The sequence below is a fragment of the Acinonyx jubatus genome, chromosome B2 (genome assembly GCF_027475565.1).
Source record: "Acinonyx jubatus isolate Ajub_Pintada_27869175 chromosome B2, VMU_Ajub_asm_v1.0, whole genome shotgun sequence".
Taxonomy (NCBI): domain Eukaryota; kingdom Metazoa; phylum Chordata; class Mammalia; order Carnivora; family Felidae; genus Acinonyx; species Acinonyx jubatus.
In genome coordinates this window covers 121,306,327-121,428,222 of record NC_069385.1, presented here as the reverse complement: position 1 = coordinate 121,428,222, position 121,896 = coordinate 121,306,327, and the positions used below count along the sequence as shown (strand labels likewise).

General features: G+C 40.3%; 1 protein-coding gene and 1 long non-coding RNA gene across 8 annotated transcripts; one reads left to right on the top strand and one right to left on the bottom strand.

Moving 5' to 3' along the window:
• Window positions 1–17,422: 17,422 nt before the first annotated feature.
• Window positions 17,423–89,472, bottom strand: DUSP22 (dual specificity phosphatase 22). Of its 5 annotated transcripts, none has more exons than XR_008298670.1 (8): window positions 88,811–89,059; window positions 75,522–75,555; window positions 66,537–66,619; window positions 42,490–42,539; window positions 32,467–32,541; window positions 29,418–29,589; window positions 19,356–28,976; window positions 17,423–18,065 (listed from the first exon to the last, which is right to left on the bottom strand). XR_008298670.1 is itself a non-coding variant. In XM_027040157.2 (8 exons), exons 1-8 carry the CDS (start codon window positions 89,098–89,100, stop codon window positions 27,089–27,091), a joined length of 555 nt encoding a protein of 184 aa, XP_026895958.1. In that variant the 5' UTR covers window positions 89,101–89,472; the 3' UTR covers window positions 17,423–27,088. The 5 variants fall into 5 exon arrangements, 4 of the variants coding, with proteins under 4 accessions (XP_026895958.1, XP_053079040.1, XP_053079039.1 ...); XM_027040157.2 differs by lacking the exon at window positions 88,811–89,059 and adding an exon at window positions 89,080–89,472 and having other exon boundaries at window positions 17,423–27,135; window positions 28,904–28,976; XM_053223065.1 differs by having other exon boundaries at window positions 17,423–27,135; window positions 28,904–28,976; window positions 88,811–89,060.
• Window positions 89,473–89,495: 23 nt separating this feature from the next.
• On the top strand, window positions 89,496–100,642 carry LOC113593872 (uncharacterized). Of its 3 annotated transcripts, XR_003414234.2 has the most exons (4): window positions 89,496–89,908; window positions 94,605–94,763; window positions 95,282–95,376; window positions 97,674–100,642. It is a non-coding gene; the product is annotated as an uncharacterized LOC113593872 (long non-coding RNA). The 3 variants fall into 3 exon arrangements; XR_008298671.1 differs by lacking the exon at window positions 97,674–100,642 and having other exon boundaries at window positions 89,506–89,908; window positions 95,282–96,995; XR_008298672.1 differs by lacking the exon at window positions 97,674–100,642 and having other exon boundaries at window positions 89,531–89,778; window positions 95,282–96,995.
• Window positions 100,643–121,896: the final 21,254 nt, after the last annotated feature.

Below are 121,896 nucleotides of genomic sequence, written 5' to 3'. Positions count from 1 at the left end.
TCTCAGGCTTAGACCAGAGACTTTTGTATTCATCAGAAAAAGTTGCTTGCAATGATTATTATGATCCTGTTTGTCTATTGGTAATTTTATATTTGCCTCATTCCTTCCACATTTACTAACTTGAATTCTCATGTAAAGAACAGCTGCTCCATAGCCAAATTATGGAAAGAGCCTAAATGTCCATCAACTGATGAATGGATAAAGACATTGTGGTTTATATACACAATGGAGTACTACGTGGCAATGAGAAAGAATGAAATATGGCCCTTTGTAGCAACGTGGATGGAACTGTAGAGTGTTATGCTAAGTGAAATAAGCCATACAGAGAAAGACAGATACCCTATGTTTTCACTCTTGTGTGGATCCTGAGAAACTTAACAGAAACCCATGGGGGAGGGGAAGAAAAAAAAAAAGAGGTTAGAGTGGGAGAGAGCCAAAGCATAAGAGACTCTTAAGACCTGAGAACAGAGGCGCCTGGGTGGCGCAGTCGGTTAAGCATCCGACTTCAGCCAGGTCACGATCTCGCGGTCCGTGAGTTCGAGCCCCGCGTCAGGCTCTGGGCTGATGGCTCAGAGCCTGGAGCCTGTTTCCGATTCTGTGTCTCCCTCTCTCTCTGCCCCTCCCCCGTTCATGCTCTGTCTCTCTCTGTCCCCAAAATAAATAAACGTTGGAAAAAAAAAATTAAAAAAAAAAAAAAACCTGAGAACAAACTGAGGGTTGATGGGTCGTGGGAGGGAGGGGAGGGTGGGTGATGGGTATTGAGGAGGGCACCTTTTGGGATGAGCACTGGGTGTTGCATGAAAACCAATTTGACAATAAATTTCATATATTGAAAAATAAAAAAAAAAAGAAGAGCTGCTCCTTTGCCATTTCTATCTATCTATCTAATCATTATAGATTCATGAATATTTATTTTGTCTTGTGGATTAGAATACATTATTTCTAATTTACAGATTAAAATCCATTTTTATTGTGTCACTCAAGTTATTCCAATTTTGGCCAATGGGCGCTCATTCAAATTGGATATTGTGCCTTCACTTTCTTTTTCAAACACTTTCCTATTTTCTGGCCCCACAAGTCTCAGGCTTATCTGATATTTTCTCTGCTCCAGCTCTGGAATCAACCACTTCTTTTTTTTCTTTTTTAGTTTAATTCCAGTATAGTTAAAATATAGTGTCATATTGGTTTCAGGTGTATAATATAGTGATTCAACAATTCTACACATTACTCAGTGTTCATTACAACAAGTGCATTCCTTAATCCACATCACCAGTTTCCCCCATTCCCCCCCACCACCTCCCCTCTGGTAACCATCAGTTTGTTCTCTGTAGTTAAGTGTCTATTTCTTGGTCTTTCTCTCTCTCTCTTTTTCATTTGTTTGTTTTGTTTCTTAAATTCCACATGAGTGAAATCATATGGTATTTGTTTTTCTCTGACTGACTTATTTCACTTAGCATTATACTCTCTAGCTCCATCCATGTCATTGCAAATGGCAAGATTTTTTCTTTTTTATGGCTGAATAATATTCCATTGTATATTGGAATCAACCACTTCTCCACAAAATCCATCCTCACATTTTTAAAACATAATTGCATTCCAGTCACCAACTTCTCAAGGAGACTTTGGCTTCAGGAGAGTGGGGACATTGTTTGCCTGGTCACGGTTATTTCCATACCACCCAAAACAGCCCCTAACATAGTTTAGGAGCCCACAGGGTGTTCTTCATTGTATGCACACAGGTTGGCTTACTCCCATATCCTTTAGGGACTTCTCTTTACTCAGCAGAGAGTTCTGGTGACTGGCTTTGAAGTAATTCTAGCTTCTTTCAGCCTGGGAAGCCTGAAACTACCAATCAAATCTCTGTCCCAATTTTTCTAAATATAGTTTTTAAATGCAACAGAATTTAGGAGAGCATAAGTCACACCACATGCTTGAATGCTACTTCAAGCAATAAGGAAACAGGGATATATCATATGACATGTCAGTAACCATTTAATCATTACGGTTGGTTTATAATGTGCAATACTGACACAAATTCCAAAGAATGCATTGGCACACACATGCCAAATTTATAAGCCAACAATTGACAGCCAATTAGCTGCTCAGTCAGGTAGTCAAATATGTATAAGAACATTTGGAATAAGGCTGACTCCAAATAACAAGGTATGAAGCATTAGAGCTTCTGCTAAATGTTGTTAAACTCATCTAAAATAAGGTACTTTAAAATTTATCAGTTATCTTTATCATTGGCAAAACATTCTAACTCAATTAACTTTTCAAAAATAAAGTTTGAATGGCATAAGATATGCCAGAACAACCTTTCCATTTGCCATTATTGCATTGTTAAACCAAGGAGATTCACTGCTTGGAATCACAAAGATTGATGAGTTATGGCATATTACAGTGTAAATAGTAGTTCTATACACCTTACAATGAGGAGCCAAAGGTTTCAGTATCTTACAAAATTGGTGTCAATCCTGGCTCCTGACTCACATGACAAGATAACAACTAGGAAGCTAATTGAGCTTGGGCCTCATCTTTGGGAGGTAAGAGTTTTAGAAAAGCAGAGTTTAAAGAGACATCCTTGAGTTCAAATCCCAGCTCTGCTCCTTACTAACTGCACTTCCTCAGGCAAGCATTTAACTTTTCAACCACCTGTGAAATGGTGATAACACAATTCCTTCATTTAAGTCTTGTTCATTAAGCACCTACTATGTGTCATCTTGTATTCTGGACACTAGAGAGATACAATAATGGGTAGTGGGCAAGACAAGTGAAATCCTCCTCTTACCGGGTCTGCATTTTTTATATTAACATAGACCCATGGAAATTTATTTTTTTCTATGGATTAGAATCCCATACTATCATTTTTTTTTCTTTTGCTCAACTCTTCCTGCTCTTGCCATTGGGAGCTCCAACAGGTTGGCTTTTGTGCCCTTTTGATATGTCCCCATCCTTTTTTGAGTGCTTCCTTCTTTTCTGACTCCATAGGAGCAGATAAAGTGTTAAACAAGCAATTACAATAACACAGAACTACCATGCATAGAGGTGCTTTTACCTAATAGGACTGCTTATAAGCTAAGACTGTGGGGTGGGGGATGGGCTAGGAGGCTGGGAATGGTAAGGACTGGTGCCTGTTCCCATAGAACCTGAACAGGAGAGAGGACAGGATGTGCAGAGGAACTGAAAGAAGGATGCAGGCTGAGTGCTGGCGGGGCATGTGGCTAGAGGATGGTAAGTGGAGCTAGATGCTGCAAAGGGTGTTGTAAGTTAAGTCAAGGAGCTCAGACATTATTTTAAGGGCAATTGAAGCTACTAAAAGTTTTAAACAGGGCCATTTTCAGGATTCAGTTAGATTACATCCAGGACAGTGTTTTGCACAGAGGAGGTATTCAATAAAGGGTGGCTACTGCTGTCATTCTGCTGCCATATCTACTGATACTGCTGCTAATACTACTACATATACTGACACTATTGCTACTACAACTGTTGCTGCTGCTGCTACTACTACTAACCACCACTGCTACTTCTACTACTGCTACTGCTGTTACTGCTGATACTACTACCACTGCCATCATTTCTACTTCTACTGCTGCTGCTGTGACTATTACTACTTTTACATTTTTACCCTATTTGAGAAGCTATAACCAAATTTTGTTTTTAGTAAACTCTTTGCATATCTGAAGGCCCCCAAATTGTATACTAGCCACTCCATAACCCCTCTATTAATTTTTAGGGAACTTGTTCAGACTCTATGGGTGCAGTGTGTGAGTCTGGGGAGTTTGTCTGATGTTCTTCCAGACCAGAGGGGGCTCTAGTCTGGAGAAGACTGGTCTAGACATGAAGTCAGAACTCCACCTGAATGTTTATTAACTGCTATGAAGTCAGTCTTTGGTTCACAAAAAAGTTGATTTCAATGCAAATACCTTTGCTCCTTCAGTAAGCATGTGTTGAGTATCCATCATGTGCCAAGCATTATTCTAGAGGCTGGGATACAGTAGGTATAGGGCAACTCCTGGCCCCCTGAGATCTTACATCCTTAGTGAGCAGAGCACAAAAGGGATCTCAAAAGAATATATTAGAACATCTGCTTCTATTTGTTTTAATCTAAAATTTAAACAATAAGCTGAACTCATCCTTAGCTAGAGAGTGACAATGGACCCACTTTGGCCACCTCAGGTGGCCATGATGCTTCATGATACACACAGGAAGGTCCTAACAGGAGGTGGATCTCCCTGAGGCAGAGGCTGGCAATAGTAGCTTCCATGGTGACTGCCACAGCACACTACAGGGACCTCTTTAAGTGGATTTGCAAGTAAAATCTTCTGGTGTTAAGTAGACAACCCCAAAAAGAACTATTATGAAAGAAACTATGAATGAAAGATAATAGTAATAAAGAGGAAGCAAACTGGAAATGGCAGAGCCTGTTTTTCTCCAGATTAAAGACATTTGGTGCTACTATAACAAGATCTAACAAGAACTCAGCCTCTTACATTTGAAATTCTCAAAATGGCTATTTAAAATATGGTTGCTGTAGACTGAATGGTTGTATCCTCACAAAATGCATATGTTGAAACTTCAATGCCCAAAGTGATGGTATTAGGAAGAGTCTTTAGGAGGTGATCAGGTCATGGGGTGGAGCCTTCATGAATGGGATTAGTACCTGATAAAAGAGACCTCAGATACCTTACCTTATATGAGAGACCCTAGCCTCTCCTATCATGTGAGGACATAGTGAACCAGGAAGAGGGTTTTCACCAGACACCAGATCTACTGGTGCCTTGATCTTGGACTTCCCTACTTCCAAAACATGAGAATAAATAGTTATTGTTTAAGCCACCTAGTCTGTGGTAGTTTGTTACAGAAGCTCAAATAAATGACTATAATGGATTTCCATGCTCTAGTCATTAACACTGATCCTCATACTAGATATATATTTTACTCTAAGGTATTGGCTACTGATATCAACCTTATCACAGGGGATGGGAAGTGTGAGCTTAACTTTTTCCCACTCCACAGAGATACATTATGTAAAAGTACAGGCTTAGAATCACCCCAACCCTACACTCACTGAATGTATGATTCATTCTATAACACTTACACCAGGCAGCATGTTGGAAGTTAGGAGTGCTGAGATGAATAAGATACCCATCTCCAGCCTCAAGGGGCTTGTGAGAGAGCATGTGTGAGCATGCACACACACTGCATAATATAGTGTGACAAATGGTATGTAAGAAGACTCCTGCAGGATGAAGTTTGGTAGGTGCAACAAAGGATGTGGTGGGGAAGCAAGGAGGGCTCAGGGGATGAGGAACTAAGTCCTAGAGAAGAGGGGGCTCAGCAGCAGCCTCCCTCTGAGACAGGCTTCTATGAGACAGAAGCAGCCCACACTGAGGGTTCAGCTCACTCAGAAGCAAGGAAGCTCTAGGATGTGCAGCATACAGAAAGGACAGCAAAAGGCCTCAGGAGAGAACCTGGCAACATGGAGACTATCATGAAAGGCACATGTGTATGGCCACCAGACTGTCAAATTTTCCCACACACATACCATTGCCCATGGGCCACACAGCATCTCTAAGAGAGCTAAAGGACTGTAACAAATGCCAGATGAATCTTCCATAAATTGCCTATAAACCCCGTGGTTTCCAAGTGAATCCCATTGTCCTGGGAAGAAGAGTGCCACATGTCTGTATGAACATGCTGGCTTCATGGAGACCCACCTAAATTGCAGTTTCTTTCATCCTAGTCTTTCTTACCCCCAGAACCTTTTCAAAGGCCACCACAACTGTGATTTGGGCCTGTAAGCCTCCTACCTATTTCTAGCTTTTATATGCCCATCTGTGAAGAGTAAATAATATTTTTGCTTATTTTTAAAGGTTATAGAAATTATATTTGTAACATATTCTTTTATAGAAAAAAGTAAATATGATAAGATATTAAATTACCAATTCTTAACAGTGAGAACTTGGATATTTGCCATATTGTACTTTGTATATTTTGTATTTCTTTTTTTTTAATTTTTTAATGTTTATTTATTATTGAGAGACAGAGAGACACAGAGCTTGAGCAGGGGAGGGGAAGAGAGAGGGAGAGACACAGAATCTGAAGAGGCTCCAGGCTCTGAGCTGTCAGCACAGAGCCTGACACAGGGCTTGAACCCACAAACCGTGAGATCATGACCTGAACTAAAGTCAGTAACCTAACCAACTGAGCCACCCAGGCACCCCACATTTCTTTTTTTTTAAAGCCACTAAAGCTTAGGACCCTAAGTGGCTGACAACTCTGCTCCTCAGCCCCATTCCATTCAAGGTTCAGAATCTAGAACTCTTTCTCATCAATTCTTCTGAGGCATCTACATGACCAAGGGTGGAGTATGTGCTATGTCTGAAGCTACTTGTGTGGTCCTTCCTGCAGAGCCTATGTTTCAGGGGACCATGGGAATCTGCACATTTAGGATCTGTACTCTTTGGATTACTGTTGGGTTCTTCTTGGCTCCAGGGCAAGGCATGAACTCATGGGGGCATTTTTGCCCATAGCACTTCTGTTCCTATGTAGTATGTGGCAAAGTCAAGAACATGCCCATGGATCTGACCACACTCAGTCTGAGTCATGTTATCCTAATAAAATTTCCCAACAGACTGAGAATGGAAATATTGCTACTAACCTGGCCCTGAAACACATGAGGCTTATAAAATCCTTTACAAGTTGGTGGTACCATCTTCTTCTAGTGATCACCCTGTTCTCTGTGATAGAGTAAAAATGAAATAGATCTACTTTCTGTTCAGGACCAATAATAGTACCTTTTCTTCCTAATGATAGTCTTATGAGGGTTTTAAAAAAAAAATCTTGTCAAAATTTTTAGTGCTTTTTCAGTAGAAGAGATAGCACATAAACACAAAAGAGCATATTCTCTCATTTTGAGGTGAAGGAAGCCAGAGTCTGCCAATCACTGGATGACTTGACAATATTTCACCATCTAGAATTGACATTACTTCTCCCTCCTCATTGCACTTCAGATCTCCAAAATTGGGATAAACATTTCCTGAGTACCATTTTAAAAATAATAGTAATTTAAATCTTATGTAAAAAGTAAAATGTCTCCAAAGATGACTAAGAATGAGAAGATCACAGAAGACAGGCTTGAAAAGAGGAGGGAGGTACTGAGGGAAGAGAAACTACTGACAAAGTAGAGCTAAGCTTCATCCAAGGAACACAGGTTTGGGGATAAATTTCTAAAAGGTAACAGCTTCTAACCCGAGAGTTTCTGGCTCCCAGAGATTTTTTAGTTTTCTGATGGAGGCAAACATTTCCCAGGAGCACAGAGTAGCCTCCTAATGGAAGAACAGACACATTTTTAATGAGTATAGTAAGAAGAACAAATAACACCTGCTCCTCTCTGAGATTGTGAGAGCTTCATCCATTAATAAGTTCTGGAGGGAGATGAACACAAATGATTCTAAGAACATTCCCTTCTCTCATCATTGAAACTCAAAATACTTATCCCTGGAATAGTTTTTAATTTTTTAATTAAACGGTGAAGGTTGGGGAGGAGGCCTTCACTTACATTTCCTTCTTTTTTTTAGGTTTATTTATTTTGAGGGAGGAGGGGCAGAGAGAGAGAATCCCAAGCAGTCTCCACGCTGTCAGCACAGAACCCAATGTGGGGCTCAAACTCAGGAACCAAGAGACCATGACCAGAGCCGAAATTGAGAGTCAGATGTTTGACTGAGCCACCCAGGTGCCCCTACATTTCTTTAATTTAATTACCTATGCCAGAGAGAGAGGGAGAGAGAGAGAGGGAGAAGAGAGAGAGAGAGAGAAGTTAAATGGAAAGCCAAAATCCAGTGTTCTGCTCTGTTGTATGATGTACAATTTGATCTGGTATTTCTGGAGAATGTTTAAATACATAGATAGATCCATTGACCCATGATAGCACTTCTGGAAAATAACCTTAAGGAGAAAATCACTTATCCTTGTAAAACTGTGTACATGAGGGTGTGCAGGGGAGTGCTGTACTTACCAGCCTCCCATACTCCCTAACCTCCTTTTGTGGAAACTGACTTTCTTTCTTTCCCCTCCCACTAGCATTCATGTTTGTCTTGTTTGCTGATGTATCCCTGGACCTAGAAGACTTCATGGCATACAATAGGTGTTCAGTTAATACTTGTTAAATGAAATGAATAACACTGGGAAAAAAATGGCTGCAATCTCAATGTCCAAAAAAAGAGAATCTATCTTTCTAGCATTTAGCACAGACCACGAATCCATTGATGTAAGCAAGAAGGTCCAGCATAAGATCCTTGAAGCCTTTCTAGAATGAAGGAGAGCAGCTCAAAGAGGTGACTGAGGCTCTCTGTATAATGGAAAGCATGCTCATGGGATAGTGTGGACTCTTAAGGTCATAGGTATCCACTGTATTAGTTTTTGTATCAAACTTTTGCATTAATCCAAATCCAGTCTTTAGTTGACTCAGCTGGGTTTAAAGAGTTTAGGTTGAAGATAGTTCTAGAATTTTAAGAAATAATAAATCAAGAGGTTTTGACTTGCTGAAGGTTTGTTTAATGCAGATAGTATTGGCTTGATTCCTTTCTCGTTGACATCCTTTGCCCCATTGTTGGACTTGTGAGGTCTACTTGTCTTGTTCCAACTTCACAGCAGGGCTTAAAGAAAGAGAGTATAAGTCAAATAGATTATAATTAGAATCAGTGTGGCCTTTATAATGATTATTTAGAATTAGATATAGTAATGAGAAATGTCAATCTACATGTTCAGTAAAAAAATTTTGCTGTAAGACAGTATCTATACTATAGTTTCATTTATATAAAACTCTATCTACCATCTATTTATTTATCTATGTATCTTTGTATCTATCTACCTACCTCGAGAGATAGCAACAGGAATATTCAAGAGATGTTAAGATGGCTTATCTGTAGGTGAAGAAATGGAGATAATTTTTACTTCTTCTTTATATTTCATATACATATGTACTATTTCAGTAGTTAGCACATGTCATTTTTATCTTCAGTAAAAACTCTAGTTTTATTTTGAGACACACACACACACACACACACACACAAGCCCACACAGACTAAGGTTTATAATATTCTTGAACTTCAAATTCAGACAGGTCATTTGATCACTCAGTTGAATCATCTGTGGACGGTCTTGGAATGACTGACCTGGAACACTTACGTGTGGAGTTATATCTTTTTTTTCAACAGAAAATATTTTTAAGGGCAATTTTAAATCCACAGCAAAATTGAGAGGAAAGTACAAACATTTCCCATAGGCCTCTCCTCTACCTCACCATCAACATCCCACACCAGAGTAGTATATATGTTACAATCAATTGATACATCATGATTACCCAAAGTCTATAGTCTAAGGTTCACAGTAGAGTTCACTTTTTTTTTTAATTTTTTTTAATGTTTATTTATTTTTGAGACAGAGAGTGAAAAAGCATGAGCAGGGAAAGGACAGAGAGAAAGGGAGACACAGAATCTGAAACACTCTCCAGGTTCTGAGCTGTCAGCACAGAGCCCGACGCAGGGCTCGAACCCACGAACCTCAAGTTCATGACCTGAGCCAAAGTTGGATGCTTAACCAACTGAGCCACCCAGGCGCCCCTAGTACACTTTTGATGTTATACAGTCTATGGGTTTGGACAAATGTCTAAAGACATGTTTCCTTCTTTATAATATCATATAGAGTATCTTCACTGCCTATGTGCTCATCTCCCCTTACTCCTGCATCCACTGATCTTTTTATTGTCAGAGTTACATCTTTTTAAAGTCAAAATTTTCTTTTGTACTAATTCTCTCTTTGGAATTTGGATTTAGAGAAAATTTAGGTTTCAATCCTGGCTCTACTATCAGTTGTGTGGCTCTGAGCATATTTCTTAACTTCTCAGAGTATAAGTATCCCCAATTATAACACAGACACATAAAAGCTGATAGTGATGAATAAATGTGTACAGGGTGCTTACGGTAATCCTGAGGTATGTGTGTATGTATGTCTGTGTGCACACATATATGTATGCATGGATGTATGTATGTTTGTGTATACATATTTGTGTATGTGTAGACATTTGTGCATGACTGTACAGGCATATAGTGTGCATACTGGTGTGCATGTGTATACATGTGTGTATTATGTATGCATGTTGTATTTATGCACACATGTATGTTTATGCATGTATTTGCTCTCAGTTTACTTCCACCATATATTTCTGATGTGATTTACTATTAGCATAAACAAGAGGTGCTAATGAGACTCAGAGATAATAAAGGACGTTAAAATGCAGAAGAGCTGCCAGAAGATCCAATTCTGCTCCCTCTCTCCTCCCAGCCAGCACACCTACCCCCACTTGTCTACCTCCTCACCCTTCTCAGTCCCTGCCTGTATCTGGCAGGGCTGAAGAAGATCTGCTCACTGGAACAAAAGAGGGGTCAGAGCAAGGAGAAGTTGCCTGGGGCAGCTGAGACGCCACTGTTTATTTGTCAAATTCCCAAAGGTACCCTCTGCCAAGTATGGTTTACTGACTCACATCACATCAGTCTCCTTTTATGTTATTAAGCTCCAAACAGAGTACTTTGTTTCTAATTCATCATCACACAAAATTCAAAAGACCTAAGAGATGGAATTCCACCTCTTGGCATCTCAACCACCCCAGAGAAAAACTCAAACAGCCAGCAAGTCCCTGGTCTCAGATAAAACAAAATATTTTAATTCTGGCTAATTTCTTCTTATTCCTAAGAGGGGCTTTATGCATCAAATGCTGGGTGATAAGAAGTCTTCAGTTTTGTTTTTTTCAGTACTGTTTTCCTTTAATCTCTGCCCCATGAAAACTTTGTTTACTAATGTTAAGAATAACACAGTAGATTCAAAATTCTGGAGCTGAACTGGAAAAAATATAACTAGAGTGTGTAACATTGGTGGTCATGCCACAAAAATGATGGTGCAATTTGTTGTTAATAGACAATGTACTTTATTAAATGCCTTTATTATTAGGCTTCCAACAGTTCCTGCAGATTCTTGGGAACTTATGCTGTATAAGCCAACATCATTTGTTTCTTTTTTGCTGCTAAATTTTCACAGCCAGATTGTATTGAGATCTCAACCAGGAAACAAGAATTGTGTACTTTTTTTCTTGTCTCTATCTCTGGTAGACAGTTCAACCTACTGAATAATATTTTAGGAGATTTCAGAGTTTTCCCAAGTGGTAAAAAAAAAGTTATCTGTTTCACAAATGAGTTCATATTTTAAACAGACATAAAAATGAGACAAACATAACCCTAATGCAAAAATATGTAGTACAGTCATAGGAAGGGTTTCCACAATGCAACATTTGGTTTTAAATATGTACCCCAATGATAAGTGAAAATTCAGTAAAGTCTAACTCCAGGATTCTCAAGTTTAGCATCAATGACATTTTGGTAATTCTCTGTAATGGGGGCTGTCCTGTGCATGGCAGCCTCTATTTCTGCTGTGACAATCAAAAATGCCTCCAGATATCCCTCAATCAGTCCCAGTGAAGAACCACTGGTCCAATCCACCAGCAATCAGCCCTTAACTCCAATAAAAAACAAACCAGGCTATTCAATACAAGAGAAAGAAACACCAAAACATGCTACACTGTGGGTGAATCTCAAACACTTTATGCTAGTTGAAGGAAGCCAGACACAAAAGACTACATAGTGTATGATGCAATTTACATGAAATATCTTGCAAAGGCAAATCTACAGACACAGAATGTAGATTAATATCTGTTATGTTGGGGGTGAGAATGAGTTAACTGCAAATGGTCATGAAGGATCTTACTGGGATGATGAAAATGTTCTGAATCTGGATAATGGTGACGGCTACACAACTTGGTAGGTGTACTAAAAATCATTGAATTGCACACTTTAGATGGATGCATTTATAGTATGTAAATTTGACCTCAGTAAAGCTGTATTTTTTTAAAACATGAAAAGATAGGAGGATAAAATGTATTGCAGAAGAGAAAACATGAGGTAAACACAATCCCATAGATTTCCTTTAACTATGGGAAGTAGCCTCCTAAAAACAGAGAGATCAGATTTCCCACATTCTATCAAACCAAATGACCGTTAGGGCAGGCCACAATATTTTTGCTGGCCAGACAGCTGCAACGTCTGTTAGCACCTGATGCAACTCAATGGGCTGTTTAGTTCTGGTGTGTATCTTTCTATGGAAAATAATGTGTATGCATGGTCACCCATGTTCAACATGGCAAAGAAGACAGGGTGATTATCAGGGGTTTGTCTTGTAAGACATTCTGTGTTTTCTGTTAACATATAAAATAATTCCCATTAATATGAAACATGCCTAGTGTGACATGATATGTGAAGGGGAAAAAGATCTGAAATCACCCAGAATCCCCATTACCCACTTAAACTTCTGCCATGGTGAAAAAAAAAATTGTCTTATTTGGTGTGCATTAAATGACAGCTGTTGTTGCTATTCACAGAAATTCTGGGGACTCTCTTATTGTAAATGGGACAGCACGTCTTCTTGGAGAATGCCCAGCTACTGTTTAAATTATTTACTGCCCAAAATATGTACTCTTTGCTTAGAGGCCTACACATTTTCAGGGGGTTCATGGCCTGTCTGGGGTGTAAGCAAAGGGGGTGGAGGAGCCTTCCCTGGTCAAGTTATTAACACTAACTTGGCTGAATACACAACCCTAAGTGAGGCAGCACTTGAAATTTCTAGAATCTTCAGCTCTGATGGAGCTAAGAAAAGAGAAATGGGTTAGAAATGGGGCCTTTTCGGTAAGTTATCCCAAGACTTTAATCTGGCAAAGTTTTGGGTAAAGGAAGGTATTGATAGTAAAGTCATCCTCTGCATCCCTTCCCCCTGTGCCATTCAGCTGGAAACTGTGTGAAAGAGATCATTTCAATAATTTAAATTTTTCCCAAAGGCCACACACATGAAAGATACTTTCTTCTTTTAACAAGTCTACATTTGATATGTTAAGAACATTATAATTCTGAGAAATTCTGCCCCTATTTTATTTTCAGGCCTAGTAAACTAAGTACCAGAGAAATCATATTCAACTTGAGCAAGAAGGCAGCCAGAATGGCAATACACCCAACAAAGATGCCTGCCAACATTACAAGAAAAATATTTGAAGCAATAAATAACTCTGATTAGGCCCAATTTGCAAACTGGAGGCTGAGAACAGGAAGGATGCTGATCTACCTGATTAAATCCCACCAATTTCCTAGAAAATGTCATGTAGAACATTCTCTTTGATTTTTGCTGATCAACTAGGACAACATGCACTGAAAGATTATCAAGACAATAGTATTTGTCCCATGCATATTTTGTGAAATATATACACACCATTTTTGCTGAGCAGGATTCAGGAAACAAACACATTTAAAAAATAAGCATTTCCTAAAATATAGAAATAAGAAAAAGGTGACATTGCTGGAGAAGATCCAAAGATTTTTTTTTACCTTAAATGTTACTTACCTCTTTTTTTGTCAATAAATAATTTTGAAAAGTTTTCTTTCCATGTATTGACAGTTGTCATGCTCCATAATCAGGCTGAAAAGCATATGGGTTGGACAAAATAAAATCCTTACTACCTACGTGGTGTAAGTTAGGCTATTTTCTGAAATACTAAGTTGTATTTTGCTTCCAAAGAACATCATGGTTTTCTGCTTTTTCACTTTAGAGTTTTAAACTTACAGAATCCAAAGTGTGTGTGGGGAGTACTGATTCAACATCTTGACTAGGTTTACTCTAGCTAAGAAAGAGATATATTCACTATGATACTTAATCATTGTCCTTTTAAATATTTACTCATTGTCTCTCTAAAATGGTTGTCATAACTACTTTTCAGTTGTCCCGTTGCTTCTTTTCCTACTCAAAATTTTCTTTGGAAAAAGTGGATTCTTTTCTATGAACTTCAGAGTTGTGTGGGGTTTTTTTTTGGGGGGGGGGAAGGTTAGGGCAAAACAATTCTTACCTTTGGGCAAAAGAGGATTGACTCTATGGTCTTAAAGGTTTATTAACTTACATCTGATGATCTGGTATTAGACTGAATATGTCATTGGTCCAGCATTGTATTTCTTAAAAAGTGTAAGTACACATTTGACCTGTCCAACTATAGATGGTGAGCATCCTTTCACTCCCCCTCACAGATTCCCAGGAGCACATGGGTACTCCTTCTGTGTGAGCACCTGCTCCTGCAAGACTCTTCCTAACCTAGATCAAATTCCCTGCTGTTTGCTCAGTTCTTGGTCCCCACCCCCCACTCCCTCTCCTGTACAGCCTCTGCCTTGCCCCTTTCTTCTTTTCTGCAACTTTGTCTTTCTTAGTTCTTCTAGCATGGTTTTTCTTGGCTCTTCCAGCAGTGTCCCTCCCAGAAAGACCCCATTTCTGTCTGCTGCCCCTCCTAATCTAGATGCCACCCACTGGCTTGTTCAGATTTCTTCAGTGGATCCCAGGCACAACAAATTCAAGTCCATAAGCCTCAAAGACAATATCATATTAAAGTTATCCTTGAAGAAAGGAATTTTCTCGCATAAATGTATCTTGTACAGACAACACTCCCTCATGGTCAACTGTGGCCTCTCTTGTTATTCATTTCTGCTTCATTAATTCATAAATCAATCCATTGAGAACTATGTCACATGATAAAGTTGCCTCAATATTTGTTTCTAAATACTTTTGGCAGGTTATATTTGTGTTTTGTTCAGATTAAGAGCTTGCTGTCTATTGGCTCCAACATGGTGTAGTGCCAAGAGCACTGGACTAAGAGTCAGAACTGACATCTATCTAGATCTGGTCCTTCTAGTTAGCCCCGAAATATGGATGCATAGGTTTGTGGGTAAAATGAATTAATATATGTGAAAGTGGAAAACATAAAGCATTACAAAATTGGCCAAATAAAAGTAATTTTCAGAATTTTATTGTAGACTACTTTTATTTAGGTGCTGGTGGGGAGAAATTTTCATGATCTCAGAAAGAAGCTGTTAGATGGAAAATCTTGAGAGTCTAATCTTTCCCCAAAGAAACCTGAAGAAAAGATGTTGTAAATTAAAACAGTTATGTACTTGGATACTGTTTGTGTATGGCAGTATACCAAAGACACTTCAGATCTGAATCAAGATTCTTCATGGGGGTCTTGGCCATCAACATGTTGGCTTAGGGCTTATCGCTCACGTTGCTTGATGTTAGCTCAGTTCTTTTCTAGAGAGGTGTGGGATTCCAGTAACAGACGCTGTGTATCTCTAAAAGAAAAGTTGCTTTAAACAGCTATTTCAACTGGTACCATGAACTTTGTTCAGAGCTAATTTCACAGCAAACAATCAGCATCAAACTCTTCTGAGAAATGAGTGTAAATTGTGAGAAAGGCAGTGAATGAAGAAATCCAGGAAACAGAACAAGGCTATCAGATAGTAACTGCATGGATTTGAGTGAAAGGTGACAAGGTCAATGATATTGTAAGAAATATATAATAGTTTAAAAATCAAAGCCACAAGAAGATATGTGAAGCAAGAAGAGGGTGGATGGGCTCTGGTTGGGGCTGCAGAAGCAATTCACAGGAGACTCTGGTAAAGGCCTTTCCTCTGCACCTAAATGCAGTCCTCAACCCTCTTGAGTGGACATGTGGGCTCAGCTGGGCAGGGGTCTAGCCCATTGCTGAATGCATGGTGGGGTTGCCATAATTTGGGTTGTCTCAAACACAGAAAAAGGAAATGAACACATTAGCCTCTTATTTGCTCAAAAAGCAAAATAAAACAAGATTAGGATGCTGGTAGAAGGCCTTGATAAGAAAGTTTAAGAGGCTAAAATTGAATTCTCAAACATTTGACTATTTTTTTAAAGAAAGGCTCAGAAACAAATGACTTCAGCATGTAAGGAAGATAATGAAGCTCCAGGTGCTAAACCAGGTCCTACCCATTCCACGGTGCTCATGTTTCTACAATTCCCAAAGTGCTAACTGGTGGGCAGGAAGAAGTCAGTGAACAAGAGGGGCTTTTTCTTCATTGGTAGATTGTTTGGCCAGCACACAAGAGATAGAAAACATGTGGCTCCAAGCACTCACATTGGCAAGGAAACAGGAGAGAAGTTGTAGTAGTAAAAGCACAGATTTTGTGCCCTGGAGTTCTGGTGCTGGAGGGCAGAGAGGGGAACCAAGGCACCTGGTGTTAAAAAAGTGTTAATTACTAGGGGGTCCTACATGCGTGCTTACTGGCCCAAAGGGTGCAGCGACCACCTAAACAGAGCAAGACCATAAGAGGTTCTGACAGCAGGAAAGGCTGGCAGGATCAAAGAAAACCACAGGACAAGAGTTCATGGTAGAAAAGAATGTAAGCACCTATTGTGCACCAGGTCCTGTTTTCAAGAAGCTAATGGTCTATTGGTAGAAGCCTATACTTCTGTTAGACCAAAGGACTTGGTGATTTTTGGCACAGAGGAAGGATATGTTTTATGACTGGGAGTTATCAAAACTGCACAAATATTTTAATTAGGTCCCATCACGAGAGGTGTACTGTGATGTTTTCAATAGAAGAAGTAGCCTTAATAAGTTATATATACATGGAGTAATTTTATACCTGACTCTATGAAATATATTAAGGGAGATGGTAATTTAAAGACACACTAATGGGAATTCTTTAACAAAGAGAAAAGGGAAACTTCAGCCTCCATTGACCTCTTATGAAATGTAGAATTTTGTATAATGAGCCTCTTTTAAATTTTTTTTTTTTTAATTTTAGAGATAGAGTGAGAGTTGCAGAGGGAGAGAGAGAGAGTCTTAAGCAGGCTCCATGCTCAGCATGGAATCTGACATGGGGTTTGATCCCATGATCCTGGGATCATGACCTCAGCTGAAATCAAGAGTCTCACGTTCAACCAACTGAGCCACCCAGGCGCCCCTCTTATAATGAGCTTCTTAATGGAAGGTATACCCACAGGAGAACACAGCACAGGGAAAATAAAGCAGCTTTCCCACCCACCGTCCTCAAAAATAACCAAAGTAATCTTTAATTATCTTTGAAGAAAGAACCAGAAAAAATGAAAGAAACATGTGAAAAGCTGGAGAATTTTCATTATCTTTTCACTGTTGTCTCTATAGAGAATGGAAACAGCCAAATCTTACATGTTAGGAAATGTGATAAAACCAAATTAGAATAGGGGCACAGGGCACCCACTAATGCAGGCTACAGTGAAATTAGACAGGCTTTCAGGGCCTCCAATATTGCCTAAGGAAAGAGGACTGATACAGAAAGAAGAAAGTGAAGCACATAAAAATGTGTTTTGTTTTTCACTGAAGGACCTTGTGAACCCAGAATCATACCTGTGCATTTCACACCTGGATCCTCTATGTGACAATCAGTAATGGTCATGAAGTAAAGAATAATAGGGGCCATTTTACACATGCTGTAAAAATGTTCTTTTATTGAATTTTGTATTATCATAATAAATTAAAAAAAATCACAGTAAAAAGGAAAAAGTCATGTATGAATACTCTTTAATTACAGTAATGCATATGTTGAAAAATGGGAGGAACATATACCTAGATGTTGGTCTGCCACATTAATGAATAATTACAATTTTTAAGCCATAACTTCTATGAATTTGTCAATGATTTTGTCAAAACTGAACTTCTCTTTATGTGAGATTTGTCAGTTGATCTTCACTCATCATTGGTCATAGAACACTTAGTTTATTTTGAAAAATTTATTTCATGTTGAATAACAGATACACAAGTAGGTAGAAAAAGTGTTAACTAAAAAGATAAGATAGGGCAAGATGCATAAAAATCCCATTCCACATCAAATTCTATAAATAGCATGTCTAGGTTTCTTTGGGACCAATTCTTGTGGTTTTCTAATATGTCTGCAGCCAAAAATATTTAGACAAGTAAACATTCAAGTGGTCACTCAGAATGCCAGATTAAAGGAACTGAGTATAAAACTCTTGGTTATTTCAAATCTACTCTGCAAGTGCAGAAATGTAATCTTGCAGAGACTGGAGACCAAACTTGCCCCATGGAGCTTGGATTCCAAATCACTCTGAATTTACTGGAAAAGAAAAGAAAAACAAAACAACACAACCGACCAGTTGATTTCCTATGTCCCAGTCATGCCCATTAACTGGGAGTTCTCCACACTCACTTCCATGTAGAACATATTGTTAATTAAAGGATATAATAAAAACATGTACATTTTAAGCTTATGTATATCTTATTAAAACTCTAGACAGCCACTGTTTAAACTTAGATCAACAAAGTAAGTTTTCAGGGGAGACATATTTTATCACTGGAATGGTTTAGGATTGTGGCTCTGGATGGTAATAAAAGATTCTCTTTTACTTGTTACTAAAGCTTGTTTTTAATAAATGCTATATAAACAGTGTGTCTGTACATCTCCTGCCCCAGGAGTGGAGAGGTCCTGCTGCATCCCTGGTGGCAGCTGAGGCTGCAATTATTGTGAGGAGAATGGTTGGAATCCGCTAAACCCTGGCATTGTTTTCAACCTTCTCTACACCCAGTTCTAATCTGAGAACTGGGGGGAAGAGGGGAGGAGGGGGAGTGAAGGAGGAGGAAGGAGGGAGGAGGGAGAGGGGGCAGGAGGATAGAGGGGGGACAAGGGGAGAAGGAGAGAAGAGGGGAGAGGGCTTTCAGTTGCCAGAGCACCCAAATGACCAAGCCACATTGAAGAATCCAGCACTGGAGTTTGGGCGAAGCATTTTGGGAAGTCCTGCTGTATGAGACACTGTGGAGACAAATCTCTGCAAGGCTGCACTTTAGTACCAGGTGTCCCTGGAGAGCATCAGGCTGTCCTACTGTGTGAGAATGGTAAGTATCCCTGAGCTCTGACCTCTCAGGGGTGCCTTCTCTGGCAGCTCAGGCCATTCTTCTGAGGCAACCAGCCATGCCTGCCCCTAGGCTACTCTGATGGGGAGGTGGGACTGTCTTCCTGACAGCCCCACTGCCCTCCTGTCACAGATGCTATCTGCCAATAATCCTTTGTACCCCTAACTCTGTTTCTGCTTCTGAAGAAAGCAAACCAGCACTGCCTATAATTACTTCAAGGTGGTAACTATATATGTTGCCTCACTTGGTAGATTTGTCATTGGAGAGGTCCCATGGGGGCATCCAGTGAGCCTGTCTCCTAACTGCTTGAACTTCCTGACTCTAGCCCATCCTGGTGGACCCAAATCAATCCAAGGCCCTCCCACGGCTGCCTACAGTTTATACGACAGGACGGGATTAAGCACTCTACTTTCCAACCCTCACCTCCCTCACAATCACCTTCTCTAAGGTCTTGGACTTCCAAGTACACCATGTTCACTCTTGCCTGTGCCTTTACCTGTGTATCACCCTCTTCCCTGGATGCACTTGATTCTTCTTCCAAGTTTTCCTAGCAGGACACTCTCTGTGAAGCATCTGTGGTCCACTTGGCCTGCATTCATGCTTCTATGCTCAGCGTTTGTTCACAGAACATTTGGGAGTGACTCTCTTCTATCCCCAACTCAAAATCTGAAGACAAGGCTGCCCTGCCTCATTTTCCTTTCCCTCATGGCAGTCTGAACGGTGCTAGCTCTATAAACATCTCATGAAGTGGTTCTCCCAGTGAGCTGTGGGCACTGTAGCATGGTTGAGGCACTGCAGAATATCCTCCCCTGCTCTTCATGGGCTGTGGTCCGGAGGAGGGGGGACTCTCACAAGGGCAAAGTTTGTAGCAGATGCTCAGATGCCACCTGACCCTGGTGGTCTTCTCTCAGGGGATGCCATTTCACCAGCTAGGCCATAGGAAAGCACAGATCAGTGAGGGCACATTGGCAGGCATGGATGATTCTAAATGCTCTCTACAGATGAAAGCAGTGAGTCACAGGCCAAGCTCCAGATAGCACACTTCAGGACAAAGTGTGTAGGAGAACCAGACTCCCCACTCAGACCCACTTTTAGTATCAGCTTGCTGACACTCAGATACTTCTTGGAAGCTTGTGGCACTTCCTCCATCCTATCACTGAATCTCCGCCCTACCCAAGGCTGAGTTCCAGGTCTGCCTGTTGTATGGCAATCATCCTGTTCTTTCTCCCAAGATCACAGCATACAGAATCCTCTGCTGGCCAGCTTCCCATTAGGTTCAGGGAGATAGGACAGGAGGACATCAGATGGGAAATTTCTACTCTGCTCCCTCCCAACCTCCCATACTTCTTAAAGACTTTCCTTGCCCAGGTCCTTCTGGACAGCCCTGCACAGCCCACTTCTTACTTGGCTATAGTAACTCCATCTCCCAGCCCTGGCCCTTGGCCTCAGGGGTTGGAAGGAGGTCCTGTCAGTCTCTGGTTGCTTTGACATCCACTGTTGCTTCCCATGTCTCTGTCCTCAATGAGTGTCTTCATTTGAGTTATTTGACTTGAATGACAGCAAATCCCTAAGCTTCTTGCAAAACCCTCACAGAAGTTCCTCCATTTATGTAATGATGGTACATCAAGTACAAAATACCATCTGCTTAAAGTACCAGGCATTAGCCCCGTCCCCCTTCCCATACACACATGGGCCATTCTGTATTCTTGCAAAGCACTTCCTGGAGCCCCAGGACATCTCAGTACTCTGCCTGCTACTCTAGGCTAAGTCAGAAATGCCCAGTCAGAAGTATGTGTGGTAGCCATAGTGTATGCACAATGGGCAGGCTTTGATGAAAAGAAAAAAAAAGTCTTTCTCATGTGCCTACTTACATATATCTACCTATCTTCCACCTTAATCTCCCCACTATTCCTGTGATCTAATGTAAACCCACCTTCAGAAAAAAAACTTGAACATGAAAGCACATGACTGTTAGTATTTCATTAGCTTAGCCTTGGAGAGGTAGTGGCATTTTGAAAGGAGTGGTGACATTTACGCACACCTCAGTCAGATTGCTTGGATTCTAATTCTCACTTGGCCACTTTCTGGCCCTGAGACTGGGAAATGCTCAAGTTCTCTAGAACTTGGTTTCTTCATCTGAAAAATGGTGATAATAGTAAAATCTATCCAACAGGATTGTTGCCAGAAGTGATTTCAAGGAAAAATCTCAATGCCAGCTTCTCTCCCACATTATGTACTCAATAATTGTTGACTATCACAAGATTGATTGTCTTGTTATCCAGATGTGAGCTCTTCAGGATTAGAAGGGCCTTTATAGACACATAAAATGCCACCCAGGAAAGCTGTGAGGCTGCCTCTGGCCACATCACTGTGCCATGACACAGGGTACCCTCTAGCACTGCTCATCCCTCCTAGGGAGCTTCTTTCACTCCCGTCTTAGAAGAAGTTCCCCACATGAGTGGGCTGCCTCCTCTGGGACTTCCCCAAGGTATTCCAGAGAACCAGGATGAAACTGGACCTGAGTCAGGCCTGCCTGACATGTGACTATCTTGGCTTCCTGGTCACCAGTCCAGGGCCCTAGCCTCTCATTTACTAAGTACCACCTCTATCCCCCAACCTGCTTAGTGAGGACCTGTGCCTTCCTCCTCCTGGAAGGTGGAAGATAATAGGAAGGAGCTCTGGCAAAGCAGAGAACAGGGCTGTGTGCTGTGGGGAAGTGAATATCAAGGCATGAAATGTGGGTTTTAGCCCACACCTGCAATACACCTCTGGGATGCACCTGATTTGGGGAGATCCATGAAGGCCTCTGAAAACAGTCAAGAAATGGTCCTCTCCTCTCACACCTTCTTGACTTTCTGTCTGTCACCACATCAGTGTGGCTTAACACAAACCAAGGAGCATCCAAACATTTGACTCCTGGCACATGACAAGTTTCTCTAGGGACTCCCATTCTGAGGAAGCTCAGTGCCACTTGGGTCTCTTGCCTTGAAGGGCACACCCTTTGCAAAGCAGAAGGTGACATTTCTTTAGTGCACAATGTAGAGGCCTTTTGATTTTTATTTTCCCAAAAGGCTCCATATCAGTGCCTTGGGGAATCCCACAGCCAACCAACAAAAGGCAAACCTGCTCACTAGAAAGTATGGTTCCTGTTTGTGCTGGTTTGGCCACTTCTGGGAAGGGCACAAGAAACTGAGGGCAAAACACTTGATGATAAATGGACTCTGAGGGGAGAGAGAGGCCAACATAATGTCGATGGCAACTTCTTATTTATATTTTCACTTGTCACTGATGTGGGCCCTGGAGGACTGAGCAGCTGAGTGGAAAGGCCCCTGTAATGGGGTCTCCTTGGGTCAAGTTGGACAAATGGTGAAATGGCATGATCAGTGTTGTTTCCCAAAATTGTTGCAAGTGACATTATTCCTAGAAGGAATTGTTAACCCTGTAAAAATCAGTTTTATTTTTCCCCCTCTCTCCAGCTTTCTTAAATAGGCTTTTGTGTAAAGGCTATGATCAGGTATAATCCTACCTAAAACATCTTCTCTTAACCCTACTTCTAAATAAACAGTGAACACCACACTCAGAATGAACTGCCTAGTAATTTCAGTCACCTGCTAAAATAGCTCTTTTGACACCAGACTCTAATAACTGAACTAGAAGCTTCAGGAAAATTAACTGCAAATTACTAACTCTTGATCAACAGTTTGCATAAGATATCCAGAGTCAAAATAAACCCAAACTTGCAGATGTTCAAAAACGTACTGGCAATTCTTTCCCCAGATGGAAAGAGACACAGACACAGCACTTGTAACCTTTAGTCAGATGCTTATTAGGTGGTTAAGCCTAAGCTGCAAAATAGATACTAATTTTGATTACTAATTTTGGTACTGGCTTAACTAATTATGTACTGTTATTGCAGTGACAGGTCTCAAGATCTATAGCAGGGGTAGGAAAATAAGAGCAAAGTGTCAAGATCTCTCTGCATGATGAAATGTGGCCATTGTGTTATATGAATCCAAGTCCATGACGGTCTTGATGAGCCCAAGGTTTAAGGAGACCCCTACTAAATCCTAAGGGAATGACTGACATGCTCAAGCCTTCAGTTACAAATCAAAGGCAGCTTTTTTTTTTTTTTGCTTCTCAGTTTCTCCCTTTCTCTGGGCAATAAAAAGGAAAGGGAAGAGGAACTTCCCTCTGAAGTCTTGGTGATTTCTTGTTAAGTACATATATAAATATAAGCGTGTTGAAAGCACATTCTTAATAAAATTATTAATAACTTAGGGCCAGGATGGGAGGAGTCATCTAGTGTGGGATCACAGGGTTTTGAATTTTAGTGTGTTCCCTATTTTTATGACTAGATACTGGTGCAAAGAGCAGCCCTTTGTGATCAGCTCTGGTTGTGCAACATGAGCTCTGACATTTCCCTGGGTGTTCCAGGTACCTGCCATCTAGGGTACCCGAGTTCAAGTACCTTTGTTGTTGTACGCAAGACTCTCCTGAAAGTTAAAGATTTCTCTAAAAACTAAAAACCAAAAAAACACAGGTGTATGTGCACACACATATGCACACAAATCACCAGAATTTATAGGCTGTCTCTGTGCATGAGTAACACAAAGAAGCCCCAGAAGTTGGAAATGGGGTTCCCTGCTGAGACAGAAACTAGAAAGAACAAGCACCTAATAAATAAAAAAGCCACTAGTGGGAACTCATCTTCACGGAAAAGCATAAATGCTTTTGAAGACACACAAGAATACCCAAGGTTAATGAAGGTGCTCTAAAAAACGTGATTTAAACCTTGGGGAAAAAAAAAAGTATATAAACTGGGTAGTCTGCTAGACCCTGGAAAAGTGACTTCAGGAAGCAAAGCAGGAGCCTGGCAGAAACACCACTCAAGCATGTTATGGGAAAAGCACTCCAATCATGGGGGATGCCAGATCAGGATTACTCCCTGCACACCACTAAGGCTCTTAGCTCCATGTCCATCTCACAAGACAATGCCTAATGACTAATTTGGCTTCCCTCACAAATCTTGATAATGAAAGAGATAGTCTAGTGAATAAAATTGGTTTTCATAAAGCTACTTTATTTTTCATGATAAATTATGAAACTGGACATTTGAATTCCACATTAATTGTCATGAGTCTATTCCAGGGAGTCTGTCCTGTGTACACGGATAAACTTGAGGCCCTAATCTGCAAAGCTGGGATGACTGCCTTTGGAGGTCCTAGGTCTGGCAGCCCCCTTAAATCTAACCTTGACATTTCAGATCCTACAAACAATCATCATGGGGAAGGAGGATACTGGTACAAAGAACCACTGTGTTGGAAGATTCCAGAGTGGCAAGGCCACAAAACCCATAGTCCCCCATGTTCATCCCAATACTAAGAGCATTTGCTTCTCCCTCCCCAACCTCCCTCAATCCCAAATCTATTTGCCTCCTTTGTCCCTTTTCATCTCTACCACCATGACCCTGTTCAGGGCACTAGTTTCAATCACCTGGATGACATAACAGCTGCCCCCTGACTGCCACCCCCCGCCTTAATTCTCCACCTACACACCAACCATGGTTCCTGCTTGCTCCAGCACATTCAATGAGCCCCCACCCATTATACCCATTATATCTGCATAATGGTACTCATGCTGCTCATGAGGTTCCAAGCTCAAGAATCAGTCTGTGGAAAGCTGGCAGGGCACCTGACCTCTGAGGTTGATCAGCTCCAAGGGCTGGTATAAGAAGTAAACCAGTTATTATACAACAGACACTAAGCAATGGTATCACCTTGGCCAGCTGAGTCTTTGCTTGTGTGTGCAGCTTTGTCTGTACCACTTACCACAAATGCCCACCCCTTGGTTCTTGCTTTAGTTTACACAATGACTTGGGGTCACCCCAGTGCACTGTGTTCCCTCATGCCACCAACTTAACATGCATGCTGAGCCTGGGCCTGGACTCCCTTTCCTCCCACTATGCCCAGCTAATTCTAGCACTTAAGCTTCAAGTCTCAAATTAGGTATCACTTTTTCCAAGATACCTTCCCTGAACACTGCCTAACTCACCCCAAAACTGGAATGGTGTTTCCCTTTCCCACACATTTTGGGAGCACCTATACTAGTCCTTAGGACTTACTCTGTAATTGTCAATTTTCCTGTCAACACCATTAATGGGGATCAAAACAAACTCTCCAGGGAGAAAAGGGGAGAAGCAAATAGAGGTTCTGGCTTCAGTAGCCATGCAGCTTTGCTACAGGGGTGCTTGTTCTCCCTTAGCCCTCATTAGAGGCTCACAAACTTCTAAGTGCAAAGCCCAGAGGTGGCTCAGCCCCTCTCTCTCACTTTACCCACTGATTTGGGATCAAAAGATCCAGATTCAGGCAAAGAAGCACTAACATTTTCACTTTCCAGTGTATTTCTTAGCCTCTTTGAGACTCAAATGAATAACCCTGACTGTGGGTTTATAAAGCTTTGCAGTGATACTTTGTAACCCACAGAACACCAATTATTAGATGATTATTGTTGGTGCCAGATCTCATCCTATAGCAAGAAGTGGACAGGAAAGGATGTCAGGCTGCAAGGGGTGGGTGACCCTATTGGATTGGGGCCACTGCCAGCAAACCTGTTTTCCTAATTCTGCCGCCTCATGTCCTACACACAGAACAGAGGTCTTCCTGAGGCTCTGTGTTCAGCCTTGGCCATTTTCCCTGAGTTTTCCAGAGACAAGGCTCTGGCATATCCTCACAAGTGGGAAGTGGAAACATCTTGGGGCTTTTAAGTATGACACATGGGAGTACTCAAAGGTTCCTACAACTAGATTACCTGTACTACATTCAGGCAGGCCTGCTGAGTCAGAATAAGCATTTTAATGACCCAAACTGATCACTGTGTATCATCTCACACCCATCAGGGGCTGTTGCCAGTACAGAGGGTCCTCTTCATCCCAACACACAGCTCCCAGCCCCTTTCCTGAGCCCCTCCCTGGTTGAAGCAGAAACTCAGAACACAGGTCAAGCCTGCCACCTACAGTTAAAGGGTCCAGGTACATCAGCTCCTGTGTTCACCTGCCCTTAGTTCAAGCCAACCCTATCCTTAGACTAAAAAGTCAAATTTCCTTCCTTCTACCCTGGATTTAGAAATGGAAAATTTAGGAAATTGACTTAAATTGCTCTTTAGGCCAGTGTGTGTTTCTTCAAATTAAAAGCTGAATACGGAATCAGAATAAACTGCATTCAACAATGTGCAGCAAATGATCATGGAGTACCTGGGCTGCACACCCCTGAGATAAGTGCAATAATTCCAGGGGTGCCAAATATTCAGTTCTCACACGTGTGCAAACAAACTATAAGTCCAATTTATGAATTTCTTTCTGTTCACATTGAAGATCAATTTTTCTCTCATGGTGAAATTAATTTACTTTTCATTGTCTCTGCAATTAAACCAGCATTACTGCTATGAGAGCAGGCTCCAATCCTGTATCATGACCCTCATAGGCAGAAACATATACAGTGTCCACCCCTCACCTCAGGAAGAATGCATTGCCCATGAAGTTAAATGCTAGGTTGCCTTTTGTTAACAAAAATGTGTAGCTCTTGGTAAATTCCACCATGGAGAAGGCAAACCATGGGTGAAACACACACCAAGAGATATGTCCCAAGCTGGGGAATTGAAGAACATATGGGCAGAGTTTACACAGCGTAATTCTCATGAGAAGCAATCATGATTACTAAATAGTAGCCAAAGCAGTGCAGCAGGGCTCTTCAGATTGCTTAAACATGGGGCGCCTGGGTGGCTCAGTCGGTTGAGTGTCCAACTTTGCTCAGGTCATGATCTCACAGCTCATGAGTTTGAGCCCCGCATCAGGCTCTGTGCTGACAGCTCGGAGCCTGGAGCCTGCTTCAGATTCTGCATCTCCCTCTCTCTCTGCCCCTAACCCACTCGCATTCTGTCTCCATCTCTATCAAAAATAAACAAACATTTAAAAAAATTGCTTAAACATCAAAGTTAAGGTTAAAGAAATTGATGCAGCAGTGGAATTAAGGTAAAAATATTTTCTCTTGCTAAAAGAGTACCCTTAGTTCTCAACATATATCACCACCATCGCACATGTAGTCAATTTAAAATGAAAAACAAGTTTACAAATCACTTCTGGATACTTAAAAATAAACTCTAGGTTGCTTTTCTTTTTGGCAGCACCAGCCTTAAGCTCTGTGGCTTTGCAATATTTCAGAAACTTCAGGTACATTACAGTCTTCTGAGAAAGGCCCAGTACTTCAGAATTCTTGGAGTGGCTGTGGAGAAAGAATATTACTGGCAACAAATATTAAAGCAACATTTTAAGACCTATAAGAATACATTTAGATGTTCATAAATGTACACACATATTTAAGGATTCCAGCTGATATCCTAAATATTATTTCTGTGAACATATTCACATTTCTTTTTGGTTTAAGAAAAAAAAATGTACCTTATAGACAAATTATTTCAGCTGTAGATGGAAAAGTCCATGGCCACGCTTCCCTTTCCCAGTGTATATCAGGGGCCTATGTGGGTGTGTAGAGTTTTCTCTGGTCCCCAAAGAGCTCACCTGTGACATACCTTCTATATGCACAGGAAAACTGCTCTTCTTATTCAGGGGCTCTTTTGTTGGTGGAATTTGGAGAAACTGGGTTGCAACATCTTTTCTGGGAGAGGCCAAGCATACTTTTTCATTCTTGTGGCTTTGTGTGTTTAAACAATTTGAGGTGGTATAAAAGACTGAACCACGAGATTGCTCGCAGCATTCCAAGATTCCTGCTGCGCCACGCTGCAAACTGCAGACATTCTCCAGGCCTGCTGGCCTCGGCCTGAATGTGAAATTTTACCCACTAGAAAGCATCATTGGAGCTCCAGTCAAAAATTTTAAATAGCCCATTGATACTGATGCTTTTGTACTTTGGCTTCAAAAGCAATCATGACCAAACATTTTCAACTATGAGTTGATTACAGTAACGAAAACACCTTTTCAAAAAACATTTAATGAGGTAGCTGAGGTCGAATATCAAATCCACAGCATACACAAAAGTGCTTAATAAGTGCTCAGGCATTTTAAAATGTATTTTTAAATGCAAACTTGCTACAGTGCCTAATAAATGCTCTTCCCAATTCCTGAAGATGCATGCAAATGTTGCAAAGAGGCCCTTGCAGAGTGCTAACAGCAAGAGAACAAGAGGTTGAGAGCAAGTGAAGCTGGACAGGAGTAGAAAGGAAGGGCGCTCTGGGCATACAGCCTGGGTTGAAGTGGTTGGTCTCCCCATGGAACTTAAATATAGTCAGTGCCACCAAGAACAAACACTAAGTAGAACTCAGGGATATGATGGGCTGAGAAGGGGGTCTTGACGTGAGGTGGTAGGAGCCACAGCCTGGGACACTTTCACTGAAAGATTGAGGCAATGCTCAGAGCACCCCTTCTCTGTCTTCCAGGGCCCCTGGAACAACACTCAGGAGGGAGTCTGGACTCCTGCTGCTCTCACCATGACCACCCTGGATTCTGTTTGCTCACAGCCACAGGCTGCTTCCGGCTGAGAAGCTTTTAAAATGTTAACTTCAAATGACTTCCATGTGGAGTCTTGGAAAAAGGAAGGGTGGTGATACCAAGGCTGTCAGCATGGATTTTGTTACTGTTGCTGCAATATGAACATTCATGCTCACGGGCACACATGCACACTTGCCTGCACACAGGTGCACACATGAGTTGGTACGGGGCAGTCAAGCAGACTCCCCAAGCTCAGGCAGGGCAGAAGTTGGCTGAGTGAAGGGGCCTGGGGTGGGTTCATGGAGAAGAAGCCTGGATCCACCTTCGCCACCCTCCCTCTCCTGTCCTCCATGGGGGCAGTCAGTATTCCAGGGCACCCAGCAGAAATGCACTGAAGACAAGGGATGGAAAGGCAGGCACCAGATCACTCTGTTATTAGGTCTCCGTCGTATAGTTGCTGTAGGCCAGAGGAGGCAGGGTCTGAAAGCTGCTCCACCGCCTCGTACCAGGCTGGGACTCCACACGCCCTTGCTCTTTATATTTACCCAGAATGTTTTTGGCTTCTTCTGCATCCCGCAAAGGGCTCTCTCCATATTCTTCCTTCAGCCACTGTCGGTACTGGAGAAGTTAAAAAAACCAAAATGTCACACACACACCTGCATTCACATAGATTTTACCCATTACTTAACGGTACAGATTTTGCCACATATAAACAAGGAATAAATAGGCATTGGGTAATCATGGGTCTGTGGTTGGCCAGCCAGTGTCAAGCAAGAGAAATAACTGCTTCTTCCAGATTGTGGCCTGAGGACATGAAAGCAAGCCAAACCAAGAAAATGGTACTTGACCCAAAGGGAGATAAACAGAAGCTAATATTGGGTCTGATGGTAAAAGATATGTTCTAAGCTGAGGACTTTAATGGGGATGCAGGTGGGGCATTCTTGGACTAGATGTCTTCTGTGGGCCTTTCTAACTCCAACCTCCATGATGTACAGAAAGATTGTGGCATCTTCCCAGGGGCTGCTGTTTACATCACAAAAGTCTCCTGAACATGGTTACCTGGTGGACTTCATGCTTCTCAAACTCCTGGAGCTGTCTCTGGAAGCCCAGGTTGGGGTTGGCACAGGACCTCCCTGCACGCACAGTGTGCAGGGCATCCTCCCAGCCAAAGTCGGTGACAGTCATGATGTATGCGATCACCAGAGTCACGCTCCTGGAGACGCCAGCCAGGCTGTAGGGCCAAAAGAACTCACATGGGCAAAGGGTTTCAGTCCAGAAGTCTATCCTATGATTCACTGAGAGCAGGAGATTCTGTGGATCTCGTTTGAGAAAGTCATCCTGCCTTGGATTATGAGTGGACACCAAGCCAGTATGAAATTATTCAGAAACATATAAGCTTCTACTTTATTATACGCTTCTACTTTATTATACACTAGAATCTCAGGCATTCAGTATCTGTGTTAGCCTCATTTTTTTGTAGATTTCCTACTGGCTATAGGTTTTGGACACTTCAGTTTTATGATTTTCTATGTTTCCTAGCCCCTCTTCACATATTCCCCATTTCCCAGGACAGAAAAAAAAAACTAACCAAAGCACATCAAAGGAACTTGAAGGGTCTTGGATCTATGCAATAAATCTATTCATAAACTGCAGCAGTTTAGAAGACTTCATTTTTTTTTAAGTGTGGTTTTCTTAGATAAATGAAAACTAAATCTATAACTGAAAAACCCATTAAATACAGAAGCTCTTAGGAAATATTTATTCTTCTTGACATAACTAAGCAGAGTACAAGAGAGGGCACATTCCATGTGCTCTGGGATGTATGGGTCAAGAACGGTTAATTATATCAGGCAGACTGAGTAAGGGACCAATTTTAAATGCATATGCAAATTAAGGTGGTCACAGAAGGCTGTGCTGCATCAGATTTAGAGTGTTCTAGCAACGGTTTAATATGGGGAAGTTTAGAAAATTTCTCATTTTTAGAAAAGCCTATCTTCAGATTTATACAACCATATGAAATACAAATTCCTAGAATATCATATCTACACATATTCAAATGATGATGATGATGATGATGATGATGATGATGGTAATAATAATAATAATAATAAAACAATGACTCTCAAGTAGTGGCTCTTTCTTAGGGCTTTATTTCAGAAATACTGAGAGCTTTTAAAAAAATACATCCTCTTGGGGTACAAACCTAGAGATTCTAATTCACCAGGAGCCATAGAAGCACAGGCACAAGATTTCAGAACTCCCCTTATATGGTCCCAACTGCACTCCTCAAAGTGCTTTTAATCAAATGTAGATTACCATTACAAAACCCACAATGTGTTACATGTCCTACTCTTTTTAAAAGTAAAAAAAGTAAATCACACTATTTCAAGAACTGCATAAAACTGCAGAATGCTGTTTTTTTCTAAAGCAATCAAATGATCTACTATCCCTGCTCTCCTATTATGGGTTACAGGTCCTTTGAACAGTTTAGTTTTCATTGATGGCTCTCCTGGATATCAAGCAATGGATCTCCTTGGTCAAGACAAGTTTATCACCAATCTCAGCAGCAACGCAGCCCAGGAGACATCACTTCACATTTCCAAAGAGCTTTCACTGCAACAGCAACTTCTTTGGGGAAACTCAAAGGACTGTTAAGCTTTTTAAAAATATCTATATTTTACAATATAATATTGTCTCTTTTTTAAAAAACTGTGTATAGTTGACATACAATGTTACATTAATTCCAGGTGATTCTACAAGTTTTACATTATGCCGTGCTCACCACAAGTGTAGCTCCCATCTGTCACCATTCAATGCTAATACCATTGACTATATTCCCTACGCTGTACCTTTTATACCCATGACTTATTCATTCCAAAACTGGAACCTTGTATCTCCTACTCCCCTTCACCCATTTTGCCCATCCTCCTACCTCCTCCCCTCCAGCAACCATCAGTTTGTTCTCTGTATTTACAGGTCTGGTTCTGCCTTTTGTTTGTTTTTTGTTTGTTCATTCATGTGTTTTGTTTTTTAGATTCCACATATAAGTAAAATCTTATGGTATTTGCTTCCTCTGACATATTTCACTTAGCATAATACCCTCTAGATCTATCCATGTTGCTGTAAATAGCAAGACCTTATCTTTTTCTGTGGCTGAAGAGTATTCAATATGGAGCCTCATTCAATATAAAGAGGGAAATGCTCAGCCTGCACTTTAATGAACAGCAGAGTTCCAGCTCTAGGATGTTGGCTACTGGTTCCTTTGACATATTAGTTATGTGATTAGTATGAATACTAGTGGTAACAAGCATTTCATAATATATATAATTGTCAAATCACTACATTGTACACCTGAAACTAATGTCAACTATATTTAAATTAAAAATAAAAAAATAAAATATGAGAGCCAACACTCACTGAGAGCTTACCATGTGCCAGGTACAGTGCTAAGAACTTTATGTACATTGTCCTTGGATTATGTGAGTTTTAACAGCTTTCTCTGCAGTGTGTACGTACTCGTGTATGTATATACATATCCGCACAAAGTATAGCTGAATGCGGTAGAGAGCTATATATAAACTATTTATTTCTAAGAATCTATTCAGATCTTTTCAAAGTACTAAGCTAAACATACATAAAAGCCCCAATCTGCATATGTAGAAGAAATGGTTATTTTGGTGTTACACTAATACAATGCTAAACACCCACATATGTGATCAAAACTCTCCAGAAAGAAACGGTGTTTTGGAAGGTCACTGAAGTTTCAGGGATGAGCCCACAAAATCTGTACCCTCCACAGGAGGCTGTTTTGAGGGAATGATAGACATAGGCTAGAAAAGAGTTTTCTGTTGTCCAGTAACCTTGACAGTCACTACAGAAATCCTACTGTGAAAATGAAAATTAAAAAAAAAAACATAGGGTTCTCTGTCATCAAAAACTAATGATGACTAACAAATGGCAGGGGTCAGATGGGGTGTATGTTCAAGATTCAGATGGTAGACGAACTATTAAGAGCTGAAATAATTAATCACACACAGAAAAACACTTGACAGAAATCAGGTTGAGAAGAAATGCTAAGCTATTATTAATTAGGTAGAGGCATACATACCAGTGTACAAGACAACCCTCACCCCTGAGTCGGCACTCGTGAATGAATTTAATACTTTCTTTGAAATGTCTTGTCCTGTAGGGGGAGAAAAAAAGAGAGAAGTGACATCTCTCTACTTTACTCAACATATGATGAAAAGAAAAAATCCATCTGAGGTTTCTTGAAAAGGTCTCAGAGTCCCACAGCTTCAAAACCGTGGTCACATTGTCTGGGTCTGGAGCTGCCTCAGCTTTAGAACCTTTCATACACAATGCTGAGGCTTGGGAAGGGCTGCCCATCTTCTGGGATTTTCAGAATTTCTCTGCAAGGAATCCCTGAAACACACAGTTGCCGCTCACCAGTACGTGTGTGTGTGGGGGGGGCGGGCGCTTCTGCCTATCCCATTGGTCATTGGTGCCCCTGAATGCTCAGGACCATAGCAGTGACACCACACTGATGATCTGCACACCAGTTGTGCACATTCACAGATGTTCAGGTGAAGAAGGTGTCCTTATCATGCAGGCTTCCCAGTTTTAAAAGGTAGTTTACGGGGCGCCTGGGTGGCTCAGTCGGTTAAGCGGCCGACTTCGGCTCAGGTCATGATCTTGCGGTCCGTGAGTTCCAGCCCCGCGTCGGGCTCTGTGCTGACAGCTCAGAGCCTGGAGCCTATTTCAGATTCTGTGTCTCCCTCTCTCTGACCCTCCCCCGTTCATGCTCGGTCTCTCTCTGTCACAAAAATAAATAAACATTAAAAAATAAATAAATAGGGGCGCCTGGGTGGCTTGGTGGGTTAAGCGTCCGACTTCGGCTCAGGTCAGGATCTCACGGTCGGTGAGTTCGAGCCCCGCGTCGGGCTCCGTGCTGACAGCTCAGAGCCTGGGGCCTGTTTTGAATTCTGTGTCTCCCTCTCTCTCTGACCCTCCCCCGTTCATGCTCTGTCTCTCTCTGTCTCAAAAATAAATAAACGTTAAAAAAAAAAAATTAAATAAATAAATAAATAAAAGGTAGTTTACTTCTGGGGCACCTGGGTGGCTCAGTCAGTTGAGCGTCTGACTTTGGCTCAGGTCATGATCTCATAGTTTGTGAGTTCAAGCCCCAAGTCGGGCTCCATGCTGACAGCTCAAAGCCTGGAGCCTGCTTTGGATTCTATCTCCCTCTCTCTCTGCCCCTCCCTCACTCATGCTCTGTATCTCTGTCTCAAAAATAAAAATGAACATTAAAAAAAAGTAGTTTACTTCTGATGATTTGAAAAAGTTAATCATATTCTCCCATATTGGTCTCCCTTGACTTTGGTAGGTCCTGTCAGCATGTCACCAGAGAGCTGTGGGAAAATGGTAAGTGCAGCTTCAATCCCTGCTCAGTGGCTTACTGGCTGTGTGACCTTGGGAGAGTCACTTAGTTTCCCTCAACCTCACTTAAAAAGTGGGAATAATGTCTTACAGGGTGGAATGAGGTAATATATGCCAATATGCTTTGCAAACCATAAAGTCCTATATAATGATGAAACCATGATCCTTATTTCTTCTGATCCTTAGCTTTTTAAAAACCCTTTCTCCTACATATGTGTGGCAGCACCAACCACTTAGAGCACATTCTGGACTGCCTAGTGGGTTAACTATAAATATTCCAAGGGAACCTACAGAGCACATGCTTTTTGAGGTCTTCTACATTTGAATGACTTGTAAGGCAGTAAAACACCTGAAGTTGCCCATGGAATAAATTCATCTTCTTTTAAACACCAACTGAGTGCTGACTATTTCCCAGGAACTGTGCTGCAGGAGATTCAGAGAAGAATGAGATGTAGTTTCTAACTACATAAGCTAGGTCCATTGTTCTATGAAGGATGACAAGACAAATGAATGTAAAAAGATTGGCAAATTCAGGTGTGGCATAACAAACTCAGCCAGGTATCAAATGCAGAAGAAACTTAGCAACCTAAGTGTAGCTGCCCAGCTAGATTAAGACAGAGAAGCAATACAGGAAACTCAATGCGCATGCATACTTGTACATATTCCACAACCCACCATAAGGCATGATGTCACTAAACATGGAAGGTCCTAGGTGTCTAACCCAAGGGCTCCATATTCTTACCTAAAATTTCTAATTACCAGAATATTGAAAGACATGCTTTTGCTAACATTCCCAGGCACAAATGCTCCCAGACATAAACTTATAAAATGACTCAAGACATTGCAACTCTACTTGCAAACACTGCTTAGTATAAAGCAGGCAAGAAAAGATTCCTGCTGTAATTCCTGAAATTTGAAGTGTCAACACTGAAACAGACCTCAGACAGGACCGTAAAGCAGAAGCCCATGGAAGCCAGGCAGTGTAGCAGAGTACACAGAAGGATGAAGGGATGCGGGCACTGTGATGTGACTGGCAGAATCCTGGCCCAAGGGCAAGGCACTGTAGGCAAGAGTGAAGGCTCAGTGCTGTTAGAGCTTCCCATCTCTCAAGCAAAAACAGTCTGCAGTGAAGTTTTCTGATTTTGAAGTATTAAAACTGTGGCAGACATCTTGAATCACTCTGATTTTGTTTGGGGCACTAGTTTGTCAGAATAGTCCATCCTACCTCTGACTCCAGCCATGGAGAACTAAAGAAAAGGTTGTGGGGTGAGGTGGGGACTTCTGGAAAAGTTTTCCCTTCCTGATGAAAGGGAAGCTATCTATCTCTGCCTCAGATTTCTGTTAGGAAACTAGAAGTGAGTGTCATGCTTACAGCTACATCAGCTGCTCTGTAACCACTGGTGATAAGCCCCTGGGGTGGAACAGCAGCAAGGATACAAAGAGGGACCTCGGGGATGCCCTGGCCTGGGAGCCACCATCACCAGGTTTCTTGGTCAAGGCTTGAACTAAATTTCTTTATAACTTAAAACATTATCAATCAGACACTCTGCTACTTACAGCCAAATACAATCTACCCGGTATCAGCAACCAATTCAATAGTTTTAACAACACTGAGCCAACTCATCTGGCCTAGGAGCGGCTACAGGCTGCCCTTCTGCCATCTGCTTCATGGTTTGCGCAGTGCAGCCTGTCCTCCTCTGTAGGTCACTGCATGTGGCAGACACGCCAGAGGGTGGGGTGGGTCTGACTATAGATCCCAGGACCAGGACAGGCTGCCCAGAACCCAAGGCTCACCCCTGACTGCAGCCTGGCAGCTGAAGGGTGTGGCTAGAGGGCACAAATATTTGTCCACTAGGTAGCCATGCTGGGATATCCAAGAGTTCTGAGAGTCCTCTCCATGCCTGCAGCCCATGCTCATGCCTGTTTATGGGTCTCTTTCTAATCGTGCAGAGCTGCATCTGAGATAAGAGAGGCAGAGAAGAATACAGTAATCAGTAAAGGAAAAATAAATCTAGAAATGAATGACAGTTGCCAGTTTAGTGAAGAAGTCACAGACTGCCCCAGAACACACTGCAAAGCCCGAGTGCCATGAAAGGTAACTATGCCACTCTAAGTGGGTAGGACTTAGTGTTTTACGAGAACACGGTCAGTGCTATGGAGCTCATCAAGAACTTGCAAAATTCAAGTGACAACAAATGAATCCCTTTACTGAAACCTGAAAGTGGGAACAACTGCTTATATCTGGCTTTTATACCTGCATGTCCCAAACCACATGCATGATGAAACCTGGGTCTTAAATATTGTGGGGTGTATCTGGGTTCTAAAGTCAGTTTTGCCTCTTCTCAGAATAAGAGTGTGGGGTGGAGTGGGGTCAGCAGGGTAACATGCAGACCTGTCAGAGCCCAGAGAGAGCACATGAAAGAGCTGTGGGGACAAGGAAGCCATGAGGAGGTGCTCCTACTCTGCTCCCTGCCAGCCCTTTTCTCTTAGTTCTAACTGCATCAATCTTAAGCCTAAGACAAACCCACAAACAGCACCTGTCCACCACTGAGTTGGGGCAAGGGCTAAGGAACCCCACAGCAGGCATCTGTGAGAGAGAGGGTGGCTCACAGCCCAGCCTGGGAATGTAATGATGCTAGGGAAGGGAAGGCTTAAAGCCTCACCACAAAACTTGACTCATAAACACAATTAGGCAGGAGGCCACGCCAAGCAGACATTCCTAGAAATGCCTTTTCCAAGTAAAGCCAGGAGGCATGCGCATTCACTACTGCTTTGGTGTGTTGCAGGAGTGGGGGTTATTTCCAGGGAAGCTGATGACATAAGCTCTAGCACTGGTCATTAAACTCCCTCCTCCACAGCGGGAAATACCCGCGACTCTGGCCCTTGTTGCCCAATTCTCTGATGTGAAGCAGAAGCACATTATCTCAAGCACCATCCCAACACAGACTGTTTCAATGAACACAGGTTCCCTATTCCTGCTCTTCATTTTGTACCTTCACTTGCATACCCACACATGGAGTAAGTCTGTTGGAGGAAAGCCAGTGAGGCTCACTGACCTACATGTGTGTCACAAACTCATGTAACAGTGGTTGCTGCTGCCAATAATCTGAAGAGAACACCTTGGGTAGGGCAGAGGGGCAGGCCTTTGGTAGGCCCTCTGGGAGACATGTCCTCCATGAGCACTCAGCAAACAGCCCTGCAGCAGCCACTGTTGCCCTTCCTCCACTTCCTCAGTCTGTGCTGGCTGTCCTTCTTGAACAGCCTCCTCTCTCTCTCTGTCCAGAGGCCAAAAGCCAGGATCAGCCAGGTTTTCCTGACCTTCAGAGAGTACACAAAAAGACTGGTGGATGGGATCTAGCAAAACTACACCACATGATGATCATCTTTTGAGGCTGAACAATGTGTGCTCACTCCAACACTGCAAGATTTTAAGGCTGTGATCCCCATTGTGGGATCTGAGGCAGCTCTGTCCTGCTGAAGACTCTGCTTATATGAGCAGGAGCTCAAGGGAGCTGGGCTCACTCCAAAGCCAGCAGTATCAGACTAGGCTGTATTGACAGCAAAGCCATGCAACCGAGGACACTTTTCCTTCCCATATATGTATATGTGTGTGTACACACAGACATGTGTACACGTCTGTACATGTATGTTGTATATGAAAGCAAAAGAGGAAAAAAAAACAGGAAAGGCAAGCACTCTTAGATTTTTTTTTTCCTGGAAAAGGAATACTTAAAAAGATAAAGCAAAAAGTAAATGGGTGGAATGTTCTATCTGAGTGAGCCGGTGCTCTGGAAGGTGAGCTCAGATAGGAGAGCTGTTTCCTCCTGGGGCAGAATCCATGTAGGCCCCCTCAGCTGGAACACTCTCACCCCACCCAGAAGCAAGCAGGAAGGAACATTCTCCACCAGTACAGACACTGGCAGAGCTGCTCTATCAGTGCACAGCATTTAACACATACAACTAACTCATATTTACATCAATGATTCCCCAACTTTTATATTTCCTGCACTTAAACATTTTTTTAATTGGGGGGGGATTTTTATCACGCTTTTCATTTTGCTACATAAGGTCATTTTAAAAACAAAACAAAAACCTCTCTACCATCTACTATAACATCATTTCACAAAGAATAATTGAACACTAGAAAAACTAGGAGAAGAAAGTTTAAGACTAAAATACAGTTAAGTTCAATAAGTGAAGTCTTATAAAAAAAACTCAATATCCATTTTCTGTGTATTTCTCATTCCTATGGGCTGCAAAGTACTCAGGAGTCATGTGTGAGCGTGTGTGTGTGTATGTGTGTGTGCACATGTATGCTCAAGTATGTATGCATCTGTCTGGAAACAGAACCACAGCACTCCAAGGGCCCACCTAGCTTTGATTTTGCAAAACTTTTTTAATAATTAAAACAAAGAAAAACTATAAGAGGACGAAAGAGTTGGATGTACAGAAGACATCAGCTAAATTAAAGAAAACATACACAAAAAGGGAGGTAGAATAAGGCAAGGAAGTTTTACTGGTACTTTAAATATAAGCTTTCTGTATTGCTAATTACCTCTTCTCCCCACAAAAACCTCAAGAAAGTTAGAGACCTGCTCGATACTCAAACCACTGAATGTCACAAAAGTTCTACTGCAATGATGCAATGCCACCAACTCCACAGCACAGACCAAACTCTCCTGTACTTGACATTAGAAGATTTAAAAAAAGTATTCCCTTCACAATATCTAAATAAAAAATACCAATTTAATAAATATTAAAATAAGAATGAATAAATGATCTACCATATATCCAATAATTCACTCTCGAAATACATTAATACTCCTTACTTGGGTAGCAAATATAATCTTATTTCTGGAATAGCTTACAGTTCATAAAAAATACTTTCACTTATCTAACCTAATACTACAAGAATTGTGTGAAATAGGTATTTTACAGATGAGAAGTGAGGTTAAAGTGACTTGCATAAGAAAGTACACAGAGAAAGCAAAAGCAAGTATTTCTAAAAGCCTCAATTCACCACCCACCCCACATCAGCCACTCAGAGATCATGTAGTGTATGCATGTGATATAAGCTCTAGGATGCCTCTAATTGTGACAAATCATGCAAAACACCCCAGCCTGGGTCTGTGGGGGTATTACAACTATGAGAACTTGAACTTTCACATTTCCTGACTTTGAAAGGCAAGGTGGTTAGGGAACTGAGGTAAAATTTTAATGTGTTAATGTTATCTTAACCAGGTTTCTGCATTTTAAGTTCCTGGAAGATCAGAGGGGGAGTTTGTGAGGATTAAAGCCAAGACAGAAAATTGACCTTTCTGGGCAGCTTACAACCACTGAATGCCAAGTGAAAGCAGTTAGTTTCAAAAGGTCACAAACCTCTTACTAAGCATAATTAGCAAGAAGAATTCCTGTTGGTATAGGGGTTTGTGGGGTAATATTTAGGATATAAAACTTTAAATTACATCTAAAGTTAAACAATTTAAAAAATCTGTAGGTTCAAAACAGTAAGCGATACAGTTTTCTAGAATTTATTTTGTCATTAAATATAAGACTTTTCAGGCATCAGTAATTAAAAGTGGCTAGACTAAAGAACTACTAGTTATAATTGTCTGAGTTAGCCAGAGCATATTTTCCAAGTGATGGACATGATTTCTCTTGCTTTTGTTAACCAGAGTATTTATCTCCTATCTGCATTGGTTGAGGGTACAGAAAGTGAAGGTTCACTGTCAGCTATATGTTCCTAATATTTGGTGACCACAGGCTACCTGAAGTGAACAGGCCACATAAAAAGTCAAGTATTCCATTTGCCAATGGTTAATAGTCTAATTATATCATGAAAGCATGCTTGCTGTTAAAACGTATGTTATGCTTCCAAAGAAACATGTGTAACACGGAAAGAGAAACTCCAGCTATTTCATAGGCTGTCTCTTAACATACACAGTAAACTCAAATTACAAACTTAACTCCACAATTTCCATGTAACTTCAGTAGAGCAAGAAATATTTATAAACTCATGGACATTGATGTGCCCAAAGTCTTACTTATGCATAAGATTTGCAATTATTAATGGATTAAAAATAAAAGTTTTCCCAAAGAATCACATAAATGCCTATGAACATAACTGTTAACAGGCGAGTGCCAGCTTTTCTGCCTTTCGATGAGTTATGGCCTTAACTTTCTTTTCCAACTGAAACAGAGGTTGTACAGCTGTAGGACTTCCCTCAACATAGCAGCAATGGCACGTCCTCTTGAAGTTATTCTGTCATTAGCCCCAAACATGGATGCTATGGTAACTACCTATTGAAACCTGGTGTCCCACCCTACACTTTCACCAAGATGTAAGGAAAGAGTTAAAAAGGCAAATCACACAGCTTAACAAGACCTCTGCACATATTTGGGACAGGAGAGAACAAATTCAAATCTTACAGGTTAGTCCTTTGGACCCAAGGTAACTGTGTTTGGGCTGGTTTTGCCAGAAGACCTGAATTGACCCATGAGACCCTGGAACTTGGAGAAGCTGCTGCTACATTTTCTGTCACTCTGATCTTTCCATGTAAGCATATCTTCCAAATCTCCCACTAAAGTGGGTCTCCTGAACACCAAAACTTGTTATTTCAATTATCTTCTTTTATAACTCTCAAGATATATGAATACACTTTTAAGAGAGTAAAAGTGTATTCTTATTCTCAAAAGTGCTTAGAGTTCATAGAGAACACTTTCATACATGTGATCTGATCTCCAAAAATCCTCAAGGCAGGTATTTTTTACATGAGGGAACTGAAGTTCAGATGGGTTTAAATGACTTGCCCAAGGTAGATACAACTAGTTTTAAATTTAAGATATCTAACATCAAGGTCTACTGCTTACTTGTCTATATAATGCAGGACTGCTCAATGCTCAATCTTCGTTTGGTAAGTCAGTTATTGTCCTGGACATCAAGCACAATGCTTGGCTCCTAGCAAAGCTGAAATGTCCTGAGGGCAATCAAGTACAGGTGGCCACCTTACCTCACAACAAATGCCCAGGATGTGTTATAATCTGATTCCTCCAAAGAGTCATATTGCCAATCAGGTATTGACAAGTTCAACAGTATATTAGAATCTCAGTTTGAGATAAGAACAAAGCAACCATTTTAAAAATAGCTACCAAAACATGGGCAGAAGATTGCTGTGGTCTCCAGAGAAAGGCAGTGGCTCACTTCCTTCCGTATACACCATGCCCTTCCAACCACTTCTGTTTCTTGACACGACTAGTAACCAAGGAAGTTCTCTGGTGCTTCTTCTCCTCCTAGACCCAAGCTACTACTGTTTTCCTAGTGATCCTAGTAAAATCTTTCCTCCGTCATCCTCAGTCTTAAAGACTGACTTTTTCTGTGAAATATGGAGAGTTAGTGTAAAAAAAAAAGGCCTTATGCAGAACATATTTGTCCCTGCTTCAAATCTACCCTTGCCCTTTTCTCATCTAATCATATGCCGCCTATCCCCTGTCCTATACCACCCCCCACCCTTCCCTACATCAATCCATCTGACTCTAGCCCCATTTTTTTTTTCAAACAGGTAGATCTCACAAAATTATTGTGTAACCTGGGATTTCACTGCTCTCTAGCAATCAAAAATCAAGATTTGCGAATGTTCCAGTATTTGATAGCTTTCAGAGAAGATGAACAATTGGGATACTAAACATAAGATTATATGGTCTGTAATTCCAATATGCAGGATTTGTAGGCAATAGAGCTTAAGAATCACGAAGGATGAATCCCAACAAGCCTGTGGGCTCCCAAATTCACAAACATCACCATAGCTTGTAACTTTCCAGATAAGATGCAGTAACCTGTAATTCTAGCATGGTTGCGTTTGACCTGCAATGTAAGCACAAGGCCAGCCTTGGAAGCAGGGGCTGGTATCTACTGGAGGCAATGAGTGGTTAAGTACTTTATTTCTGCCCCAGTGTCTGAGCCTGCAAGGTTCAAATCCATGCTTCAGTAAAATTTTACTCCATATCATGGTCTTCTTTAAGTTTATTTATTTATTTTGAGAGTGAGAAAGAGAGAGAGAAAGAGAGAGAGAGAGAGAGAGAGAGAGAGGGAGGGAGAGAGGGAGGGAGGGAGGGAGATGGGGCATAGAGAGAGAGAGGGTGCATGAGAATCCCAAGCAGGCTCTGCTTGGGACTCAATCTCACAAACTATGAGACAATGACCTGAGCCAAAACCAAGAGTCAGATGATTAACTGACTGAGCCACCCAGGTGCCCCTCTTTTTTACTCTTTTTAATTTGACTCCTAGAAAATTTAACATTACCTGCACAGCTTACATTTGTGGTCCACATTCTATTTCTATTGGACAGTGCTGCTTTTAGACAAAACCCAATAGCTTCCTTAAGGGTTTACTTCTAGAGAAGAGATGAACATGCTCAAGGTTTGGTTTAAGGCATCCTTTTTAAAAATTAGGCTCTTATAGACATCCCATCAGTGTTGTGTAGTTGAAGGACTGGCAAACAAGAAGCGTGCCTCCAGCTGCAGCTCTGCCTAACTTGGCAGCACAGACCTCCTATGGGCCTTGTTACCTCCCCTGCAGGGCAGCAGCTGCGCAAGGCATGAAGCATCCCATTGGCTCCAACAATTTCACAGTCCTTTACTTTACTGTCCTTTATTTGTTTTTAATATCTCCAAAAAATATAGGAAAAAACCAACTTACAGGTTTTGAGATGGCGAATCCGCTGCTGGAATGCACAGGTATTTAACTCCCTGTAGAATGATATAAAAAATTTAAGTAAAAAGACGATACTTAGTGGAGAAAAATATTTAAAGGAACTATTTACTCAGGTCAAAAAATAAAAAGTAAAAAGGAGAAGTTTTTCACTCATCTTTTGTTGCCAAGGAACCAGGGAAAAACTCTTTAATTAAGGTTCCTGGTTATTTTCCGTGACCATACATACAAATATTTATGCTCTAGTTTGCAAACAGCTTGTAGGTTTAGACAGGGTTTATCAAAAAAGTGAAATAATTGAGGGCTTCCCAGTAAGTGTCAACAAGTTTCAAAACTATGATTTCAAATGCTTGTTTACATATTTAGCATTTTTAAAATCTATTTCGTTTAAGACCTTGAGTGGCCAAAAAAGAAGCACTGTTAGTAAAAACTTTAACATGCTAAGTAAAAATTGTAATGTTATGTTACAGAGTTTTCTATATCATATTTTAGTAATCAGAGAGTTACAATTTCACTGATGCATTAGTAGGAACTTTACACATGCAAAATATTTTGATATATTTTGCTTGCTTTTCAAAAGAGTAAAAGTTTATGTACCAAACTAATACATTTTTTAAAAAGAATGGCCCCTGGGGTGCTTGGGTGGCTCAGTTGTAAATGTCCAACTTTAGCTTAGGTCATGATCTTGCAGTCTGTGAGTTTGAGCCCCACGTTGGGCTCTGTGCTGACAGCTCAGAGTCTGGAGACTGCTTTGGATTCTGTGTCCCCACCTCTCTCTGCCCCTCCCCCACTCGTGCTCTATCTGGCTCTGTCTCTCAAAAATGAATAAATGTTAAAAAAAATTTAAAAAAAAGAAAAGAATGGCCCAATTTGAAAAAAACAAAACCAAAAACTTCACATAGGTCTCCATAAAAATCTATTAAAAATGTCTGTGTGACCCAAAAAATAATCCAGTGAAGAAATGGGCAGAAAACATGAATAGACACTTCTCTAAAGAAGATATCCAGATGGCCAACAGGCACATGAAAAGATGCTCAACATTGCTCCTCATCAGGGAAATACAAATCAAAACCACACTCAGATATCACTTCATGCCATTCAGAGTGGCCAAAATGAACAAATCAGGAGACTATAGATGCTGGAGAGGATGTGGAGAAACAGGAACCCTCTTGCACTGTTGGTGGGAATGCAAACTGGTGCAGCCACTCTGGAAAACAGTGTGGAGGTTCCTCAAAAAATTAAAAGTGAACCTACCCTATGACTCAGCAGTAGCACTGCTAGTAATTTACCCAAGGGATACAGGAATACTGATGCATAGGGGCACTTGTACCCCAATGTTTATAGCAGCACTCTCAACAATAGCCAAATTATGGAAAAAGCCTAAATGTCCATCAACTGATGAATGGATAAAGAAATTGTGGTTTATATACACAATGGAGTACTACATGGCAATGAGAAAGAATGAAATATGGCCCATTGTAGCAACGTGGATGGAACTAGAGAGTGTGATGCTAAGTGAAATAAGCCATACAGAGAAAGACAGATACCATATGTTTTCACTCTTATGTGGATCCTGAGAAACTTAACAGAAACCCATGGGGGAAGGGAAGGAAAAAAAAAAAGAGAGGTTAGAGTTGGGGAGAGAGCCAAAGCATAAGAGACTCCTAAAAACTGAGAACAATCTGAGGGTTGATGGGTGGTGGGAGAGGGGAGGGTAGGTGATGGGCATTGAAGAGGGCATCTTTTGGGATGAGCACTGGGTGTTGTATGGAAACTAATTTGACAATAAATTTCATATATTAAAAAAAATAAAAAATAATGAGGAAGAGGGAAAGTCTATCTTTAGTGTGAAATAAAGATCTGAAATGGATTATATGAGTAAAAAAATGTCTGTGTAAATTCATGCTACAAAAACTCAAGCTAAATTTGTTTTATTAAAAACCTAGTTGTTTCTTCTTCAGGGGGATTTATAGTTCCAAAGGTCTTCAATGTCAAGTAAAAGTACAAAATCTAGAAATCTCAGCAACTTCTTCAAAAGAATATGGCTCTGTGAGGACTTAAATGAATGATTTGTAAACCCTTCCTCCTTTGATAGCCTAATCTGATGGGATCTTGCCATGTCGAGGATAATAAATAGGAGAAGAAACACATCAAACACTAGAAAAATAACCAACCTAAGAGAGTAAATGAAGGAGAAATATGTAGAATCATGATATAGACTACCAAAAGTCCCTCAGCAAATAAAGCCATAAAGGAACTTGTCTTCTAGAGTTGCATTTTTTTTGCAGTTGATCATAAAATTTTACTGTTAATTCATATTATGAGGCATTTCTGTGTTGTATTTGCTAATGTAGTCTTATAAGGAACATCTAAATTTGTGGCCACCCCAAACCCTTCCAGACTTCCACATTTCAATACTTCCCAACACTGTGAATCCCACTATTCCAATACAGAATCCACATAAATTATGTTTCTCAATCTCCTTTGCTATTAGGGTGTAGACTCTGGATTTAGTTGCATCACCTGACACACCTACTTGAAGTGGATTTGGAAACAGGACATGGGAAGAATTAGACGGGTAAAGAGCACCTGCTTGGCAGGTGCAGGTGGCAGCAGAGGCAGGTGGTACTGGGGGTGGGTGGGGAGACGTGGCAGCAGATCTTACTGGGCCAGTTGTGTGATGTGGTCTGAGTGTTGTTCCTTTAACTTCAGCTGAAAGCCTGTTTCTCCAGCTCTTCTGAGGAGACCATAAGCTCTCAACAACTTCTTAATAAACCCCTTCCTGCTTAAACTGGCTCAGAGTAGAATCAGCTGTCTGTAACTAAGACCTGAGCCCTAAAATTCCCCTCCCTGTCTCCCACTATTATAAGAAGTCAGAAAAACCTTTTTTTCCTGTTTAATTCATATACACATTCATGTTTTTCCAGCTTTGAGTCAATCATTACATCTTCCAACAAAGACTCTTAAATAAGATGAGTTTTACCACTGTTAATACATATGAGAACACTTCAGCATGAGACCAAACACACTCAAACATGTCAAGGGTAAAGTTTAAGGATCAGCGCTAGAAGATAGTGAAGCAGCAGTTTCTCCCTCATTTAACTGTTGCTTTGTTTGTTATCCCTAATTGCCTCCTTTTGTCTCTATCCTCATTTTTCCCTGGACTCTGGGCACTGTGCTCTGCTGGAAATATTAAGGCAGTTGTTTGAAGTTCTAAAGCACCTCCAAACCCAAAGAGGTATTAAAGAAGTGATTTAAAAGGAAAAAATGGAAAAGGAAATGATACTGTAAAAATAAGTGATTTCACTCCTTCCCTCCATCAAGGTCAAACAAGCTTATTAGTATAGATACACATGCTGGTCATTTCATACACCCGTCATTGAAATGACTCATTTACTTTTTTCTTTTACTCTTAAGTGAGAGTTGGCCATGGATCGGGCCCAGAAGCTTATGAAATTCTTTCCTCCCACACACTTCCTCCAACCTCTTTCAGACCGATACTTCCAGAGGGATGTGAAGGATTTTCAGGTTTCCATGCTCCCTTCCACTGTGATTGTCATAGCCTGAGTACCTTCAATCAATCAAGGATGCTGAGGTGGATTCCTTCTAACATAAGATATAAAAATGCCTGTCACACATGCTGACAGCCACTTAATTCTAACAGAATCTAAAATCAGCCCAGCCCATATGATGGGAGGAAAGAAAAAAAAAAATAAAGAGAATGGACAGAAGAGGAGGTTAAGTAGGACTTAGCTTATTAAAAGCATTTACTATAAATGCCAACATCAGTGTGACTGGAAAGTACTTCACTTCCTTTAGGTGTTCCGTGAGTGGGGTCACATTCCCCTTTTTGGTGCCTAATGCAAAAAAGAAAAGGATACTGGCCCTATAAAGCAGGAGAAAACTGCACGAAGATGGCAAAGGATATCCTTCCCTCCATGCCCACAGATGATGAGGAGGTGACTTTCAGCCATGCTAGGCCCCTCACCCTCATTAACTGGGATGGGCATGTGGCAGCTACAGCTTCCCATCTGTGAAGCTCTAAGGAGGAACAAAGTAGCTCTCAGCCACAAGTTTGGGGATCCCCTACTCTTAAGGAAGGACAGAAAAAATATAAAACACAAGATCATATTCTCTCAAAAACAGAACAATAACCTACCTTGGCACATAGTAAACACTCACTAAATATCTGTTGAACAAGGTGAAAATCAATTAACATGAAGATCATACTATAAGAATACTACAAGTGAGAAAAATATTGTAAAGTGACCGTGCCTTAACCTGGTGACCACTAAAACAAGGGAGCTGAACTTTTAGCTATGCCATGGAAGGGCATGCTCCCTGCACAAGCTCCAGACATCAGTCTCCTGCCTGTCCACACAGTGAACAAACTATGCAAATACTATAAAGAAAGGAGTCAAAACTGTCAAAAAGGTTCAGCTGCTCACCACCCAAGAACATCTATTTATCTTGGCTTAGTCATTAACAAAGCACGAAAAGTGTCTCTCTTAGAGGCCACAGACTGCAGAACATGAAGTACCTGAAAAAAGCCTTCAGATGCCTGCACATGTGTACAATTCATGGCAGTTAATTACTAATTCAGAAAGCAGCAAGAGTGCTGACACCATTAAGGAACTCAGTGCTACAAGAAGGCTGGATAGACTTAAAATTATCCTAGTATTAATAGAACCCCCACGAAAGACCATTCTCTAATGTTGAGGTCAGACAGAGAAAAGGGGCATGATGTGTTTAGATAAATTATGGAAAGCATAGCAAACAAAACAAAGTAATAAAAATCTTATTCTAGAACAAAATTCTAGAACAATCTGAAAAATTCATAAGTAATAAAAATAACACAGAGGGGACGTGGGTGGGAGGATGGGTAAAATAGGAGAAGTGGATTAAAAGTACATTTATAATAAGTACTGAGTAATGTGTATAGAATTCTTGAATCACTATATTATATACCTAAAACTAATATGGCACTGTATGTTAACTATAAAGGAATAAAAAAAATAACAGTAATGTTTTCATTAGTATAGCACTTACTGTGTGATATTTACTCCTACTCCTACATATTACCTCTAAAGCTAAAAGAAAAATAAATAAAACTAAAGTTTATTATCTTTGAAATAAAATTATTAAATAAATAAAAATTCAGTATTTTCCATAATGTTTTAAAAAAGTGTTTGGTGGAAAGCCAATTACCATTAAACTTTTATGAAGTTACTAAGCATCAAGTTGCAGATTTTCAAGTTAGGTACCTGGCTCAAGAATACAAAAACAGTTCAGTTAAGGGAAAGGGGCTCAGTATATGCTTTAAGACTGTCATGATTTCTAGGAGGTACAAAGAAAGAGCAGATAATTTCTTTTGACTACATGGCATTTTGAATGGCTTAACACATCCTGCGAACGCTATTAATACTGATAAGATGGGGACTAGAGGGAGGAAGAATGCAAAGAATTAAGAAAAATCCTCATATTTACACTGACCACATACATACTGAATATTCATAACAAGCAACACATCAATTAATATTACATAGTATGGAAAAAAACATTGGGAAAATACAGGAAAGAGGTTACATTTCAATGGGATCATCCAAAGAAAGCTTTTTGGGTAAAGCTTTTGTGTTAGGTTTTGAAAGACACCGTAGACATCAATTGACTGAAAAGAAAGTTTAGAAAGTATTCCAGAATATTCTTTTTGAGCAAAGTTTAAAGCTTTCTAAGTCCATATTCTCAAAAGTTCTAATATTTTTCTGTTTTCTGTTTCAACAAGCATAGTAACCACCAAAAGTAAGGTTTTTGCCTTTCTTTGGGGCTGAAACTAAAGATTACACTTAAAACGATACATAGACAAGTACTTGGAAAGCAGGGCCAAGATTCTGATTTCAGGACTAGTAAGAGATCAAACTCTCGCTTGTTTCAAGTACAATTTCTAAAATTCACTGTTCTTTTGTTTCTGAAACATATGAGGCTTTTGAAGAACCTAGCTGACATTCTACTTTTCTAAAGAAAGATCAAGCCCTTCAGAATCTGTTCTCTCTTTCCCAGGAAAACTAATAAAAACCAGTTATAGAATATAACTATTTTCTGTAAGGACTTATTCACAAACTAAGAGGAAACATAATAGGAAATGAAGTTCACTAAGGGGCCAGAATCAGGAAATCCATGTGATGGAAAAGTTATTTTAGCTGCTAATAAAAATGACCTTATTAGAAACCCTGGTTTCTTATCTTATCCCATCCAAACACTAGTAGCAATATGGAGTTGTCCTCTGAAGGAGATGACAGTTTTTTCTTTGACAATCACATTTACAAGATATCAGGGTGGCACACTGATATCGGACTCTGTAATTCTTACACACAGAACTCTATTAACACTGATCATCTAACACCCATGACTGAATTGAGCAAAATAAGTTGGGGCCTTATTAAGACCTAATTTCCCCCAATTATCAAAAAATCTGACTCCAATAAAGAAACAAAATTTTAAAAGATTTAAGTTTAGATTGTACCACACCTGATCAGAAGAGCACAGTTTGTACACCACTGTGAAAAACAAAGGTCTCTCCCACTCGAGAAAGTCACATTCTGCTTTTTTTTTATTGTAATAAAATATACATAAAATTTACCATTTTAACCATTTTAAATGGTTCAGTGGCATCATGTATATTCACATTCTCATCACCACCATCCATCTCTAGAACTTCTTATCTTCCCAAATGGAAACTCTATGTCTATTAAACACTAACTCCCCATTAACCCTTCCCCCAGTCCTTGGTAGCTCCCACTCTCTTTCCATCTCTATGAATTTGACTGCTTCTGCACTTTCATATAAACCTAAAGTAAACTCTGAAAAAATTAGTCTAGCCACACTAGGAAGGTCACAGACCCAAGAGATGGCAATTGCTGACTTGAAATTGTTTTCAGATGCACACAGGTTTGACAACCTTATTCTCCTTTATAAAGCCACCTCTTCACAGAGTGTCTCACTCGAGAGAAAGCATATGAAGATTTTCATCTAGTTTGTGTATGTGGATGCCAAACCCAGTAGCTGGCACACACATTTTGAATATTATTTCTCCTCAATTTAATAATTTTCACATGGCCAATAGCATTTTAAGGGCAAAAAGTAGAATACAAAATTATATCCACAGAAAGATTACGTATGGAAAAACTCATGTATGTCTGTGGACTAAGAACTGGAAGTCGGCATAAAAAAACATGAACAGATAAGGTCCGGGGATGAGATTCTCAGCCATCTCTCTTTTTGTTTGTACCATAACCAAAATCTCATAGGAATTACTGTAGAAAATCACCACAGAAAATAAATGCAATCCTTTTGTTGTGCTATATAATAAATGTTTTGAGTCTAGATTCTAAACTGAAGGTGCATTTTCTTCAGGCACCCATTTGCCACTGATTCTTCCTGCACCAGCTAAATTTAGGAAACACTACTACAAATAACAACTTCCAAGAACTCTGTGGTACTTGATGGGGTGGGGAGGGGTGGGAAGGTCAGAGTGGAGAAACAAGATTTAGCCCTTGGTTTGATTTTGTGAGAAAAAATGCAAATGAGAAACCTCCAACACCTGTTGGCTTCTTTCAGGTTAGTCAAAAAACGACATACATCTGACTCGTCAGATCAACCGATGAGGACCCAAATGCTTATTTTTGCTCGAGCTATTTCAATGAAGGCTAAAGTGGGCATAGTCAGCACATCACACATAGTGAGCCAACATGGGTGGGTTATGGGAAGGTAGTGAGGGAGATTCATGCCAGCTCTAACCCACCACTGAAAGCCACTTTCTGTGATTTCAGTTGTGTGTGAGCACTGCTGATGTACCCAGTGTGACTCATGAAAACTCTCCAAACCAAGTAATTTTGCAGTATTACTTAACGAATGTTAATGATAAATGACCATATCAAAAAATTACCATGACTGAAAATGGATGCTTGTAAATCAGGAGAAATCATCAGTAGATATTTTAGGAGCATTCTCTAATACCACTTGTAAAAGATACAAAGATAAATTTTTATCCGATCATATACCTCAGCTGCTAAAACACATTCAGTGGCTCCTTATTATACCTGCAAAGTAAAGAAGATCCACTTCAAAATCCTTCAGTACTTCTCTACAACTTACCTCCTAAGCTCACCTCCCCCAGCTCACCAAACTCCAGGTATCTGGGCTGCTTGAGAGTCTCTCCAAATGTTCTGTACTTTCCTGCCCACTTCTCCCCAGGCTTCCTTCTTCTCTCCAGTATTTTTTTTTTTTCATATCTGGAATACCCTTCTCTTTCAGGACTCCTCCCAGGGGTACTTCCTTAGTGGAACCTCCCCTGATGTAACCTACCAGCCGCATGCCCAGAACCTTCCCTGACATCATCTCCCTCCACCTCAGGCTGACTCCACCTCCCTGTTCCAAGTGCCCCGACAACACACAACATGGCTGGCACACAGGCATCAAGACCACAGAATAGAGGACCATAACTGTCTTATGAATGGTCTCTCCCAATAGACCCTAAATTCTTTAAATGCATAATCCTATCTTAGTCATCTTTCTTTCGGTATCCCAGTACCCTTCTCTTCAAAGACCATCAATAATGGTTGCTAAGTGAAGGAAGAAATGCATGGGAAAGAAGATCCATTTTTACAATTTTAATTCTAAAATAAGTCAGTCAGAGAAAGACAGATATCATATGTTTTCACTCATATGTGGATCTTGAGAAACTTAACAGAAGACCATGGGGAAGGGAAGGGGAAAAAAATTAGTTACAAACAGAGAGGGAGGGAAGCAAACCATAAGAGACTCTTAAATACAGAGAACAAACTGAGGGTTGATGGGTGGTGGGGGAGAGGGGAAAGTGGGTGATGGGCATTGAGGAGGGCACTTGTTGGGATGAGTACTGGGTGTTGTATGTAAGCCAATTTGACAATAAATTATATTTAAAAAATTACTAGAATGGCCCATATATGTCCTTGAGCACTGCCCTAGGCTGGCCAGAGGCACTTGCAGTTGGCTCCAAAGTCATGACCCAGTGCAGACAGGCCAGGCACAAATGGTCTTTAAGGTCTAGGTCTCCATATTTAGTTTACTACATGCTCTAAATGGTCTCAGCAGAATCTTGTGAACAGTCTCACTAACAATGGGAAATAATAACTAAGGTGAGGGCAGGCAAAATGCTCAGATATCTTCAGGACTGCATTAAATTGGGGAATAAATGGCCCCAGGCTTTAGACCCAACACAGGCTCCTGGATGATGCTGGCAGGATTTGCAAACAGGCCTGTGTTTATTGGGACACAGTCATGCCTGTTCATCTATACATTGTCAATAGCTCCTTTCATGGTACAGGAGACAGTACTGTACTGTAACAGGAAACTTAGGGCCCACAGAGCTCAAAATATTTACTATCTGGCCCTTGATAAAAATGTGTGCCGAGCCCTGGTCTAGTCAATGACATTTCACAGTCATTTTCATGGTTTCAAGTTCATCTTGCATGTCAAATTTTTCTTCTATATTTAAATGATATCCGATACAGAATAGCACCTTCTTTTTTAAAAAAAAATGTTTATTTAATTTTGAGAGGTGGGGAGTGAACGTGGCAGGGACAGAGAGAGGGGGGCAGAGGATCCAAAGCAGGCTTGCACTGACAGCAGAGAGCCCAATGCAAGCTTGAATTCATGAACTGCGAGATCATGACCTGAGCTGAAGTTGGATGCTTAACCAACTGAGCCACCCAGGTGCTCCTGATACAGCACAGCACCTTCTTAGAATTGCAATATTCTAAATCATTAGTTGTGCTCAGTTCTCTTCTTTCTCTGAAAAAGAGGGGGACAGAGGAATCTTCCTCTAATATAGGACATTTTTAACAAAGAAATTAGATGCAATATGTGAAGCACACTAAGTGCTGCTAGTAGGTGCTCAATAACTGGAAAAGGCAAGTTTGTTGTCAGTCATCTCTATCTTGATTGCAGCCTCAGGTTACCAGCAAATTCAGTGTCACACAGACCAGGCTTCAGAATGCTGTTAGCAGACAGCTCACTAGAACCAGTGGGAAGAGCCACATTCACTCTTGTTTGTCTACTAGGCCTGGATGAGCACACCTGCCTGAGTCATCCTCACCTTTTCAGCAAGAAGGTGACTGTTTCCCTTCTTAAATACATCTCTCTACTCAGGGAGGAACATAGCGTTGTTTCAAACATTATTTGTGTCCTATTTTGGAGATTACTAAACAAATGAGTTCTCAGACTCTCTCACTTATGATAGAATAATAAATTCACTGAAGACTGAGTTACTGACTTTGTAGATTGCCACTTGTCTTCAGTCTTGGATACAATCTGCAGCTTTGAAAAAGCTAAGAAGCTTTTTCTAAAGAGCACTCAATCTCTTGGGCCTAACATCACCTCCTCTATGTGGGATCAGACCTCGAAGTGGTTTGTTTCAAGAATGAAAACAAGCAGGTTTCATTCTTGAAACAAAACTGACCCTATGAGCTGTCCAGTTGTACCTGGGTAGGGCTAATGTTTATGACATGCAAAGGCTACAGGTGGTAAAGGCCAGTGCACGAGCCACACAAGAAGGGCCTTGGAACTCAGAACAGTGAGAAAGAGCTATGGGCTGGAAGGGTAGAGAGGAGCAGGGCAGAGAACAGAACCTGTCCCATTTCTCCTGAATATAAGGAAGAGTATCCCTCTACAATGAAGGTAAATGTGGATTAGAGACTGCATTAAATTTCTGTTTCATGGAACATTCATGTACAACAGATAAGGGGTGTCCTATTACCCAAACATAATGGGGGAGTGCATTTTCCTTGCTCTGTTTTAAGGATTGGCTGGTCAATGTTCCATGGCCTTCCTTTGAAAGGGCAGCATTTTACCAAATCTTCCCTCCCCCACTGCTGCCATTGAAAGCAATCTGATGGGCTATTTTTATTTTGACAGCTGCATCCTCTTGCACTAGGCACAGAAGGAAGTCCCAGGCCACTTTTGTTAGAGCCCATATAGGACTCACAAGGAGAGATCGAGCACTGGCCACCAAGGAGGTTAAAGGTCCCTCCTTCATTGGGGTCAGCAGGACCTCAGGATTACTGTTTGGGACTATTCAACCACAATGCCACCACACATACAGGAGCAACAGCAAGAGAGGTTTCCATTGGAAAAGCTGGCTAGCCTCAGTGTAAAGGAACATTTAAAAAAAACAAATACTTAGAAATGTTATTCTTTGTTAGCTATGACATAATTTTTGTTATTTTTTAAAAGAAGTTTATTCATTTATTTTGGGAGAGGGGGAGAGGGAGAAAGGGAGAGGGAGAAAGGGGGAGAGAGAGAGAGAGAGAGAGGGAGAGAGAGAGAGAGGGAGAGAATGAACATGTGTGTGCATGCATGCATGAGCGGGGCTGGAGCAGAGAGAGGGAGAGATGTGGGACTCCATCTCATTACTGTGAGATCATGACCTGAGCTGAAATCAAGAGTCAGACACTTAACCGACTGATGCCCCGATCAGGTGCCCTGATAATTTTTGTTCTTTAGGGCATAGTATCAGAGCATTCTATAATGCAGCTTAAATTAATCATTTATAGTAGCTTTGAAATTACCTTCTGCTTGGGTAGCTGTGGGGATGGTCTCCTTGACAAGGTATTTCACTAAATAGGTAGAGTCAAGTTGGACCAGTTCCACCATTTTGAAGCCCCAACTGCTTTAAAGATCTGTAAATTCTGAGATGATTTCTAAACTACTCTGCTTAGGAATAGTTTCCATGGTTCAATTTGAGGTCTGGGATCAGCTCTGTTTGTCTGTGATGCCTTACCCCATGCTCACACAATATCAGAAAAGCTGTCTCTTTGCAGCCATTTAAAGGGTAAAGGCATAGCCTGATGGCAGCTTTCCCATGTCCTCTCCATTCTCTGGAAGCTGGCTATGGTTCTCACCAAAGGAATCTTATGGATCATTTCCTTTTAGTTGGGAAAAATCTGAGAAGCAAATAAGTATGTCCATATTGGCCCTCAAGAGAAGAAGGCTCTAATTCAGATCTTGGATGCATCTACTACTTTTCCCTCACCAGTGCTATAAGCAAGTATGGCTTGACTAGCTCAAACTTTCACCATGTATTTCATTTGCTTTCCCATTAGAAAAGCAGATAAGAGCTAGCTGAAGATGCTTCTAAGTAATGCATGTTGAAACTCAACATCTGTACTAGTTGTGGTGATAACTGAAAGGAGAAATAATTTCTCAATTCAAACCCAGGGTTTGACACAATTCTCTGCCCCAGCATACACATAAAGGTCTGTAAAACATCTCAGGAGTCAGACCACAGAGAGGGGGAAACATTTCAAAGAGTAGTATGGGCATGACCTGTCCACTTAGCCTGAACTGAGATGATGACTCTTAGCTAGGTGCCATTGGTTTACTCTTGGGCTTTTAAAGTCAGTTTGGATCACTTCCCTTGCAGCTGTGGCAGGCACAAGGTCCACCTGCAGTGCCTACCAGCAATGAATTACTAGGAGCACCTAAAAATGGCAAATTTGCTTAAACCAGTCTTCAGTAAACCAGACTACATTTAAATATTTTTTATCTTATGGCTGAAAACAATAGTGCCTACAGAGCCATTATACCCTGCTTTGGGTCTTAATCAACCAACCAACCAACCAACCAACCAATATAACCTTTAACTTCTCATTCCAATTTCTGACTACAGACTCAAAGGCCCCTCACCCAAGGAGCCTGCAATTTGTCCAATTCTCTTGGGCTAGACATCCTCTGCCATTACCACTACGATGCTCAGATTTCCTGAAGGTCTGCCAGCTACATGCTGTGCTGTCCTAACCTGGAACCAAAAACATATTTCCTTATGAGGATACTTACTTTGGTTGTATCTTCCAAATTAAGCTGCTCTTCCCTTTTAAACTCCTTAGTAAAATTGGGCCCTATTAAAAGCTTTCCAGAGTTTGCTCCTATGTCACTTGTTCTGCCTTCTAGTGCTAGCATCTAGCACAACCATGCACAAGAATTTCTTGTTAAGGGTTGATGGCCAAAGAACTGCAGAACTGCATTATATCTACACCAGAGCTCTTTTCTCTCTAACCCCTCTGTGCTCTGGGGTGCCCCTAAAGAGTACCTCAAGGACTGTACTCAAAAAAGTTGAGACTAACTAGCACCCATCAAGGGGTGTGAATTTAGGAATAATAATCAAGATTCATCTACCTCACCTGACACGTGACTGATGGGAGCATGTGTTTATATGCTCTCAATGTTATTAACACCACATAAAAGTCAGACGCTTCCATGCTCCCAGGATTCTGTTCATTCTCTAGCCTCCTATTCATCCTGTTGAAGCATTTTCTTGCATGGTTTTATTCCATCTCAATGGCTTAGCTACAAGTCTACAATGATGATGCTAAACCTTCATCTCCAGCCTAGATCTCTCTCCTGAGCCCTGGACATATATTTCTAGTCATTTGGGAATATCACATGAGCATTTCACCCAGAACTTATCTTGCTGCTTCTTCAATTACAGCTCTGCCTCCCCGAATGCTCACATCCATCCATTGGTGGTACATCTGTCTTTTAGCCCATCATGCTGTGGCCTCAGACATCCCTAGCTTCTCCCTTGCTTCACTCCCCATATCTATTTATAAACAATTCTTAGAAATGGCTTTCTGTATTTTGAAGCCGTTTTATGAAGTACCTACAAGTTCATGGCTGTTAAAATTTCTTGACAGATTGTTCCTTTTTTTCATTTATATAGTTCCTCCTTAATCCAATTTTATTCTTTTGCTTTCAATTCTATTTTGTCTGATAAAAATATTGCTATGCCACATTTCTTTTGGTTCATTTACACTGAAAAATCTTTGCTCATCCTTTGATTTTTAACCGTGCTGTGTCACGTTGTGGAAATGACTCTTCCACTTCTACAGAAAAATCCACTCTCAGCATCCCAGTTCAAACCATCACCAGTTCTGACCAGGATTACTGTAAGAGCTTCCTAAAGTTTCCTTGATATCCATCACCCTCACTCATCCCATTCCCTAGTCGATACCCTGGAAAAGGAACCTGAATGTGTCACCTGACTTGGTTCATAAATCTTTGCTGAGTCTCTGCTTCACAGATAAAGCTCAGACTCCTCAACTTGACAAATAAAAACTTTCCAATCTGCTCTGAGCCTGCCTCTGCAGCCTGGCCACTCTGCCCTGATGAGCCTTTCACAAGTCACAGAACATGACTTGCCTTTGCACATCTGGTGCCTCTGCATGCCTAGAGAAATCTCATTCCCCCACCCTGTCTGTGTTCACCATCAGTACCTAAAAAACTTTTGTTATCTCTTGAGACCACACCAAATTGTCAACTCCTTGGCAAATCATGGCTGACCTGGCTGGGTTAGCCATTTTCTCAAGTTCCCCAGAGTCCCTCACCTCTGTTATGCATTCACAACTTTGCACTGTTACAAGGATTTCTGTGCCTGTCTCTTCTTAATGCTGGGCCCCATCTTACTTCTTTGTATTTTATCCCCAATCCTTGTTACAAGGTAAGTAAACATCTGCTGAATCTGAGGGAATAACTCCTAATTTAGCCAAAAGGAGAACTGAGTATGGCCCCACCCTTACCCCACCATGTTGACCACCCTCTCCACTCTATAATCAGCCAATCTCCACACATCTCTTATGGCTCCAGGGCTTATTTCCCCCTTCCTGACCAGTCCGGAAGGGCTGCGAAGGGCTGCTCCTAGTCGAGACATACCTCCCCACTGAACCAAACCATACTGGTTCTACAAGGTTGCCTCAACACCCCTCTTTACAAAGTCTTCCCCAAACTTCCCATCCCATGAGTCTGAATATTTTGCATAAATAGACAGAATTTCTACCATGTGCTTCAGCATTTATAGGCAATTTATGTAGTTGTATCAATGCATACTATCACTCCAGCTGAAGCACACAGGGGAGACCACAAGTTACATACTTCTCCTGAGACCGTGGTTTGGAGACATTGACAGATCAATGGGATATATTCCCCAATGAAGAAAAGGAGGGATGCAAACAAGGCAAGCCCACTTCAGAAACACTCAACACACAGTGTGCTCAGTACTTGAACACACAGGGGAGTTAGGACAGGAAGGACAAAAAAGGGCACTCAGCAAGAAATACTAAAAAAACTGGGACTTGATTTAGAGAAAAGTTTAGGAAGAGTGCTTTGTAAAAGTCTTCAGTTATGTGGAGAGGCTGGACAATATATATGAGTACTAAAGAGAAGGTTTACATCTGAAATGCAGGGTGCTCTAGAAAGCCAGAGAAAAGAAAGGTTAACATAGATCTGTTTCACTTAAGGACAAAAAAGCATCATTTCCTCTCTAGAAGAAATAAAGATTTCAAGCCCCTTTTAGTCCATTCATGCTGGAATTCTGGTTTTATAACTCCATCTGCAAGTGAGCTTGTCACAGAGGGGTCAGCAGCCAGATGGAACTTTCTTACGCACTTGACTGCCCACACACACGGAACTCAGATACAGCTTGATTCAAGAAAGAGCGATTACTAGACAGTTTTCGATACCTACCATAATCATTTCTATTTGAGTCATTTCTATTTAAGTCTGGGGTTGGCTTCAAACAAATTTACCTCAACACATGAAAGCTGCTGCAAGCCTTTGGTATGGTAGGTGCCACTGATACTTGGGTGGCATCAAAGACTTTCCTAGAGAGGTGAAAACAATGGGGGTTCACTGGAAACAATTGTCAATCTGAAAACCATGGTCAAACAATGATTTGTTTTCAAAGGCCCAGGACCTCATTAGCAATTTGATAGTGTGAAGGTTCTGCAATGCCAATAAACTAACTAAAATCATCCACATTGGATACACTGGCCAATCTACATAGGAAATCTCACCCAATGCTTCAAGCTGCACTAGGGGATTTGTGAATCTTAAGAAAGGACATAAATTCATTTAACTGAAACAATCAAATAGAAGTTAATTGATACCAAAAATAAAATCTAGACAGTTGAAAGGTTTGTCTCGGGCTACCTTCTCCCTTTCAAGATTAAGATAACTGAAATGAATGGTTTATATCCCCTGATCATGGACAACAAGGATGTAATGTGTCTGATGTCCAACATGCACACATGAATCCATAGGGAACACTTTTACCACAGAACCCATTCTGGCCAAGCCTCAATATCCACTTGTCACTACTACAGAGACCAGGGGTATGGCCACCCACCTGCCTGCCTCCCTTCCCTACCTTTCTTCATTCAAAAAGAAACTATGAAGAGACTCCCACTGTGAAAAAAATAAAACTAGACACAAAAGTGAAATTCATCCTTCCTACCCTCTTTTCCCATCCTACCCCACTTACCATTCTGAAGAATCTGGCACGGTCCTTCCAAACCCTTACCTGTACATTTACATGCATATAAATGTACACACAGAAATATATAATTGATATTTAATTTTATATAAATGGGATTATATTGTAGATATTATTTTACAACTTGCTTATTTTGCTTAACAATTAACTTTTTCCTGTGTATACCTATAAACCTTTCTCTTTTTGAATTGCTGCAGAGCATTTCTTAACATGGTTGTATCATAATTGATTACTATCCTTCTGCTGAATGTGTGGGTTGGCTCCAATTTTTTGCCATTACAAACAGAGCTGCAGTGAACATCGTTGCCCATACCTCTGTGAGTACAAGATAAAACATGTGGCTTTCATTAATTACCTATCCTCCTAGGGGAAATGTGTCCTATAGCTCCTGTGACTTGAAGGTCATGGGCAGAGTGGGCCCTTGGGTCCTGAAAACTGAAGACCAACATGGATACCAGGTAGAAAGGCAGAGCTGGGGGTGACACCCTGCAAGTGTGCTTATGTGGCTGCCAAAGGAAGACCACGGGCAACGAGGATCTTCCTCATGAGCCAGAACACAAGCCCCTATGCTTGAATGTTCTCTCAGCTTTTCATGATCTGGCTATTAAGTCCTTGAAGTCTGAGACAATGCCTCAACCAACTCTGCCTGTACTTCAAGCATACTGCCTTGGGTATGGCAAACCTTCTAATTGATCACTCACTGTCTGTGTCTTAAAATGTACTTTCCTCCTTGTAGGACAAAGCTTCTAATGCAAACCAAAGGTGGCTAAAGGATCCTTAAGAGATCAATCAGAACATCATAGGAGTATCACAGGGAATTCTTGGTTATAATAACTTAGCAAAAGATAATTCTGAACTAGAGTCCATAAGAACTCCATAAAACAGTACATCTACTTTTGCTATCACTTACTGACAAGTGAGGAACACAACAAACAAACCACATAAATGAGGCTACACTGCATTAAACAGATCCTCTGGCTTCACTTATAACTCATGGTTAATAAATCATTCTTGGCACAGCTCTTCTTTCACACCTCTCAATGAACTACAAATGATCAAAGACCTGATTTCCCACTTTGGAATGGAGTTGAAAATGCATGTGGCTCTCAGTTCATCAGTAAGTGTCTGCATAGGGACTCCTGTGTACCAGACCCAGGTTGAGTACTGGAGACACCAAAGAAATCTCAGTGTAGTACTTGTCTGCAGTAGGCCTGAAGCCAGCTGAGGAGCCTGGACACAGTAAAGAGTTAGATATCAAACAGAGATTAAATAGCCATTTGATAGACTACAGAGGCTGTCACAGAGTGTATACAATTCACAACCCAGCTCAGAGTATAAACTACAAATATTACAGAAAAAAGGGAAGAAGTCCTGAGGTTGGAGGAAACTGGGAGTGTCCTTCTCAGAAGGAGAGCTGGGGCCAAGCTGTGAGGAAGGGTAGGGCTTGAGCAGGCAATAGCGTAGAAGAAAGAAGAGCATATAGAAGTTTCTTAAACTTTAAATGCCACTTAACACCTTGTTTCTGGTTTGATTTACACTTGGGAAACCAACTTAACTTTTGAGGTAGTGAAATGAGGAGGGTCACCAGAGAGACATGTAGCAGACAACCAAGGTACATCAAGGAGCCCCTCAGTCTGCCAACACTACTGTCCAAGTAGACTGAATATCTCACCTTGGTGAGAGTTTCCTCAAAGTAAGTGCGTAATGAAGACAGCAGTACAGACATATAGATAACAATAAGTATCAGAACCAGAAGATGTGGCCAACTATAAACAAAACTAACAAAATGAAATTGTGAGCATGGGCACCTCAAAAAATGTCTTTAGTGTTAAAGGAAATATAAAACAGAACCACCAAGAATAAATGTCTTTTATGAAAACATCTTATTCTTAAAAAAAAAAACAAAAAAACCCTTAAGTGGTTCAAAGTATAAAAGCCAAAACTTAAAATGGAAAGAATACATATCCATGCTGAACTCAAGCTCAAAAAACCTACCTGGTATACATAAAATACCCTGGTTTGACTATATGTATATAAACCACTGTTTTTTTTCTAGTTAATCCTAAAATATAAATCATTTAAAAATTAAAATTATTTGGAGGATTAGTTCAGCAAAGGAATGAGAATACTTTTTAAAGCATTTTTGTTAATAGCAAAAAATAGTTTTGTTTCCTGCAGGTGCTCTGGTTAAGTACACAGAATGAAAAATGAAACAACCTCTGAAATTTTTACATTAGAAAGATAGAGTTCTGTTTCTTTTTTCAGGGGAAGGGAGAAATCTTTCATTGCTCAATATTACTTCCTTAGCACCTACAAACAATATGGGGTTCCTGATATGAAAAAAACACCATCTTTGTGACAGGAGTTTTCACTACCCCTCAAATCTAGAGCAATCAGTAGACACTGAAGACACAGCTCACTGATAAGGAAACACTCCAGAAAAAGCAATCAACTCCCCAACCAAGTCCTACACATAGAAATAGACAAAGGGGTTTTTCCGCCTTCAATATTTAAATTACAGGTCTGGACTTAACTTCTGTTTGAAATTAATGAATGTGGCAATGATTTTCCCCCTGGCCCTGCCACTTGCTAACAGGTGATGTGAGCAAGTCACCAGGTCTGATTATGCTATGAAGGAACCAGAACACTGCCATCCACCTTGCTGGGCTCTCAGTCTTTTTGGAGGATTGAAAGAGATTGGTACGACTGTCATGGAATCAGAGCTCTACCAAAAGTCATGTCTTGGGACTACCAGCTTCCTCCTGGCTGCAATGCAACAGACCAGATTTTTCAAATTCTTATCATCTCCAAAAACCCAGTCAAATGCCTGGTCAACTGCAAATGTCTCCAGATTCATGTGGCAGAGGAAAAACCTTGTTCTCTGATCTTCATTGGCCTCTGTTCCTACTTGATTCCTAGTACTAAGGGCCTACCCTGAGCCAGAGCTTTTCCTCCACTGGACTTAATTATTACTGGTATTTATAAAATACCCATAATATATATCTTGTTTACACTCTAAGGGCTTCATTGGGGAAAATACTGGGATTAATTCCTTCTGTTATCTCCAGCATCTGTCCCAGGGCCTGGCATGTAGCAGGAGTTGAACCAATCAGCCAATCAATCAATCACTCCCTGCCTTCAAAGGCAAGAACGGTTTGGAAAAGAAACTCAACAGTGTGAGGACAGCATTCACAGCAAATAAAACAAAAAAAAAATTGCCAATTAAAAGTAATGAAGAATAGAACTCTGTGCTGGTGGCAGTATTGGAAAACAGGAACTTTCATACATTGCCAGTAAAGGCACAAATGGTATAACCCTTTCCAAAGCATATGTGGCAATATCTACTAATATTGCTTGCAGATTCAGAAGCATCAGTCCTGCAAGGAGAGGACCAAGGCAGTAAGGCACTCTGGGGAAATCTCTGGCTTGGGAAAGAAGATCCAGGTTCCTATTAAGCTACACAGACCAACTATGGGATTGTGGGCAAGTCCCTTCATGTCTCCGAACTTTAGCTTCTTTGTCTACACAATGTAGAATCAAAGTAAGTGATCTCTGGGACCGTGTTCATCTGGGATTCCTATGTCAAACACAGAAAAAGTAGGCATATAAATGGAGTCAGAGCTCTTCAGAATTGTAGATGTTAATTTAGGGCTGACTCAAGTGAATATATAGGCCCCCAAGTTTCTACTGTTTCTTAGAATCATCATCCCAGAAAAATCTACTCCTCAGATACTCTTCTGGAGAAAAAGAAATTGGGGCTTTGGACCTCTTTATCTTGGCTGACCACCTTGCCTCATGGTTCAAAAGATAAATAAACCTTGTCTCATCCACCGAAGCACCAAAGACCACCTGGTTTTACTAGATGACCAGAGGTGAGGTGAGGCCCAGCCCCTCCACCCTGAGAACAGCACCTTTTATTCTTTCATTTCTTTTCTGCCTTTGGATTGTTTGAAAGAGTACAACACCCTAACATTATATTGGGAAACCCTTCTAAAAAGTACCTAAATAATAGAGAATCACATCTAATTTAACTGAAATCAACCAAATCACAAGTTCCTTAAAAGTCCTTCCTAAAGTAAAATCAATAAATGCATAACTAAAGATGTCTTCAGCATATTCATGAGGCTTTTCATGGCAGATGCACCAGAATGGTCACTGGTCAGGTGTTACAACAGGTTACAAATCATTATGACCACGGAAGATGTAACAAGCACTAAAACTATGCAATCTTCCATCCTACCAATATTAGGTTCTCACAACAATCTATATTAAGGCAGCCCCATTTGGTAATAAGATCGGGTTTAGCACCCTTTCCCTGATCACAGTCACCTTAGCTTACTAGCTGTGTAAGCATCCCTCTGAACAAGTGCTCACCCAGAAAGCTCACCCTGGACTCTAATGGCCAGCAGACCCCTTTCCTGAGTCCTCCTCAATCTAAATGTCCATGACTCTATACAGCAGAAAATAGTGCCATGGGATGTTATTAGATAGTGTGTTACATAAGCAGGCGCGCGCGCACGCGTGCGCGCACGCGCACACACACACACACACACACACACACACACACACAAACTGGTTCCCTGTTTAGAAAGATTGGTAAGTGTGTATCTTCAATGCAGAACTTGAGAGCTTTTAATAAATATGTGGATCTTCCAGAGGAGCCAATAGTGTGCTAAATTCCCTAAACTTCTTTATTTTTTGCAAAGTGTCACATCCCAGGGCTATTGCTCAACAATCTACCCTTTTAGAATCTTCACAAAGCCCTTGACCTATGAGCTCTGTACTAGAAACCATATTGCACAATATGACTACCCTCTTTCACTTAGCTTCCATTACAATAAGAGCATACGTAAAGATTATAAAAGCCTTTGATACTTGATGCTAAGCACCAAATGCTTTTAAACCCATTCAAATATTTGTTGGAAATGAACGAAAGAAGTATTTACAGTGTAGTGGCTACATGGCAGCAGGGCTTGGAAACTCCTGCATGGAATTAGTAGCACTGAAACCCTTCCGATTTTCAATAATAACAACCTTGCCACTCTCAGACCAGCTCCAGACTAGTGTTGCCCAGAGTAAGTTAGGGGCCATTCAATAAACATGCATGCTTTGAAGATTTCAGATCACAAAGGAGGTCCCAGCTGTCTCGTCTCCTATGCCTTATCCCTTCACCTTATATTAGGGCTTCTTACCAGTTTGGGGTTCAACTTATTGCAGTTGCTTGGCTCTGCACACAACCTGCCCTCTCACTTTCATCCCTGCTCTACTTCTCTCCAATGATCAAGGCTAGCATAACACAGAGCTGCTGAAGAATAAAATCCATCCCTCAATTTACCAACTCCAAACAATTTCCCTGATTCATCTCAGGCTGGGTAAGATCATGGCTTCTGGAACTGAATTTACAATTTAAGACACAAGAGTCCCTTTATGCACCAGGCAGAGAGCTAAACAAAGTTCTGCAACTTCTGGGACCCTAGTGAATCTCCTGTATCCCAGTAACTTAATGTGAGCACATGAGTTGAAATAACTTTTGGTGACTGATTCTTCCCACTTGTACTGAGAGACTACTGTTTTAATTTTTTTATAGGAATGTATTTATTAATTACCTGTGAAGTTAAAACTGAACAAAATAAGAGGAGAAACATTAAAGTATATTATGCTATAAAATGATGGTCTAACTCTTAATGAATATTAAATCACAGGAAAGTACTTATTATCAAGCTGAGGTAAATAACAGCATTCAAAGACTACAATAGGATGTCGCTAAATACAAGCCACCTCTAAAGAAAAGGCACAGAATTTTTTTTTTTTTTCCCAAGCCAGTCCTTATAGACTGAGGTAAGGGAATGAAAAAGAATACTGATGGGGAAACACAGTTTTCCCACAGCTCTGAGGTTTTTACACAAAGAGTGTCTCTTTATATTGGGTTATAATCCAACCTGTTTTACTTTCTAGCCCTTTGTTTCCCACATGTAATGTGGGGGAGATTGGACAAAAAAGGTCCAGAGCTTTTTTATTTCTAACGTGCGGGTCTTGGTTCTGGACAGAAGTTACAATGTGAACAGATTTAAGGGCCGTGTTCACGCATGGCAATGTGTTCCATTATATGAAGTATAAAGTAGTGAGGCAGGCCCGGAGGATGAGAGTGGAAAGAACATCTATGTAATTTATTAAAATAAAGGAAACCTCAAGCCTCATCTTGTGATTTAAGAGGAAGTCAGTCATGACCAGTTTGTGTTTAACTTATTATCTTGACCATAGCTTGGCTATATTTTAAATATAAAACTATTGTTGACAGATGAAGAAACAGAGTAGCTATTTTCAAAGGAACTGTTAATCTCCAAAAAATGATGTGCTGTTGTTTTGTTTTCAATAAAATCATGCTGCAACACAAATTATAGCACCTTAACAAAAAACCAGAGCTGAAACAACAGAAGGAAGTATGAACTCACAGATCTGGAGAAGTGAACAGAGGTTTGTTCACCATCAATGGTTCTCTGGTACTATAACATTTAATAGAATTACTTATTATACCATGTTCTCATGTCTTTACACTAACTGAAATCTGGCAGCTCTAATTGATAAGGAAAATAAATTTAAAATAAAAGGTATGTTACCTGCTCTTGCATAATGTGAATTTAAATGAAAACAGCTTGAACTAGGATTATTTCTTCCATAACAAGTAACCCCTCCCCTTACAATACCCCATCCTAAAATAGAAGAACACCTATGGGTCACAACCACACATGTATTATTTTCTAAAAAAAAAAAAAGGTAACTTGGGCTCTGTCAAGGCTAAAAAATAGAAGTAGATTTTACTCCTGGCCAACAGCTCAAACCATCCATTAGGGTAAAATTGAAGATGTGAAGGTGCTTTTGGAATTAGTGTACAGGCAGACACACCCTGTTTACTCGAAAACCTAAGCCATAACAAGAGCTTCTACACTGATAGTCCCTGTACCAGAAGCCCTGGAAAATCTCCAGTGACAATTTATCTTCCATTGTCTTTTGTCCTTAAATGTAAATGGTAGATAATTGAGCTCAAATGGGAAAAAAAAAAAAAAAATCAGGAAATGAGCAGGCTGAATTTTTTTGGATTCTAAAGCTAAGGATAATATTGAAAACAAAGCAAACAGGGGCGCCTGGGTGGCTCAGTCGGTTGAGCGTCTGACTTCAGCTCAGGTCATGATCTCACGATTCGTGAGTTTGAGCCCCACTTCAGGCTATGTGTTGACAGACAGCTCAGAGTCTGGAGCCTGCTTCAGATTCTATGTCTCTCTCTCTCTGCCCCTCCCCCGCTTGCTTGCGCACACATGCTCTCTCTCTCAAAAATAAATAAACATTAAAAAAAATTTTTTTTTAAAGAATGCAAATGAGTTTTAAATGTCTTTAACATCTGGAGGTAAATGCGGCATCAACTTATTCTTTGGTATTTAGCGAAGAAAGCCAAGCTAGCAATGTAGCAGGAGTATAATCAGAAAAAGAATACATTCTTCTGCCATGCCACAGACAGGGCATAGACACAAATATGGCCTGGAAACAAAATTAATATGCCCACAGGTACACAACATGAATAGGGGCACATGGAGTCAGAGAGAAGGTAGTTGCCTTCACTAATGTCCTATGCACTCCCAGGAAACACAAATAAAGATAAATGCACGTAGCTCTCCCTTACCTCCAACATAGGCCTGGCACTATCGTGGACAGACAGAATATGTGTCACCTTGTTCTTGCTCAATTGCTCTGCATCTCTGGCATCTGTCATAGAAGAAAGAACATGAGCATTTTATTCTTCTCTGCAAATGAATTAATCCTAAAGTTTAGCCAGGAAAAAATACAATATGACCTGCATATTTCTTTCTTGAAACTTCATAATTGGCCATACCCAATCTAGAATAATCTATATCTAGGAAAATTTAGGAATTGCTTTAATGTATTTTGCAGATAACTAAACTTATTTGTGATTGGCAGATTTTTTTGATACAAAGTGGTCACCTAAAACTTGAAATATATTTAGATTTATGTAGATTTATATTTATATTTAGAATCATGTAATCATGATTGTTGCTGTTTAAGGGAAGTGAAACTATGAGGTCATTTCATAGTTGCCATTTGTTAAATTGTAGACCCTCAGGTTGGTCTTATATGAAATATTAACTATAAAGTTGTTTAATATATATTAATATTAAAAAATTACCTCTTAATAATTAATCTAAGTTACAATCAAATACAAAAGAGCCACTCACTATGTAACATATAGGAATCTGCTAGGGATGACTTTACCCTGATGTTAAAGGCAGGGATGGGTTTAAATGCAGATAAGACTGTGTTTTACACCTACAATTCACTTCAGGGTCAAAGTAAAAATGGAACATTTTCTGGAAATCTCAAACAGAATTGTCCATAAGTTACCAGTTGGTTATTAAATTATTTGCGTATGAAACTAGGGAAACACCAAATTACATTCTCTTCTAATGCTCCTATCTAATGCGGTAGAAGAAAGACTGAATGAATATCCTCAAGTTGGAACCCTTCTGCTAACCTACAAAACGGGTCCACCAAGAAACAGCTCCCCCTATGCCCATGTCCTGACCTGGGACAAGCTTTTTTAAATGACACAGGGTAAAATGATAGAAAGTTAAAAAAGACTGAAAGCCAAATGTTTTTCATGTTTCTGGAAAATATTAATGATATGGGAAAATGCTTTGGATATAATGTTAAGCAGAGTGTAAATGCAGGTACCAAACAATAAGTAGAATATGAGCTCAATTTATAAAAGCATGATAAAGACAAACACATATATGGAAAAATTGCTACAAGGAATTAGCTCTAATACTGATAATCTTGAAAATATGGAATTACTGTGTTTTAATATTTTTTTATATTTTTTTTTGTTTTTTTGGGTTTTTTTGGTATACTCAACATAACTGGTTCTGAAAACTTAACATGTCTATGAACTATCTGGGGGGCTTGTTCGGGGCTCCAATTTAGTTCAAGGTCTATGGCAAGGCTGAGGAATCTGCAGTTTTCATAAGCCTTGATGATTATGTAGAGACTGAAACACTTTCATAAACATTTTGCACTTTCATAAACATGCACCACTTTATAAAGTCAGAAAAGAAATCTTTAAAAGTAATACTAAAATGCTGGTTTTAAGGTTTTCTTCATCAATCAACCATCTCCAGTTTCAAATTCAGATTTACACAGCAGCCATCTACACCAAACATAGGGGGATTCAATTCCAAACACCATCCCCCACTTTGCCCCCAACTATCGCAAGTTTTGGCATCAGTGAGTTTGGATTAAATAGGAACTAGAATCATTTAGGATCTCACTGGCAGTCAGCTTCCACATTCTCACCAACATGCAATTTTTCCAATCACCACCAGTATGTATGTTTTAGCCAGTGGTAAAGCAAGATCAAGCTAGAGCTTTGGGTGCTCACAGAAGAGCCCAGACAAGGTGGGACAATACAGGGTGGGACAATACAGAGCAGCTGGTGGAGTGCTTCAAAGCAGCCTCCTGACACTCTAGGGCAGGATCTTCTGGATTCTGATTCTGCCCAGAATTTGAATTTTAAATATTTGTTTAAATATACTTTTCCTTTTTTAAAAAATAGCTTTCCTTGAGATAATTTACATGCTACAAATTCACCCTTTTAAAGTATATGATTCAATGGTTTTTAGTATATTCAGAGTTTTTGAACCATCACTGCAATCTAACTTTTTTTAGACATTTTTTTAAAGTTTATTTCTTTGTTTTGAGAGAAAGTGAATAAGAGCAGGGGAGGGGCAAAGAGGGAGAGAGAGAATCCCAAGCAGGCTCCTCACTGACGACACAGAGCCTGATGCAGGGCTCAAACTCATAAGCTGTGAGGTCATGACCCGAGCCAAAATCAAGAGTCGGACACTTAACCAACTAAGCCACCCAGGTGCCTCTGCAATCGAACTTTAAAACATTTTCATTACCTCATAAATATACTTTTATAACACAAATTAAAATAAACAAAAAATGTGGTTTGGTAATAAAAGTATGCTGTTTTGAATACAGAGAACCACTTGACACCACATATGAGACAACAGATTGTTGGGCTCTAAAGAAAGGAGAAGCAACTCTTAGACAATAATGTTCCTTTTGTTTTGTGCTTTCTGTTTTATTATAGTGCCGTCTGTACTGATACACCACTCTGGGATTACCTTATTCCATAAGCACATGCTCTAACTATTTGAGAGCACTTGCCTAACCAATACTTTTGGATGATGACATTGGAACTCTTACTCTTTAGGACTACAAATTATTGATGGTTCTGGATGACTACTTACAACCATAGGCACTGTGGTAACAAGCTGTGAATGCAGCTGTAAGACATGACCATGGGGTTATCAGCCCACTCACATGCATATGAAGTTTCACACCAGCTCTCCTTGGGCACAAAATCAAAAGAGTGGAACTTAGTCCTTTGCTGCTCAAACCAGAGTCTGTCAAGCAGCAGCATGGCATCACCTGGGAACCTGCTGGAAATGCAGACTCCCAGGCCCACTACCTAACTACATGATCAGAACATGCATCTGAATAAGAAACCCAGAAGACTGTGTGCCCTGTACATATGGAGCTTTGCAGGGCCTCCAGGGAGTGAGCTATGACTTGGTGCCAATGATGTCCCTTCCCCACTGTAGCATGCCATTTTAATGCCATTTCTAAGCCAGAAAACAACTCACAGCCACTTGCAATCACAAATGTAACATTATTAATGCAATAGCATTAATAATGCCAACTGGATGATTACAAGTTAGAATTCCCATGGAAAAAAATCTAGAAGAATATACACTGACCATGGTTACCCTGGGATGCAGAGTTTGGGGAAGTTTTCACTCTATTTAACATATTTCTATCACATTTGGATTTTTAAAGTTTTTATTTTATTTTGACTGATGAGCCTACATTACTTCTATAATCAGGAAAAGAAAACTTAAAAAAAAAACACTACTCACAAAATTCAACATAAATTACATTAATAAGTAAAACAGTCAATCCTTCATTGGTAAAACAGCTAACTATGTTCTTTTCCTCTCTCTCTCTCAACATCTCCCCTGACCCCTGGACTCTTGCCCACTCTTGCTACCTGCTTCTGTTTACCCCCCTGAGGCTTCATGTGGACTTCAGAAGAAGCAAATGTCATTTTTACATAGTGGGAGCACTGAAATAGAAACACCTACCTGATCTTTCTCCTTTGCTGTTACACATTCCCTCAGCAGAAGATCCCATCTATCACTGGTAAGACCTTGCTAAGGGAACATGTGGATTCCTGAAAGATGCTGTCTTCAAAAGGTAAAGTGGCAGCCACATGCTTCCTTAAGGAAGGGGAATTAGTGCTCTAGATCTTATACTGATACAGAAGATGAACAGGGGTAACCAGTCCTAAGATGTGAAAAATGCCAGAGTGGCCATGGGAAATAAGCTAGTCCATCAAAGTCAAGCAGAATTGTCTCTAATTGTCTTTGATTTTATTTAAAAATTAACAAAAATATATTGGAAGAAGCACTAGAAAATAACACCATTATCACAAGCACTCTAGAGAAACAGACATTTGGCAGGAAAGAACTTCTTTGATAATGCCTTTCCAATACTCAGAGTACCTGCTACACTGATTTGTGGACTCAAAAGCATGGCCATGCAGGATGAGTGAGCGAAGAGGAGAGCGAAGGTCTCTGTTTTAAAAGGGCCCAATTCCCTCTGCTCTGACCCTGATCCCCAAGCCATGTTCTGAGTCATTTCCCAAACAACTTTTGCCTTCCAAGTTGAGAATCTGCTCAGTGGTGGGTAAGTGATTCTGATCTGTTTTGTAGTTCTACTTCCCACTGTGAAATTTAATGAATTCTAGAGTTACAAATTATTGTATGTCACAATAACTTCTAGAGTTATAAATTAGCTGTTAGTGAGTTCAACTTTTAAGTGGATACATTTCCAACCTGGGCTGAGGGCCAAAATGGGGCAGTTCCTACCTATTCCCTTCTTTACTAAATGTGGGCTCTAACATTTATTGGTGTTGACCTTGGGCAAGTTTTTCTATGCCTCACTTTTGTCACCTTTAAAGTGGGAAAATGGTTAGAGTACCACCTCAAAGGGCTGCTGGAAATACTAAATAATATGCTTAGAATAGTGTTTGGCTGACATGTAGTAAATGTCATCATTGCCATCATTATTATTATCATTAGGACCAGATTAAGTTTCAAGGCTGCAGTATGGGCTTCAATCTCCATTACCATTGAATGTTTCCAAATACATGCTTATTTCGAAGACATCTGAATTCTAGCTCTTGCTCTACCACCTGATACTCATCACTCACCATCTGATTCTCTTAGGCTCAGTTAACAGCAGATTACCAAAGATCAGTGTTCACCAGGTCAGCCTTATCTGAACAACTGGGGAACTACCACTGGGAACCATGGCCACTCTCACTGGCAGACGCAGAACAAAGGCTCTGAGACCTCAGGCATGTCTCTATGTACATAACCAGCACACACATAAGGTGTGAGCTTATTTCCCACATTTCTAGAAGTTTGTGGACACCTTCAAACAAGGACATGTCCTCTGTCAGTTCACATCCACTTTGGGATCTGCCAAATTGTAAAGCAGCAGATAACCCTAGCCTCTTGTCCTGGAGCTCCTCATCAAGCTTCCACTCCTGCCTTCCCTCTTAGCTTCTAAGCAGAGCCAGCTTTCAGCAAAGACACCTCAACTGAGAGAACCTCATCAAAGACCAGACTCCAGAAGCTGGGTTGGTTTGTGGGTTTTTCTCTAGGTAGAAAAATCACCAGGTGTTGGAAAACCATTTGTGATTCGTTGCAAAGTTAAAAAAGAAAAAGGAGGAAGTTTCTGGGTGACATGTAAAGGATCACACTGGAAAGAAGGAAGGAAGGAAGGAAGGAAGGAAGGAAGGAAGGAAGGAAGGAAGGAAGGAAGGAAGGAAGGAAGGAAAGGTAAGGAAAGGAAGAGAGGCAAAAGAGATGGGGGAGTGAAGGAGGGGAGGAAGGAGCCAGGACAGGAGACCATTCAATGATTGGATTGAAGAGACCACAGCCATTAGAACCAAGGCCTGAGTAGCAGTGCCAATCCATGCTGTAAAACAATGAAGATCTCTCAGAAAGGCAAAAAAAAAAAAGTCCATTAATTTTTCTTTATACATTTTTGTATTGGTTGTTGTGTTACAGTAGGCATGTGTTATTTGTAGTTTAAAAAGAGAAGAAAATGACAAATGAGACATCAAGCTAAAGCACCTATGACAGCTGGATTCACTTTCCAGGAGCAGACATGATCCTTTCACCTTGGTCTTCCACCCTTACTAGCTAACAATGATCAATACCTACTGTGCACCTGCCATGGCATCGGTGCTTTATGAGCTCTATCTCCTTTCCACAACATCCTGAAATAAGTGTATGGTTCCTATTCCACAGATAGAGAGGGCAAGAACAGCCTGACACTTGCTGACCAGTTATGTGCCAGACACTGAATGGAGTGTATCAGCTGCACTGTCTAGTTCATCCTTATCACAGCCCCCTTGGTGTCTAGGCTGTGTAATGTGTCTTAGGGTAACATCTGGCTCGTGTGCGGTGGGGGGTAACCAGATTCCAAGGCAGACTGCCTCACAGCTTCTCTCCATGGTAGGACCTACTCCCCTGTTCTGTACCTACTCCTCTTGACTTTGAACCACTGAGGACCAAAATGTACATTCACGTCAGACTCCCAGCACAGTGCCACACACATTAGGTACTTGCAAAATGTTTATGAAATTAATGAATTAATTCACAGGCAACTGTATGGAGAGCAACACTTCCTTCCAGCCTCTTGTCCATTCACTGTATCATTATTCCTTTGTTTTAGATAAGCCTTACACTTGGTAAGTGTTAAATAAATGTTTGGTGAATTAATGAGTGAATAAAAAACGGCCACATACTAATGTCAGAATAAATGAAGACAATGAAAAAATATCAACCATCTGAACAGGAGAGGTATGGGCTGGTGTAGACATCTCTAATGGGTAAAACCCACAGCAAGAATCCAGGAACTATGAGGGATTCCCGTGACACTGAATACTTAGAAAATAGGTATAGATTTTAGTACAAAGAGCTTAAATTTTTTTTAATGTTTATTTATTTTTAACAGAGAGAGAGAGAGAGAGAGAGAGAGAGCGTGAGCATGAATGGGGGAGGGGCAGAGAGAGAGGGAGACACAGAATCTGAAGCAGGGTCCAGGCTCCAAGCTGTCAGTGCAGAGCCCAAGGTGGGGCCCAAACTCAGGGACCATGAGATCATGACCTGAGCCGAAGTCTTATGCTCAAACGACTGAGCCACCCAGGCACCCCATAGTACAAAGAGTTTTAAATGTTCCCTGTAATTATGCGCCCATGACCTTCTAGAAGAAAGTAACCTACTATGAATAAGGATAAAAATATCATAAACTGTTGGCAGACATACTTAATTGGGTTGGTATTCATTACAATTTGTAATTTGTAAACACTTTCACATAGCAATTCTACTTCTAACAATTTATCCTAAACTCTGTTCTCAAACACAAAGACATTCCCCTCTCTTTATGAAAGTAGTTAATAACTCCCTAAGTAACCCCAAAAGATAGTTGCTTCTTAATGTATTCCAGTACTACCGCCTACCTACCACAAAGTACTTGCTGCTTTTTCAGAACTACAAAGCTTACTAATTTAGGAACTCCAGTACTATTTTTAAAATGTTCTAGTAGCAATTAGCAGCTGTCAGCTCCCTATGCTCAATTCTCTTTGAGGTCAATTAACAGCACTAGGAGCCAAAAGGGTTGTTGGCAGGAGAAGAGAAGGAAATAAACATTATGCAGAGAATTAAAAAAGAGCAGCATTGTGCATTTTCTCATTCAATGTGGTTTCTCCTGAGGCATTTTTATTAATCAGTGGGTACAGAACCTAAAATTTTCTGGGCTGTCCCTATGTGTGTTTTATTGGTTTCTCATGTACCACTTTAGCAAGATTTACTTTACAGAGCTAAGTCTTTTTTGATGGTTTTGGTGAGTAAATATAGCATGCTATAGCATTTTTTTTTACTAGTGCAGAATTGTTTGGGGGGAGAAAACCTGATACAGATTCACAGGGAAATAGATATACAGTAATGGGATCTCACAGTTAAGTGATTTGTGGATATAGTCATCATATGGCTATGAAAGATAGGTGTTCCTTTATGCATATTTTCAGTAATTATCTTAATGGTTAATTTCCTATGACATCAAAGTAATTTAAAATATATTGGGGGAAAAAAAGATTGTTTTTACAGTCATTTTGAACTTGAACTCAAATTTAAGCAACAACTTCAAAACAGACAGGAATGTATTCTGGTTTGCTCCAGGAGGGAGGAAATGCAGAGCCCTCTGAGGAGGTTAAGCTCTCTCCAACAGGCAGGCTTGTTTTTGCAAGTTTCCTAGGTCTACTCCATTCTATTAAGTATACATATCTCCAGTGGTAAGGAACCAGTGTCTTCACTTAAACACACTCAGAACATCACATGGAAGGGGAACTAGGCCCCTCCCTGGAAACTCACAAAAGCCTGTTCACCCTTCTACTGCTGAAGAGCATTTTGAGACAGATGAGCTACACATAAAAAAAGTCAGTAGCTAACAGTGAATCAATACACATAGAACAAGATGCAGAGAAATATGTAAGAAGAAAAGTCAACACAAGAATAGGATAATCTACCAGAGATAAAATTACCACTTATTTTTCCCAGGTTTCTGAAAATGTATTAACAATAACCAGAAAACAAAAGTGATAAAAGATTATAGATAAGTTACATGGCTGCTAAATGTGCCTTTTAGCCATCTTCTTTTGATAATAATGTTCCAGCAAGCATGCAGAATTAAAATGAAGATCAAAGGTAAGTTGGAACCTATGTGGCCCCATACCACTCTGTCAGCCATTGGTTAAGGGGTTGAGCACAAGTATGAGGTCCCAGCAAGGGGCCTGGACAAAGGTGGTGGCTACGTACAGATCAGATTTTGTATAAACTGAGTCGACACCTTCACTCAATCATGCTTGAGAAGCTTCAAGCTGATCTTTTAAGAAATAAACTCACCTTTGGTGGAAGCAGCCCAAAATGTCCATCAATAGATGAAAGGTAATATATATATATATATATATACACACACATATATACATACACATACACATATATATACATATATGTATATATGTATACATGTATACATATGTACACATATATGTATACATAAAAAATATATATACATATATATGTATATTTTTAAGGCTATATAGGTATATGTAGCCTTAAAGAGGAAATAAATTCTGACACATATTACCATATGAATCAACATTATGATCAGTGAAATAAACCAGACACAAAAGGACAAACACTGCAAACACTAAAGCAGTACAACTCAAAGAGACAAAAAGTAGAATGGTGGTTTCTACGGGGCTGAGGGTGGGGGAAATAGTGCCTAATGGGCACAGAGTTTCAGTTTGGGAAGATGAAAAGAGTTCTGGAAATGGATGGTTGCAGAGCAATATGAATGTACTTAATGTCACCTGAAGTCTATACTTAAAAATGGTATAAACGGCACATTTTATATTATGTGTATGTTACCACAACAATAAAAGATAACTCACCTTTGAAGTTGCCAATGTATAGGCCAGGCAGGATCTAAGAGAGAGACACAGATCAAATGTGAGTGTTACAGACTTGAAGCACACAGAGGCTGGGCCCTCACCACAGCAGTGGGAGCATAGCCCAGGCCTGTTGCCTCCCATGCCCACTTCCCGGCACCTTCCTATATGGACAGCATAGATGACTGGGCATCCTTGTTTCCAGGGCTCTGACCCTGCCCACAGCCACTAGAAAGCCTGCTCAAATAGCTTGTGAATAGCTGCATGTTGGTACCCATCAGCTCATGGGACTTTAAAGACCAGGATCCCCCCACAGATCCTCACAGAGAGCCGCATGTTCTCCCTCACTTAAGCCCTGCAATGCTCCTTAGCATTCTGAGAGTACAGCCCCAAACCAAAGGGGCCCAAATCCAAGCTGTCTACCACTCCTCCCTACCCTTCCCCCTCTACTCCTCCTTTTCTCATAACACTGTAAATACCCCCCCCCCCCCCCCCCCACTTATCTCATAGCTCCAGAAAACCTCCCTTTGCTGAGATCTTGGTGCATGCTCTTTCCAAGTCTGGAAGCTATACTCCTACTCTCCTCATCCCTCAGGTCTCAGCTCTGACTCACACCCTGGGGAGGCCTTTCCTGAGTCCAGAGTCTGGGGTAGGCCCCAGTTTCAGCACCCACAGTCCTTGGTATTCCCCTTATAGTGATGATGTCACAGGGTATTGCTAGATGAAGGTCTGTCTCCTCTGCTGGCTAGAAAGCTCTTTGGACAGCAAACACGTCCTCTCACTCACTGCTGTATATCTAGCTTCTGGCCCAGGGCTTGGTTCATGATTACTATTCAATAAAGAACTACTAAATGAATGAATCAACTGTGCATTTAGAAATAAATGCACAGGTTAACAAAAGCATACGTTTGCTCCAAAATGTCTACTTCTCCTAAGGCAGTGGTTCTCAAACAAGACAATCCATCAGAATCACCAGAAGGTGTTAAAAATTCAGATTTATGAACAAGCCCCAGCCCCAGCTGCCATATAGAATGATTCAGTAAATCTGAGATAAGAACCAGGGCAGGGTTTTTCACACACAACTCCCCACTTTGCAAAATACAAAGCTAATTCTTATCTGGCATTACTTTGTATGAAGAGTTTGAAATCCAAATACAGACACTGCTTTTGGAAGCTGACATGATTTTCAAATGCATACAGAATACTGGCCACTGCAGACCCTTGGTGCCCTGGTGACACCCTCCTGTCAGTACTACCACCCCACACCCTAGCTCCATTCGCTCCACCACCCCTCAGCTCCATTTGCTTCACACTCCCTATTTTTATCCACTCCCACCAAGAAAGCTGAAAGCAGCATGTAGTAATATTCTTCACATGCATGGATTTCTTTGAGCATCTTCCTGACAACCAGCTACCTTGCTAAAAATTGATAGCATCTGTGCAAGTCACTGCAGGCAGAAGGTACTGTGTCACTGTCAAGGCAGCCTGCTGGAACACAGCAATACAGGTCTAGGGTTAGCTTCTGTGCTGGGGTACAGAGGTTGCCAAGCTGAGGGGCCACAGAACATAGCGACCAAATAGGGATACTTGTGAGAAGGAAAAAATAATTTATTACTATAGCTGACCCTTGAACAATGAAGATATTGGGCATCAACCCCATCCACAAAGTTGAAAATCCATGAATAACTTTTGACTTATCCAAAACTTAACTACTAATTTAGCCTACTTTTGACTGGGAGCCTGACCAATAGCCTATAAATGCATATTTTGCATGTTGTACATATATTAAACTGTATTCTTACAATAAAGTAAGCTAAAGGAAAGAAAATGTTGAGAAAATAATAAGAGGAAATACATTTACAGTACTGTAAAAAAAAAAAATCCTTGTACAAGTTGACCCTTGTATTTCAAACTTGTGTTGTTCAAGGATCAATAGTACTCCAGGACAACAGGCAAGACCCAGACGTGATCAGGGCATGGGGATGTGTGATCACCATGGCTCACTGAGTTTGGAGAGTTCCCTTAGGGACTGAGAGGTCAGTTATATTCATGACTGAAGTCACAGCACTGAGGCAAGCCAGGTTAGATCTGTAACCAGGAACATGTGAAACAGTATCTCAGGGGAAAACACCAGCATCCATTGCCAAGGAGCTAAAACATTTGACAGGTCTTTCTTGAAACATAATCAGTCTTTGGGATTCTCCTGGGAGGAAGGGTGGAGAAAATACTGCATTATTCCTATTTTAAAATATAAGAACAATACAAGTTCATCTTAGAGATAGATCAAACTGATAGTCTCTGGCAGCTCTTGGCTGCATAGAGCTTTTTCATATGTAATCTCCTGTTGTACAGGGTCTCTCCTATCTTTATTAGGAGGTAACATTAGATACTAAAGGGTATAATCGTCACATGGCTCTCTTGGCTGATAGTACCAATGACTTCCTCCTTGACCAAACTTCAGTTAGGCTCCTTTGAGCCTTCCTCTTGACTAGGCCTCATCTGTGGACTGCCAGTTTTGGCAAAGAATCCTGCTAAGCCTGTTTAGTAAGAATCCTCCCACTCTTTATATCCAGTCAAGCTCATTTCGTACCTTTTATACCTAATCAAGTTCTTTTCAGTAATTTTCCATCCTTCCCTCAACTTGCCTGTTGGCTAGAAATCCCCACTTTTTCCTGTTGTATTGGGAGTTGAGTTCTGTCACTTGCAATAGTACCTCCCCCTATTTCAATAGCATCAAATAAGGTCTTCTTTACCACTTTTAATAAGTGTCAGAATAATTTTTCTTTTATAACATTGACCACAAATGGCTCCAGATTCATAAAATGGACAATTATAATGAACTATAATATAAGCATGTGTATTTGCCAAAAATCACAGAACATATAACAGCAGATGAATGGTTTACTGATTTCTGGTCACACGTGGGCAGCATGCTTAGCACTCAGGATATAGGGGTGATGGAGAGAGATATGGCACTGCCAAAGGCCTACTTCCCTTGTGGAACTCCTTGCCTAGGGAAAGAGGAGGTGACTTGACCACTCTGGGATTGCCAAAGATTTCCAGGAGGCAGCAACACTTAGGAGACCTGCAGTTCAAGGGTAGTGGGCCACGAGAGAGGGAAGGACAGGCAGGGGAGCAACGGAAACTGCCAGTAGAGAGAAAGAAGGCCAATATCCACCAGGAGAGAACATGAGGGAGGCAGAGACACAGAAGGAAGAACAGGAGGCTGTGGTCCAGATTGTGGACCAGGCTGCATGCAGCAGACACAGACAGCCATGGAAAGCTTTCAGGGCTCTAGATTAAGTACCACTAAAATGATTAAGATGTGTGTAGCCATTAGCAATATCTTTTCATATATTTTTATTTAACATATCTTGGAAATGTCATGATAAAAATACAGGAAAGGTAAGGTTGTATATGTAGTCAATGTATTCATTATCATGTTTACCTCTGTAAAGGGAACACTGGGGACTGTGGGGAGGGTCCAGGTAGGGCCACTTTGTATTGCTGTTTGCACTTTTCTATATGGTTTGGATGGTCTAACTTCATGCGAGCATTACTTCAATTTACTTTTCTTTTTAAGTGTATTTATTTTGAGAGAGTGAGAGAGAGAGAGAGCGCACATGAGCATGTGCAGAGGAGGAGCAGAGAGAGAGGCAGAGAATCCCAAGCAGGCTCTGTGCTAACAGCACAACCCAAACATGGGGTTCCATCCCATGAACCATGAGATCACGACCTGAGCCAAAATCAAGAGTTGGACACTTAACTGACTGAGCCACCCAGGTGCCCCTACTCTTTTAAGTCAAGAGGGGTTATTTGGGGAAAAGATTATGGCCCAGTTTTTCTTTTCTTTTTTGTACTTCTACTACTTTCTCTTCTAAAATAAAGACGTTTCATATTATTTTTTAAATAAAATAAAGCAAGAACTTGAGATCACCTCTCTTCCTTGCTCTAAGAGCCATGGTTTTATGATTGCCTTTTTTTAAGTTTATTTATTTTGAGAGAGAGAGCACAATCAGGAGAGGGCAGAGAGAGAGGCAGAGAAAGAATCCCAAGCTGGCTCTGCACTGTCAGCACAGAGCCCAATGTGGAGCTCGAACCCACAAACTGCAAGATCACGCTCTGAGCCGAAATCAAGAGTCAGATTCTTAACTGACTGGGCCACCCAAGTGCCCCAGTTTTATGATTCCTAAATCCATCCTTTAGAAGCCAACGCCAGTCTGGCTTCCACTCCCTGCAAGGCTATCTAAAACCAAACATTATCTTCCCACCCACATTATCAATTCAAGTCTCCTGATGATGTCACTTTCTCCCAGTCACCCAGAGTGAAAACCTGGAGGCTACTCCCACCACAGTACCTCCCTCTCTCTTCCTTAATGCCTCTCTCTCCCCAGTGAGTTACAAATTCCCAGAACAGTCCTGGCTCCTTGGCCCAAAGCGACCACCCCAGATCAGAGCCTCAGTTCATATATGGGCTAGAGTAGTATCCATTGAACTAACTTCTCTGTCCCATCAAATTAATTTTTAAATGTCATATTCTCACTGGGTCATTTTCTAGATGTTTCATAGCAAACCCTTTATTTTCTAGAAAAAGAAAGCCAAAACTGAATTTTATTTTTATTTTTTAAAATATGTTTATTTGATTATAGTTGATACACACTGTAACATTAGTTTCATGTGTATAAAATAGTGATTTGGTAATTCTATACATTATACTACACTCACAAGTGTAACTAACATCTGTCACCATATGACACCATTACAATACCCTTGACTATACTGCCTATGCTGTACCTTTCATCCCCATGACTTACACATTCCATAACTAGAAACCTGTACTCCCCACCCCCCTTCACCCATTTTGCCCATCCCCCCCACCACCTCCCCTCTGACATCCACCAGTGTTTTCTCTGTATTTATAGGTGTGATTCTGCTTTTGGTTTGCTTATTCACTTGTTTTGCTTTTTAGATTCCACATATAAGTGAAATCGTATGGTATTTGTCTTTCTCTGACTTATTTTAACTGGCAAAATACCCTCTAAGTCCATCCATGCTGTTGCAAATGGCAAGATCTTGTCCCTTTTTATGGCTGAGTAATATTCCATGAGATAGATAGATAGATCTCACATCATCTTTATCCACTTGTCTATTATGACTCTTGGGTTGCTTCCATATCTTGGCTACTGTGATTAATACTTCATTAAGTATAGTAAACATAGGAGTGCATATATCTTTTCAAATTAGTGTCTTCATTTTCTTTGGGTAAATACCCAATAGTAGAATTCTTGGCTCATGTGGTATTTCTATTCCAAAACTGAATTTTAACTGAAAATTTCAACTTGGCTTCCACAGGATGGTTCCAACTTACCCCTGAAGGATTTTCCCTATTTCTCTCTAATATGCAGCCAAGTCAAGTAACCCCCATTTTCCTATTACCCCTTACTGGTCCTGCCTTGCAATGTCACATTTCTTTGTTCTCAATATTCTCTTTAAACAGAGAAATAGTCCCCACTATTTGGGGTCCCTCATCCCCCTTGGCTATACTAAAAAAAATATAAACACTGTAATGGACAATTATTTTATTTTATTGGTTTCTTAGCCACGGAAGCCCTTTCTTATGTTTGAGGAATCCCCCTCACCACCCACTTTAGAGTGGTGGGAAGCACAGCCTCGCTTTTACTACAGAAGCTGCAAATACCCAGATATCTACTTTCATTTGTCTTTGCTGCTGTGACATGGAAATGTGACCTAAGTGCAAGAGGTCTCCACATCTGCTCCAGACTGGAAACCAGAGATAACCCAGAGCATTCTCTCCTACACTAGGGGCAGCAGGGCTGGTAGCACATCTGGAGCCTAACAATAGCAGCAGCAGTATCTTTGGGTAGCCCTAGAAATGCTCTCCCCAGACAAGTTCTAGGATCTGCTTCTGGCAGGGTAGCCTTAATTTGGTTCTCCAGCCTTCCTGGCCATCCTACCTATTATACCCAAAGCAACCACATTTGGCTTGTGTTGCTTACAACCACAGCCCCTGATGTAGGCCTTTCAACCCATACAAAATGCACATATGCAAATGAGCTGCACAGACCTTCAGGCAAGTCACAGACTAGCAAAGTCCTATCCACCCTGTAAACAGCAGCACCATTGGCACTCCCAGAATCAGTTAGAGATCACTCTGACAAGAGATTCCTCCCTTCTCTGGACTCTATTAGCACCCCATTAAACACTTACTTCTACTCCTTAATAGCTCCCCAATTTATTTGCTCCTCTTGAAACTTCTGTTTAGTACATTTGTTCAGCTTCCTCTAGCTTATTGTAACAGCTGCCTAAAGATCTCCCTACCTCTGGACTTGTCCCTCAAAAGGAATCCTCAAACTCCCCTCTAAGGTGCAAAGTTGAGTATGTAACTCTTCAGATTAAAACCTTCTCAGGGTTCCAAGTATCTATCACCATGAAACCTAAATCTGGCACTTCAAGAGAGACCTTCACGAACTCAGGTTGCTATGTCTTCAGCCACAGCCCCATGCATGCTTTTTACCCAAACTTCCCCATAGCTTTGTGACCACACAAAGATGCAGAGCGGGACCCCCAATTCCAGCATCCAGGTTTTAAGGGAAACAGCCCAATTTTCAACTGTTATCAACTATATAAAAAAAAAACCCACCTTAAATATTGGGAGGGAGAAGCACAGGGGCCAGTGTTGGAGGAGAGTGGCATCCCTTTGGGATGCCAGAGCAGAGTGCTGGCAGAGGAAGGCTTAAATTTACCAAAATCAAACAGCCAATTTACTAAAAATAATTTAAGATGCACTTTTTTTGCATGCATTTAAACTTTTATGATTTAATTTTTTCAAGTTTTTATTTAAATTTCAGTTAACATACAGCATAATATTAGTTTCAGGTGTAGAATTTAGTGATTCATCACTTATTATATACAACTCCTGGTGCTCATCACAATAAGTGCTCTCCTTAACATCCATCATCTGTTTAACCCATCCCCCTGCCCACCTCCTTTCCAGCAATCCTCAGTTTGTTCACTAGAGTTAAGAGTCCGTTTGCTGGTCTGCCTCCTTTCCCACCCCCCTCCATGTTTATCTGTTTTGTTTCTTAAATTCTACATATGCAAAGAGGTGACAGAGCTATTTCAGTCAACTTTTAACTCCATTTTCAAGACCAGGAGAGTAAACTAGTGTTTCAAGGGCTGTAAATAGAAAGTGAATAGCTCAATCCCAGTTTCTTTAGTTTCTTCCATATAGAATTACACAACAAGATAAAGGAAGGCTACACGACTGGCCATCGGCAGAAAGAGAAATTAGTTTTGTTTTCAAGAAAAATAAAAACCCCATGAATATTTAAACTTTTACTCCAGTCAGCTTCGTAATTCAAACTTGAAACTCAAAACATTTGACCCATCCACTTGTTGCTGGTAATCCTTAAGTACAGATAAAGAGAAAAATGAAATACAATCATTTTCCAGCATAAAGATGACTTGTAGAGGAGATCATGGAGGAGCAGAATGTTCATCTGGAACAAAGTGGCTGATCAATCAGTCAATTCATGAAGTCTGAGCTCAAGCCAGAAGCAAGAACGCAAAGCACATGAAAATCATTACCACCTGGAAGGAAAGAAAAGCATAGACCAAGGAAAGAAGTGTGTATATGCAGTTTGGGAATGTTCTATGACTCTAAAATAATAAGAACTAGATTGGTCCTAATCATTTTTGGGCCTCCTGGAAAATAATTGTTCTTTCCCTCTTCTGAGAATGGTCTTCCTCATTGTTCACCTGGGTGGCTCCTTGTCATTTAGATACTCCATGAGATGACAGCTCCTGAGATGGTCAGCTTTCCTGACCACTAAACTCCCTGACACCCTTCATCACACCACTCTGTTATTTTCTTTATCTTATTTATCAGAACTTAAAATTATTTTATTATTTGCTTGCTTTTTTGATTGACCTTGAAGGAGGTCTCTATTGTGTTTCCTACTCTGTCTCAAAAGCCTGCCACAGAGTCTGGCACATGAAGAGATAATAAAAGGTGATGGAGCATAGCATGAACTGCAAGAGAAGATGCTCTCTGGCACTACACTAGTCAAAAAAGATTCTTGTTTTCTGATAAAAGACTGTCTGCAAATAGAAAATGAAGGCAGACTCTTGCAGAAATACTTTGAGACCATGCTAAATATTTTCCATGGTTAATGGATCCTCTTCATCAATATTGTTCACACCCACACTATACTAACACTGGCCATACAGAAATACATAAAACCAAATCCTTAGCCACAAAAAAAAGCACTTATGAACAAAATAATACTACTTCTAAGGCAGTAAATATTTTGAGTTTATTTTTTAAACATTTCTCTTAGTGCTTCAGGATGCCATGGAGTCTAAGAACACCACCCAAACAGATTTAAGAGAGAAAATTCCCGATCAGGCAGCAGTACAAGGTCGTGGGGGGTAGGAGAATCTTAATTCTTCCCAAGTCAGAAATTTCTGGGTTTCAAAGCCAGGAGTAAGTGAGAGAGTTTTGGTGGATTCTCAGAAGGGTTAAATTTCACACACTTTCTTAATGCCATTTGGCCATGGACTTAACCAGTTTGCATTTACAAAAGGAAGAAACTGAGAATACTCTCGTATGCACTTAGAACATTGCCTTAAGCATCTTTCCTTCAATACAAAATAAAAATATAATGTTGAAAAGAAAAAATATCCAGAAGGTAGTACAGAGGACCAAAGACAGAGATTACCAGCATAGAGCAGTTTTTATCTGTACAGGCTGTGTACATGGTATATTCACCTCCTGCAGAGGTACTCCTCTTGTAAGCTGCCTGGGGCCAGGTGGCAGGGTCTTCTTGTCTTTGACAAGAAGCCCAGTACAGGCTCTAGCACAGTGCTTTGACAACAGCAGGTGTTCAATAATATAATATGATGAACAGGGGGATGAACAGATGAATAAATTATGAAGGTGGCCAAGTCAGGTGCTGTCACATGGAAACAGTGGCACTCATAGCACAAGGATGTCTAACCTTCCAGCCCCTTACTATACAAAAACAGAGCTTCTCAACTTTTAAGGCCCTATTACACCTTTTGATAACAATCTAGTCCTAAGTCACACACACCTTCTCCTCTGAGTGGAGAAGCCTAGGCCAGTGGCTCTCAATGGGGGATGATTTTGCCCTCCAGGAGACACCTGGAAATACCTGAAGACATTTTTGGTTGTCACAATGGGGGAAGGGGGCAACTGGCACCAAGTGGGTGGAAGGCCTGGAATGTTGGTAAACCTCCTACAATGCATAGGACAGCCCCCACAACAAAAATTGATCCTGTCCAAAATGTTAATAGTGTAGAAGTTGAGGAACCCTGCCATATGCTTAAGGAGGCATATTCATGTCTTTGATCTTTTCCCCTTGAACTAAACTCCTTTCTCAACTATACTCCCTTATCTTCCTAAGCAGAATACAGCTATCCTAAACCAATGTTATCACTATAACGATTAATGGGACAAATCTAAGAACACTGATAGCAGTGCATATTTGTACTTTACAGTTTGCAGGAAAGTCTTCTAATAAATTCTCATTTGCTTCTCTCAAGAATCTTGGTAGTATCTGGGGGAGGTATCATCATATTTGTTTTAGAGCAAATAAAACTAGATAAGCTAACCACCGTCTCTATGAATTGAAGGAGGTAAAAAAATTGAAGCTCAGAAACAGTAAGTGACTTGTTCAAGATCACACTCATGAAGCAGCAGAGTGGTAGAAATACCCCAAATCAGGCTTTGTGATAGCCCTACCCCTCTGTCTTTTACCACGGTGGTGGCCCAATGGAAATACAATGTGAGCCACACGTTATTTAAAATTTTCTAGTAGTCACATAAAAAGTAAAAAGAAGCAGATGAAATCAATTTTTATAATATATTTTACTTAACTGAAATATATTCAGAATATATATTCATAATATTTATAATATACAACATACAAACTTATTTCTGTAACCAATATGTAAAATTATTCATAGAATGGTTTACAATTTTTGTACTGTCTGGTGTGTATTTTAAACTTAAATCACATCTCATTTGCAGTTAGCCACATTTTATTTTTTAAAATCTTTTAAAAATATATTTATCTATGTATTTTGAGAGAGAGAGAGAGAAAGAGAGAGTGCATGCATGCAAGCGGGAGGAGGGACAGAGAAAGAGGGAGACAGAGGATCCAAGCAGGCTCTGTGCTGAGAGCAAAGCAAAAGAAAACTTAGGAACTAAACAATGTAGATTTTCTTACGACTGCTCCAAGAATAGCAGTTTTTATTTATATTCCATGTCCTCATGGAAGATGTTCTCATCAATACATTCCTGTCTCTTGTGTGGTAAACATCATGTCTCAGTTAGGTGGACACAGCATATTACACAGGCAATTTAAGGGAATGAGGCTTCTGTGTTCTGGCCAGTTAAAGATGTGAGGATGTAGAGAAAGAGAACACAGCATTTGTGATCTATTAGTTTTGAGCCTTATGTCATGTGCCTATAGCATATAAAATCTAACCCTGACTATAACCCCGGGAGGTCTGTCTTTTCCTCTTTGTGGGAAATGGACCATCAGAGAGATTAAGTAACATGACTAAATTCCTAATGCTAGGTTTGGAACCTAGTTTCCATTGATTGTGAAGGTAGTTAGTGGAGGTCTTTTCTTTGTGCTAGGATGGCAGTTTATCCCGAGTGAATTCTAAAGACTCTGAAAAATAACTTGATAAAGCTCCCCAGAGCTCCAAATTAATTGCAAAATAGGAAAAGTCATCTTTTCTTTTCCTTCATGTTTGAGATTCATAAAAGAAGGAGAGAAAGGCAGGCAACTAAAACGATTCCCAAATAGATTCTCTGAATTGGCCAAAACTGTAATCACTAATGAGTTTATGGTGTGTCAGGCCCTATTTCGAGATTTTACCATACAGAGCAACTCATCTGATCTTCACCATAACCCCATGAAGTGCTATTGTTTTCATCCCTGTTTTATAGATGAGGTGCACAGAGGATAAATCACCTACCCAAAGTCACCCAGCTGGTAAGTGGAAGAGCCTGGACTCAAAGCCAGGTGTCTGGCTCATAGCTACAATGCAGAGTGCCTCACTAAGATGCTAAAGATCAATCTAGTAAACATCTATAGTGAGATTAGAGTTAAACTAAATAGCCTGTTGCATGAAAATGTCATGTTTCTGTAGAGTCTTTGAAAATTCCCAGTTGATTCAAAGCTCTTTCAAGGGTCTGAACCTCCTACTCTTTTGGGTGAGGACCTATGATGGAAACTCCTATACCGTCTTATTAATTTTAAGTACTATAATGTCCCATTACAAACAAAAATCTAGTCTCTCTAACTGAGCAGTATGTCAGAGAAATCCACTCTAAATGCTTCTCCAAGTGCATGTTTTTATCTCAACCTGAATTACTCATCTAAACGTGGGATAAAGAAAGCACTACCATTATAGGTAGGATGTGAGGACCCTCTGGTTCTGACACCTTAACCCCTGACTGACTGCCAGGGTTGGTTTACTTCATTCAGAACCCAGCTGCCCAAGCTGACTGCCTCTTTTTTCCTCACTGCTCTGTGTCCTCCAAAAGCATCCTGCCTTGTGGAAATCAAGCTGTCCATGGATTTCATAGGAAACTCACTTGTGACAATGGAGGCAAACACCTCCGTTGGTTCAATTGCTGGTCTATACCAAAGGTTCTATGAAAAACCTTTGTGTCATTTACCATTATACTCTCCCTCTGCCCTTACAACTAGCACAGCACAGCAAGTTAGATATAATGGCTCTGTTTACAATACAAGATGGTTAAGATAATAACAACAAGAAATGTATTACTTCTTCAAAAGATAAAAATCATGACTATGACTGTTTTTGCTGAAAAGCCTTAAATTAATTTTGAACATTCAGGCAATTATTGGTATTATGTTCTTTGACTTATAATATTAAAATACTACAAATTAAATGCTGAAAAAGGTGGAGAGTGAAGAAGTCAAGTGGAAAAAAACTAGAAAGAACTAAAGAAAAGCTAAGGTATGACTACAACTAGTGGGAAGGCAAAAAGAGACCACAAATTTAAGGAAGCACCTTTATTGTCGTTTTCATTTAACAAGCAGAAGGCTCATGGTGCTGATGAATTTCAGTGCTAATGGGGACATAATGCAAGTATGTACCCAAGAGAGAAATAGCCTGTTTCCAATCTTGATCACTGCCCCCCTCCCCCAACACACACACACACTCACACACACACATACATATACACAAGGAATACAATTTTGGTTACCAAAAGCCTCAGATATGCAGCCCTAAATCATACAGTAGTTCTTCCATAAACTGTGTCTGCAGAACACAATAAACATGAAACAGGCAGGTGAAAAAACTTAACTGGGTACACAGGATTATGCCTGACTGAACTCTTCTTCCCAACCTTGAGTTCTAATACTCCCCCATCCCACTTCACACTCTAGCTGAAAGAACCAAACCACTGCTGACCCCAGTGCACAAAGAAAAAAAGAAAAGAAAGACAGCCACTTTGTTATACCCACCGACTATGAAAGCTGAGTCTGTGTGGAGATGTGGGTGTGTGGAATACAATGGAGGCAGATCATTTAAAGGCCTATGAAGAGGTACTTATCTTTGGTGAGGACTTTTAAAAGTTTTCTAAGTCTCTCCTTTAAACCAGTAGTACCAGATCACAAAATCCTTAACCTTGTGGGTGACATGAACCCCAGGCAACTCTCAACTACGGGCTAAAACCTGGTATCTTCCATTGTCAGGAAAAACACAACCTGAGAAGGGGGTTCTGGGGAAACTGGAGAGTAGAGGGTGGGGGGCAAAACAGAGACAAAAAGAAGAGACCAATACGGATTTTCTGTGAGGCAAAATCAGCACAAACAGCCAAACAGGTTGCCCTTGCTGCAGAAGCCATATTAATCCAGGATAAACCAAATCTGAATCTGTTTTCTCAACAACTCCCTCCCCTGCCAGGTAACACCTCAGGACTTAGGTCTCTGTCAACTTCTTTGTCCACATGAAGAAAAAAAGAAGAAGAAGAATATGGGAGAAACAGGAATTAAATAGCTACTCTAGTTTACTAATAATGTGGGTGGTGATGCTTCAAGAGTCGACTCTGGGAGAGAAGGGGAAGGGAGAAAAAGAAACCACAACCCCTCTGAGCTCAGCTGAGGTCTCCGCCGAACAAGTGTCAACGCTTTTAAAGAGCACGGCTTGCTCTCAGTCGCAGAGCACACAGAATGGCAGGGTAGGTGCGGAAGACTGCTTACCCAGAAGCCCGCAGGAAGCTGGAGACGGGGGCACCTCAAAAACAAAAACATCGCGAGCACCACCACAGGCGCGCCGCCCCGCCCTCCCGCTCCCACCAGGGGAAAGCGCACCCGGTGTCAAAGTCGCTGTGGAACAGAACCTGACCAGACAGGTCGGAGCGAGAGCAGGGCACTCGTCGAGGGCTCTCTCCTTGCCCAGCAAACACCAGCCTCGGGGAAGGCTGAAAAGTGTAAGCAAAACCAGAACAAATGAAAGAAAGACACGTTACCTTGTTCATCCCATTCCCCATGGTGGCTGAATGCGAACTCTAGCACCCTTGGTAATGAGGTCGCAGGCTCACTAAAGGCATATTACAACACGAGGAGGAAGGAGCAGGTGGGGCGGGCTGGGGAGGAGGCCCTGGGGAAGAATTTCGTGCTCGCAGTATAAACAACAATAATAATAATCAGGGAGATCCAGGCCACTGGGTTTGCTCCAGGGAGCCGGCCTGGACTCTAAGGCTTTCCGCTCGTCCGACCCGGACTTCCCGGACGAGCAGAGCAGAGGCACTGGCGCCCTTGCCGGGAAATGGTCTTACTTTGCCAGTGCACGCCCCTTGGGCGCCCCAGCGCCCCTCCCTGGCCGGACCGGCTCCCTGGGACTTGTAGTCTGGCTTCGGGCAGCGGCAACCGCTCGCTCCGCCCCGCGCGGCCTACAGCTCCTTGGCGGCGGGAGCCGAAACCCAAAGCGCACGCGCAGCGCAAGCCTCGGGGGCTGCTGCGGCGCGCGTTCCGGGAGGTAGACTGAAGGGCGGGGGCGGGGTCTGGTGGTCGCGCAGGCACCGCCTCTACCCGGCCGCAGCGCGTCTCTAGGCCAGGTCCCCCGAGATCCGGGTCACCAAAACTCCCGCAGACCTTTTCCCCTGGGGCGACTCGGGGGGCCTGTTACCAGTAGTCACCACCCTGCCTCGACTCCCTCGGTGAATCAGGTGCTAACCTTGGTCTTCGCGGCTCCCCTGCCTGGGTTTTCTGAGTGCGACAGATTTAGGCCCGGGTTGGGGGATTCCTATGGCCCTGCCCCACCCACGGAGACCGAGAAGGCTCACCCGGTGGGAAAAGGTGGGCTCAATGACTCATCTCTGGGATGACTTAACCTCCCTACCCTGGGGGAGCAGATGGCGGGATTTCAGACCTCTTACCGTGGCTTTGGACGACTTGTGTGTGCCCATCTTCAGATTGTAAACTGACTGTAGTAGGGTGCATAGTTGTGTTAATATAATTGCTTCTGGAAAGCCCCTGTCCTTGCTATGCAACGTAGTAATGTCTGCATTATGATTCTGTCTAGAGTGGAACACTTTCTAAGCTGTAGCAGAATTGTTTTGAGAATTCTGTCACCCCTACTAAACTCTTAATTTTCTTCCCTGGGGATGAAATCCTTGAGGTAGAGGTTTCTCAGTTTTATTGGTATATCTTCAGCAATGCTCTGCACACAATAGGTGCTTAAATGTTTGTTAAATGAACATATGCATCAATCTAATATGGCCAGGCTCACCCCTGATGACCTCATTTAAGCTGCTCCTTCTTGCTCACAAAGTTACAGCCACACTGGCTTTCTGTGTGCCTCTTGAACTTGCCAGGCTGAACCTTGCACTCTATATGGACTGTGCCCCCTACACAGACCTAGCTCTTTGCAAAGCTGGCTCTGGTCTCAGCCTAAGTGTCACCTTCTCAAAGAGGCTTTTCCTGACCACCCAATCTAAAGTAGATCTTTCAAGTCACTGTCATATTACCTTATATTATTTTCTTCACAGCACTTAACATAATTGGACATTATCATATTTGTTTTCTTACATTTTATCTGTCTCACTAGAAAGCAGCTTCCAGATGAAAAGGACTTGGTGTCATTCATTACTATAGTCATGTGGCCTGAGACAATACCTGGCACGAAATAGGGATTCCATAGATATTTGCTGAATAAATTAATGAATTCTAGGGGACTGAGAAGACAGCAGTTATATTCTGAGGGATGCTGATACTTTGAAAAGAACTTCCAGATTCCATCTGAGCCATTTTTCTCCTTATATTCCATATCTTCTGGGCAATAGCAGGGACCAGAACCCCACATGTAGGAAACCCCCACTCAGTGTACACCCAAACTGGCTCCCATAGGTTGGATAGAACCCAGATCAGGCATCATCCTTCCTAACCCTTGCTTCTGGAGTTTTCCTTCTCTACCACCTTCACCTCTCCTCTCCACCTTCTAGTCACTTGGAAGTCACTCCTCTCCCTCTGCTCCTCACAATCGCTATTTTTACTGACTTCCTGCTCATCAATAACAAAGCATGGTTAACGGACTGCCTGGGGAATCCCAACAACAACCTTTGTTCCTAAATCTCAGAGTGATCTTGGGCAAGATAATCAACTTTTCTGAACATTTTATTTCTCCTTAAAATGAGAGCATTTGACTGAATTTTTGAAGATACTATCTAGCAATAAATGAACTACTTCTTTTTCCCTCTACTTTACTGATGTTGTTGTTCTGGGAGTCAGATGAACTTTGAAGAACACAACCAGTTCATAAGTTGGTATTTTCCCATAAATGGCAGATCCATACCCAATCCTTCTTCTATAATCTATTTGGAATATTTCCTTTCTCTTATTCATTTCTTACAACCTCTCCTAGGCTCAGAACCTGCAATGATTATCACCTAACAGTCAAAAAGGGTGCACTGCCCTGTATTCAGTGTGGCCCCACAAGATCCACATGCCCAGAACTCATTTCACAATTGCAAGTTTTTATTTTTGGTTAAATGAGAAAAGAGGAGGCCATTAACATCAGAAATCAGAAGAATCAGATTTTTAAAATATATTCTTGTGCGTTTGTGAGGGGGGAGGGGAGACTATCTGCCTGCACTCCCCCATCCTACCATAGAACCTAACCCTATTTCTCTTCATCAGCACACAATAATTAACAGTTTGTCATATCTTGCAAGTTTGGGGCTAAAGAAATGGAAAAGGGAAAGTCTTATCCAATTTGGCCACACATCCTGGTTTTCTCTCTTTTCATTTTCGTAGCAACACTTCAGAGATTTTCAGGTTCAGTTTTCATGCTGAACAGGTGACCTTCCCATTTCCAAGTGCCTTCCTGTCTTCTTTTATTCTTTATAGTTCCTGATTATAGAAAGAAGGGAAGATAGAAGACTCCTAGATGAAGCTGGCAAGTTTCACATCTAAAGTAGAAACTATTCATTTACATTCTCTCTCATAAAATTTTTAAGTCATCATAAGCCTAGAGGAATTTCATTCCATGTAAGTTTTTTACTTCCACTTTCCTTCTTGTCATTTTCCTGTCTCTCAACACAATCAAAACCACAAATTTTGGTAATGACTCCAAATAAGTAAAGCCTTCACATGTGCACAAGAGAGGAGTAGTCTATTAAGCTGAGTCTGTACACATGTGGTGAAGGACAACCAGTTAATGGTGTTATTTAGTGAGTAATAACTGAACATTAAGGTAGTAGTACGCAAAAGCCCACAAGCAGAAGCTCAATCATTATAGTCAACCAAATCATTAGGAGTGTTACTGATATTTTGAGAGAATTGAGATAAACCTCTGCCCAAGTGAAAAGGAATTATGTAATCTTCCTTGGTCTTCCTTGGTCCAGACTTTCTCAACCTCAGCACTGCTGATATTTGGGGTTGGATTTTTTTTTTTTTTTTTTGCTTGTGGGGCTATCCTGTGCATTGGAGGCTATTTAGGAATACCCTTGGTCTCTATTACTATATGTCAGTAGCATTCCCTCAGTTGTGACAATCAGAAATATCTCTAGTCCTTGGAGAGCAAAAGGCACTTTCTGCCATTATCATCTGAATGATGGGGCCACAAGGATGAGATCTTTTAGAGATGAAATCTCTTTCTTTCTGTCACTCTTCCTCTCTCTCTCTCTTTCTCTCACTTTATAACAAGTTAAATCTATACTATTAGATAATGTTAATCCTCTACAGAATTCTTAGGCTATGCTGTAAAACAAGAACAATCTAAGAACAAGAAGTTGAGATGAAGAACTAATATAACCAAAGCATTACTGAAAGTAAAAGCAAGCTAAGAAATTGTGGAGAGAAGAAAGATGGAGCCTAGGACTACTAAGCAAGAGCACAAAACATTTTCTTTGTTTCTCCAAAACTGTCCAGAAAGAGGGTACCCAGTTGACTGTTTGGGGTCAACCTCATCCTGACCATAAGGGTAGGCTCCTCAATGACTTCAACCTTTAAAAGGCCACCAATTTCCAGCCCTCCAAGTAGTCTTCTGATTATGAACTTGGTGTCCTCCTTCCCCTTATGAGGTTCGGAGAGCCCAGACCTCAGAGCACAAGCATTTGGTGAGATCAGGGAAGAACAGTTAGAGGAATGGGCGTGCAGGTAGGTAAGCAGGGCAGAGAGATGGGGTTGGAGAAAATGGGAGGAGGCCAGTGGAGAGATGCTATCAGACATAGTTGGGAGCCAATAAAGTCTGCTACATGTAGAGTTCTTGGGAGGGGTGGCAGAGGTAAGGCCAGTGTTGGAGGAATGGGGTTATCAAGGAGTTTATAGAGTGGACTATCAGGCAAAGGAGGTTCCTAAAAATCAAGTAGAAGGTGACACTATTTTCAGCTTACAAGTCATAACATGGATGCATGTGTATTGTGAGTACACCTAACTTCCAAAATTCTAAGCTTCATGAGGGCAGGGACTTGTCATCAATCTTTGTATCTAGTACCTATAATAGCTCCTAGTATGTGGGGAAACTGTCAGATTTTTTTTTAACTAAAGAGAGAAAACAGCTGGGACGTTTTTGCATTTGTCATGTGAGGTTCAAGAATAATTCATTCTTTTATATACTAGATACTCTATCAATACCTCATCTACCTGTTTTTCCTTTTTTAGAATAGTTTCCATGTGGGATAGCTCTTTGTACTCTGTACTCTTGTACTCTGTCGCTTGAGTTGCAGCCATAGCTGTAGTTGGTGGAGCCCAGTACTTTCTGTAGTTTTGCCCTTGATATCATGTTGTTCTTTGAGCTTTGATTAAGAAACCATTCCTGGTTTATGAATATCCATCTTTCAGGTTGGCTATGGTTATTTTCCTTGTGTGCAATTGACCTATGTTCTTCCCTATATCTGCCAAGAAAGGTCTATCTGAGACAACAAACAGGTTCTTTAAAATCTTCCATTGTCTAGGGGATCCTGGGTGTCTCAGTCAGTTAATCCAACTCTTGATTTCAGCTAAAGCCATGGCCTCACGGTTCATGAGATTAAGCCCCGCATATCAGGCTCTGTGCTAACAACATGGAGCTTACTTGGGATTCTCTCTCTCCCTCTCTCTGTGCCTCTTTCTCTCTCAAAATAAATAAACATTAAAAAATAATTTGCATGATTTAAAAAAGAAAGCTTTTTCATGGTTGATGATCCAAGCCCAAAGCTACTAAAATCTGAACTACTAATGTCTTTTTAGATTCACTAGAATATTCATCTTTTTAATTTGCCTGACAGTACTGGTATAAAATATAGCTTGGGCCTTGCTTTCTTACCCTAATTCACCTGGGCATGAAGAGATACACCAGGAGCTCTGACCAGTTACCTTCTATGTAGTACTATGTTAATGGATTCTAAATCTTCATAAAACCTGATTCAAAATGACCACATACCCTTATATCTAGTGGGGAGTGGGATGGTCCCTAAATGTTGCTGGTCAGAGTTCCCATCTGTCCACATTTATGACACCTGCATGGGCAGCCACCCTCTTAAAGGCACACTTCTGCTTCTTAATATGCCTGCAGGGCCCTAGGGCAGCCCGGAAGTGAAGATATAAAGGAAGATGGCAAGGGAAGCCCCAGCTCTGAGGAATGATTGGGCAAGAGCAGTCCTCCTTAGCAAACATAACATCCATCTGCTAAATGTTCCTTTAGAGTTTTTCTCCAGTGAAAAGCTGTGTGTTGGTAAGTTTTGTTTGTTTTTTACCCTTTTGTGTGAAACAGAAATTGAACTATATCTGAAGATACTTAAAATGTCTGGGTAGGGGGCTGGAGAGAGGAGGGGGTTTCCTCAGAGAATGGAATGTCCCAAAAGAAATTTCACTTATCATGAGAGGGGAAGTCCATTTCATATGACATAATGGTGTCATTATTTAACACTCTATTGGATTTTACATTAGATAATATTGATCATTATTTTGATTAGTCATTCATCATTAAAACCCCATGAATTATGAGAAAACCGTCATACATAAAGAGCTGCTCAGGCTAGACTACAGACCAGGATTATCTTCTTTCTTATCCACACCAAAGTGAGGATGTTTTCTCACTGAAAACCTGTTCTCCCGGAGACTACCTTCCTCTTCACCACCCAAACTACCCCCAACCCCCAGCCAAGAAGATCTCACCTAGAGCCACATTGTGTTATTCAAAGACCATTACTTTTCAAGTGCTGGTCACACCTGTGTGCCTTTTCTATGCAGTGTTTCAACTTCAGATCTGTGCAAATGACTAACACAAGAACCACAGCTGCAGAGAAGTTCAAGCTGTCATAGCATTCAGTTCAGAGGAAGTTAAGGTATATTTCTCTTTGACTACTCATACATCCAGTAACCCCTAAAAAGGGCAAGAAAGTCAAAAGGCAAAGCGACCCCTGCTTCACTGATACACAACTTGCATACTGTACATACTAGAACAAGGTCACAATCTGAAAACATTTATATTTGGCTTTATAATGACATCAGTTCATTCCCTATTCTGCTCCAAAATCTAAGGAAGTGCTTATTTTACCTCTCTTGTAATTAAAGGGTCCGTGATGGTGCTTTTTCCCTATTAAAGGCATAGTTCATCTCGAAGGTGATATGAAATCGGTCTCTATTTTGTGACTTTTAAATGGCAGTTCCTCTTTTTGCTTCGTAAGGTTTTTGTGGGCAGCCTAACAGGTGGACAAGTACAGTGATGGGTAGAAAGATAGCTAGATAACTGATATATAAGACAGTGTGATATGTGGATATTTTCTTTGTTTAATATGAAATTTATTGTCAAATTGGTTTCCATACAACACCCAGTGCTCATCCCAACAGGTGCCCTCCTCCATGCCCATCACCCACTTTCCCCTCCCTCCCACCTCCCCCATCAACCCTCAGTTTATTCTCAGTCTTTAAGAGTCTCTTATGGTTTGGCTCCTTTCCTCTCTGTAACTTTTTTCCCCCTTCGCCTCCACCATGGTCTTCTGTTAAATTTCTCAAGATCCACAGAAGAGTGAAAACATATGGTATCTGTCTTTCTCTGTATGACTTATTTCACTTAGCATAACACTTTCCAGTTCTATCTGTGTTGCTACAAAAGGCCATATTTCATTATTTCTCATTGCCAAGTAGTGTTCCATTGTGTAAATAAACCACAATTTCTTTCTCCATTCATCAGTTGATGGACATTTAGGCTCTTTCCATAATTTGGCTATTGTTGAGAGTGCTGCTATAAACATTGGGGTACAAGTGCCCCTATGCATCAGCGCTCCTGTATCCCTTGGGTAAATTCCTAGCAGTGCTATTGCTGGGTCATAGGGTAGATTTTTTTAATTTTTTGAGGAACCTCCACACTGCTTTCCAGAGCAGCTGCACCAGTGTGTATTCCCACCAACAGTGCAAGAGGGTTCTGATTTCTCCACATCCTCTCCAGCATCCATAGTCTCCTAATTTGTTCATTTTAGCCACTCTGACTTGCATGAGGCTATATCTCAGTGTGGTGTTGATTTGTATTTCCCTGATGAGGAGCGACGTTGAGCATCTTTTCATGTGTCTGTTGGCCATCTGGATGTCTTCTTTAGAGAAGTGTCTATTCATGTCTCCTTCCCACTTCCTCACCGGATTATTTGTTTTTCAGGTGTGGAGTTTGGTGAGTTCTTTATAGATTTTGGATACTAGCCCTTTGTCCGATATGTCATTTGCAAATATCTTTTCCCATTCCATCAGTTGCCTTTTAGTTTTGTTGATTGTCTCCTTTGCAGTGCAGAAGCTTTTTATCTTCATGATGTCCCAATAGTTCATTTTTGCTTTTAATTCCCTTGCCTTTGGAGATGTGTCAAGTAAGAAATTGCTGTGGCTGAGGTCAGAGAGGTTTTTTCCTGCTTTCTCCTCTAGGGTTTTGATGGTTTCCTGTCTCACATTCAGGTCCTTTATCCATTTTGAGTTTACTTTTGTGAGTGCTGTAAGAAAGTGGTCTAGTTCCATTCTTCTGCATGTTGCTGTCCAGTACTCCCAGCACCATTTGTTAAAGAGACTGTCTTTTTTCCATTGGATATTCTTTCCTGCTTTGTGAAATATTAGTTGGCCATACTTTTGTGGGTCCAATTCTGGAGTGTCTATTCTATTCCATTGGTCTATGTGTCTGTTTTTGTGCCAATACCATGCTGTCTTGATGATTACAGCTTTGTAGTAGAGGCTAACGTCTGGGATTGTGATGCCTCCTGCTTTGGTTTTCTTCTTCAATATTGCTTTGGCTATTTGGGGTCTTTTCTGGTTCCATACAAATTTTAGGATTGCTTGTTCTAGTTTCAAGAAGAATGCTGGTGCAATTTTGATTGGGATTGCATTGAATGTGTAGATTGCCTAAGCACCCACACACTTCCAAAACTCAAACAGGAAGAAATAGAAAATTTGAACAGACCCATAACCAGTGAAGAAATTGAATCAGTTATCAAAAATCTCCCAACAAATAAGAGTCCAGGAACAGATGGCTTCCCTGGGGAATTCTACCAGATATTTAAAGCAGAGATAATACCTATCTTTTTCAAGCTGTTCCAAAAAATAGAAAGGAAAGGAAAACTTCCAGACCCATTCTGTGAAGCCAACATTACTTTGCTTCCCAAACCAGACAGAGACTCAGAAAAAAAGAAAACTACAGGCCAATATCCCTGATGAATATGGATGCAAAAATTCTCACCAAGATACTAGCAAATCAAATTCAACAGCATATAAAAAGAATTATTCACCATGATCAAGTGGGATTCATTCCTGGGCTGCAGGGCTGGTTCAATATTTGCAAATCAATCAATGTGATACATCACATTAATAAAAGATAAGATCCATATGATTCTGTCAATCCATGCAGAAAAGCATTTGACAAAATTCAACATCCTTTCTTAATTAAAACCCTCAAGAAAGTTGGGATAGAAGTAACATACTTAAACATCATAACAGCCATTTATGAAAAGCCCACAGCTAATATCATCCTCAATGGGGAAAAACTGAGAGCTTTTTCCCTGAGATCAGGAACACGACAGGGATGTCCACTCTCACCGATGTTGTTTAACATAGTGTTGGAAGTGCTAGCATCAGCATTCAGACAACAAAAGGAAATCAAAGGCATCCAAGTTGGCAAAGATGAAGTCAAACTTTCACTTTTTGCAGATGACATGATACTGTACATGGAAACCCAACAGACTCCACCAAAAGTCTGCTGGTACTGATACATGAATTCAGCAAAGTCTCAGGATACAAAATCAATGTACAGAAATCAGTTGCATTCTTATACGCTAATAATGAAGCAACAGAAAGGCAAATAAAGAAACTGATCCCATTCACAATTGCACCAAGAATCATGAAATACCTAGGAATAAACCTAACCAAAGATGTAAAAGATCTGTATGCTGAAACTATAGAAAGCTTATGAAGGAAATTGAAGAAGATACAAAGAAATGGAAAAACATTTTGTGCTCATGGATTGGAAGAATAAATATTGTTATGTGGATATTTTCAATACATTCTCACTGCAATAATTTTTAAGATATGGCCAATTTAAAATGAACTTTTGCTTTTTAAAATCTGTTTTTGTTCAAGTCATAATAACCAAGCAAATGGGGAGGACGCTCTCCTCATTGTGGTTATTTTATTCAAATCATGGTATGAACCCTCTTTTTGTATAAAAGTATGTTTGTGGGTTTTTCTTTTCTTGAGTAATAGCAACTCTAGAACTTCAGGATGAGTCTAAGTGTTGATTCTAATTGCCAGAATTGCATAGCTGTCTGTCTTAGGGCTTCAGAGGTAAAATGTCTAATTAACTGATTGCAGAACTACCTTGAAACAGACCATGCTTGCTTCCAGTTATTAAATGTACTCGTTTTGTGGACTTAAGATAATAATCCCTTAGCCCTCTTTACCTATTTCCTAAAGAAATATATGGTTTTTGTTTGCATTAGTCACTTTCTGTTCTTTTTAAATTTGTAGAATTTCTTATTTCTAATATATTTAGTCATCACATAAAAAGAGGGGAAAATTTGGTTGTCTGAGTAGGTATAAAGCATCTGTCATGTGAGGTGACCAGCTTGTCCCAGTTTCCCCAGGATTTTGCTGCTTTTAAGACTGAAAGTCTTGTGTCCCCAGAAGCCTTTTAAGTCCTGGGCAAGCCAGAACAGCCCGTTACCCTACAGCTATGATGTATTTCGGGGAAATAAGAATTCATTTGAAATGAGAACAAATACTTATCATTTAAGCATCTTCTTCTTTATTTAAAAATAGTCTATGTGTTTTATGTTGAAAAGGAGCAGCTGCCTCCCATCACTAAGCAGGGCCAGGCTGTTTTTAGCTCTGAAAGCTGCACAAAAGGCAAGAACTGGGATTTCCTAAAGGTTTGTAATGGGCAATCGATACTTTCCAGAGGGAAATATTGGCTGAAGAGAAGCCAATGTTAGTATTTCTCCCTGGAGAAAAATATATTTTTATTTTTCCCCAAATAAGTCAAGAGTTGTGTTAGGTTCCATTTGAATATTTTCCTAGAAACTATTTCAGAATAACTATGAGAACCTAATATATTTTCCTTATGATATTAAATTGAAGATATCATAATGCTTGAAAGAATGAGTAATTATTTCAAAGGAAATGGACAGTCTTCTAAAAGTGGTTATATTTTCATAAAGTGGAGGGTTTGGGTACATAAATCTATTAACGAATCATCTTCTTCCACTTCTTAAATCCCCTCACTTCCTACTGTCCCTGAGTCCAATTAATGCTCTCCAGGTAACATGGTCTTGGATGTCCTCATGCACGTTCCCCATCCAAGAATTGAGGTGGCTTATTTATTTATTCAACCAACATTTATTGAAAACTTATATACTAGGCATTGTGTTAGATGCTCAGGATACAGAAATATAAACAAAACTTCCCCACACTTAAATGTTTTTTTAATGTTTATTTAATTTTGAGACAGAGAGCACGAGCAAGGAAGGGACAGAGAGAGAGGGAGACACAGAATTGGAAGCAGGCTGCAGGCTCTGAGATGTCAGCACAGAACCCGACACAGGGCTTGAACTCACGAGCTGTGAGATCATGACCTGAGCCAAAGTCGGATGCTTAACTGACTGAGCCACCCAGGCACCCCAAAACTGCCCCCATGCTTAACTCACATTTATTTACTAAGCCCATGGGAAAGGTCTTACATGTAAATAATTTCCATGTAATGTGGTATAATTGAGTTTGTAAAATTTGCTTTGGGACCTTACAGAAAGGACTGATGGCACTGTCTTAGCTGGCTCTTACATTTCCTTATTTCTGGTATGCAGGTTCTTTACAAATACATACATTCATGCGTGTTTCAAGCACAATGATTTTGGTTATTTAGAGCCAGTAATATAAGATTGACCTGTCTTAATGCCACATTCTGAAATTCTTGGTTCATAAGGTGTCATTTCCAAAAGTGTGATATTATAGGAAGTGATGCATATGCTTTATGTCTAAACATAATAAGGGCAGTGTCAAAATGTGCTCTTCCTTCGAAGCCAAACTAATTATAGTGGCTTCCCACCTCTCACCAATTCCCACCTTCTCACCTTGTCCTTTATCATATTCTTACAGGTAACATCTTTAAGGGAAGACTTTGAACTTCATAGAATTTGCAAATAAATAAAAGCAGCTTAATTATATACATATATATATATATATATATATATATATATATATATATATATGTTTACATACATACATACATAAATACAGGTATATAGGGTATATAGGTTTGGGAAATATTTAGCCTTGTGAAGGGAAGCCTTTTTTCCTATACGTTTTGAGGAAAACCTGGCCTCAAGAGATAGACGGTTGACAATGAGCCAAATCAGCAAATCATATTTGGTATATACTAAAGAAAATTGAATTGTAGAACTCAAAGGGCCTTTGAATATCATCAGATTCTAGTCTAAGACATTTGGCAACTCAGGTATCAAAACATTAAATGATTTTCTTAGGGCTACACAGATAAGCAGTAGCAGAAATTATTTGCTGTTCCAGGTTCCCCTCTCATTACCCAGGCCCCTCCTCTGGGATACCCTAACCTTCCCACTACCTAGAAACTAGATTTATCCATGGTACCCTAAACTTAAAGACTTTAGGACTTTAAACCCTGCTCCTACTCCGAGCTGCTTATGCAATTTCTACAATACCATATAGGATATTATGAACCAATATAAGGATATTATGAACATCAACCCCTTAGAGGCTTGATGAGATTCCAGCTGAAGACAAAGAGAGTAACAACTGCTTTGTGTGAGCAGTAGCACAAAGGCTGGCATCTGGAAAGTGGGTGGCAGTTAGGGGCATAGTAGGAGAATGAGAAATTGAAGGTAGGTTAAGGTTGAGTTGGATGCCTTAAATGAATAGTACATCTCTCTGAGAATCATTTATTAGGAAGATTAATCTGTCATTAGTTCTGAAGATGGAACAGAGGTCCACTAGGAAGCTGTTTTTATAGTCTAGAGATGTATTAGGGTTCTATAAATGAAATGCTGGAAAGAGAGTGATGGTGGGGGAGGGGGAAATGAATCATTAGTCAGTGACTAATTGTACAACAAACATTTAGCACCTACTATACACCATATACCAGACTAGGCCCTAAATATATAAAAATGAAAATACACATATTTTACCCCCAAGGAATTTGCAGTTCCATAGGGCACATGGACGAGGAATTGGACAGTTGCCACATAATGTGCTAGGTATTGGGAGCAGGAGAGGCAAGTTGATGAGGAGATCCACAGGGAAGGCACTACAATAGTATCTCAGCAAGAAATGGAATCCAGTCAGATTGTGCAAGTAACTGCAATGAAGAATTTCTTAGTGAAAGGTTTCAAGGTTAACAGAACCCAAGATAACTGCTAAGGTAGCAGGAGACCAGTACAGTGGGAAGCTGTTGTAATCCCTAGGCCTGAATTAAGGAAAGGAAGACTAGATTGATTGGAGCCTACTAGAAGCTGAAGCCATGGAAGGAGGTTGACAAAGGCCCCTTGACTGGAGCTGTAGTTGAGGAGTTTTATGAGTTAAATTGTGTTCTCCAAAATTCATATGTTGATGGCCTAACTCCCCAGTACCTCAGAATGTGACTGCACTTGGAGAGAGGATCTTTACAGAGGTAATTAAGGTAAAATGAGGTCATTGAGGTGGCCCTAATCTGAGTGGTGTCCTTAAAAGAAGAGAATATTAGGATACAGACACACAGAAGACCTTATAAGGACACAGGGAGAAGGTGGCATCTACAAGCGCAGGAGAGCGGCCTCACAAAGAACCGAACTTGCTGACACTTTGGTCTCGGACTTTCAGCCTCCAGAACTGTGAGACAATAAGTTTCTGTTGTTTAAAGAAATAAGAGATGTTTTTGGCCCATTCTGTAGTACTTTGTTACAGCTGCAGCCCTAGCAAACTAATACAGACAAGGAAACAGCAATTGCTAGAAACATAACTCAATTAGTAAGCCCATGGGGAAGAGACATCCTGGCCTTGCTCTCCAACTGCTAGTTGATCTCACTTAAAAGTCAAACCCTCATGGAAGCCAGAAAAGGTGCTCAAGAGATGTGTTTCATATGTACAGTCTCCCAGGGCACTTGTAAGACAGAGAATGGTAAGATCTGGAGACACAAATAGAAATAATCAGCAAAGACATTTAATTAAGTCTTGAGAAATCAAGAAAGGTGACCTACTGGAGGTGACTCAAACTAAGTCTGGAATAACAAGTGAGTTAATATTAATAAAGCAATTAGAATTCTAGTTGGCCCATAGTAATAGATATATGTTACGGTAGTTATTGTTTTCACCACCAGATTTCTTAAATTTACTGTTTCTAGTTCCTCCTAGAAATTCTGGAAGTTTGGTGTTATTCTTCTCTTTTTATAGATAAGAAAATTAGGCTCAAAGAAATTTAAAAAATGGCTAAAGCCAGCTTTCACACTTAGGCCTGCCTTAGTCTACCACTGGGAAGTGGCAAGCATGGAGAATATGTGTGTGGTGTGGGATCCCAGGGAATGCCAAAAGCTGAGGATGGAGCAGAAACATTAAAGAAAACTCTCTAGGACCTGAGATTCCACCCTAAGCACAATGTAATACCAGAGGAATTTGAAGCCAGTGGTGTAATGGAGATAACCAAAACCGAAATTCAACTCAACTCCTGACCAGATTGATTCAACTTCCTGAATTAAATACTTTGAAGAGTCATCCCATTTCTAGGGATAGATACTATATGTCTGAGTGTATATACAAAAGAATTGAAAGTATGCACTCGAACTTGTACCCCAATGTTTATTGCAGCATTATTCACAACAGCCCAAACATAGAACAACTCAAATGAAATCAAAGATGAATAGAGTTGGGCACCTGGGTGGCTCAGTTGGTTAAGCATCCAGCTTCAGCTCAGGTCATGATCTCATGGGTCGTGAGTTCATGCCCCGCATCAGGCTCAATGCTGACAGCTCAGAACCTGGAGCCTGCTTCGGATTCTGTGTCTCCCTCTCTCTCTGCTCCTTCCCGCTTGCAACCTGTTTCTCTCTCTCTCTCTCTCTCTCTCTCTCTCTCTCTCTCTCAAAAATAAATAAACATTAAAAAAAATAGAAAAACAAAGATGAATAGAGAGACAAACTGTAGTCTATACATACAATGGGATATTGTTCAACCTTAAAAGGAAGGCAATTTTCATACAAGGATGAACCTTAAAAACATTATACTAAGTAAAATAAACCAGAAAATAAGTATAAATGCTGTGTGATTCCATGTATAAAAGGTATCTAGAATAGGCAAATTCATAGAGATAGTATAATAGAGGTTACCAGGGCTGGGAGCAGGAAGTAATAGGGAGTTACTGTTTGGGAATGATAAAAAGTTATGGAAATGGGTTGGGTGAGGAAAATGGCAGTGGAGTAGAAGAACCCTAGTCTCACCTTGTCCCATGAACACAACTAGATAACAATCATATCATCCTAAATACCACAGAAATAGACCTGAAGACTGAAAAAACAAATTCCACAGCTAAAGGGAGAGTAGAGACTACAGTGAAGAAGGTAAGAAGTGTGGAGATGTCATTTATGGGAGAAATGGGTCACAGGTGCTAGGGAGGGGAGGGAGGCATGGTCACAGAGTAGGAAGAGAGAGAGAGAGAGAGAGAGGGAGGAATACACGGGAATATACAAAGATAATGTTTCCCCAAACCCATGGACTTGGGAAATGAGAGAGGATGAATTCTGAGAGTTCTTGCAACCAAAGGGTCTTAAAGCAAGGAGTTTTAAAGGTCAAAAAGCTTGGCTGGGATAGAGCCTAGAGGGCATTATGCTACTACTGGAGAGAAGGCAGGAAAACAACCCAGGGGCAGACAGTGTGGAAATAGAGATCTGAAGAACACGTTGGACACATAATAGGGAGATTATTCACTCTTCTCAGAGCATGTCCCTGAGAGGCTGAGTTCACTAAGATACCTCTCTGAGAACAAAAAGAGCTGGCTGGTGCCATTTTATTTCCATGCCCCTCAGCGTAAACATAGTGTCACCTGTGGGAAGCAGCACACACCAACACTGTATGCCTAACTTGCATACACTAGGCCCCAACCCCCTGTGCCCTGGTGGGATTGCTCTTCTCAGTCAAGGTAGCCTTAATCTCAGGAGGGTGGGCTCCTTCCCCAGAAGACCAGCACAAACCCTAGCCCACATCATGTCTCCCAACCAGAGAGTTCTGCAGGGCCTCAGTTCTGGTGGAAGTAGTGTCAGGTCTCATTTCACAAGCATACCAGAGCACACCTGGTTAAAACTCATCGCATTCAGCCAAGGACCAAACATTGCTCATAGCAGGCAAGAGAACCTCTGCATATGACTGGCTTGAAGGATATAGCAGCAAAAACCCAACAACAGAGTGCACACAGCATATACCAGAGACACTCCCTGAAGAACCAAGCCCTGGGTGCTACATGGTATTGTCTTTGTAAGACCATTAAACTCAGAATCAGGAGACATAACTAATTTTGTAACACTAAGAAGGTAGAGACTTAGACAAAATGCAATGACATTTATCCCAATGTGGCATTTATCCCAAATGAAAGAATGAGATAAGGCCACAGTCATAGATCTAAGGAAAACACATAAGTAACAAGCCTGATGGAGAATTTAAAACAACAATCATAAGAATACTCACTGGGCTTAAGAAAAGTATAGAAGACATCAGGGAGACCATTACCACAGGGATAAAGGAATTGAAAAAGAATCAATCAGAGATGAAGAATGAAATAAATGAGACTGGAAACAGTCTTGATGCAATGAAAAGAAAAAAATGAAAGGAGCAAAAGAATGAGTTAGTGACCTAGAAGACAAAATAATGGAAAGTAATGAAGCTGAACAGAAGAGAGAAAGAATAATTGTGAAACACAAGAATAGAATTAGGGAACTCAGTGACTCCAACAAACATAATAACATTCATATGATAGAAGACCCAGAAGAAGAAGAAGAAGAAGAAGAAGAGAGAAAAGAGGCAGAAAATTTATTTGAAGAAATAATAGTTGAAAACTTCCCTAATCTGGGGAAGAAAACAGACATCCAGATCGAGGAGCCACAGAGAACTCCTACCAAAATCAGCAAAAGCAGGCCAACATCAAGATATATTGTAATTAAATTTGCAGAGTAGATTTTCCCCAACAAAATAAAAGAAAAATTAAAGGAGATTGTGACCACTGGACCAGCCCTGCATGAAATTTTAAGGAGGATTCTTTGAGTAGAAAGACCAAAAGTGACAAAGACAATAAAAGATCAGAGAAATCTCCAGAAACAAGAAAAGAAATAATACAATAGCAATACATATCTACCAATAATTACTTTGAATGTGAAAGGACGAAATGCCCTAATCAAAACACATAGGGTGATAGAATGGATTTAAAAAAACCCACCCATCTATATGCTGCCTACAAGAAAATCATTTTAGACCTAAGGACATCAGCAGATTGAAAGTGAGGGATGCCCCAGTAGCAATACTTATATCAGACAAACTAGACTTTAAAACATAGACAATAACACTAGACGGAAGACACTATATAATCATAAAGGAGACAATACAACAAGAAAATATAACAATTGTAAATATTTATGCACCCAGCTTGAAAGCACCCAAATATATAAAACAACTAATAACAAACATAAAGGAACAAACTGATAATACAATAATAGTAGGGGACTTACTATAGGCATCAGTGGATAGATGATCTAAACAGAAACAATGGAACAAGGAACAATGGCTTTGAATGACACACTGGACCAGATGGAGTTAACAGATAGAACTCAGCGGAATTCATATTCTTTTCATGTGCACATGGAATATTCTCCAGAATAGATCACATATTAAGTCACAAAACAGGTCTCAGTGAATACAAAAAGTTTGAAATCATACCAGGCACCATTTCTGACCACAATGCTATGAAGCTAGAAATGACCTTAGGAAAAAATCTGGAAAGACCACAAATACAAGGTAGTTAAACGTGTTCCTAAGCAATGAATGGGTCAACCAGGACATCAAAGAAGAAATTTAAAAAAATACATGGAAACAAATGACAATAATAAAAAACAATGGTCCAAAACTTTGGAAATGCAGCAAAAGCAATCCCAAGAGGGAAGTATGTAATGATATGAGCCTACCTCAAGAAGCAAGAAAAACCTTAAATAAACAACCTGATCTTACAACTGAAAGAGCTAGAAAAAGAACAAAAAACAAAGCCTAAAGTCAGCATAAAATGGGAATGAATAAAGATTAGAGCAGAAATAAATGATATAGAAACTAAACACACACACACACACACACACAAACAACCCCCCCAACCAACACATACACACAACAGATCAATGAAACAAACCAGAAACTGATTCTTTAAAAAAAACTGATAAACCAGACTTAACAAAAAGAAAAGAAAAAGGACCCAGATAAATAAAATCACAAATGAGAGAGGGGAAATAACAACCAACACCATAGAAATGCAAACAATTATAAGAGAATATTATTAAAAACTGTATTTCAACAAATTGGACAGTCTGGAAGAAATGGAAAAATTGCTAAAAAATATAAACTACCAAAACTGAAACCGAAAGAAATAGAAAACTTTAACAGACTGGTAAATAACCTGCAATGACATTGAATCAGTGATCAAAAAACTCCCACAAACAAAAGCCCAGGACCAGATGGCATCACGGATATATTCTACCAAATATTTAAAGAAGAGAAAATACCTATTTTTCTCAAACTGTACCCAAAAATAGAAATGGAAGGAAAGCTTCCAAATTCATTCTATGAGGACACCATTATCCTGACACCAAAACCAGATAAAGGCCCCACCAAAAAAACAACTATGGGCCAATATCCCTGATGAACATGGATGTGAGAATTCTCGATAAAATACTAGCAAATCAAATCCAACAGTAGATTAAAAAAATTATTCATCACAATCAAGTGGGATTTATTCCACAGTTGCAAGAATGGTTCAGTATTCACAATCAATCAAAGTGATACAGCACATTAATAAAAGAAAGGATAAGAACCATATGATCATTTCAATAGATGCAGAAAAAGCATTTGATAAAACATCCACTCATGATAAAAACCCTCAACAAAATACATTTAGAGGAAACACATCTCAATATAATAAAGGCCATATACAAAAACCCACATCTAATATTATCCTCAATGGAGAAAAACAGCTTTTCCTGTATGGTCAGGAATAAGACAGAGATGCCACTGTCACCAGTGTTACTTGACAGAGTACTGAAAGTCCTACTGACAGCAATCAGGCAACAAAAAGAAACCAAAGACATCCAAATCAGAGACATCAAATCCAATAAAAGACATCAAACTTTCACTATTTGCAGATGACATGATACTCTATAGAGAAAACCCAAAGACTCCACCAGAAAGTGCTAGAACTGATATAGAAATTCAGTAATGTCCCCAGCTTCAAAATCAATGTACAGAATTCTGTGGCGTTTTTATACACCAATAATAAAGCAACAGAAAGAGAAATTAAGAGATCAATCCCACTTACAATTGCACCAAAAACCATAAGATGCCCAGGAATAAACCTAACCAAACCAAAGAGGTAGAGATGTACTCTGAAAACTATAAATCACTGATAAAAGAAATTGAAGGTAACACAAAGAAATAGAGATGTTCCATGCTCATGGAGCAGAACAAATATTGTTAAAATGTCTATACTACCCATAGCAACCTACACATTAAAAAAAGTCCCTATCAAAATATCAACAGGAGTTTTCTCAGTGCTAGAACAAACAATCCTAAAATTTGTGTGAAGCCACAAAAGATCCCAAGAACCCAAAACAACCTTGAAAAAGAAAAACGAAGCTGGTGGCATCACAATTCCAGACTTTAAGTTATATTACAAAGATAGAGTGATCAAAACAGTATGGTACTGGTGCAAAAATAGACACAGAGATCACTGGAACAGAATAAAAAACCCAGAAATGAATCCACAAATGAATCAAATAATCTTCACCAGTCAAGAAATAATATCCAGTGGGAAAAAGACAGCCTCTTCAACAAATGGTGTTGGGAAAACTGGCAGCAACATGCAAAATGATTAAATTCGACGACTTCCTTTTACAACATACACAAAACCAAATTCCAAATGGATTAAAGACCTAAATATGAGATCTGAAACCATAAAAGTCCTAGAGGAGAACACAGGTGGTAATCTCTTTGACACCATCCATAACAATTTCTTTCTAGATATGTCTCCTGAGGCAAGGGAAACAAAAGTAAAAACAAACTACTAGGACTTTATTAAAAGAAAAAGCTTCTGCACAGTGAAGGAAATAATCAAAAACAGAAAGTCAATCTACAGAATTGGAAAAGATAATTCCAAATTATATACCTGATAAAGGGTTAATATCCAAAATATATAAAGAACTTATAAAACTCAACATTCAAAAAACCAAATAATCCAATTATAAAATGGCAGAAGACATGAATAGACATTTTTTCCAAAGACATATAAATGGCCAACAGACACATGAAAAGATTCTCAATACTACTCATCATCAGGGAAATACAAATCAAAACTACAATGAGATATTACCTCACACCTATAAGAATGGATAAAATCAACAACACAAGAAACAAGAGGTGTTGGTGAGGATATAGAGAAAGAAGAACTCTCTTGCACTGCAAAGTGGTGCAGCTACTCTGGAAAATAGTATAGAGGTTCTTCAAAAAGCTAAAAACAGACCTATCCTATGATTCAAATATATAAATATATATCTACACACACTCACAATGGAATATATATATATGTATATATATATATTAGTGGAATGGAATATATACATATACACATGTATACATGTATATTCAATGTATACAATGTATACAATGGAATATATACATATATAATATACATATGTATACATATATATGTGTATATATATATTCCATTCCACTAGTATATATATGTATATATATATGTATATTCCATTTTGTGTATATGTGTGTGTGTGTGTGTATATATATATTTGTGTATGTATGTATATATGTATATATATGTATACACACATACACAAAATGGAATATATATATATATATGTATATACTAGTAGAATGGAATATATATACACACATATACACAAAATGGAATGGGATATATATATATATACACAAAATGGGATATTCAGTTATAATTCCATATACACAAAATTGAATATTAATTCAGTTATAATTCCATATACACAAACAGAATATTAATTCAGTTATAAAAATGAGATCTTGTCCCTTGTAAGGACATGGATGGAGCTAGAGAGTATTATGCTAAGCAAAATAATTCAATCAGAGAAAGACAAAACCATATGATTTCTCTCATGTGAAATTTAAGAAACAAAACCAAATGAATATAGGGTTAAAAAGAGTGGAAAACCAGAAACAGACTCTTAACTTACTAGAGAACAAACTGATGGTTATCAGAGGGATGTGAGCAGGAGGGGATGGGCTAAATATGCGGTGGGTATTAAGGAGGGCACTTGTTGTGGTAAGCACCATGTGTTGTATATAACTGTTTACTCCCTATATTGTAGACCTGAAACTAATGTTTATGCAGTATGTTAATTTAACTGGAATTTAATAAAACCTTAAAAGCCAGTGTTATGTAAATGGACAGTGGTTTTGGTTGCACAACATTGTGAGTATATTTAACACTACTAAATTGTGCATTTAAATGTGGCTAAAATGACATATTGTATGTTATGCATATTTTACCACAAAATTTAAAATTGATAAATAACTTCAGAATACTCCAAGGCTTAGGTGGCTTCTCAGTTAGATATCCCAAACATTTAATGAATAAACAGTACTATCTTACACAGAATCCTCCAGAAAATAGAGAAAGAATATTCCTCAACACATTCTGTGAGGCCAGTATTGCCTTGGCATCACAACCAGAAAAGACAATATGAGAAAAGAAAACCACAGGCCAAATTTATCAGGAATTTAGGTGTGAAAATCCCAAACAAAATGTTAGCAAATCAAATCTACTGATATATAAAAATATAACAGATTATGACCAAGTGAGACTTATTCTATGAATGCAATGTTGATTCAATATCGGAAAATCAAACAATGTAATTCACCATATCAATATACTACAGAAAAAAAAATGACCATTTGAATAGATTAAAAAAAAGAAAAGAAAAAGAAACCAAAAACATCTGACACAATCCCACATCCATTCCCAACAAAACTCTCAGCAAACGTGGAATACAAGGGAACTTTCTCAACCTGAGAAAGGGTATTTCTGTTAAAAAAAAAAAAAAACTTACTTAATGGTGAAAAACTAAATGAAGTCCCTTTACAATCAAGAACAATGCCAATATGTCCACTCTCACCGCTCCTATTCAGCATCATACTAGAGATCCTAGACAAAGCACTAAAGAAGGGCAGGGGGAGAAAGAATAGAGATTGAGAAGGAAGAAATACAGCTGCTTCTGTTTGTACATTACATAATTATTACATAGAGAATCTTAAAAAAATATACAAAAAAAATCACTAGAGCTAGTAAGTGAATTTCACAAATCCACAGCTTACAAGATCAATATAAAAATATCATTTTTTAAATAAAATAGGAATGAAATAATGGATATTTAAATTTTTTTAATTTTATTTTTTAATATGAAATTTATTGTCAAATTGGTTTCCATACAACACCCAGTGCTCATCCCAACAGGTGCCCTCCTCAATGCCCATCACCCAGTTTCCCCTCCCTCCCACCCCCCATCAACCCTCAGTTTGGATATTTAAATTTTAAAGAATAGTGCCATTAATTTTCTTTTTTTTAAGTATTTTATTTTTATATTTTTAAGTTCCGTTAGTTAATATACAAGTGTAATATTAGTTTCAGATGTACAATTTAGTAATTCAACACTAACATAAAACAGTTGGTACTCATCACAAGTGCACTTCTTAATCCCCATGACCTTATTTAAACCATCCCCCTACGCACCTACCATTTATAATAGCACCAATAAACATGAAATACTTCGATGTAAATATAATATGTGTAAGGTCTGTGTGTTTAAAATTAACAAAACATTGATGAGAGAAATTAAAGAATATCTAATAAATGTAAGGGTATACCATGTTCAAGAATTGAAAAACTCAACATTGTTAAATGTAAAATGTCCCCAAAGTTTTTCTATAGATTCAGTATAAATCCCATTTATAGTCCCTGAAAGATTACTTGTAAAAATCAATAAGCTGGTTCTAAAATTTATATGAAAAGCCAAGGGAACTAGAATTATTGGATAAGCAATAAATTTCTTTATGATTTAAGCACATTTAGTTGAGTTTTATTTGTTGCAGCTAAAAGCATCATAGCCAATAAGAAAGCAATTGTTTTGGCAATAATATTTCTTAATGATGCCCAAATGTAAAATAAAATAGTCTTGCCAATTCAGGATGATAAAGCTCATTAAAGATACTTGAAATATTCATTTATAATACAGTCTTCATAAGATGTTCAATAAATAATAATATTTGTTAATTTTTTGCTGTAGGCCAGCACTCTTCTAGGTGCCTTAAATATATTAAATGATTTAATACTTATGATTCTATTATTTTGGTACTATAAGCCCATTTCAATTGGGAATTAAGAGCTAAGAGAAGTTAAGAGAAGGTAAGTCTTCATCATCATGTGCTGAGTAAGAGGAAAGAGTGTTATTTGTATCCAGGCAGTGTGGCTTCAGAGCAATAGCACTTGACCATTACTCTAATGTGAACTCTTTCTACAGTATGGATACTTACCTACTATTTGTATTTCATTATAGATAATCACATACAATCCCATATGGAATTCTAACAACTATTTTTTAATAATAAACTTATTTAAAATTTTTAATAATATTAACAGAGTTCTTATATGTTGAACTAACAGAATCACAGATTTAGAACCTTTTGGTTTTTTTTAAATTTCATGCACTTACATTTTTAGACATCTACTGTGATTTTAATTCTGCTAAAAGGAGAACATCTGCCAAATATTTGCCTTTTTTTGGCTGAGTTCATCTACGTTGGTGGAGGAAGCAACAAAGAGGAACCACAACTCCAAATCTAATTCTGAAGAACAACACATAACAATATAGAAGTATCCTTGTCTGCTTAGAATAGGGACTAACGAAAGATAATCCTGGGCACAGCCAGGCACATATCTGAGAGTTTGGGAAGAGCATATTTTATTTTTAATTCAGAGAATATATGGATTTAATTTTACAAGACTAAATTATTGAATTACTAAAGATTCTTTTCATTCTAGAGGAGATAAATTGAATTTACTAAGTTGATACTATGTATGTGTCAGTTTTCTATCCCTGCTTTAACAAATTACCACAACCATGGGGGCTTAAAACAGCACACATTTATTAGCTTACAGTTCTGTAGGTGAGAGATCTGACATGGGTTTCAAAGGGCAAAAATCAAGGTATTGGTAGGCTGCATTCCTTTCTGGAGATTGTAGGGGGAAATCTGTTACCTTCTCATTGGTTTGTATGCAAAATTCAGTTTCTGCAGTTGTAGGGCCTATGTTCATGTTTTCTTGCTGGCTGTAAGCTGAGGGCCATTTACAGCTTCTAGAGGTCACTAGGTGCTTTTTCTGTCTTCAAAGCATTGACAGCTTGAATCCTTTTCATATTGCATCTTTCTGACTCGCTCTTCTTTAATTGTCTTCCACTTTTTATTTAATGCTTATTTACTTTTGAGAGAGAGAGAGGGAGACAGAGAATCCGAAGCAGGCTCTGCACTGCCAGCGCAAAGCCTGATGTGGGGTTCAAACCCAAGAACCATGAAATCATGACCTGAGCTACAGTAGGAAGTTCAAGTGACTGAGCCACCCAGGCACCCCTAATTATCTTCCACTTTTAAGGACTCACATGTTTAGATTGGGCAAGGGTAATTTCTTTATTCCAAGGTCCTTAACCTTAATCACATTTTCAAAGTCATTTTTTTGCCATGTAAAGCAACATATTTACAAGTACCAGGGATTAGAATGTGGGCATCTTTGAAGGACTATTATTCTGGCTACTATAAAGCATTGGTGAAGAATGTTTGCAGCTACAAATAAAAAACCTGGCTATAGTGACTTAAAGAAATAGGGATATATTTTTTCTGTGATAAAATGAGATCTGGAGGCAGTGAGATCAAAGTTGGGTTGTCCATCGGGATCTTTTATTTCTTTTCTCTTTTATCTTTCTACTCCACCATCTTTTTTTTTAATGTTTATTTTTGAAAGAGAGAGAGCATAGTTGGGGAGAGGGGCAGAAAGAGAGGGAGACACAAAATGTGAAGCAGGCTCCAGGCTCTGAGCTGTCAGCACACAGCCCAGTGCAGGGCTTGACCTCACGAACCATGAGATCATGACCTGAGCCAAAGTCGGAGCCTTAACCAACTGAACCACCTAGACACCCTGTCTACTCCACCATCTTTAATGTGTTTGCTGCTGCTGTTATTGCTGCTGCTGCTGCAGTTCTAGACACTATGTCTGCATTGAAGGCCAGAAAGAAAAGGGAGACCCATTCTAGAATCCTTCCTTCAAACTTCTCTTATACATCCTTGCTTAGAACTGGATTTTATGGCCACTTTTTTTTTTCTAGGAAGTATGAAAAATAGAGTTTCTGGCAAAGATAATCTATGTTGTCTGGGAACCCTGGAAAGTCATCTCATGAAACTATCATGGGAAATATCTGGGGTTTTTAGGCAAAGAAGAACAAATGAGTTCTTGGCTAGGCAGTGAACAATGGGTTATCTTACAGAATCAAAGGAAAAGTAAAGCAACTAAGAGTCAGAAGAGAAATACCCAGCATGTCTCCAAGAATTTGATCAGTAGGAACTCATGAGGCTTCACTCCCTGGATACTGCAATTACATGATTTTCCTCCAAAAACTCCTCATCTCTGGATTCTTACTTCCAGATTTTAAATCCCTGGGAGAAACAATTTGACTCCGGTTAGGTCAGATGCCCACCTTTGGGTTGATTAACTATAGCTCTGAGGTCAGGGGCATTTATGCAGATGAGTCCTAACCCTAGAAGTCTGTCTGTGTTTGGGGACTGTTCTTAGAGAAATGGTCATTATGAGATGGACCTTTAACCAAGAGATGTCTTATACTTACAAAGTAAACATGGATAAAGGACACTTAAAAATTAAAATTCTGACTATATGTCTGTGTAATGATTTTATTATGTGATAATAATGGCCAACATAATGTAGTAGCAGAAGTTTTTCAAAATGATGTTGGGAGGAGGGAGGGAAGATGGCAGCGTAGGAGGACGCTGGGCTCACCACACGTCATGCTGATCACTTAGATTCCACCTACACCTGCCTAACTAACCCAGAAAACCACCAGAAGACTAGCAGAACAGAGTCTCCAGAGCCAAGTGCAGACAATAGGCCCACGGAAGAGGGTAGGAAGGGCAGAGAGGCAGTGGTGCTCCACGGACTGGTGGGAGGGAGCCGGGGTGGAGGGGCGGCCTGCCAGCCAAGCAGAGACCCCCAGTCTGGCTGGCAAAAGCGGAGGGGCCGGAGGAAGTGTGTTCCCACAGCAAGCGGGACTTGACATCTGGAAGGTTATAAGCTAACACCTCTGCTCTGAGAAAGGGAGGGCTGGAGGACAATGGGAGGGAGTGTTGTTGAGCCCCGGAAGACAGAGCGCAGCTTGGCGGGGAACAAAGGCGCTCGCCAGCACCATCTCCCTCGCCCATCCCCCAGCCAAAATCCCAAAGGGAACCAGTTCCTGCCAGGGAACTTGCTTGCTCTGCGCAAACACCCAGCTCTGTGCTTCTGCAGAGCCACCCCTCCTGCAGCGGGTCTGACTCCCTCCCGCTGCCACAGGGCCCCTCTTGAAGTGGATCACCTAAGGAGAAGCAAGCTAAGCCTACCCCTCCTGCCCCTGTGCACCTTGCCTACCCACCCCAGCTAATACGCCAGATCCCCAGCACCACAAGCCTGGCAGTGTGCAAGTAGCCCAGACAGGCCCTACAGTGAATCCCACCCCTAGGAGAGGGGAAGAGAAGACACATGCCAGTCTGACTGTGGCCCCAGCGGTGGGCAGGGGGCAGACATCAGGTCTGACTGCGACTCCACCCACCAACTCCAGTTATACACCACAGCACAGGGGAAGTGCCCTGCAGGTCCACACCACTCCAGGGACTATCCAAAATGACCAAACGAAAGAATTCCCCTCAAAAGAATCTCCAGGAAGTAACAACAGCCAATGAACTGATCAAAAAGGATTTAAATAATATAACAGAAAGTGAATTTAGAATAATAGTCATAAAATTAATCGCTGGGCTTGAAAATAGTATAGAGGACAGCAGAGAATCTCTTGCTACGGAGATCAGGGGACTAAGGAACAGCCAGGAGGAGCTAAAAAATGCTATTAATGAGCTGCAAAATAAAATGGAGATGACCACGGCTCGGATTCAAGAGGCAGAGGAGAGAATAGATGAACTAGAAGATAAAATTATGGAAAAACAGGAAATTGAGAAAAAAGAGATAAAAAAATCCAGGAGTATGAGGGGAAAATTAGACAACTAAGTGATGCACTAAAGAGAAATAAGCTATGCATAATTGGTATTCCAGAGGAGGAAGAGAGAGGGAAAGGTGCTGAAGGTGTACTTGAAGAAATCATAGCTGAGAACTTCCCTGAACTGGGGAAGGAAAAATGCATTGAAATCCAAGAGGCACAGAGAACTCCCTTCAGACGTAACTTGAATTGATCTTCTGCATGACATATCATAGTCAAACTGGCAAAATACAAGGATAAAGAGAAAATTCTGAAAGCAGCTAGGGATATAAAGGGAGACCTATAAGACTTGTGACCGATCTCTCTACTGAAACTTGGCAGGCCAGAAAGGAATGGCAGGAGATCTTCAATGTGATGAACAGAAAAAAATATGCAGCCCAGAATCCTTTATCCAGCAAGTCTGTCATTTAGAATAGAAGGAGAGATAAAGGTCTTCCCAAACAAACAAAAACTGAAGGAATTTGTCACCACTAAACCAGCCCTAGAAGAGATCCTAAGGGGGATCCTGTGAGACAAAGTACCAGAGACATCGCTACAAGCATAAAACATACAGACATCACAATGACTCTAAATCCATATCTTTCTATAATAACACTGAATGTAAATGGATTAAATGCGCCAACCAAAAGACATGGGGTTTCAAAATGGATAAAAAAACAAGACCCATCTATTTTCTGTCTACAAGAGACTCATTTTAGATCTGAGGACACCTTTAGATTGAGAGTGAGGGGATGGAGAATTATTTATCATGCTACTGGAAGCCAAAAGAAAGCTGGAGTAGCCATACTTATATCAGACAAACTAGACTTTAAGTTAAAGCTGTAGCAAGAGATGAAGAAGGACATTATATGATAATTACAGGGTCTATCCATCAGGAAGAGCTAACAATTATAAATGTCTATGCGCCGAATACCGGAGCCCCCAAATATATAAAACAATTACTCATAAACATAAGCAACCTTATTGATAAGAATGTGGTAATTGCAGGGGACTTTAACACTCCACTTACAGAAATGGATAGATCATCTAGACACATGGTCAATAAAGAAACAAGGGCCCTGAATGATACATTGGATCAGATGGACTTGACAGATATATTTAGAACTCTGCATCCCAAAGCAACAGAATAGACTTTCTTCTCGAGTGCACATGGAACATTCTCCAAGATAGATCATATATTGGGTCACAAAACAGCCCTTCATAAGTATACAAGAATTGAAATTATACCATGCATACTTTCACACCACAATGCCATGAAACTTGAAATCAACCACAGGAAAAAGTCTGGAAAACCTCCAAAAGCATGGAGGTTAAAGAACACCCTACTAAAGAATGAGTGGGTCAACCAGGCAATTAGAGAAGAAATTAAAAAATATATGGAAACAAACGAAAATGAAAATACAACAATCCAAATGCTTTGGGACGCAGCGAAGGCAGTCCTGAGAGGAAAATACATTGTAATCCAGGCCTATCTCAAGAAACAAGAAAAATCCCAAATACAAAATCTAACAGCACACCTAAAGGAAATAGAAGCAGAACAGCAAAGGCAGCCTAAACCCAGCAGAAGAAGAGAAATAACAAAGATCAGAGCAGAAATAAACGATATAGAATCTAAAAAAACTGTAAAGCAGATCAACGAAACCAAGAGTTGGTTTTTTGAAAAATAAACAAAATTGACAAACCTCTAGCCAGGCTTCTCAAAAAGAAAAGGGAGATGACCCAAATACATAAAATCATGAATGAAAATGGAATTATTACAACCAATCCCTCAGAGATACAAACAATTATCAGGGAATACTATGAAAAATTATATGCCAACAAATTGGACAACCTGGAAGAAATGGACAAATTCCTAAACACCCACACTCTTCCAAAACTCAATCAGGAGGAAATAGAAAGCTTGAACAGACCCATAACCAGCGAAGAAATTGAATCGGTTATCAAAAATCTCCCAACAAATAAGAGTCCAGGACCAGATGGCTTCCCAGGGGAGTTCTACCAGACGTTTAAAGCAGAGATAATACCTATCCTTCTCAAGCTATTCCAAGAAATAGAAAGGGAACGAAAACTTCCAGACTCATTCTATGAAGCCAGTATTACTTTGATTCCTAAACCAGACAGAGACCCAGTAAAAAAAAGTGAACTACAGGCCAATATCCCTGATGAATATGGATGCAAAAATTCTCAATAAGATACTAGCAAATCGAATTCAACAGCATATAAAAAGAATTATTCACCAGGATCAAGTGGGATTCATTCCTGGGATGCTGGGCTGGTTCAACATTCGCAAATCAATCAACGTGATACATCACATTAATAAAAGAAAAGATAAGAACGATATGATCCTGTCAATCGATGCAGAAAAGGCATTTGACAAAATCCAGCACCCTTTCTTAATAAAAACCTTGAGAAAGTCGGGATAGAAGGAACATACTTAAATATCATAAAAGCCATTTATGAAAAGCCCACAGCTAACATCCTCAATGGGGAAAAACTGAGAGCTTTTTCCCTGAGATCAGGAACACGACAGGGATGGCCACTCTCACCACTGTTGTTTAACATAGTGTTGGAAGTACTAGCATCAGCAATCAGACAACAAAAGGAAATCAAAGGCATCAAAATTGGCAAAGATGAAGTCAACCTTTCGCTTTTTGCAGATGACATGATACTATACATGGAAAATCCAACAGACTCCACCAAAAGTCTGCTAGAACTGATACATGAATTCAGCAAAGTTGCAGGATACAAAATCAATGTACAGAAATCAGTTGCATTCTTATACACTACTAATGAAGCAACAGAAAGACAAATAAAGAAACTGATCCCATTCACAATTGCACCAAGAAGCATAAAATACCTAGGAATAAATCTAACCAAAGATGTAAAAGATCTCTATGCTGAAAACTATACAAAGCTTATGAAGGTAATTGAAGAAGATATAAAGAAATGGAAAGACATTCCCTGCTCATGGATTGGAAGAATAAATATTGTCAAAATGTCAATACTACCCAAAGCTATCTACACATTCAATGCAATCCCAATCAAAATTGTACCAGCATTCTTCTTGAAACTAGAACAAGCAATTCTAAAATTCATATGGAACCACAAAAGGTCCCGAATAGCCAAAGTAATTTTGAAGAAGAAGACCAAAGCAGGAGGCATCACAATCCCAGACTTTAGCCTCTACTACAAAGCTTTCATCATCAAGACAGCATGGTATTGGCACAAAAACAGACACATAGACCAATGGAATAGAATAGAAACCCCAGAACTAGACCCACAAAAGTATTGCCAACTCATCTTTGACAAAGCAGGAAAGAACATCCAATGGAAAAAAGACAGTCTCTTTAACAAATGGTGCTGGGAGTACTGGACAGCAACATGCAGAAGAATGGAACTAGACCACTTTCTCACACCATTCACAAAAATAAACTCAAAGTGGATAAAGAACCTGAATGTGAGACAGGAAACCATCAAAACCCTAGAGGAGAAAGCAGGAAAAGACCTCGCTGACCTTAGCCATAGCAATCTCTTACTCGACACATCCCCAAAGGCAAGGGAATTAAAAGCAAAAATGAATTACTGGGACCTTATGAAGATAAAAGTCTTCTGCACAGCAAAGGAAACAACCAACAAAACTAAAAGGCAACCAACGGAATGGGAAAAGATATTTGCAAATGACATATCGGACAAAGGGCTAGTATCCCAAATCTATAAAGAGCTCACCAAACTCCACACCTGAAAAACAAATAACCCAGTCAAGAAATGGGCAGAAAACATGAATAGACACTTCTCTAAAGAAGACGTCCGGATGGCCAACAGACACATGAAAAGATGCTCAACGTCGCTCCTCATCAGGGAAATACAAATCAAAACCACACTCAGATATCACCTCACACCAGTCAGAGTGGCCAAAATGAACAAATCATGAGACTATAGATGCTGGAGATGATGTGGAGAAACGGGAACCCTCTTGCACTGTTGGTGGGAATGCAAATTGGTGCAGCCACTCTGGAAAACAGTGTGGAGGTTCCTCAGAAAATTAAAAATAGACCTACCCTATGACCCAGCCGTAGCACTGCTAGTAATTTACCCAAGGGATACAGGGGTACTGATGCATAGGGGCACTTGTACCCCAATGTTTATAGCAGCACTCTCAACAATATCCAAATTATGGAAAGAGACTAAATGTCCATCAACTGATGAATGGATAAAGAAATTGTGGTTTATATACACAATGGAGTACTACGTGGCAATGAGAAAGAATGAATTATGGCCCTTTGTAGCAACGTGGATGGAACTGGAGAGTGTGATGCTAAGTGAAATAAGCCATACAGAGAAAGACAGATACCCTATGTTTTCACTCTTATGTGGATCTTGAGAAACTTAACAGAAACCCATGGGGGAGGAGAAGGAAAAAAAAAAGAGGTTAGAGTGGGAGAGAGACAAAGCATAAGAGACTCTTAAAAACTAAGAACAAACTGAGGGTTGATGGGGTGTGGGAGGGCGGGGAGGGCGGGTGATGGCTATTGAGGAGGGCACCTTTTGGGATGAGCACTGGGTGTTGTATGGAAACCAATTTGACAATAAATTGCATATATTGAAAAAAAATGATGTTGGAATATAGTCACTAAATTAAATGGCTGTTACCATCTTATATAACTCATGTAATGAGGACTAAAGTTAATGTACTAATGCAAAGAATATCTAGTGAGGACTCTACCAAAAATACAAAGTGTAAGAATAAATTTTTACAATAATAATTAAGAAGTGATAACTTTACTGTTGCTTATTTATTCCTCTGGAAATGATTTACCTATATGGGTGATTTTGGATAGTGGTCTATAGCAGACATTTGTTGGTAAGTTGGCTGTGAGGCATCAGTGGAGTGCATTTATTGACATGTGAACTTGTATAACAAATTGCAGTCTGTTCTCACTGGGATGTTTTGTTGAAAAAATAATTGAATTAATTTTGGGAGAGAGGGCCAACCTGGTGGAGAAGTAGGGGGATCCATACGTCCCACATCTCTCAAAGAAGTGTCGAAACCAAAGGACTTTGAACACCAGAGCCTGGAAGGAAAAGAGACTGAATCTACTAGGAAGAAAATAGGAAAGCTGGAAAAAGGATAGGTGGGTAACTGCGAACTGGGGGAGATTAAAAAAAAGCCATGTTGGCATGGAAGGGAGGGACCCCCTTCTGCAGAGAGACAAAGGGAAGAGAAAGAGTGGCTAGGGAAGTGCAGGACCATAGCTGGACAAGACAAAGACCTCAGACTGAGACTGAGAGGGATCTGATCTCTAACTGCGGGGCTTCCTTCTGCCTGGGGCCCTCCCTGTTCATGCACCTGGGGAGAAGGGGAGCCAGCCCTGGGTGTGGAGGTAGGTCAGAGGCTCAGTCCACAGCTGGAGAAAGTGGTTCCCTCCCTGGAGGGCTGCATGATAGCATAGAACCTACCTGCATATGCGTCCCCCCCCCACCCCCCGCGACAGTGGCTGGGTGGAGGGCTCAGTTTGCAGAAGGATAAGGCGGCCGTTTCCGTGGAGTGCTGTGGGAAAAGACAAAGCCTGCCTGCTTCTGCCACCCCTGGGGGCTCGTGGCGAGGGCGGTGACTCATTGACTCATTCTACAATAGGAGAAGTCGGTCCTTCTTGAAGTGCCGTGACACAGACAAAGCCAGCCAGGGCCACATATAGCCACAATGAGAGGCACTTCCCCAGTGCCAGAGAGCATGGAGCAGGACTTTGAATCCTAGCC

Bases quoted from the DNA above. Each gene is read 5' to 3' on its own strand.
- DUSP22 (XM_053223063.1), bottom strand. From the start codon at position 88,861: ATGTTTTTGTTTTTGAGGTGCCCCCGTCTCCAGCTTCCTGCGGGCTTC. The intron at 75,556-88,810 runs GTAAGCAGTCTT...TCTCTCTCTTAG, and splicing joins AGCTTCCTGCGGGCTTCTGG to ATCCTGCCTGGCCTATACAT. The intron at 32,542-42,489 runs GTAAGTTGGTTT...CTCCCCCTACAG, and splicing joins GATTCGCCATCTCAAAACCT to GACAAGACATTTCAAAGAAA.